This window comes from Danaus plexippus, chromosome Z, assembly GCF_018135715.1.
Source record: "Danaus plexippus chromosome Z, MEX_DaPlex, whole genome shotgun sequence".
Classification (NCBI taxonomy): Eukaryota; Metazoa; Arthropoda; class Insecta; order Lepidoptera; family Nymphalidae; genus Danaus; species Danaus plexippus.
The window spans coordinates 4804585-4926480 of record NC_083559.1 but is presented as its reverse complement, the minus strand read 5'-3'; the positions used below and the strand labels follow the sequence as shown (position 1 = coordinate 4926480).

Below are 121896 nucleotides of genomic sequence, written 5' to 3'. Positions count from 1 at the left end.
CTGTGGGTAAGGTAAATTATACCTAATTGTAATTAGCATCAGATATAACTAATTATTCGAATTATATTTAGTTATATCATAAACCTTTTGAAAACAAACTAGTTTAAATAATAGAAAGAAAAGAAAGGAGATCAAATGAAGATTTAATTATATTTTAAGTAATAAGATTTTTATTAAAATTCTAAAAACGCTGGTTATTTTTCAATTTCTTTTCATAATGTTTTGTGTTTCCTGTAAAACACACTTCAGTATGTTAATAATAATATCAATATGAGTATTTTTATATGCCACAAAAATTAGTTTTTTTATTTTGACTTTAAGTCACGTGACTGACTTACTCATTGCTGGTGGCCGCCATATTGCGTTTGAGCTGTGTCAGGGGATCATGTCGCTCAGTCCCTGATTTGTAATTTTTTAAAGACATTAAATAAAATAGAAGTATATGTTGTTACCTGTGAAATTTTATAATTTAATTTCTCGACATTATGCTAATATAAAGTTTATAGTGAAACATCGACAACGGTATTTCATAAAAGAAAATAGCCCTGGGTTTATACCATTGAAATAACCCAAGTTACTAGTGAACGTCGAACGACTACCAGAAGTGTCAGCCACGGAACGCCGTAAATTGTACCAGGTTGGTTTTCTTACTATTATGCTATATTAAACAAATCCTTTTATTGTTATTTTATAATTTATTATGATCATAATCTTGATACCGGCATCAATTGTTTACTTTTGCTAACATATAAAAATCTAAGATTTTAATACGATTGTTGCAAAAAAGTTTTTAATAACATATATGTGAGTTTTTAAAAATAATATTATGTTTGGGACATCTTTTTACCAAGTTATCAATTAATTAGGTTAACGTAAGTTCGTAGTTTTTGGAGCGAAAGTTTTGTAACCTTGGTTGTGTTTTTGTTATGTTAACATTACAAGTATTATGTTAATGTGGTTGTGTTCCATTTTCTGCGAACACCAATTATGATGATGAAGTGACCTTTGAAGTCGTATGCAAAGACGTGTACACGTAGCTCTACAAAGTTGTATCAGTGAAACCGCCATTTTGATTGCTAGCGCCTTGCCAGGGGTGAGGGGACGGCGGGAGGTTGCGGTCTTAACTATAAAAAAATGTGACGCTCAGTCATTTGGTATAAATTCATGACCATCATAATATTGAAAATATAACCTCAATGAATGTTTGTGTCTATTTTGACAGGTTTGACACAAGGAATGTAGTTTGGTCAACATGAATGGGGGAGTGAATGGTACTATGGAGGACCTCAAGGAGTTATCTCAAAAAGATTCCCCGGAACATATTGTGGATGACAACGAAGAAACCAGTCTGGAAACAAAACATTGCGAAAGTAGTCAATTAGAACCTTATGATCATGCTGCCAACAATACTGATGGCTTAGAGAATAATGATATAGTATTAGCAGAAGATACAAATAGTTACAGTATAGCGGACCATGAACCAGACAAATGCCTTATAGAAACGGATGTGCAGCAACATGAAGATGTCTGTAACAATACCCTAGAAAAACATTGTAGTGATCGCAATGAATCACATACTGATTCTTTAAATATTCAACTGAACTCTGAATGTCCACTAGAGGAGCCAATGGGCTCGTTACTAGAAATAGATAACAGTAAAGAACATAGAATTCATTCTAATAATGGGGTGAGTTTCAATATCCTTAACTTAAATTCATACTTTCTATAAAATATTAAGAAATGGTATAAGTAATGACTGTTTTAACTTACAATATAATATATATATATGCATACATACACTCTGTTTACAACATATGACATATTAGGAAAACATATTTGTTTAATTAGCTGACATAAATTGTTAATTTAACAAAATAATAAGATAAACAATTCTTTCCCAAAAAATATAAATTTTTGCTGAGTACAATTATAGTGTGTCAACTTACCCTATAAAACAATATATGTCTGCCTTTTATTGGAGTACTTTTCTCAAACATTACAAATTGTGCTTTTAAACATAATTATGAAAGTGGACTACCATTATCATCTACACCTACAAGATGTTTCAAACAACATTACCTTAATACCTATGGTTCTAGTGAAAATACCATTAGTTGAATCTAAAGATGGTGAGCAAATGATGAAGAAGTCTCAAATAGACTTATTTAATCATAAATTTGTTTTTATTCATTTTCTATGTACATTCCTGGATGAGCTAGATGTAATCAATTTATCTAGGTCAATGATTTTTCATTAAAAAATATTATTAATATATATATAGTATTAAAATCCATTTAACAATGAAAAAATTCTTTTTTATATATATTTTTCTTTAAAATATGACATTTCCATAATGCGGTATAATATGATTTTTTTACCCGAGAATTATTATTATTATTAATATTATAACATTATATTACAGAGGTAAAATTAGAGTACGATAAATAGTTCGGTTCATAGATCGGGAGGCGAGACGAGAGAAAGATAAAATTTTCTACGTCTCGCTCTGTCTGGTTACAATGATGTCATACAAATTTTCACTTTGCTGTTTTATATTAAATAAAAATTATTTTGAAAAACTTTTAATTAAATCCTTCGGCATCTTGTAGGATCACGATATAAACTTGTAATTTTATTAATTTTACTTTATTCTAATTGTTAACCTCCGAAAAACAGTCCTTAGTTAAGTTTTTTTGTATTACATCGAGGACCAAAATTCAAGAGTATATTAACAAGAGAATTTTACCAAAAAATTTAGTTTTCGATAAATAAACTTTTTAACCATAAATTCTCCATGCATATTGTAATAACGTATGCTACCATGATCCAAAGTTATGCGTCAGTCATCGACTATTATTAGTTTAAAACCTCAAAATGATTTAAATACGTGGTTTTGTTATATTCAAATTTGAATTTAGAACTGTACAGGTTTGATTTCGATAAAAGAACCTTCTCTTTAAAAACAATGACATAGAACTTACTACGCCCGTTTTTAATAAAATTTTATATGACGTTTTCTAACGGAATAATTTCAATGCGGTGTCCCAGCTACGTCTGAATAACGCTTGCTTTAAAAGTTTCGTGATGGGATTAGAATAAAAATTTTCTAAACAAGATTTTTGAAATTTAAATCATTTGGTGTCCATATCAGGGTACTTGCAAAAATTAGGTCGCTAGAAGGAAGTGTATAAAAATATTATTATTTATTGAAAAAATAAAATTCCCTAAAATTAAAGATAGTATAACGCAGACACTTCTTACTATTCAACGTTATTTTGTAGTCATCCTTTTTAAATCTGTAGCTTTTTTTACAGTTGTAAGTTATTGATTTCTATCGGGTCATTCTCCGAGGTGTTTATTATGTACATATATTTCGTTTTTCTTAAAACGTCACATAAAACCTTTTTATTCGTATGTTGTCTTAATCTGGTTTCGTTGTTCGTTTTACTAATTCTATTTACTTTTCATGTAAGTATTCTTTAAAAGATTTTTTTTTAATATGAAAATTCTAATAACATTATATTCAGTCAATTATTCTTCAGTTTTCTGTACGTTATGTTTATAGAAGATAATAATTGAACATTTGAAGTTCTGTTACTGATCGACGATTAAAATAGGCGTAACTCTACAGGTTTCTTTTGAAGTTTTAAATAAGTTTAGATTTTGTCGGTCTAGACTTCAATTTCAGATAAAGCTGTATATTTGTTTTATTAATATATTTTTAATTTTATATTTTAGATATCCGACGAGGTTGAATCGGAGAATGAATCATCAGAAGATGATTCTTCGGAAACTTCATTAGAACCAAGAGCAGAGGAAACCGTCAGCATCAATTCAGAATCAGAAACAGAAGTGCAAGATGATTCCTCCCAAGAGAGTGAGCTTAGATTACAAAATAGTGATGTAGTCTTATCACAAAATGATAGGTCTGAAACACTTAATGGAAGTTTAAACGACTGCTCAAGCTCTGAGGTTCATGAAATTCCTAGTGATAATGAAGATTGTGTAATAGCAGAGGCACAAAAACCAGTTGTGGACAACAAAGTGACTCAGTTAAGAAGAAGTAGCAGGACTATCAAAAGAAAAAGGTACGATGATGAAATAGGAAACGGTGATCGGGAATCCGATTTAGAGGACCTCGTTCTCGATGATTGTTATAAGCGGAAAACAAAACCTATATTTATCAATGACACTAAAGCTTTGGTCGAGATGGTTTCTAAACAAATGAAATCAGGTATACAAAAGAAAGAACCTACGGTAGTTATCATTGATACAAATTCCACTGGAAAAGGGCATTCAGTAAAAAGGAATAACATGTCGTCTATTAGTTCTTCTTTAGCCGCTCAAAGCTTATATCAAAGTATTGTAGCCCGCGGTACCACGGTCACTCCTGTTAGCAGCAAGAATAATAACTTGTCGAGTCAAAGTAACTCCAGCTCACAGCCGTTGATACTACCTTCTCTCACAGATGATATGTTCGTTGTTGAAGCACCTTCTTTCATAGTACCTTATGTATATGAGAAACCTTCTATAAAACCTTTTAGAGAATTTGTAAATAATTTAGGTAACGATTTAAAAGAGCAAAGAGCCAAAGAAGAAAAAGAGCTGAAGGATAAAGAAAAGGAAGAGACAGCAAAGGATAAAGTGAAACAAGAAAAGACGGAAAGTGATGAATTAGAGGAATCAGAAGAAGAACACGAAGATGTTGGCAAGAAGGAGAATGTAGTTGAAGAAAAAAGTAAAAAGAAAAATGAAGATAAAAGAGGTGTGTAGAATATTAAAAGTCTTTGTATTTTGTTTTTTGTTTTCTAAAATTCATGTATAAGGCAACAAATTTAATTTATGGAACTTTGCAGACAGGCGTCGGATCGGCAATGATGATGATGCTTCCTGGGATGGTGAATCTTCTACAGATACTGAGGAAGAAATTGGATCTGACGAAGAAGATAAAACCGTCGTCATTAAAGACAAGGCCGATGTTATTGATGATATAAAAGATGTCACAGGATTGACTGTTGAGAAAGTTGTCACTGGAAAATCAGATAATTATTTTGATCTTTCCCTTGGTAAATTTTTCATGAATATCGGCCTCAATCTTGTTCAGGAGTTTGTGCAAAATGATTTACTTAAGCAACAGAACAGAAAGCTTTACAGAGAAAAGAAAGCTGGACATAGTACAAAAATTACAGAGTCATCAATAGTGTCACTTACTAAGAATCTAGAATTCAGTAAAGAAAACAATGCACCATACAGGTTTAAACAACATAAGTGTGAATTTTGTAGTTTCAAATCCGAGTCACTGCTGGTCATGGCTCATCATTTGGAAACGCCACATATGAAGAATAGTGTTTATAAGTGCAACTTTTGCTCTTATGAAAGTAGAAGTCCTCATGATATACTGTACCATTTGGAAGCTGAGCATAATACCAGAGGGAAGTTGGAAAGAGCACCCTCAAATCATCAGTGTGCTAACTGTCCTTTTGAAGATAACGGAAAAGGAAAGCTCGCTCGCCACATAATATCATGTACTAAAAAGTTTAAACCAGAATTTAATTTGTCTCCACCCATTGAATGGGAACCTCCAGCAAAAATACCAAAGGTATAACTTTCTAACTGTATATTTAATGAAATTAAAAACATTCGATTATAAAAAAATATTTATTAATACTTTCAGATTGGACGAGCTCGTAATCCTATGATGGGTTCATATACAAGTTCTTTTCACCGAGGGCAAGTGGGTAATAATATAGGCAGGCCACCTATAGGTAACGTTATGACGTCATCTGGCTATCGTCCTCGAGGTCGAACTCCTATGTCCATTCCGCCTAGATCTACTCCTGTTCAGGGTATTCCGATACTTCGCAGCGGAATAATGGTCAGGCATGCAAGCGCATCTGGTGCCAATTTTCCAGTAAGTATACATTTGTCGCATTATTTTATTTGGAAAGGAGTCAATTTATTTATACAAGGTACTAGCTTCAAAATAACTTTCATTTGTTGCTTGCAATTTTAAATTCACGGTACCATATTTTCAATAATAGAATATTGAAAGTTAAAAGAATTTTAGTGTAATTTATTATTAATCCCTATTGACTAATGTATAAAATGTTACCAAATAGCCTATATTTTGATGTTGATATATAAATTTTATATATATGGAATTATACTTAATCCACTATGTGAAAGATATTTCAGATATTCTTTGGATTATTTCTCTTAGTATCTATTCTTATATTATAAATTTGTACTTTATTGTATTTGTATTTGAGAGTGAGAAGTAAGTAACCTACTAAAAGACTTAGGTCTGTCCAGAACTTGCATAAATTCATTCTTAGAATGTACTTCGAAGGCAGCCTTAGTAGGTTCGTTTCAAATTTGGTTAGATAGAGAGAGTTAGGGGCCCTTTAACCTGCAAAAGCGATGGACCCAGTACCATCTACATGGTGAATCCATGGAATGCTGAGAAGTTTCTCTTTCTATTAAAATTTATACTTATAATTTTTATTTGTTAGACCAAATTAACTAAAAATGAAAAAATGTTTTGTTTATTTTTATCATCTTCATACTGTTTAAAATATACATTTTAAATAATCTGTAGAATTTTGATATTTAAATTTCACTTTTGGCATTCCAGAGCTTAGAGAAATATATGGGTTTCTAAAGATTACAGGTTTAAGTTGTAAATTTACGTATTAATATTTAAAAAAAATAATTTAATTTTTAATTTTAGAATAATGGAAAGAACTTGTCTTTATCCAAATCTCTCCATCAACCATCCATATCTATCACTCCACTGCCACGGCAGCCTCAGCCACAACAACAGCCACAGCCATCACAACAGAATAAGAACACATGTGTGATCTGTGAAATATGTGATGGTTATATTAAAGATTTGGAGCAGTTGAGGAACCATATGCAATGGATACACAAAGTGAAAATCCATCCTAAAATGATATACAATCGGCCCCCTCTCAATTGTCAAAAGTGTCAATTTAGGTATGTATGAAGTGAGGTGTAGTATAATGAAGTGTTATATTTTTATCTATACATATATTTGCATTATTTCTATTTCCAACTTCTCATAAATCCTGTTTCTTTTTTCAGATTTTTCACAGACCAGGGCCTGGAGCGACATCTGTTAGGATCTCATGGCCTTGTTACAAGCTCCATGCAGGAAGCAGCAAATAAAGGCAAAGATGCTGGCCGGTGTCCCGTTTGTGGCAGGGTATGATATTTCGACTATATTTTTCATAAATTCAATAAATTTGTCAATGCAACAACAATCAGATACTATAAATATAATTTAGAAACGAAATTACTTTTTGTGGCTTAATCAAGCTCATCAAACTATGTTTCAGTACTCCATAATGAAATGTCTAGACGTTTTGCTCTTATTCTGTCATTCATTTTTGAGCTATTGTAAATGAATACAAAAGAAATTTCAGTAAAATTTCATAGGTTTAAAATTGGTTTGTTACTTTATGAACAAAGTGACGTTTTCTATAAATTAACTTAGGAACTATGAATATTTTTCCAGGTGTACCAATGGAAGCTTCTAAACCACGTGGCAAGAGATCACCACTTAACGTTGAAGCCGGCCCACCTATCATACAAATGCACCGTTTGTACAGCAACATTCGGAATGTATAAGCAGTTTGAGAACCACGTGTATTCCGCACATAGCGTTGTAGCTAAACGTGTTATGGACAAAGGGAAGCCAGCGCCGTCGACGAAGGCTGGACAGTCACTGTTAAAACCATTGAAGATTAACGACGAAATCACAATCATACCGCAACCAGTTAAACCTATAACACCACCGAGTAAAGAGAAATAGGTAAATATTATTCAAATTATTTGATTTTCGTACGGTAGGAACTGCTAAGCCTATGGTTTGACTAATAAGATATATATGTTTAAAGATAAAATTTCTGAATATGTGATGTCAAAGTAGTTCTTATATATATATAAAGTATGTATTTAGAAAAAAAATTAATTTAAGTTTAAAAACGCAATGCAATTGGTTTAGTTTATCTGTTGATAATAGTTTTTATAAGGCGAATGGCAATATCATAACACATTTATCATTTTAAGTATGAACTTCTTAGAAGCTTGCGATTTTCTTGATAAAATTCTATATAATAAATTGTAATTTATACATATAATAGAAAATACTCATGTTTTAAAAATAGTTCTGTATTAAAGTATATGTATATTTATTGTATTTTTTAATTCAGTGGTTTTCAAATTAAAAATGAATAATATTGCGAAAATTAAAGTATCTCAAAAACTACAAGTATAACTGTTTTATTACTTAATTAAATTTATTAAATATATTTTAACAATACAAGTGAAATCTAGAAACTTTTGAGGCGAAAACATGTATTCATTACATTAGACAGCTTTATTAATTAAATGTGAAAATGCTTAGCTTTGTATACATAGTGTAAAAATGCCTAATTAATTAAAATTATTTATATATTCCTGAAAATAGTCAATTGCTATTGCTTATTGCGAAATTTTTATATTTATTTGCCAAATATTGCTCAATTTAAACTTGTAATATTAATTGACTGCTCGATAGAATCCTTGCGCTCTATTATTTTCATTGGAACATTTACTCTTTTAAATTGTCAGTAATAAATAATTAAGATTAATTTTTCTTAAAATTATTTTATTTATAGAAATTAAAACTAATATTTTAGGATGTAGTTTTTACCTCGTCTCCCCGTGATAAAGGTTGCTGCAAAGTAACCGAAACGTCGGCATGTAGTTTATATAATAAAAAAAAAACGCGTGGTACATCCGAAAATATTAGTTTTATTTAAATGAATACCTGCGAAAGTCTTAGATATTTATTTATATTTAAAAGCTTCGCATTATTTAAGTTATTCAAAGTGTTTTTATTAACAATCCTTATGGTCCTAATACATACACATGTTAAAAAATTTGCCTTGTATCCGCAAAAGTTAGCGAAAAACAAAGCGCAATTAAAATATCACACAATCTATTGAAAATACTTGACGGTGTCACCTGGCTATTAATATCGAATAAACAACGCTTTTTCATTTTTAGTAAAAGAACTAAAACGATTGTTTCAGGGATCACAATATTGAAACGCCGAGAGCTTGCCGATGCCTTGTCACTTCATAACATTGGAGATAACATCACTAGTGTACTATCAGTACACATTCCAATATGATAGTGTACCCTCAAAATATAGATCTTTATTGAAGAGAAAATAAAATCACACTACTTTAAAGTAGATGGGTTAAAATGTTAGATATAATAAGTGTAGATTATTATTAATCTGCTGCTTCGCGTTATAAGATTGTTTTTTTTTACCAATGACCGCTTTTGACAGAACCACTGCAAACAAAGTGATATGTGAATATTGTATAGACTGATATTGGAGCATCAACCATTGAAATTTGCCGTATGAAAATCCAGTAGAATAAGGCTTCTATCACAAAACTATAATAAATATACTGACGAGTCAACAGCACCATGCCACTGCCTCGGCTTCAAGCCGGTGATATACTGAGCAAATAAAATTAATGTAAAAATGTACTATAAATTGAACAATATTTATGGCAGTGTTTCACTTTACATATGTTATCATCTAGTTGTAGTCTCTTTGATACATTGTTTGATGATAGGAAATTACGCGTATATTGAATTAAATTAAAGCGAAAATAAACAAATTGAGAGTTTTAAATCAGAATGATAAGTCCAAGTCGACATCGTAATGCTATATACAGGACACCAGTTTTGCATTAATAAATCATCACACATTATAGTATTAATGTCGGTTATTGAATGACAAACAGGTAAACATTCGGGTAAACTACACATAGTGTGAAGATTGAAACTTGGATTAAGTATACTGATTGGTAATATCGGACTAAAGTTATTTGATATCAATGATTGTATGATGTAAAACAAATAATTTTTTAACAAAACGAAATATATTTTTGTAATAGACAAAGTGTTAGCGGATTGCGAAGTTTATCTAGAATGATGTATAAAGAGATTACAATTAGCTTAAAAATTTTACTTTATTAATTATGTTAGTTGGAAAGTTTACAGACTTTCTTCACAATTTTTACCTCAATGATTAAGTGAAAGTAGGATGTATTCCTAGTAAAATTAATTGAATTGATTGAAATTAATTATAAAGAAAATGTAAGTTTTTCCTTTAAGTAATTATCGATGTTAAAATGCTTAATGCTGGCTACCATTAAATTGTTTGAACTTTTATCATAAAAATCGATCGAATCGAAAGTTTCTTAGTATATGTTCGACTTATTGCAATTGCATGAAAATTGCACGAAATGTTTAAAAGTAAAAAAATTGCATTACATTAAAAACACATGTATGTGAATTTTTTTAGATAATAATTGTAACGAAATGAGAAACGATCTGTTATCATAATTTTTATGGCAACACAACACTTAATTTTTTTTAAATATTATTTGAGTACTCTAACAAATTCTGAAGATTTAAATATATTTTAAATTTGATTTCATTGCATGATTTTGAGGATTTATCTGAACTAGATATTGTAGGAAAGGGGGATAAATGTTATAAAATATTTGTTGAGACTTTTTAATACTTAGAGTGTGTATATAATATAGAGAATATCCAGATAATATTGTTACATATATAATTTTTTACTTAATCTGTACTTGACATGACTATTAAACATGGTCTTAATTCAGGCCGAATTACAATATTTTAATATAAAAATTTTATCTAGCCTGTGGTAATTGTTAATTAGAAATGTATTTCTTAATCTGTATTTTCCACTTTTTTACAAGTAAAAAATAATCTGTTCCATATTGAGATTTTCATTCTGTTTTCCATGTGAAGCAAAATAACAAGCTCCTAAAAAAATACCTAGTATAAATATACCTGCATTATGATAATACTAATTTGACAATTGACTATATGTATACATACTCTAAGTGTGAAAGTATTTCATCATTATATAAATAATGATAAAATATTATTGTATCATCACAAAGAGAATTGCATGCTTTCTCATATCTGTCTAGTATGAAATCTGTTATTTCGTTAAAGCGGTTATAGTATAAGCGTGAAGACCAATCCTACCAAAAGATTATCTAAAAATATATGGAAGTATGTTATCGGTGTTCAAAATTAAACAGTGGTTTAATCTTAATTTTAGACAAATTTAATCTTAATCTGATGATGATAGATTTCAAGTAAATTTAGGTCTTTGTGCTCATAGTACGCCATTTCAACCATATTAACTTATTGTAATATTTTTTTATTAATAAACAACAACGAAGTCCAGGTACCAAAAAAATTTTAACACTTAAATACAAAAGCGGACAGTAAATTATGATTAATATTAAAGTAATGTATGAATACTTTGATCTTTGTCAACATTTATGAGCGAATTCTCAATAAGTCTTTAATATAATTTGGTTAACGTATTTGATACAATAGTTAAATGTGTGATGTTGGAAATTATGCTTGGAAGCCTTAAACAACATTTTTTGCACGGTAACTATAGGAATGACTTTATGCTGGTATATTTTATTTACCCCCAGCTTATTGGCAGGTTGACACAGAATTACTAGATTGTATGTGAATTATTTTTATGGTAAATCCTATATAACATTACCTACCAGCAACGTTTAGAAAATACATTTGGAATGATGTAGTATATTTGAGTTGCTTAATTCAATTAAAAACTGTGTTGTTACTGCCTCAGGTACAAATATATTTTAACACTATGCTTGTTTATACATAGGCTGTGTACTGACATAGAAGGGTATAATATATTTATTCTTATTAATTAATAAGAATAGCTGTAATTATATTTTTCGTCTATGAAAATATTATGTCAAATAATCAGATATAATATTTTTTCTAATTGTTTGGTTTCATTTTTATTTAGATATATCTATTCTGTAGGTATCTGAAATGTATTAATGTTTTTGATTATATTCTTAAGACTCTTGTATCCAGTACTGCGATTGATTGGTTGTATATATTTTTTTACATTTCCATGTTTCATTTCTATGGAAAATGCCTCGACAAATTAAGTTTTGTCTTAATTTAGTATGGAATAAGTAAAATGTTCTACCACTGTCATCTCTTAGTGTTTAAAGTAGGATTTGACGATATGATTTATATTTGGTAATGAAACTGAATTCGGATATGTTGTATAATATTTATGTTCATGTATTTTTTTATTCAGCTGACATTTCATAATTATATCTGCAGCCAATGTTATTTCTTGATCTAGATAATAGAATGTTTCATTCATTATATTTCAGACATTTGTTTGATACGAATGTGTGGAATCAGTATTGCCAATTGGCCCGTCTAGCCTGTGCCTAATTTAAGAGTCGATACTAGTAGGCTATAATACCACCCTAACTGAATTAGATTGAGGCATTCCTACAAAATTTTCTGTTGTCTAAGGAGGATGGTTTATATTTATTATTTAAATTTAGATTGTTTTCATTTAGTTTAAAGTCTAAAGATGTTTTTTTTTCTTTTATTAATGTAAGAATGATGGAATGGCGCTGTGGAAGTCGTTTGTTAAGAAATATGAAGTGCGCCGTAATAAAGTTTTGTAACATTTTGTTATATTGTAAATATTTGGTATCGTTTAAATATTTGTAATAAAGATACCTTACCACGACAAGTGTTTTAATAATATATTACGTTTAGATGCTACTTTGTATAGAAATTTATATTAAACAGTTACCTTATGATTTAGAAAAAAATTATTCAGCAGTTTTGATTATAAAAAAAAATTTGTGACACGACGTTTCTCGCTTCTTAATTTTTACAAGTTTTTGGTGGTACTGACGTTATACTAAAACAATAGTAAAATATTGAATATGTTATTAATATATTGCCCTTTAGGGCAAGACTCGAATATAAAATATTAGATGTTAATCCTATATATATGTATATATATGTCTTGTTTTGAACATCTCCATAAGGGATATATAAAAGGTTTATGTCTTGAGAGTTGTACAATAATTTTTAGTTGAGCTTAAAATATTAAATGTATGGTCTACCATGAATTTGTTTACTTTTAAATGAATATACATAGAAAAATCTATACCTATAATAAATCTGTAGGGAGGTCAATTCTGTACAGGAAATATATTTTCAAAATAACTATCAGGGGGTGATTAGTTATAGATAGTGATGCCAAAAATGGAATCTTTTTGTCAGTTTGTATGTTTTTTATAGAAACAGAAACTACTCGACGGATTTTAACGGAACTTGGTACAATTGTTCTTTATACTCCTGGGAAGGTTATAATATACTTTTCATCACGCTTCAATCAACAGAAGCTATGCATTGAAGGGAAATGTTGGGAAAACGGGAGAAATACTTAATTTTTTAAACTTGCGTAACGTGTGCAGAATTAATGGTTAAAGCTACGTAGAAATCATGTATGACCGAAATATTCTACATAAAATTATATAAAAATATCCTACAACAACATATGTCTATCTTTTATGGTTGACTCACAATATCACCTGTAACTCCCGATAGCTTAGCAGTTCGGAGCTTTTGATTATATTTGTTTAATCTTACGTTTATAATACTCTCACTCATCCCTAATAAAAAAAATAACATTACCTATTCAATAAAAAGAAACAAAAATCGGTATAGAGACACTAAACTTATACGTAAAATACGCTAATCTTTTGTTGTTGTTTTATAAAATAGTTCAATAAATAGAATGGTCGATGTAACAAGAAGCCACTACTTATCTTTCTTTCTTTCTTCTTTCTCTTTAAATTCTTTAAATGTGCCCGGACTCCCTTCTCATGAAATTTAAAAAAAAAAAATTGCATTCCGATTATTCTGTTCCGAAATTTAAGAACACAACAACTTTGCAATGGAACTTAGCTAAAAGTAACCCAGTTGCAACAAAATGTAATCGAGGCTCAAATTTTAACAGGTTGCGGTGCAGGAGAAACCGTCTTTATTATTATTATTTTTTGTTTAAGGTGGCAGACGAGTAGACGGCCTACTTAGTGGTCAGTAGCTACCGTTGTCCATGGACATCTCTGTTGCGAGTGCGTTGCCAACCTTGGTTTTTTAGGAATAGAGAAGGTTTGGAATAAGGGAATGTCAGGTAAACGTGCGAATAGAGAAAGGGCAACCGGCTCTCAGTCATCCGACGAAGCGCCACCATTAAAGGCTACTTCACGCCGATCTTCTGTGAGAGGGTGGAACTTCCCCGGTCGAGTCAGCCCATGTTCGATCTGTAGTTACATGACTACAGCTAGGCTCTACCACCTATAAAATTATTCCCATAACACCAAATAATTTTCCATTCCAATTTAAAAGAACACAATTCCCAGTATCGGTGTGTTATGCAATGACAATTAAAAACGCTCAAGGGCAGACTTCGTGTTGTTGGAGTAGATCTCGGTGTCAGTTATTTCTCGCATGGTCATTCGTCGATCTTTCCCGGGTTATCAGTTCTAGAAATCTTTATATTCACGTGACGGACGGGTCAACTTTCAACATAGTTTACCCGGAAGCTTTGCGCTGCAGTATTTTCGTTCCATAGGTATTTGAGTTTCATGTGAAAGTGATCTAAACAATATTAGCAATACATTAACTTAATAACAAACTAGGAGTTACACGCATAGCTATTAATAATAATATTCTACGGTTCCTTAATTTTTTTTTACAGAATTGTGGATTGATATATTATATTGCCCTACTAAAATCGAAAGTTAATCTGTCTGTTACATCAAAACCACTGAGCCTTGAGGAAGGACATATGCTACTTTTTTACAAAAAACGACAGAAATGCGGACGAAGTCGCGGGCAAAAGCTGGTATTTAAATAAATCAGTGGAACATGAACGTAGTAGTGATAACTTTCGTTGTCCAGAAGATGTCTTAGAAACGCGTTATTTTCTTAGGGACTGGATGCCCTACAGGGTATGGAAATAGAAACTTGCTAGCTTTCAGTTACAACTTAACAACTGCTCTTAATTATCTTCACCTATTAATATATCCGTACCAATTTGAATTTAAATTTTGAATGTACTTTTGTATTTGTAACACGAAATTGTTATTTATCTTTACGTATCACTAAAAATTTATTAGAACTCTTGTTGAAATTATTTCGATATTAATAGGAATCCGCTTTTACTAGACCCAAACATTTCTGGAAAAAACGACGTTTCGCACTATCAAAAGCTGCCGTTTTCTTTCCCTCGTATTTGTCAGTTATTCAATTATTAATATTAACTGTACTGTAATTCATTTTATTTTGACGCCAGAATTCAACAGCTTGTAAATTTTATTATAATAATTATTATACAAAGACTATTCGGACGATGCATGTTTGAAATTGCTTTCACTTTTAATAAAACAATATGAAAAAAACATTATAAGGTGGAATTGTAGAATGTATGTCGAACTGACATTCCTATTCCATATACACAGTTGAGGGAGGGTGGTGAACTGTTGGTGGTATTCGGTGGTAGGAAGAGGCAGCAGTGTCAGTCGTAGTAAACATGTGGCTTTGGTTGGTGGTGTGGCAAGCAACTTTAGTGGTAGGGGGTACCACGTTGGACGTTCGGCTTCTGAACTCGAGATATACACGTCCTCAGGTATACTTCAAATAGATTTTGATTAAAGAGCTCTTAGTTTGAAGTTTAAGTGTAAGTTTTCATCTAAGGTCACCACTAATGTATCTGTCCCCATATAATTGATCTCCTTAGAACACGTATTTTATAGCGTATGGAGTGTCTAAAAATACATCAAGTTATTTAAAAAAAAAAAAACTTTTAACCAATTTTACACAAATTGTTCTGTTTTGTTTTATTAATTATTATGATGGAGGCATATAATAATATAAGCCAGATATATAAGGAAATTTACTTTTAGAAAAATAACTATAATAATTAAACGTTAGTGTTGTTAATGTATTTGACTGTCGCTAATGAAAATTTTAAAACTATAAGCTATACTCAGTACTCAATATATATTTTAAACTGAAAATAAAACATTTCTCTGTTTTTTTAGCTGTTCTACTTAAAGGAACCGCAATTACATGATGTTTTGATATGAAAAAATATTACCGTTGAAATGGGGTTTTTGGATTTTTGTTCGTAAAATTAACCAAGAATCTTTCTCGAAATTGTGACCTGTCTTATTTTTTTTTGTCGTGTCTTGATTCGTGTCTAAATATTTTCATTGAATTTATAATGACTAATAGTTAGAAATTATTCAGCATTTTCTTATTGTTTTATAATTAGTTCAAACTAAGCGTGTACGACTGAAAGCCGTAAGGCCTTTTATCTGTTTTTTTCTCTACAAACAGAAAGTACCATCTATTTGTAACATGACAGTTGACACGAAAGAAATATATATAGAATTTTACTTAACTGATGTCTTGTTAATGAATAGAATTATCTTGTTGTTCATAAATAGTTTTTTTTTTTTATTTTGGTAATGAATCGATTTTTTCATTCAAATTATTTAAAATTAGTTAATGAAAAATAAAATCTAGATTTAAACAAAAAGATTACATAATTTCTATAAATTTAAGGTTAATTAATGGTTTTTAAAGAATCATTGTAAGCTACCATTAGATTTTGCAGATTTTTTTCATATTTAAATTTCATACTTAATATACGTAGGTAATGTTTCGTAATAAATTTCCAATAATTATTGTATTTTATTTCCAAATCAATGACTTCGTTTACGGATCAAGAAAATATATCATTTATTTTAATGAAATAAATACTTCTAAAATTATAATTTACATATATGAAACAAAACATTTATTAATTTTTTGGACACAATATTTTGTTTTATATCTATTTATTTTATTTTTTATAGAGTATTTTAAACGCATTAGGTATTAAAGAGCGATGCGAGTGAATCCTACTTACTTATGTCTAATTATTATAAAAATTACTTCCGTGACATTATCTTAGCATGTAAGTAATGTGCGTGATACTTAAACAAATTAATCAGTAATGTTTTGTTTTATGATTAAAGAAATATATTACCGTCAGCTTTACATCTTCCGATCATATTTACTTGCAATTACCTCATAACTCGTTACTTGTTAGTTAATAATAGGTGACATTTGCGTGCGATGCCATTGATTTATAATTTCTCCGTTTCAGTACGATTGCTTTGACTATCCTTCAGCACTTCAAATAAGATCTCTTGATACAGGTAAATATAATGGTAATGTTTTGTAATGTACAATGTCATACAATTATATAATAAAATGAAAACTTTATGTATATTAAAAAATAATTTTAGGTTGGCGTTTATCCAAGAAATGGTCAGGATTAATTCAAACAAGTTCACCTAAATATAGTTATACAGCTCTCCCTGAATTTTCTCGAAGGATTGATTTGGTTCCATTAAACCGTGAAGATATGGTCAAAGAACATGCTAAGCTAGTTCAGGACATAAACAGTCTACGACAAGTAATGTTCGTCGCCCCTATAGCTGATGAATCAAAAGACTACGAGGATTCGGTTTTTCATGAAATACTGGAAACGACTTCTACCACAACAAGTCGACCAAAAATTACTAAACCCAGTAGGCCTAAGACCCACATTCCACTTATTGTGCTGGGAGGGTCACGGACCAAGCCACCTATAAAATCCCATCCGAAAATTCAAAAGCAGCCCATAAATTTAGTTGGATCATCCACCTCTCATTTAGACAGACATCCTTATCCATTCGTTATGGCAGCCTCTGCCCGTCCACCACTCAGGATTTGCATGCCAATGACAACGTACACGACAACTCGACGGCCAAGCTTGTGGGAACGTCTCGTTAAAACAATTATACCTAGATAAGCAGTAGTAGTACATACATATTTCTCTTACAAAGTTCACGAACACAATCGCACATAGTATACGTAATAGATTAAAATTTGTTTCCTTCCGTCCGTAAAATGAAGTTTCCGTCAATTCTTTTACTGCACGATTGCGTGAGTGAATAGCTGTCAAAACCTATAGATTTATATTATTTATTTAGAAATTTATAATTATTAATATTTCCTTTGTAAGTGTATATGTGAATTTATATTAATATATCTCTATTAACTTTACATTTTACTACGCAGTTATCACATTCATTGCAGTCGAAGGTTTAGTATTTTGTTTTTCTGACATAAATATTTGAAATAGGTAATTTGTTTTTTTTTTAATAATGTAGTGAAACCTTAAAAATAATCGGTATATCGTGTTAAGCTTAAAATGTAAATAATTGACTATAATAAACTATTTAATTAAACAAATTTATTTTTTTACACATTTATTTAAGTCATTTAAGAAAGATGAATAATTTGTCTCCGTTTTAAAATGGCGTATATATATTTTGTAATGATAATGACTATGTTACATGTGTGCGTGATCTCATAGCATTTGCCTAACATGTGCCAATAGAGTGTAATAAACTTCATTCAGTTTTAAATTTGGTATTGTTAAATAATAACATGATATTAAGTATAGTGCAGGTAGAACACTTTATCATGTTAAGTCTGTCATTCAGTCTTGCTCAGCACAGTACATATATGAGGAATTTAACATAATTTTATTGGATGTTATGGTACGAAATTATTTATTTAACAATATTTATATTAGATGTAACATAAATTGTATACGAAAAAAAATTATAAGTCATATAGGATTACCAGAAAGTAATTAATGTCAATTATTTAAACTTTTGATAACATTCGTCAGCCAAGATCACGAGGACGTAAAAAAATCTTGAAATAGAATTTAAGGTTTTTGTAATTTCAATGAATTTCGAAAAACTCTGGATACCATAATTGCAGAAAAATTAAGAACTATAAAAGGTTTTAATATAACACTGGAATGAAATCATTAAAAAGCAGAAGACCTGTAATTTTTAACATAAAAATCTCAGAATTGAGTTTAAACAAATCCTACGACTGTGATGGTTAAAATCCTTCGCTGTAGTCCTCTCCTCGGACGTCGTAAAGCTCTGCGTGACCTCTACCTTCATAATGAAATATAATATAATTTTATCTCACATGCACTTGTAACTGTTAACTATAAAGACATTTGTCTAAATAATTTGAACCGTATATTTTTGTATACGTAAGATTAACTTCTCGTTTTTTTAAATAATGATCCAGACATACATATGTAATTGAATGTTGAACTTTATGTAAGTTAATGTAATTTATTTTGGTAAAGGTAAATATAATAAAAATGTGTTACTTCAAGTTATATAAATCTTATTTAATTTGGTGTTAAAATGATTTAAATTTATTTCATCACATCATATTATTTCTTACCATATAGTCCACAGAAACGCGTGAGAGATATCTAATTCGCAACAGAATTGACATCACGCTATTTGAGTGAAAGCATGTTTTTATTATGTTAGCGTAGATTAAATTATTGTTCTATTGAAATAGGTTTAAATAACCACTGAGCTTATTGCCATCAATTCAGTAATAGCGTACAAACATCCCGTTAAGGTCTGCTACGGAATTAATAATGATGGTACGTAATTTAAGATAGCACGGGACGTTGGCCGTCCTAGGAACAGAGTCGGTATCGTTATACGCAATTATAAGACTATTTCCATTAAATATTGACGGTGATAGCTAATTAAGCCGTAATTACAAGACGTTCGATGAAAAAATGTATGTACCTCTTCAATTGCAATCATATTGTATGTCGTGTTTTATAATTCGGAAAGGCTTTATAGTTGAGGATAGATAGTTGAGGAGGTTCATAAATTTTCAAAGATTTTAAAGGATTTAGTTTTTCCCGTATCGTCATTGTAGCTAAAAGGATTTCTCAATAATAATAATACTAATATAGTAATAATATATTTCCTTATAATAATCTGTATAGGCCCTTACGGATAAAATTGAAGCAGTTACAAAGCAACTGTTTAGTTAACATTTTTTAACACGAATAATTTGTTTCATAAACAATTGAATAGTTTCTACAGTTGTTGGATACGGTGAAAATTATATTTTAAGTAACGGCCACAACTTGCTAATTAATAATAATAAGTAAAATGTTTTTAATAAAACTACTTAAATAAAACCGTTAAAAACTCCGAATCATTTTTCTCTTAAAGTTCAGTAGTTTTACTTATAAATGGGCACAAATTGGTAAATTCACATCAAAAAGAATATTAAGTTCAATCAAAGAAGCCATTAACAAAAACCCGGCGTAAATGAACGCACACGTGATTCCTATTTTCCAGTCTAATTGAAATTTATTCAGAGCAAGACAACTGTATAGAGCTAATAACGTGGAAAGGAGAGAGATGGCGCTGTAGGATAACCCGCTGGAATTTATCTTTACCTGCAAAGAGTAGTTTTATATTATCAACATAGTTTCGATGCTAAAAGTTGCGTAGAAAAAATTAGATATTCCATATAATATGTGGCAACTTTGTTATGGTGAGAGATCTGACTGCAATCTTACCCAGTGGTTGTCGGGATAGGACGGATAGAACAGTGACTTAATAAGCCAAGGCAGCCCCAAACACAGAAGTATATCGAAGGTGTTGGAACCTATGGAGTTGCTTATACCCATATTTCCGTGTCCTAATAGCAAAAATGTTAACAATTACAAAGTTGATTGTACTTTCTATGAACTATCAACTTTAATGTATTTTGTCGATAAATTAAATAATTCATCTAGGTCAGCCTAGAAAATTAAAACTTTGAAGAGTATTCCTACAAAGGTAACAAGTTTGAGTAAGCTCTTTGATTTACCTTGATTTGTTACAAGAACACTGGACACTGCTTCCGGGAGACTTGTGCCTGCTGCTAAAATTGTTAGTCCTGTTATACTGTCGGGTACATTAAGAGTGTCACCTGCAATAGATAATTGGGTTAAGTCATGCATTGGTGAGGGTAAAAAAGTTGACGTAAGAAAAATGTTTCACTTCTATAAAGGCTCTTCTTTTTTTATTTTAATAGATTTTCCAACGGCTACATATGTACAAAACGGTCCGTAACTTTTTTACTCTTGATTTTTTGATAAAAAACAGTCCTATTCTTTATCTAAGAATCTTGTCCGTATTGTTTTATAGTGGCTGAATATTAAGTGCATAAATGGCTTCATATAACAAAAGTATACTGTTTAAAATGTTAGGGATCTTGGCATTTAGGTCTTTTGATATAACTGGTAGTCGTTTCTATTACAAGAATTTTCACTCAGGAGAGTACACTTTCGCTTAGTTTCTAGAAAATTATAGATCAAGACCTACCACAGAGTCTAAGTACGACCGTTAAGAGAAACTTTAATTAAACAAAATAGTACAGATGCATATTCAGTGACTACATATCACTTTTCATTATTTAAATGTTATTAATTCTAAGAATGATGCGGAAAATAAATTATATTATAAGAGTAATAAATGAGTTGATTTAAGTTAATATATCTAATATAAACTTCCATTCATAGAAATATTTCAAACATCTTATAGGTACGATATTTAGTGTCACTCTTGACATAGACGATGATGGGTTCAGATGCAGGAAAAATATAGGTCAAAGCAATAGTGCGCATTATCGTTCATACTATAATATGAACTGGCTTATGAGAATTGGGTTTGATTATATCAATAGGTGTCAATTCATATAAATTGTGATACAAGTTCAATGTCTGTTTATTATTTTGAAACGTAAGAACTGTTTGAATGTGGCATTTTCAGAATAATGTAAATAACATACCAACAATAGTAATAATCCAGGCTACCAAGTAAGATACTCCTCCTATCCAAGTAACACACATGATGAAGGTGAGAGGATAGAGCCGGGTGCGCTTACGACAGTCAGGTATGGTGATCCATAGTATCAAGCTGATCGGCCACGTCACCATCCACAAGATTTTTTGGGTGCCAGATGTTTTTTCATCTGGCCACGACCAGAGAGAGTTTAAACTTGATTCTAAAATATAAGAACTGTTATGAAATCTACTTCTTGTGGGATATAGTCTATAAGCATGTACTGATATTTTTTGTTTGTGAACTATAAACAGTTACCAGAATCAGTTGAATTATGTCGTTTTGTAACCTCAATTCCGTTCTCCAAGTCATTGATGTTTTGATTGACATGCGTCATGCGTTGCGAGGCCTCCAAAGGGTTACTTTTTTCTGTAAAGATAACTCAGATGAACACTTCTATAGTTGTTGGTTATATTTCTTAACTTGGTAATATATAATAACCTTTATGTAGAAGTGGAGTAATTTCAGTGTATTTCTTGGGTTTGTTGAAATAGCAACAGCCACTTCTAGCGAATGAACCAAGACTTCCATTGTAGACCATAGCTGTGTAAAAAAATTGAAATATTCTTACTATTTGGACCAAAAGTTAAAAAATAAGCGAGTTTCAATATTTTCTCAACTATATTAAATACATATAATTATAATTCCTGAAATATATTTTATAAAACTTTCGTAGAACTTACCGAGAATATAAAAAGTGTACATCAGTACGAGTAGAAGTGCTTCGTACCAGAAGACCTTGTCGTCAAGCAGCGTTAGTATCAAGGCCACTACAGCTACTGCGTACATCATGCAGTCTCGAGATACTGACCACCAGTCCAATTCAATACTCTGTTTTGTAATTTTGCAATAAAATAGTAGCTTAATTTCAATAACTAAAATTTTTACTTTGTCACCTTCAATGTATCTCTATATTACCGACTAGGGGGTCTGGTCATTATAAATAAATATATTTATTGATGAATGTCAGTCGTGATTCAATATTAACCACAAAATAAACAAAAAAGTTATGGTATTTTTTTAGTATTTTTAAAAAAGTTACTTTGCCAGCAACCAAGGCGCAGCATGCAGGCACAGCAAGGACATTGAACACTGCGGAGCCTACTATTGCCCCAACTCCTAAATCTCCTTCCGTCACAAATGTGCCTACGCAGTTGATGAACAGTTCTGGACTTGAACTGGCAGCCGCCATGAAGGTTGCTCCAGCTACGTCGGATGCCATGTCTAAGCCTAATAAAATGTTATTGTAGTTTTATAAAATAGAATGGAAAAGTTCCACGAAATAGTTTTGGTAGGGTTTTAATGTTTACACTGTCATTCTCTTTAACAGAACCATCCTATTGCGTTGTTGGGTATTTTTATACAAATTATATTTGATACCTGTTATATGTATATTTTATTATGAATGTTTACTTAAATCCTCGTTTTAATATCACATCCAAACTTTGTGATAAAAATATGTAAAATTTGGAACGTACAAGGACTCTCTTGCCATGTTACTTAAGCGAGTTCGTAATGGTAAATATGGGAATAATAATCACATCCGTCTACGACTCCTTTAGACGGCGAAGCAATTGGAACAGTGAAAGCATTTTCATCTGGTAAAAGTAACGTTGAACCGTAATTGAACTTGATTGGAAAAGTGCTATTGAAAAGATTCATAAGCTTGAAGATTCAATGGACACGGTCAATGTCCTGTTATACTACACAACTACTTCCATTACGAACTCTCGTTCTTCTGATATTATTGATTGATTGTTATTAATGCTGATTATACATCATAACTATTCATGGTAGACGATCCGCACAAGATCTTTATCTAGATATTATTATACTTTACAATTTACAATTTTGATACCGCTAAGTTATCATAGTTATAAATATAGCTCTGTGATAATCTACTGATATATAAAATTTGATATCTTTATTTCTGCATTAAATATACATTAATTTATTGTTCATCATTCATTACTAGGCCCATATTATAAAATTTATAGCAATAAAATAAAAATAACCCGGAATCATTACGAGTTACAACTATATATATCAGAACATAATAATATGTATGTCACAAGTTTATGATCTCTATAAATTATTAGACTAAAACTAATTTTTTATTCGTAGTGAGTTTAGCTCACAAAAACATAACAAAAATGATTTAAAATCCAAAAGAAAATTTAAAGTTATCAAATTACTCTTATACAGTCATGAAATTCACCTGCAACTTAAAAACGTAAAACTTATGAGCCATAGTTTAATTTTAAAAAAAGCAACTTAAATATGTTATGAATGAATCGTAAAAAATATATGGAATGATTAGCTTTTAGTACGTTTGAATTGCATTTATTTAGCTAGGAAATTGTATTTATAACTAGGTTTCATCTGTGGCATTTCTCAATTAGTGTCTAACAGTTGATAAATTGTCTAATAGTTAATAAAAGAAAATACCTATAATAAAAGTTCTTTTATATCTCTCCTAATAATACTTAGCTTCGTGCAGTTTAGGTCATGTTCGAACGAACGAATGAATGAATACACAAATTCCAAAGGAGTATAAATATTTAATTGACCTGATAATCACTCATCAAATATTTTTAGTAAGACTACAATGTATTAATTAAAACACAATAAGAAGCAAATTTTATTCACTATATGCAAAATATTTAGTTGTATTTTGTGTACTCAACTGTCAGAACATTTTTTCTGTTTTCTACAATTTTCGTGTTTTTTCAAAGGAGTGAAAATTTTTAATGCTAACATATTGCATTCAAAATAATCTTTTGAAGTGTGAACATTTGTTTAAAAATTAATGTACGATCTTATCTTTGAAGCAACTGTTATTAAAGAAAATAATTCTTTTCAGAATAATTTTACTCTAAGAAAATACAGAACAAAATCTAATTTTGATTCAACTTTACTGCTATGAAGTAAACCGACTTAATGTTTGAATATAAATTTTTATATTGATTAGTTTAATATGAAATGTAAAGACAATAACAAAGATAAATTAGCATACATAATATTAGTTAAGCCTCATTGCACTGATATAATTAGCACTAGTTCTGGTAAAAGAAATATGTTTATGTAATATGGAAACGTATTTTTTGAAAAGTTATTGTGAAAAATAACCTGATTTTGCTGTATGATTCTGCTGTTCTATCCAATACAAAAAAAATTATTTGCTGAGATTTTCACGAGAGGATACATATTTAATTTAATATTTGACACAGTATCTGAATCTTTGGATCCAGCAATTACAATACAAGACACTGTATAAATTCTATGATATTCAAGAAACTTCGGTCGCTTGAAATAAAAGATATTAGTGGGTACAGTGTAGAAAAAATTGCGTTCTTATATATGCGAGGCCACTTACGTTCGCATATTATCTCGATCGCAGGCACGAAGTATTGTTCGCAGACGGTGCCCAGCAGAAGGAAACAGTATATCGCCAGTACACAATGAATTAGAATATAACCCTAGCAAAATATGTGTCAATTGATTATAAAATTAGTGATAATTTTTTTATTTTATTTTAATAGTCAGTTGTGATTTAAAATTCTTCTATAATATCAAATTGTTAATTCGCAAGCTTATTTCGTCTTAAATATTAAAAGTTGAAGTTTCTATTTGTTTTTGCTTAAATATGTATCGGATAAAATATTATCATTATTATTATTGTATGTAATTTATCAGAACTTAAAAATATATGTTTAAGTAATAAAATTCGACTTTGTTTCAATTACTTACATGCTGTCTCTGAAATCTCGTTAGACCATCGGATGGAAATTCCAAAATTGCTGCCGGAGTACAATTAGCATTGCTTTCGACTAAAGTTAACAGGTGACGACTTGAATATGATTCACCTGTTTTAAGTATATAAAATAATATGGGTTTATTTAAAATTCCTATATACACACGATCTAGATAAAATGGCAATATTTTCTACAATGCTAAAAATGCATAAATACTAGTGCAAGAAATTTAAGGAAAAAGATAAAAAGATCCTTTAAGAGAACATACTTTACCTGGGCTAATATTATTTAATTGTTTATTTTCAGCATTGCTGGTTATTAGGCAGTACATAGACGCGATACCGAGAAAAAATATCACTCTTATAATAAAAGCCACTCTATATTTACACTCACTAGTCCTTATCAACATTTTGGTGGCCATTAATAATTTAAAAAAGTAACTTTTGCTTTTTCGGTTTTGGGCTTTTGTCAAATAAAGAATTCGAATAATTGGCCGTATATACAGTTTAATGTCATTGGCCAATATTTGTGGGATATTTAACACGAGGTATTCGGATCCCAATCGAAAATGCACTATGTTTTACCGACAAGTCAAGAAATTGTATATCAATAAGTGCTATCGGTTAGGAGGTCTTTATCAAACTTATCGGTTGTTAGTAAATATAACAAAATCTCAGGTAGCTGATATCTACTGGGTATATTCCGTTTAATATTAAATGTTTTCGTCATATTTAGGCTAAGTGATTACTGTAATAGTATAAACGTGGATCATGTTCTATATGCACAGATAAAAAGATATAATATGTTTGTGTAGTTAATAAGGATCGCGTGTAACCGTCCTGTTACGAAATTTATTATACCTAGAGAAAATAAAAAATATTAGAAGTCCTTAGAAAAGATTAATTAAATTAATTCTACTATAATTTTTAATAACGCAAATGGATTTGGTAATTGCGTAGTGTTTTAACAATGTATTATCCACTGATTAAGTTGTGATAGTTTCAAGGTATAACTTCGACACTGTTATCACGTAAAAACATTCCAATAAAATGTTGGCTAATCAATCGATTATGGATTGTAAGTGGGTAAAATTCCGCTACTTAAAATAATCTTACTTATACAATATACATATATATCTAATTTAGTTTAGACAACTATTTAGCTTAAAAAATAAGATTTAATAGAATCCAAGAAAAAAACTTTTTTCGTTGTCTTCCTGTCGTATATTGTCATGTCTTAAAGTCCAGAAGTGAGAAGTAATTCATCTTTTTGGGCTAACGTGCTTTCTGCATACCATTACCAGAATACTGCCAATTAAATTGTTGGTAAAAGAACAAATAAGCAATGGGAAAAATAAACATTGCGCTCGGAAGAAATCGAAACTGGCCATCGACAATCATGGAGCTGAAATACCCGAAGAAGCTATAAATACTCTAAAGACAGCTCGACTTTGTATCAAAATTTTTACAGAACATACGATGCAAACTAAGAAAACGCCATAGAAGAATGGACTTAAAAATGGAAAAGCGTTACCTAGAGTCTCCTACTCAGTTCATTGCTATTGGTCTGTGGGGCAGACAAAAAGCAGCAAAAGTGGTAAAAAATTTATACAAATAGGTACCGAATGATATAAGACCTTGTTATGGTAAAAATGTATATAAATATATTTACATAGATAAATATTTAAAGTATTTAAAAAGGTTAAAAAGAACGTTAAGGTTATCTGTAGTCAATTTGAATTGAATTTATTTGATAAATTTATGAAATATTACAACTTACGCATTTTATGGAAGTCAAGATATTATAAACGTTTAATCAATAAAGATTGCCCATGATTGTACTCAAAAAAAAATTAGAAAATATTCAATAAAAATTAGAGGAGCGAGCAAAAATGTAAACTTTTAATCTTCAGAATATCGCCTTCCAATTTTGCTTTGCTAATTAATTAATAAATTAATGAAACTGCTTAATCATATTAATTTTTAAAATAAAGCGATATTTATAGTTGTGGTTATAAAATTTTGTGAGTGAAACTAAACTATAATCATTGTAATTGATATTTTCTTTTATATTTTTTATAGCAACAAACTAATTCTATTTATTTAGGTTTTTATCATGAAGTAGTAGCAGTTACGACATTTTGTTTGATTATTGGAAACCAGTAACATAATATTTACAAAGATAAGAGATGTAAAGAAAAATACACACTTTGACATGGATCAAGTACTTTCATGACGGTTTTTAAAGAAATTAATTATTTTCTTTGAGACTAGTTCTACAACCAGCTCTTAGCATTTTAATGATATCAATTAAATATATATATATTATGAGAGTACATTTAAATCAAATTATATATTTTTTCAGATATGAAACGCATTTTCTATTTATTTTATATTGTTGTATTGTTCGGGTAAACCGCAAGTCAAAAGCGGAAAATTTGTTTTATTTAATCCACCAAAATTCCCTCAAAATGTAATTAACTTCAGTTGCGTGTCTATTTCTTATAGAAACAGATAAGTAGTTTTATCATAACTGGCAAATCCTGTATAAAAAATGTTTTCAATACGATTACTTTTAATCTTTTTACATTAAAATTTAACCAATCACACGAAAATTTTGTTACTTTTTAATATTTATTTGGTGATACTCTGGTATAAAATAGAAAAAAAATAAAAAAATGAGTACAACTTATACAAACGTATATATTTAAACCAGAATTTTCTTTTTATAATGATCGGGTAATCATCATTCAAACACGTACTAAGTGTACGAAGCCGATGTGGGTATGCGTATTTTTGCACGTAGACCTAAGACTTTTAACTTGTACAGGGAAGATCCTTCTTCAAGTCACAGCATTATTTAATGACACTTACAAAATCATACCCCGCTCCTTAGTTGGATTAATTAAGGCATTGGAGCGGTTAGTATTTCTGTAAATGTTTGTAATAAAATCTAAATAAAACTAATTTGGTTTATGCAATACTCGACATAATATCAAAAAAACACAGAGAATTTTTATTAAAAATACATTTATTTAATTGTCGTACGAGCAAATGTTATGTAGTATTTGTGAATATAAATAAAAAAAAAAGTATTGTAATAATCAATTAATTTTGCGATTGGTTAAGAAGCTATTTAAATATTTAGTACATTCCGAATTACGTGTTCAATTATAGTGTTGAGTCATAGAGCGACGGTATGTAAGTTAGGTACTCCAATAACGTGTAATTAAAATTAATTGTAATGTCGCGTGCCATCGAGGGTAATGGAGACTCTGAGGAAAAGGATCGGATGAACTTTTAGCCTGACAGATTAGTAAAATCACGGCCGGTGTTCATGTCAAAGATCAAGTTACTATAGTTCGTAGCATGTTACAATTGGTTCTAAGAATGCCGCTTTGAATTTATGGTCCTATATATGAGCAATATATTTTGGAACATACATATTAAGTTAATGAAAACTAAAATCTTATAAACAGATTCATATATTTCACTTGTACACAATAACAATGATTCTTGTTTAGCGTCAGATAGTCATTATTTATATCATAATGTTTTTTTTAAATAATTTATTTATGTAAAACGTCAGTATTTTTTTAGAGCAATTTAAAATACTATGCAACGTATATAATCCGCTAAACAGACCAGATTAATTCAATAAGTAAAATAATTTAGCAATCAATTACAATTCCTATACAAGGAGCACATCGGCAGGATTTGTGCGCGGAGTCACTTCAGCATTGCGTCCGAGCGCGCCCGACGTACGTGTATTGTATAAAAATAAATAATTGGCTCCTGTATTCTTCTTTTGACGAGCTCTCCGCCATTTCCCATTATGTGCCGCCGAGCGCTGGCCGCGGCATTTGGACGCCACTGACAACGCTCTCGGTCGTATCCGTGTGATCCCTCCGTCAACGAGATGAATGCCTCCGAACGAGGTACGTCTGCTTTTTGTCATGGGTACTTGTCCCCAGCCGGGGCTGTGAAGTGCACACCGCGTCACAAGGTTATACAGCGAAACAGGTCGGAAGTGTGTCTAATTCCCTGTGAATGGCTAGGTCACACTATTGCGATTCTAATGGGCAGGGGAGAAGATTATATCAGCAGCCTGTGTGCCTGTTATGCTAAGTGAATGTAGTGTGTAAAGTCCGTGAGGCCAACTCGCGATCCGTAAGTATGGAAGAGTGAAGAGTCGTCATGGCTAAACATGTAACAGGTATGTGCGGTGGCGAATCAAGGGATTTTTGGTATCCTTTAAGTTATGCCCTTGTTAACAGATAATTGATTTTGTTTGCCTTGACTCTGAGGAGATCCTTACAAATTCACAAATTACGGGTGTGGCTGTGGACAATAGGTATCTGTAGACCAATTAGTGCTGACTATATCAAAAGGTTTAAATGTTTTTATATAGCCTCTCCCATATTCACCAAAGTTTACTTAAAGGTTAGCAAAAAAACATAAAAATGTTTTTATACTTATACAACGTTCATCTTATAGTTACGATCAACTGTACTGGCTACCTGATAGGTATTTTTAGTTTCTTAAATTGCTGGTCGAATAAGAGTTGACCAATTGGTGACTTGACATTCACATGATGTAGCCTTGTTAATCTGCTAGCAAATATATTTTTATTATCATAATTTTAGCATATTTTATGATCATAATGTAAATTAATGCTACATATTTAAAAACAGAAAAAGAGAAACGGATAATTTTTATTGTATTGCCCCTTATTTATACGTTGAATATGGTAGTTGATAAATTACAGTTTTTATTTATAAAAATCAATTCAATAGATGAGAATTAAGAGTAAAAGGATTTTTAAATTCCTTTATAACTATTTCATTATGTAGTTATTATTATATTAAATTTAGAATACAGTTGTAAATTTTAGCCCTCAGGTTGAGTTTGTGCAATAACAATTGGCTGATGCGTTTTTGAAACAACAAGCGAAATCTGAATAATTTGGCTCTGTAATGGCAAAAGCAAATGTATGAAACCGTTGAATATTTTTTCAATGCGTACTTTTTGGTACGCGTCTAAGCCAAAAAAAATTGCCATTAAATATTCAATGAAATAATGCTACATTCTCTTCAGCATCTTATTGTGAATATTTTATCCAGTAATTTGTAACGGCAACTGTGCCTAATGTTAGAATAAGGGGAGGAGAAGATCGCCACCTCATCCGGCTATCAATTGACCAATTGTTAGGGCTGCCTGGTTCTGGTTTTCTTAGACTATTTTTAGTTAATGAATATCCTACGATTATAGCAATTGTTAATTGTATCTATGAGCTTTACCGATCCCATAAAATAAACCTGTCAGAAAAAATATTTGTAGGACATAATGTGAAAATATTATTTTAATTATTTAGGAAATTATTTAGTCTTCTGATTTAGTTTCTCATTAGAAGTTTTCGTTTTGAAATGAAGACTATAAGTAATTAAGTTTCAGAATATAGAAATACTGACTAAAATAGGGAGTAGGGACCATAGAAGAAATTAATATTTAAAATTATATCTATATAATACCGCTTAATAATATGTAACAATGAGTGCTTGTCCACTCAGAATTTCTAGAAAATAGCGGTCAATAGAAAGAGCCTAATGTAAGAGGAGTTAATGCGGACTTCCTGCCTTCTTTCATATGTCAATTTCCTTCGTAGTGCAGTCGATGATATCTCAACGATGTAAGGCACGCACTGTTTGATGTTATGTCGCAACTTATTTTAAGGTAAGGATATTAGTTATTGTCTCTAAAATACTGGACAAATATCATGCTTGTTACATTAAGGTGAATCATTAACGTTATATCGATAAATTATTACTTGAAATGTTATGCTTTAAATAGCTCAACAAGTGAAACCAGTCAGTGAGCTATTTAGAATGTCTTAACATCAAATAATAATTATTAAATTTAATATGCATATTACAAAAGATCACTAAAGTACTGGATGAATAAAGCTTTATAAACCTATGGAATACGTTGACGCTATTTTCTAAAATCAGTTAATCCGGTTAGGCAAGTTGTCGTTCATTTGAGACAATTTGCCTCTCCATTAAGCTATTCGTCGGATCGTTTTAGTGAGGAAGCTGCATTGTTTGTTTGTCATCAACCACGTTCTTGCTTAACAGTATGTAGATGTGAGTAATATTTTCATAAATTTGACAGAATTAATTTTATGCCCTTATTTTAATTAGTACTTTTTGTTTAACGTTATCATAAAAAAATTTTGTTGAACAAACCCAAAAAAACTATAGCTACATTTAATAACGAAAGTTTTTCTTTATTTGCCTAAGCCTATGTACATAATTTCAAGTATTTTTAATAACCATTTTTTTCTTATTTGTAATATATATATATATATATATATATATATATATATATATAAATACTCGTATATATATTTACGAGGATATATCAACTTTTTAAATTAAAAAGTTGTTTTCTTGTTATTTTATAATTAGAATACCAAATATCATCATTTTCATACATATATCACTAAAAACTCGTAGTTTACTAGACGTACTTGAAACGGAGGATGACCCTGACATATTTATTAGTGGCTTTTTCAATTATAAATTATAAATTCAAAACAATCTTACAATGTATACAAGATTAATCAGCGTCCGATACTAAAACTTTTTGGGTTTTTACTAACGTGTTCTTTGGTATTAAGTGATTATTTAACAAAAGTAATCAGTTAAAAGTAAACTTAAGATTTAAGAACATCTTCTGCAATTTTTTATTTTAAGTCTACTATAAAGACAGGTTATGACTGAGACAGAGCAAAGCTTTGAACTAAGTGGTGAAACAAATTTTTACATTTATTTTATGTGGTCCTATGACCGTATATTAATATGTACATATAAATTAAACTAGGGCCATATTAATATCCTATATCAATAAATTAGTGTCAAAGAAAGCCCGACAACGTAGATTTATGTCTAAAAAAGATATTAAAAGGTATTTAATATTTTTATAATATTATGGTCACATGGTTGACAGATTATCACGCTCCATGATTAAAGTGATATATTTTTTCATGAAGAAGAGGTTATGAATGCTTCCTATGAAGTTTTCATTTTATGAATAGAAAAGTTATAATAATGAAAATAATAAATGATTGAACATTGCATTACATTTTATTTTCTGATCTTAATTAATTCGTACTATGTAATGGATTGCTTCGTTGTAAAATTTATTGGGCAATTAATTTAAATTACTTCGCATGCTACCATTAAGTTTAGCTTTCATTTAATTAAGATAAGATCTCAAATACTCTCAATTGTCTTAAAAGTGAAAATTTCTTTTTGAAAATATATCAAGCTCTTACTACTTCATAACTTTATATCATATACTCTATATATATTTATGCATGTTTCCGAACTTAATTGATTGTTTGTAATAAATATTATATTAATAAGAATTTAAATGTGGTGAAAATTCGAATTACAAGAAGGAAACCCATACATACAACGCCTTTCAAGCAAAACAAGAAGAGGCTGCACAATCACCACGCGTCTAACACCCGTTAATGCTTGTATATTTTTAAAACACAAATATACGAATCGCTAACAAATAGCAAATGCGTTACTCCAAATATTTTTACCCAGGAACACCGTCCAGTTAAAGTAAGGTAATTCAGACGTATTTGCAACACAATACGGTAAACGATTGATTTTATTTTATAAGTCTTTAGATTTTTGTAAAATTATGCAAATAAATATTTTTTCTAAGTGTCAAAGACATTTCATGATCGCATTGCGTACCAATGTTTAAGTTCCCGGTTGTGATTCTCAGTTTTTATAAATATTCAATAGAAACGACGACTATTATTATCTAATCATATGCGCTCACGCACATTACCGTGAATCTATTGAGTTTCGATTTTTCTCTTGATTCCTTTTACTTGTTACAACAATGTATAAATGTTTCTTAATATTTATTTTTATTATATCAACATCATACAGAATAGACATGTTTATAAAAAACAAAATAAAAAAATCAAAATAGTGTTTTTAATTAAGATTTTAAAACATGATTAAAAAAAAACATATTACAAACGAAGAACCTTTTGTACACAAGTAATTTTTCGTATTCAATGCGGCATTTGCATAATTTGAACTCGTTACTATATTGTTAATTCGTAACTCATCACATCACGGTCGAATGAACAAGCCAATATAAACTCTATGAAGTCGTTATAAATAAGAGTTATTATTAAAAAATGTCTTTAATGTTTTTTTTTAAATCTTCCAACAAAATTGATGTTTCGTTAATGGTGTGTAAATTTTGTTCTGTGAATTAATGAGATTTAGATTAATACTTATGGTTTGTGATTGCTGATTTGCTTACCTCTTAGATGGGTACCTCCGCAATTGCACGCCTCCTGCCATCGACGACTTTCCGGCGGGACTTTTCACGGAGCTGGAAAGACAACATGGTGCCATTGTACTTCATGCGTTAATCTCCATCTACCTTTTTTTGGCATTGGCCGTTGTCTGCGATAAGTTCTTTGTTCCCGCGGTAGATAGGATATGTACGGGTAAGTGCTAGATTTTATTGATAGTGTAAAAATTACAGAAACAATATAATTGAACTTCTAAACCTTTAAATGATTCCTCATTTTAAAACAGTGGTTAAAAATCATAATATCAATTAATCGTACTTTTTGTTATCTTAAATATTTTGTTATAACTTCTATATTTTGGTCAGGTTAAAATATATTCTATAAATCTGTATGACTGATATCTTTTCTCAGCTCTTAATATGACGAATGACGTCGCTGGTGCTACATTCATGGCAGCAGCGACTTCAGCACCAGAGTTATTTGTCAATGTTATTGGAACTTTTATTACTGAGGGTGACATAGGAGTTGGTACCATCGTTGGGTCGGCGGTTTTCAATATTCTTGCAGTGGCTGCTTGTTGCGGTATAGGGGCTGGGATGGTAATTGTTACATAATTTTTAGAGGTATATTTTTTTAACCTCAAATACTAAAATTACAGATGTTTAATTTCTTGTTGGATAGTATAATAAATTAATTAAATCTCAAGTATTTTTTGGGTATAAGGATGTAGATGAAATATGTTTGAATCAATGTTATCCTTCAAAATAACATTTCAGGTAGTGCCTTTGGACTGGTGGCCATTAACCAGGGACTGTCTTGCATATGGTATCACTGTTTCTATTTTGATTTGTATAATGCATGATGAATATGTGCAGTGGTATGAAGCCTTCTTCTTGGTTCTGCTGTATGGAGTGTACATTTGCATTATGTACTACGACAAATCAATTCAAAATTTCGCTAAAGGTAAAACTATAGATGTAAAGAATTCTACTTTATATAATCTTCTTTGACATGTAGAAAGAAATAAAAAATATTGTTTGCCCAGGGAGTTGGACGTGTGTGTCCAATATGTTAAAAAAAGACAGTGAAAAGCAAGAAACTCCTTTGTCTTTGGAAAATGGTTAGTAAATTCTTAACGCTTTATTAATTTGCTAAAATGTTTGACAGATTTCCATAATTTACAAAATGTTTGCAGAAAATAAGGAAAAAAAGTCAACATCTTCCATTAAGAATGAATCATTAGTAGAGCATCACCAACATAATGGTAATGTCAAAAACATAACTCTTTATGCAGATACAAACGAAAAGAAAAATGTTATCGATACTGAACTACAAATTGACAAAACTAAAATTGAAGAAACAAACGAAGAGGAACACAGAATTAGTAATATGGAAATAGCTACACCAGAAGATGGAAATCGCGAAAATATTGAACAAGGGAACAAAGAATCGATAGATGAGTATGAACACTCTCTGTGGAAATGGCCATCAGGAAGAAGTAATCTCACAAAGGTGAAAAAATATAGGAAAAATGTGATACACCTCAGAATCATACTAGAAAAACTTACTTATTTATAAAATTTCAGATAACATGGATTATTACATGGCCGATACATCTCGTCTTTTTCTTTACGATTCCAGATTGTGAGAAACCGCGATTTAAGAATTGGTTTCCCTTAACTTTTATCATGTGTATAGTTTGGATAGGATCACTTTCATACATCGTAGCTTGGATGATAACTATAATTGGTATTTATACTGTTATATTGCTATATTATTGTAATTTTTTATATCATTTCAACGATCATTATTAATTTTATAGTCTCTTATACTATTATTTAACATTTTATAAATCATCAATTCCCTTTTTTTTTGTTGATTGTAGGTGATACCTTAATGATACCAGATTCAGTTATGGGAATAACATTTTTAGCAGCGGGTACATCTGTACCCGAAGCAGTATCAAGTGTTATAGTTGCAAAACAAGGTAACTTTTCTGAATTCTTTAAAAAAAAATTCGTATACAACAGGAAGTTACAAATTTTTCTTTCTCTTTTTCAGGACATGGCTCAATGGGCATCAGTAATTCGATTGGATCAAACACATTTGATATTCTTCTGTGTCTAGGTCTACCGTGGCTTATTAAAGCTTCGTTAACACCCGCTGAACCTGGTCATTATTGGGTTAGATAACATTCATACTTTTTTTTTTGCGAAATGTTTGCTATTACGCCGCGAATGTTGAAGTAATTTTGCCAAGCGATATGGGCCCTCTGTTCGTCTATGAATAATCACCATTAACTGATGCTAATTAGATAATTTGTTTGCTTGAATGATTCAAGTTATGACTTTATATGTATGGATAGAACGGGAGGTATTATCGAAGTTGCTACGAAACTGATGTGTGATTTTCATAAACGAACACTTGAATACTTGTTTTTATTTTTACGCGTTTTTCAATTTTGCTCACTTCACGAACTAAAATTTATTTATTTAACAGGTGAAGATAAACTCTATGGGTCTTGAGTATTCGGCGATATCGCTGCTATCAACTTTGTTGCTGCTTTATCTTACGTTTTGGTTCAACAAGTTTAAGCTCGATGCAGCTGTCGGGAGGGCTTGTTTAGCCATGTATGCCATGTTTTTAGTCCTTGCTACTCTTATTGAGTTAAATGTTTTCTTCCCTGTAAATGTTCGCACTTGCAGGAGAAACGAATTAAAATCTTAAAGTGTAAAAGTGCTAACGATTGGCTTTTCTTAAAGATCATTATTTGGAGATACTCGTACAACGCTAAAATTTCAAATTATTACTAATTAATATTATTTAATTACCCACTTGAATGTACAATACGTTTAGCATAGGATGTTCTGATTAAAGTATTTTCTTTTATATAAAATATTTTTATTAAGTATCATAGTTTCTTTTATCACATAAAATTCCCGAACTAGATATTTCCAAATTATCTTTAGTTTGTGATGAAAGAAGTGACTATTTATCATTGTTATATTAAGTAGGACTTTGATTAAGTACTACTTTTCATGTAAACAGCAATGAAAAATGTAGTTTAATTAGAATATATAAGAATAATTGAGAGCAATTTTTTTTGTTTTTAAGATATACCCTTATCAATTTCTAACGTAGTATTGTTTTACTGCTAATTTATGTGCACTTTTTAACCGATTTTAAATTTCAATGATTATTTCAATGTCAATTAAAATATTTTTCTTACTCTTACATACTTGCTCGTAAATAAGATATTGAATAAAAAAGAGTTGTGTAAATAAATACAAAATATATCAACTGTTCATAATTTTATTATATATAGATTTGGATTTTTTTTTCTTATTTTGTATATATTTTTATATCCTATACTAAATGATTTTGTTTCGTAAAGTGCTGCATATGAATTTTTTTTATGGATTTAAGATATTGTCTCTAGGGTAAAAGTAAGAAAAAAATATTAATTTATATCTACAGCTGTTTTTTTTATTCAAATTCAGCCAATTTTATATTATAATTTATTTCTGAATATATATATATATTGTTAAGAAATTTATAATTAATGTTAATTGTTCTCAATAGTCAATATATATTTATATTTATAAAATATGATTTTTTTACATTGATCTACATAAACAATAAAATACTTATATAAAAGAGTTAATGTTTGTAGAGTCTTTCCATGGAGTTAATTTTGGTAGTGTCATCAAGCATAAGGAGAATGGGTCTTTTAAATTAATAGAAGTTATTGGGTATGTAGACCGAAAAAAAATTGCTGGAAAAGAAGTAATTCATATGTATTTTTTTTTTGCTTTTTGCTTTTATATTCTTTGGACTACAATGATGATAGGATTTAGGACGAAACAACACTTACTTATTTACCACTTCATACTTATTTACCACTAATGTCGAATTAAGGTAAAGTTGAAAACTAGTTTGTGTTTTAACAATACACTAAAATGAAATTTAAAGTAATGTGTAATCTGTGTTTAGTGAATACATTATATAATTATACGTGAATGTGTATTTGTTTACTCTCGATGGAAGTGGATATCTTTTTAGTAGAGTATATTTTAACTTTACATACATATTGAAATTCCTTTGCACTGAAATGGTGTTGTGTGTGGAAAAAAAACGTGCATACATTTAAGGGATTTATTTTTTTGACAGTAAAAACCAACTCCTAATAGCACATCTCACTTAAATTCAAAATAATTTTATTTAAAGAAAGAAAATTAATTAAATTCAATTAAAAAAAAAATGCATGGCTTTGGCTTGTTTTTCTGACATAGAATCTGCACAATTAATGGAAAAATACGATTTTAAGCTGTTTAATATTTATTTCAAGAACACCCTTCAAATAACCCATTAGAAAAAAATAATACCAAGTTAGGTTTTTCTTGACAAAATTCTATTAAAAGATTATAATGTTTTGTACTTAGAAATTCTTATATACATGTAGGAAGGCGATGAAGGTAGTAAAATTATCAAACATTTAATAACACAAACAACAATATTATTAATACATATAGTTATTGTTGCTGTTCCTGCGAGGAAAAAGATTGGCTTCGATTCCCGTTTCATCTTTCTGTAATGGTTAAAAAATAAAATTTAGTGAAGACAAAATACAACAAAGTAACAAAATTTAACACAGAGATGTCTTTGGACCCATTTTAAAGTCTTCGTATCCATTTAATACAAATATTACGGTGTACCTAACGATTCTGAATACATTCATTTTTTTTTTATATTTTAAAAATTTTAATCACGGTACTGCGTATGTTAATGTAAAGTCAATAAATATGAATTAACCAGTTTGTCAGAAAAAAAATCTAAAACCGTCCAGATATACTACAAATTCATGGAGCACTTTTCTTATCTTTCTCTTACTCTACTACCCAATTTATTTCTTAAACGCTTTTCAGTTATCTTCCTGTTACCATTAAGGCAGCACTTGAGCGCAGACGTTCCATTTCTCTCGCGTGTAACTCAATATCGTGTTGCGTGAGACGTGGACGACGACAGTATACACTTTGGGGTGGCAAGAACCGATGTATCACCGGTGTTAAGAGGTCGCGGTGAACCTTTTTAATAAAAAGAAATATATATATTAAAGCAACATAATATAAAGTTAGCACTTCAATAAAAAAATATTACCATGGCAGGATCATTAAATCGCGTGAAGTAGGACACAAGAGATCCGACAGTGATACAAACTAACATTCCAACTAAAGTGTAATACAGGTAGCTTAATCTGTACAGAAAAAATGTCCCCGACCTGAAAATATATTATAAAAATATTTACAAAATATAATCTAAAAAAAGAAATGGACCTAGGAAATTATAATAATTATTTTATAATGATAATATGATGACAAATAAATAAATTGAAATTCGAGAAATACAATTTAAAACAGATAAGTGTACCTACACTTATAAATAACCTATTTTAACCTTATTGTAGGTGCAGTTGTTATTTTCCTCCCGACTGTCGACTAGTGAATTGATTAGTCAATTACAAGTAATTGCATAATTCCCTAGGACCGCCCGGTGATAAACATGTGCCCACATGTGTTTGAAAATGTGGAACTATTATTTATTTTAATGATCATTTACTTTTCTTTGAGCAGCAGTATACTGAGACCAAAAACGTCTAAATTCGCTAAATTATGTTATATAGCTAAATATCTTCTCAGAAGTATCTAATATCATAATAAGAACCTTTTTTTCGGTTTTTTACTTTTTCTTGTTTAAAAATAATAAAATGCCGGCATGAAGTAGTATTCGTGTTTAACCTAGTATTAAAGTATAATTAATATTGTAAATTATTTGGTGACCTAAAACGTTTTTAATTACATGTATTTATTATTAATTTAATATAAAAAACCCAATTGTCGATATAAATGAGTGAAATTATTGTATGAAATATCATATGTGGTAAATATTTTATTTTCCTAAGCCTAGAGTATGGAATACAAATCAATTTGCTTCTAAACGGTTGCGAAAATTTTAGTCTCATAGAAACTTTATTCCCCTTGTCATTTTGTTACTGAGATAAGATCCCCTTCTTTAGCTAACGGAAGTAATTAATAACAGTACCTATCAAATTCTACAGTTGTGTGTGGCGGTGATGTAGTCGGCAGTGTATAGTTAGTTGCACAACCGGACACTTCAACAGGCTTCGGGGTTATCACGATCTCTCCGCGCAGCATTGCCGCCTGCGTGCCCAGTGAGATCCATCCAACTAACAGAGTGGATGATATGCCACCAACAAGCGCCCCCTATATCATAAAACACTTTACATCTTCAATATAAGACATTGTTAACCATTAGAGAAGTTTTTTCTGTTTTTAAATATAAAAATTACCGTGTTATTGATCCATGGTAGGAATAGTCCCATACTGAATAGACCAAGCAAACTCCCAGCAGTTATACCAGCTAGGCTTTTGCCAGCTTGAATCAACGCTCCCATGTGTTCGACAAGAAAAACAAGCGCAACGCATATCCCACCTATTATTATAAAATCACATTTTTTTTACCTTCACTATTCTATATGTACCAAAAATTTCTTTTTTCTCAAAGAATAATGATGGAGATAATGTATTTTATAACTTTTTCTCATATCCAATGTCTTACCAATAACAACCACTATTATTTTCATGATGAAGCTGGCAGTCCTTTCGGATATCGGTTTGTTGTAAGCTGGTCTGATCAAATCTTCGAATATAACTCCACATAAAGAATTAAGTCCCGTGGACATGGAACTGCAATGAACACAAACATTTTATTAGAAACAAAAACTTAACGGGATACTCTCCGCTTATTTTCAATAGTAACATAATTTAAATTTAACCAATAATGAGGTTTATATTTTGATTTGTTGAATGACTTTGCTACATTTTTAATTACAGATCTAGTAATATAGTTCTCACCGAGACTGTACCTCAAAGCGGCGCTGAAGACACCGCTCATGAAGATCCCTGGGAGTGCTGGTATTGAACCGGTGATCGTCATGACGAAATATGGTAGCAATTGATCACTTTTACGTATAGCCCCAGTGGTTAGAGGGTCACATGTGGCGAATGTGGCATATATAACCAGCCCCGTGTAACAACACAGTGATACAATGATGAATATTCCTGCTGCCATTATAAATATTGTTCTAAAATTACGGATTTAAGCTGTATTATTTTACCCAAAAGAATTTAAGTCATAAAAATTAGAGATTGTACAGGAATCCCTGTACTTGATTCTATTAAAAATAAAGTTATATTTTTGTGTTGGTCTTTTATTCTAGAAAGACGGGATTCCTGAACTACAGTTTGGTAGAATACAGCAAAACAAAAAGTCTTTAAACTTACATTCTAGCCCTCTTTAAAGAAGATAGTGCAAGGCAGCGCTGAATCATTGCTTGGTTGACAGAACATGACGCTAGCCAGCTGAAGTAGTTTCCAAAGACGGTAGTCCAAAAAGTATGACGAATTGTGGGATCCATGTCCATTCTAAAGTATAGAGAATGTTTAAAATTATTTAGAAAATACAATGTTGTTTCTTCTGTAACCTTTTATTTCTTTAAGCCGTAAATATTGTTTTAAGCCTATTTACGTATTTCTTAAGTAGCTAGATTGGAAGTAGAGCGGTTCTTCATGAATGCCTTTTACACTATATTTTAAAATGTTCTGAATATGTTCATTAAATTAAATGCAAAACTTCTTTACATGAAAAAGTCGAGACGGTCTCCTTCTTTATTAATTCTGATCACCTCCGATACTCCTCCAAGCCGCCAAGTTCCATATACGAGTACGAAAACCACGCCAAAATACATTAAAATTGTTTGTAAAGCATCCGTCCATACGACGGCTCTAAGGCCTCCCTGTAATTTAAAGATAGAATCTATTAAAATTTAAAGGTACCTTAATAATATTTTGGGGGTCTTTTTGGTTCTTCTATTACTCTTATATTATAACTCTTATGTTATTATATATACTCTTATGTTATTACTATTTCTTAAAAATGAATTAAATTTCGAAATAGCCTGTGTACTACATCTGAATCCAAGTATTTTTAATCGAGTAAAATAATTAAAAAAAAAGAAGAATTTATATTGATAGTTTGGAGAAAAAATAGTTTGTGAAAATGGAATATTTCCATAGACCCATTCGAATAATTGAGTAATAAAATCTAGAAATTGTCCTAAACACTTTTATATTTGCACAATGCCCCCACACAATGTCAATGACAGGTCTGTTTAGAATACAATAGGTCTATTTCAATGATGGTAGTGATTTAGTCGACCCCATTCTGGTTGAAGAGGATTCCCCGATCGTAGATTCGAAGAGTCGATTATGGAGCGGATATATTAAAGCGATATACTTACAAGCGTAGTATAGAAGATACAAACGAGACATACGATAGGCGTTATCATATGTAAATTCACTCCAGTAACTAAAATGACAATTAAATTTCAGATAATTACAACATGATAGACATAGAAGTATGTCTGTATGTCTACAGCAGAAAAATATATTCATTCTACAATTAGAAAATATAAAAAATATCTCTGTGTAAGTTTGCAAACTTTAGAATTGGCTTTAAATTCATTAAATTTTAGATTATAATTACTAAAATTACATTTTTAAGTTTAGTACAAAATTAACAAAACAGAAGGTGATATTACTTGCGGTTTTATTTCCCTTTAATTAAAAAAATTCGTTTGTAAAAGAATGAAGTGAATAGCTTACCTTGACTAAACGCTAATGCTGGTACATAAATGACAATTGGTATGTACAATAACATTTTAATAATAAATATTATTGATCCTAAAAGACGCACGTTTTGATTGAACCTCAATCGTAGGTACTGAAACAAAAATACCTAATAAATTTCCATCTACTTTTTATGTGCCGTACACTGGACTTAACAGTTTTGAAATTAAAATAAAACGATACTGAAGTTAGAAGTTCCTATAAAATTACGAAATATATAGTAAATATTTAACAAATGTTTTGTTATATAGATCTTTTTTAAAACTTAACGTGTAGGCTTAACGTGTAAAATTTTATCACCTTTGAAACTATAATTTTTTCGATATTATTTTAATTGAGTTATTTTTTATTTTAGTTTTAAAAATTTAACAGTTTACTTAAAACTAGTAAGAAAGCTTAAGTTTTATCAAAAAATATCTATTACTTATTATTTCCGACGTTACGGCGTGTGCCAGACAAATATCACATCGGTTCGAATTAATTGCAATATGTCTTTTTAGAAAGCGAAAAAATTGTGTATTTGTTGAATTATTTTATGGTTTTAAATTAAAATTGATATGAACCAAATCTTCTTCACTGCAATTCGTTTCAAGAGGGCCGTCTTAAAATTCTTGGACTTTTATATGCAGACTTATAAAACTTAAAGCCTCGAAACCCTTTAGGTTTCCTTATCAGTTTAAATTGTTTTAATGTGATATTATTTGAACAAAATAATAAAAACGCGTATGATATATGTGTCATATCTGCGTGGGCTGTATGGTCATGAATTTAACAACGTCGTTCATTAACACAACTATTTAGCGTATCCTGTGATTCATAAAGGATCATGTTTCCAGGCTCTAAAATAAGCTTGGTCTAAAAATATCCCAGACTAGTGTAGGCTGTTTATTGTTCTTATATAAGAATTATTTTTCATATTATTATTACGAATATAAACACATTCTAAGCGGTTGACATATTGTTCTCACTTTTATGACCCATTCTTCTTCTTGAAGAATTGTAGTAGTCTTTTAAATTAAATTTTTTATATAATACACTTGTATTAAGCGTCACTTACACAATTATCACTACTATTACCTCATAAGTAGATGTAATTTGCAAGTTATAGAACACCGGAAGATAGATTATAGAGATCGTTACTGATACAACCCACTCCGACAGCACGATTGTCCAAAGTTGTGTGCCGTATGTGTACATTTCAGCAGGTAGTCCCAACAGCGAAATTCCAGATACATAGCTAAAAATTCTTTTCATTATTATTTCAGTTCATGCTATTTTGCGGTTTTATTCAACATTTTTAAGCAATGATGAAGAACATGCCTTTTTGATTGAGAAAGATTCTGTAACTACAATGAATAACTTTGTTACTCTACGTTAAACTTTTGAAGTGACCATTCAAAAGATTAAACAATAGGGATTCTAAAATGTTTACACGTCTTTGTAGAAATAAATTTGGGCTAGTAAAATATGTTTATATATAAAAAACATCGATAACTTTAAAAGTGTGAAATTGTTTAAAACTAATTAGATATCCAATCGTAACGAACGTTTTTAAACTATAACGAGACTTATTTTTTCTATTTAAAAGAGAATCATATGACATTTGACAAAAATATTTTGAATTTAATTTCATAAACCTGAAAGCTTACATGAACAGGAAAAATGTTTTACGGCACGGATAATTAAAAGTTTTATGCGTCCATAAGGACAAGTTTAAAGAGAAGTTTGTTCTGTCTCCTGTAAAAAATCTGTTGTTTTATATGTGCCATCTAGATTAATGTCACAAACTCCCTCCGAGTTTTATTTTTAGATTTATTTGCCACCTTGCACATGGTAGTTGGAGTACTATTACCACTTTATGAGTTGATTGCTCATCACTTGCTGTGACATTATATACGAGGAACAGGTTAATTTGGATTATTCACCGTCATGTCTTTCTGTGATATTGTTTATCATGAAAAAATCTATTTAAGATATTTTTTTTTGCGTTAATAAGGTTTAATTTATACTAAAACAGGGTATTCAAAGAAACAATAGCAATTTTCTTTCATGTTTAGTTTCGTCATTATGAGGTTATACGATTCAGTAAGTTGATTAAAGGAGTTTTTACAATTTATCACTCTTTTGCGGTATCAATAGACAAATGGTAGTCATATGTAGTGAAAATCAAATTAATTTAATACCCACAGCCTTTATTACTTGTTCATATTAAGGGAAAGTGTCAAATTGTTTTGGTTTCATGAAAAAAATGTAGCGGTTATATTCGATTTAAAAAATTATTAAATTACAATTGACATATGAGCAGAGGTTTATATTACGGGATTTTGCAAGAATAAAAAAAACATTCGCACAATTAGCTAGCATTTTAAACACATTCCAAAATAATATAAATACCTGGCTATCAAGGACATAGATATTGGAAACATGCCCATCGTTTTCCCACCCATTAAATATTCAGCTGTAGTATTTTGTTTCTTCGTTGCGAAGAAAGCAAAGTAGACACCAATCAAAGCGGATAGAAGCAACATGGCCCCAAATACCAAGTAATCCAACCAATCAAAATATACGAGAGCCATTTTCAAGGTGTTCGCGTCCGTTCAGTAGCACACCACAGTTTCATCTCTTTCAAGGGAAGCGGTGTCGCAAGAAGAATCACTACTAGCTATATTTATCCTGTGAAGGATCTCGGGCAGACCTATTACAGGGATGAGGACCACTAATTGACTATTTAGCGTTCCGGCGGGACGCCGCACGTACTTCAATCAGATTATGGGATAACATTACTTATGAAACCAGGGTATTTTATACATGACAGTCTTTAGTTAAAATAATAGTCCATAATAATTAGTCCAATTAAGTAAATGTTCTTGAACTGAAAAGCTGAAAATTACTCCAAGCTGCATCAGTTTTTATTTAACATCAATGTTCTACATAACTCGCATAATATTACATTTAGAGTGAAATTTTTAATATAGAGGAATGATATATGTGTAATAATCGTATCAGTGAATGATTAAAATAAATATTTAAGAAGTTACCATTTATACATGTACATGTATATAAAAAATAATACATGTATGTAAAAAATCATCATAGCCTCTAAGAAGCTTACATGCAGAAATATAGCGAGCAGTTAAAATCCTTAATAATCATAAGAAAAATATTTAATATACTCCGTCATCAGACTACTCCAAATTAAGAGTCCTTAAAAAACTAACATCTCATATTCATTAAAACCTTTAGACATCATAATTATTCCTATGATTGCTCTTACTTCGTTATGAAAGAAGGGTAGAAAGTCGCCTAATTTATTACGTGTTTTATTTTTATTTTTACGTACATGGCGGAATAACGCCCGTGGAAAAGTGCAACTTATCAAAAAGTGTGTAATTTCTAGGAATACCGAAGTCTACGAATACAATAACACAAGGACCTTAACATTGCACGGGCGTGGTGACTATTCCATGTAATTGTAAACTTAATTTGTATATAACACATAAATGCAAACACCAGAGAAGGCTTTGTTAATTTATTTATTGAAAGAATATTTATTACATAAGATAGTGTTTTATATTCTAGTTAACATCGTTTTATCTATTTCATTAGATTAAAACAATTTTCTAGTCTTTAACTGATATATTTATTAAATTGGTTTTTTAAAACAAAAATTTTAAAATATAGCTTTATATATATGTCAAGCTAAAAGCATTCTCCCATATCTAAGCCCACAAAATTCTTAAAAACAAAGTCTTATTTCTCCATCTTCGCTAAAACTCACAAACTGCACATTAATCTTCAATAACAGCGGGAAAATTCAATACTTATTTTTCTTCTCATACATTTTCAAAAATTATTTACAATCAAAGCCAATGACATTTTAACATGTTTATAACCTAACTATCAATTGAAAGCAAATACAGTTCATATCAGATAATATTCTTTGTATCAAAGGTCTTCCAGTTATAAGGTATATCATATTTTAATTTTAAATTAACCATCATGCTTACTAATGCAATACAGTGATATTTTTTTTTTATCAAAGTTATGAACATTTATAGCAATGAGCGTAAAACAGACAATCAAAAGTAAGGAGCAATAATTCAATAATCCACTGAATCATGTACGGTATATTTCTTTTTTATTTTCAAAAAATGAAGTTGAAATATCTATTTTGTAGTTCAATTTGACTAGATTATTAGAGTTTTGATAATTCCTATTGATTGTAGTTGATAGTTGTTCTCAAATAATAGTCCATACAAATTTCTTCTAATCCTTTTTATAAGCGTTAAGCCTTAAGGGAATGACGTTCATGTTGTTAGTCCAAGGTTTTTTTTTGCATGACTCACCTGTACGCAATTTAATGTAGCTGCTTATAAGAGACTCTACTCTTAGTACATTTCCTAAAAGACCACATCAGGCCCCTAGGCGGATCAAGTTTCTGTTATCTGTTCCCGCAACACAAAATTATATATATATATTTATACCCATCAGAACAATTTATTTCTAGTTTTTTTTTTGACATGAATAAAATATTTTAATTAAGTCATGTCTTTGGAAGAAACTCCGTAAACACACAATTTGGGAAATGCAATAAAAGTTATGCAAAAATATCTTAATTAGTCTCCTTCTTTTTTAAAATTTATCTACAGTTTAGACTTTCATTGGAATGAAAAAAACAATATTTTGTTAGCTTTGGTTGATTGTAAAATAAAATAAAGTTTTATATAAAACATCGTGCTTTATTAGTGATTTTAAATTTCTGGCTTATAATAAGTTGATATATTGTTTACATAAATGCTATGTCAAATTTTTGCTTTAATAATTTTTATTTACGTTTGTGATGTTAGCATTTATGTTATAATGTCATTCTATTGTTCTAATTGCTAGTGATATAAAAACCGCGAATGCGTGATTAAAAACTATCATTTTAATATATATAAATCGCTAGTTTCATATAAATACAAAAATATTATTTTGCCAATTTAATTAACAATATATAAATAACAACTGTAACAATTTTAAATCAAAATTGCTTTTAAATAAAGGTTATTAAATTTACAATAATATGTATTTGATATATACAATAAATTATTTAAATATAATTTATTACCGCTAAATCTTATGGCACTGTTTATGAAAAAACAACTCCACAACACTGTTGAACAATTAAGAATCAAAATTTTCCGTTCGACTAAGACGCCATTACATCCATATATAATTAGATACATAATTTCTTAACTATATAATGCCTATTAAATTAACCATAATCATCAAATGAATACCAATTTACGATCAATATAATATTTTTTTTATTATTCTTAATGCAAAAGTACTAGTGGTGGGAGGAGCTCTCTAAAACTCTACTTGAAGTTTAAAAAAAAATATTATTGGCAAGACTACTTAAAAACTCTATTTATCCTTTCAAATCTTCTTAGCTAATTAGTATAAGCTTGCTTAGAGATTTTATTTTTTTAAAACTTTCTTTACAGTTTTTTTTTTTATAAAAACGAATTCATGATAAATTTATGAATCAAGCTATAGATCGATATTTAAATTTAAGCCAGAAACTTTTAAATTAATTTATGCAAGCAGTTGGAAGCGGTACTCATTAAATTTTACATTTTCTTATATAACTAAGCTTCCTTAATTAGTATTCAAAGGAATCATTTTCTTACAATCATGCCGTCAATTTCGCATCATCCACGATGAAACTGGCTCAAAATATAGAAATTATTTATTAACCACATTTTAAAATTTTAAAATTAAAATAAAAAGAATACATACAATTGATATAAAATACAGACAATGTCTTGATCAACAGTATAATGGACCAAAATATACGTTTGCGTTAAATTTTAAACTATATTACTTATAAAACAATATATTTTAAAACGTAAGCAAAATTAGGCTCAACGTGTGTATTTAAAACAAAAATTGTATTCCTTGAAAACATTCTGGTGATATCGCAACAAAATTCTACGTCGATCATCATATTTTGAATTTAAAAAGAAATACGTGTGACGTGAGCTACGTTTGAACTGTGTTAACTACAGTTATGGAATAACAAAATTGACAAACACATATAAATAAGGGAACTCGGCTACAGCTCTATACATTCTTAGACACTCCATGGCTCCGTAACGATTGTATCTACAGATGTTAAACATTTACTAACAATTTTCTACTTGGTGTTCCATAATTACGATCTTATAAACAATTAATTTACTAACCTTTATTACATAACATGTGCTCATCAAATCTCTGTGCAGCTAACACCAATTTTTTTACATTAATTGTTTATATCATAAATCATGTGTTTCCTCTATACCATATGTATGTACATAGAATAATTTGACAATATCAATATTGAACTAAACATTCTATTGGAATATTCAATTTATCTATGAAAGTTGAAATCTTTACATAAATATGTCTACGAAATTTAAGAAACTAACTTGCAGTTAGCTTCAAAGTGCCTTGCACCGACATTTCTGACAACATTTACGACACCAATAATACGGTATAATTTGTCCTAATATTATATTTACGAACTCGTAGATACATTGTGTGCTATTTTCAAAGAGCACTATTATTAAAGGAGTTTCAACAATACCATAATCATAGATCATAGAGCATCAAATTGAAAAACTTAACAATTCAGAACTTTACACGTTCATTCCTACGTACCAATGCATTTACTATATACACATCCTAAGTTTAGAAGGACCAGTATCGTTACAATTATACAACTGTGTCTTCAGAATTACAAATCTGCTGGAGATGCTAAGTCGAATCGTGACCGACGCCTGTCTCTTGCTACTGAGAGTTGTCCCGAAGATGATCTTTGGAGTGAAGAGGACCTGGGTCTTGCTGTCTCCGATTTCGACTTCTTAACTTTACTGCCACCGGAGGCGGGCTGCTTTCCTTTTAACGAAGAGACTGATATGACTACATCAGTGGCTACACCATCTTGTTCTGAAATACAATATTAATTATAATGGAGAGAAAAATGATCAATACTTACTGTAGTATTGCACACATATGATACTAACCTACACGTCTGATCACTTCACCGGCATTATTCAAAAAGAATTTCGGCTTGTTGTCCTTAAGTGATTCCTGAATGATATTAATGATTAGATTTCACGGCATAATTAAATATATATACACTAATTAAATACGTCTTTTAAACTTACCTTTGACTTACTAGATTTGGAAGCAGACTCAGTGCTTCCGCGCCACCACGGTCACTGAATCTCACAAAATCCACGCCCTGACTCTTTGGTGGGAGAAGACGCCTCGGCTTCAGCAGCCTCTCCTTCGGGCTTTGGGGTTCCAGCTCCAGAAGTAGAAGCTCCACTGTAACATGAAATTATTGTTTGAAAGGTCACATACTAAGGTTACTAATTAAGGTTTATTTAGGATAACCTAACTGCAATAATTTTATGATAGTATGAAACTATTATTAATTATCATATTTCACATTTCCGCTTGTAAGTTGAGTAGAGGTCAGGCTATTTACCTAATACATAAATCCATTAATTATTTAGACCAAATAAAAGCCTTACAAGTGTAGAAAATGTGTGAGCCATTTCGAACAATTTTTTTTATACTATAAAAACATAATCATAAATGTTCTTATTCCATTTGATTGGTTTAACTTACGTCATATCGATTCTGACAGTATTACTGTTCTGTTGATTGCGCATTGCAAGCGTTGATACCATTGGAGGACGTTGTGGCTTATTGGACAAAAGTCGCTCGATTTCCACCATTACAGATGGAGTTAGCTGAGGAACGATCTGTTTACATAATATAATTGAACGTTTTTTTCTTTTGTTTTTATACAAACCCAAATGTTCTTTTATTATTTTTCTAAATTACCTGCAAAGCATGAATATTTTCTTTAAATTGCTCAACACTAAAAGCACCCAGTAACAAACAATTAACGGATTCATTCTTAAGACACCATGCAACTGCCAATTGGCTCATGGAACAATCTGAAAAAAAAATCACTTACTATTCACACTAAATAAAATTATAGGTTAAGAATTATTTAGAAAAAAACACACTCATTGTGTTTGCTAAATTAGCAAGGTCACGAAGTTTATCGCCATAAGTGCGTGGCTCTTCTCCTGCAACTTGTTCTTTGCTACCGGAAATCCGCATCTAAAAAAGACCATTTATTCAAGTTTTTAACTTTAAGCTCAATGGTATTATTCACGTGGTTCACCAACCTCGCTGACATCAGGTACTGCAAGGTCCTCTTCACACCAACTGAATGTACTATATTTTCTATTGAAACGGGATTTTGCAAATAAACCTGTTATTTCCTCACGACCAAGTCCCTTTCCAGTGGTAATCGCAGACCAAGCTATCATCCCTATCAATTAATAGAAAGGCTGAGTTTCAGTGAATTGTGTAGAAAATATTTTAAATATGTATACTTAGTTTATACGTCTTCATAGGCCTTATAGTTTAAAGTGACAAGAGGCACAAAAAGAAAAATAAGATGTACGTATATTTTTTCCTTACCCACGCCGATTTTGTGATATAGCTCAGGCATATAAAGTTCTGCTTTCTCTCTACAGAACATATGATATTCGGTCTGTTCGACAATAGGCGTTACACAGTTGAACTGTCTACAATTTGTGTACGCATCCATGATCTAAGAGAAACATTTAATATAAGATATTGATAGAATTAATAATCATGCTCAATGTGGATTTAATGTTCAATAAAAATTATTCGAAAAGGAAGTAGTATCTATTTCTTCATATTTTTCATGCAATAATCACCTCAGAAGGAGACCAACGAGCTGTTCCCCAGTACATAACCCATCCTTGGTTTATTACAAAATTCATAGCACGTACCAACTCTGTAAACGCATAGTAAATAATGGCCATAGGCAACAAACCTCAAACAAACACTAGTATTTTTGTACATATATTCCTTTAGTTATTATAGTGTGCAATACACAATATTTTTACGAGTCCAAATGATAGAAACTTTCTTATAATCTTATTAGAGTTAAATATAATGCGGGCCAATTTTGTAGACACTGACCTTCCATAGGGCAAACCGGATCAGTTTTGTGGAGCAGGACCACGTCAATGTAATCTATTTGAAGTCTTTGTAAAGATGCCTTAATGCTCTCAACGATATGTTTTCTAGATAAACCTCTTTCATCGGACCTGTTAGCATGAGGAAACCTAGTATATTGAGATATAAAATAAAAATTAATAAGCCAAAAGCGTTTTTAAAAGCGTTACATATGTAGAAGCAATCTTAGCCGAAAGCGATATCTTTGAATTTGTGAACGACAGCTAGCTTATAATATATACATATGGTTTATAATTATATTTTTAATGTCTTGACTTTGTATTACTCTGCTAGTAATTTTATATATAAAATCTTACTTTTGTTTATTATTTATCACACCATCCTTGTAATGTAATATAACACTATTGGAATATAAACGGCTTATTATATATTCAACAAATTACTTAATATATTAATATGGTATTATTTGTACTATAGAATTAAAACAATCAACTATTCACTAAATCCACTTAATAAAAAAAAACTAAATTCTTACTTTTCTATTGTTAATATCGCACCTTCTTATAATAATAATTATTATATTTTATATTATAATTAAGAGTGTACATGACAAGTTCCAAAAAATACACATAGATACATACATTCATTGAATTTCATTAAACTGTACTCACTTAGTGCTCCAATATATTTTGGTGGTTATTATGACGCTTGTTCGTCTTACATTCCTCTTCTTTAAAATACGTCCCAATTCTACTTCTCCTCTAGCTGTCCAATGACAAACTTGTTTCATGCCTTTATCCCTCATGCAGGCAAGAAATTCAAATATAAAAAACTTACCACAATGTGCTTCTGACAAGTCAAACAAATTAATGCCGTTCTCTAAAGCTGTCATGATTATATCTTCAGCGCAATCCTCATTCAACATTGTCCACAGACCAAGCCCTATATTTGGTACTCGAAGTCCAGACTTTCCCAAATTTTTGTACCGTAGCCCTGGAGTCACAGAAGATGGCATGCTAGCATGATTGCCCATATAAACTGACATATTTTTGGAAACATGCATTTCTCCAGCTAGAATTAAGATAATTTTGTTATTGAATGCATCAAGTATCATTCAGAATGATTATATGCTTAGAGTTTTAAGATGTGACGATGTGCTTTTTTCATTCTCAGAAGACTAAAATAAACTTACCTTGGTCCAGCATTTGCTGTGAATTTGCGCTGAATTCATCCATACAATCAAGAGAAGCGATAGGAGCGCGGCATCTGACGACAAGCAAAACTCATATCTCAATATCGTTGTCTATAGTAGAACAATATTTTGTATAAGGAAAAGTATTTACCTACTGTCGTCGCCGAACTCTCTCACTTCCAAATTTAACCGAGAAGCATCGCGTGCAATCGGAAAATTAAAGCATCTTATGGTAAACAAATTGCTGAGAAATCTCAGCATCTTTTCACTTGGCCACCGTTTATTATTATTTTTTTATTTACTGGTTCATTTATTTTTTGTTTTTGGTCTGTTTTTATGCCAGTTTTGTTTGTCTGTATTAACGGACTAGTTTCAGAGCAACGAAAGGTAATTTCAGTATAGTACTGGACGCTTACGTTTGTTTTTTTTTTGTTTAACAGACAAATACAAGTTTGATATTTAAATATAATGTATATTTTTCTTTTGTAATCTATCATATTATTTAATTTTACTTTAAGTATATTTTGTAAATTCTATGAAACCCGTGGTTTTGGTTTTTATTTTAATTAGGTCGTAAGTGCCATAATTTTAAAAACTAATTTTAGCATCTAGAACTAGCTACTATTAGGATATATATAAAATCTATTTAAGCTATAAGCTAATCTGAACTTCTAATAAATTCTTATTGCTATGTGAATGACAGCAAATCTAGTGAATATGAATACTTTGTTCTAAATTTCAAAATATGGGACAAATTCTTTCCATATAAGATTTTAAATAGAAATTACAGCAAAATCATTTTCTATTTTAAAGTTTCTAATTCAACCATTACAATTCATTAATGTAATAGACTAGTTAGCCTTCATTATTTGTTCAATAAAAAACTAAGTTATGCTCTCAATGATCTATACTAATTTAATTATACGTATGGTATGATTATTTAGCCTGTACAATATAACATTGGTAAATTTCTATATGTCAGTTTATGTAGCACTACACTAAAATTTCCTTTCTGCCCTATTTCCCCCCACCCATTCGTTATGAAGCAAGCACAATGACTAGAAGAACAACTAAAAGCAAGGAAAAGGTTACTCAGAAATGTGAGGCAGGGTGATAAGCGACAGTGGGTTACTGGTATACTATACCTTTCCGATTGTCCCTTCTGCAGGCAGCATTAGGCAAGCCAAGCGTCGTAATAATTATTGACGGTATCTTATGCTGTTATTGTGTAAAGCTTTGGTCGGATTTAAGTAAAGTATCTATTATTCCAGACTTATTTCATCTTAGGGTTGTTCCTTTTTGTTGCTTAAGACAATAATACTATAAAACTTTTCATACGAAATATTCGTATTACAAGACAAAACAAATATTGCAAAATGATAGTGTCATGTTAATTTGTCTTCATCATCAAACCAACGCTTTAGTTGTTAAAACGTACTTAACAATTTAGGCAAAAGATACGTCGCCACCGTGGTGCCTACTCGCATGCGACGATCGCTGTATGCGATGCAGTGCTCAGCTTTACTCACCACCGGGAGAAGACATATGGGGTGGCGCATCAGGGCTGCGAGTTAATGATTATTAGCTAATGTAAGGTTTACACCTTCAGGGGTATCGTGCATTGCGCAACGATATCGTCTGCACAATCGATAACATTAAATATTTTATTAGTAACCATAGGTTCAGAGTTTATCGATTGTGCAGTATGATAAGGTTACGTCTTCTCTCCGGGGGCGCAGCTTCTCATGGACACCAGTTACCGGTATATGGTGGGCATGGGATTGGAGTCAACGCTGACGGAGTCAGGCGGTCCCAGTGGTGTATGCGGCGTACACCTGCTGACAGTAGATTCGCTTCGAGACATGATGCTCTCCTTCCCGCCCTCCCTGCCTTGCATGTCGAGCCGCCTCATTTTCTCCTACACTTATCTACAGCATCTTAATTCCTTACAAATATTTTATCTGGAATGACAAGGACACTTCCACAGCTGAAGGAAAGGACATTGCAGGATTAGATTAAACACTCAAGGATATAAACATAGATAAGCATGCATGCCCTAAACTCTATTATCATCTAGTCCGCTAAGTCGGATAATTAAAACTGTTAGTAACATTCAAGCACTGATCTATCTATCTCGATGATTCTCCGACTTGGTGGCCGTGAGCAACGCACTCACCAAGACGTTTATAAGCTTTTAATTTATAAATATTTGCTACTAATTCACCGCGTGAATTTAACTGCAAAATCTGCCAAACTGCGTCGTAAAGCAGGTCAGAACAAAGGCATGCGCGCGACGCAGCCTTACGCATGCGTATTTAACGCCACCGATCTGACCTATTTCTGTACTTAACCCCAGATAAAAAGAAATAATCATGTTTAGTTTATCCATGCTTAAATTTTGATTGTTTTTTTTATTACGAAATTTTATAAATATATATTTATAAAAATATTTAAAATTATTTCTAATGGTATACTGATATTTTTTCTAAAAATGAATTGAGGCCAATTTGATTTAAAAAAAAGGCTAAACGTAGTTTTGTAGCAATATTGTAATATTTTTTCCCTTATTTAAATATAAAATTAAGAATGTTTTTTGGACATGTATTAAATACCTGGAGTTCAAATCAATGCTTCTTTCGCGCTTGTAGTGTTCAAATAGTTGAGCTCTTTATTAATAGGAATCGAAAACGGCGGCCACCCCGTTCGAGTGCAGTCTAGATGCAACTGCGCTTCGTGCAACATTGTGGACGGTTTATTCGAGAAATTCGGAACTCTGTTATTGTTTGAAATCCAAACCATTATAAAATTTTGTTTCACTATCTCAAGTTAATATTCTATTAACATTAAAATTAAAATTTCACACTTTGAATTGAACTTTCTAGAAAAAGTGTTATCGTAAGACTTTTCTCGGCCCGGGGAAGTAACTTGTTGAACGCTTTGTTACTAATAGATCAGGAAAACTTACGTCTAACTTCGATACTTTTGGTTTATTTTTAATGAAATTATTGCAAACGTATCACTAATAAATTTGGATCGAAGATTTTTAGGTATTGGTGCGTATAAAAATATTTTAATATAAAATTATTGATGTTGTTATTTTATTTTGTTGCTTCTTCTGTCCTTTATTTTGTAATAGATGTAGTAGGATCGTTGTTACAAAATTAAAGCAATTCTTATAGAGTACTCTTTTTACACTTACGAATCGTTTTAGGAGATTTTTTAAATTAAATTTATTATATATTTTATATGAAATAAAATATTCAACTTGGACAATTATTTTCTGATGTAAAGCAGATATATGTACATATTGTTTTCCCAAAATATATACTTCTATATTTGTTAAAATTTTATTTACCGCCAATGACGTTGTATGTTTTCTTTGTACAAGGATAAATTCTGTTACTCAGTCATTAGAATAGTTAATTTCAATTTCAATGTCTATTTTTAGTTGCATTATAATGAATGTAATTTTACTGGCTTTATCTTTGACTTCCTTTCAATCTGTATTTTATACTATATAAAGCTAAAGATTGCCAGAGATTTTTTTATTTGATGTCCTCATTAACAATTTCCTCTATTATGTTACAAATACCCACCAAACAATTGCAAAATAATTAGTCTTTGTTCAATATATTTGATACTGTATTTCATAATATATAAATTTAATATCGTAAAAGTATACATTTATTAATTTAAAGCGTCCAAAATACTGCTCATGCTAGAAGCGTCATTATTGTTTTGCTCCTGACGCCGTAATTGCGTTTTACAATGCTCCGTTAGTAAATCCATTGAAATTCCGGGTTACAGTTAGGTTCAATAATTCTATAGCGTATTATCATTCATATCCTGGAAATTCTATTCATGAAATTCCTGACATACTATTGTCAATTAGTTTTATATATATTTTATATTTAATATTGAGTGTCTGTTACTTTTAATTATACATTATTATAAGTATATTAATGTGCATAAGCTAGAAAATCATTTAAGTAACTGTGTTTAAAATGTTACCGTACTAAATTCATTGATGATATGCGGTTAACAAATAGGTAATATAGGATTTTTAAATAGGCCTAACCAAATTTACCTACACAATGTGTGCAACAGTGATTTCCTTTGTCGTCAAAGTTTACGATAACCAGGAAATTGTGAGGTAAAGTGTCTTTGTTAAGGAAAGTTGTATAGACATCTGACAATAATCTCATCTGTTTATAATTTCCGTGCCGAACTTAACAACAGTGTCGTGTCTTAAGATTGCTTTTCTATTTACCCTATACATGATGTCGTTTTGACAAGTTCTCTCTTCTCATTGGGAGTAACATCATTAGCAGAGGCTCTCCAAGTACGCGATTCTTCTACACTTACACAGTAAGGCGTTTCACAGCATCCGTAACTATCTATAGATTCCCCTGAAATATAAGATTACATCGTAGTCATTTTAATAAGTAAATTTTTGTATTTTCTTAACGCTGATCCAACAATATGTGTAAAATTATTCATTATTTTATTACAAAACCCCAACTCATAAAATAACGAAATATTTTTGATATTCATGATATTCTGTTATTGTATATATTTGTTTATACTAATTAATATTTTAAATGAAATAAAATATTCAACTTGGACAATTATTTTCTGATGTAAAGCAGATATATGTACATATTGTTTTCCCAAAATATATACTTCTATATTTGTTAAAATTTTATTTACCGTCAACGACGTTATATATTTTCTTTGTACAAGGATAAATTCTGTTACTCAGTCATTAGAATAGTTTATTTCAATTTCAATGTCTATTTATAGTAGCATTATAATGAATGTAATTTTACTGGCTTTATCTTTGACTTCCTTCCTTCCTTTGAATTTACGGCTGGATTTTTAACCTAATTAGTTTTCTACAATATATGATTTATTTAATGTTAAAAATAAAAAGGAAGCTAGCTAGGGTATTGTTGCGTAACAATTTTATATAAATATAACATCGATTACACTTTAGTCAAAATAAATTTAATTTAAATGTAAATTATTACCAGAACACACATTGTAATCGTACTTCGTAGTCGGCAAATAGTCTTTAATATACTAGCCCGAATATATGCACGTTGCTCTGGGTTTTCAATTTCCATATAACAAAGTAAATATAAGAAAATATTTAAAGCTCTTTTCTATAATATATTTTTTTTCTGCAAAATCGTTAAAAGGGATGGTGAGATTCTAATTTTAATGGAAAGTAAAACTTTCCTAGGCCTCGCTGGAGCTGAACCGTATGAAAGACAAACACGTATAGATACTCATGCATACACGTTTATAAACTAGAGGATTTTCATATGAACGCGTAAAAACCCCTGAAAGTCTCTTTGTTGATTCTGGAAATATCATTTTGAAAAATCATTTCAAATAGTAAAATTAATCTTTAATTTCAGAGCTATTTGTTGGCTACTCAACCGACCTAAGTTCAGCGAACGCGACCAAAAATTAGGATCAGTAGTTTATACTGATCAATTCAATTATTCAATTATAATATATACTAATAATTAGTATAAACACGTTTTCAATTAACTATGTGATTTATATTAAAAAATATATAAATAAATGATAAATTTTTAATCCTTTGGGAGGCTTGCTGCGAAATTAATATGGAATGCTATCATCGAGCCAACACAACATGTACCGTATATAGAATATACAAAGCTCAAAGAGAACCACCTACAGTCTGATACATATTAAAACGTTACTATTCTAAATGCCAAGTCGAATACAATGAGATCAGTGTATCAGAAAGGCTTACGGATGTCAAAGGAGGAGAGAATTGTACAAACAAATAAATTGCAAACTGTAAGCGAAAATTCAATTTTTCAACCTTCAACTTTTAAATTACTATTTTCAATTTCGAATGTTCCTTTGACTAGAGTAACGACAGAAATAAAATTTTTGCGAATATTCCGTTCTAAAAGCCTGAAGATACTATTCTGAGATGACCTTTTATAAAGCTTTAAATTTAATACACTTCAACGGGATTATAATAATACTTCTATAAAGCAACACAATTTTTTCTTTTATTTCTATAACAACCGTAAGCTTAGCTTTTTTACTGAGAAGAGTCCATAAATAAATTATGAAGGTTATAACTACTAATATCAACGTGATAAAATACAAAACTGTTTTTAATATTTTTTGAAATTTGAAAATATTTATTAAATTTCTTAAACAAAAAGTAATAAAACGGTAATATGTAATATTGTTTTCTATGAATATAAATGTAGATTTAATTTAATTTGATTGATTAGGAACAAGAAATAAGAGTTCTCGCAACCTTAACCTTCTTTAACAAGGTCTTTTGCATATTACTCAGGGAGAGCTTCGTTTTACAAAGAGTAATAACATATTCAAATATCCACATTATTTGATATATAACAATATTTGTAAGCTTGTAGCATGCAACCAACCATTAGAAAATAATAATGTTAATAAAATAAAAGTAGTCTTTATATAATATTCTTTAAAAAGTTTTAGGTAATAAATACTCCATACGAACTCCAAAATTTAATTCCATGTTAGTCATTAATAACAAAATTTTACCTCTACAAGAGCTTAGTCTTGACAGGTTGATAGAAATACCCTCATTGTCACTAATGCTGTGACTAGATTGCGGCTGTGTTAATTGGGCGCTGCAGGCTTTCTTCAATGCATTCTGAAAATTAAATTAGTCAAATGAAAAAAAAAGCAATGAAAAGAGTGTTCAATATATTATTTGTATATTTATATGAGTTTAGAATTTTAAATTAGGTCCTTTAAAGCTTTATTCTTTTGAGTTTAAATGTCCAATAGTCTATGAACGATAAAAATATAATAACGATAGTTAGGACAGTTTGAAATTAAAATCACTTCATTTAAAGTACAAAAGTATTACAATACAATTTAAGTGTTTTCTTAAAACAAAGGACAACTCATCTTTAAGAGTCTATGTTCTTTATTGTTTTTAGCCATTAATATTTTTAGCCTTAGAGAGCCTAAACTTAGCAAAACTTTTGATTAATTTATTTTCCAACCAAACCAAAGTGCATATGTGTACTTGTATACATTTCGTATTACTTACATTTAGCATACAAATACAGCACAAACTAGTTGTTTATAAAACCCGAGGGCACGTTCTTTTAGTTCATTTTATTATAAACAACACGTACTTTTAACAAAAGCGTGTCCTTAATGCGTAAGGTCAGTTAAATTAAAGTTGCCACTTTACTTTTTTCATACATGAACAAAATTCTTTATCTCATTTGAAACAGTTTATGAAATACTAAAGACGTTTTACCGGATATTATTCAAAAATACCTATAGTATATTTTTATTATCAAATGATATACATATGTATGTATTCGCAAATTCACATATTTTCCTTATATATTATTTTATTTCAAATTATCATTAAAAGGTAAAAGTCGAGAGCTAAAACTATGATTAGTGTTGTGTTAATTACAATACAAAAATAATATTTTTTCATGTTTTATAATATTATTAAATGTTATGCGTGGTGTACTAATTGAAATGGTTATGAAATTGAATAAGTAGTACTCTGTAGTGTTTGGTATCGGGTATCGACGGTCGACTGTGGTGCCACCTCGCGGCTTGTCTTTGTAGATCGCATAGTCTGTGATGTGACCAAGATGTGTTTAGTCCGCGTAGCTCTTCAACTGCTTCTGCTATCTATTTATTCATATTATGAATGTAAATTTAATAATAACTCAAAAAAATAAATTTCTTTGGTCTCATTTTCATACATGGTCGAAACAATATAAGAATATATATTATCAACAAATAAAAAAATAAACATTTCAGTAAATAAAACACTTTAAAATTTATTGCACAGAACTTTTTATTTCTATTTCTCTTCAGTCAATTAGCAGATTGATAATTTTTTTCATTATGTTCTGAACTGAGATGAAATGATTGCTTTAGAGTTCTTTTTTTTACGGTCTTTAAAAATACAAACTTTTCTGAAGAATTATTGATAGCTGAGCGATCATGATACTAAAGATATAATAATTTTCTAGTATTTTAGTACCTCTCTTTTGTGTTCCTCCTCTTTTTCTATGGCTCGTTGATGCAGCAGCTTTATATCCAATTTCCGAACCTCCTCCGCTTCTCTGGCTTGACATTCTTTTTCCTTAACGTTAATTAGCTATACGTATTACAGTTGTTCTTTAAGATCTTTCCAATAATATTGAGTTACAAAATACTCAGGAATTTACTCTTGTTGAATGATATTTTCCTTTAGGAATATTTAAATGAATTTAATCAGTATCCGGCAAATTTAGTTTAGAGGGTCGATATATTTAATCAATCTTTTTAAAAATACAGGGACAATAAAAATGCAGGATAGTTGTAGTGTCTATTATGCCAGCGCTATTGGCAAGTATTCCAACCTCATTACTTCTTAATTATTATTACGATGCTTCGATTCCTTGTGTTGGTAACGAAGTATTTAGTACGTAGTAAAATTATGATTGTAAAGGTATACTTATAGTTTGAAAAAAATACCTTCTGCATTTGACGCTCATGTTCAATTTTCTGTTGTTCCAGTTCTTCTTCAGGAATCGGTGGAGTTTCATCCCCGCCGGAGGTATGTTTTGCTCCTTTTGAGAATAATCACAAGACCAGTTACTACTAAAACCCTATTAACAACGTGAGCAGCCATGAATTCATTACGAGTAAGATATATTTTTAGATTTAATTGTATAAAATTCTTATATGTGATATGTTCCTTTTTTAAATTTAAATCAGCGAGTTCTTTCAAAAGAATTGTATGTGCCTGTTATGTCTATGTGATCATTAAGCATGTCTTGTGTGTCTCACGATCATTAAAACCATGTTATTCTGAGCACATACTATCTACAATGCCATAAAAACATATTTCTAATATTAAACAAACTTACTTCAGAATCTTTTGTTGCACGAAACATTAATCATATTTAAAAAGTCTATTGTGTTTTAAACTGTTTGAAACAATTGCTCCAGCATTAATATTTTTTCCTTTACCGTTTCATATTTTGCACCTTTTATTAAATCCACCCTTTTAATTAGTTTCCAAACATGTTTTGTGCTAGTTGTTTAGAAACAAGCTTTAATTGAAACGTGTTTCACAAACTAAAAAGTACTGAAACTCCTGTTTAAAATTACTTCATGAAATTCTGCAGAATTTTTACTGGCAGTTTTACATAATGTTAGGTTAAAATCTCTGAGAGATTTATTTACCTGACGGAGGATGATATGATATCCAAAATTGATGAGCCAGTTTGATAAATATCAAGAAGTTATATGAAAAGTGTTGCGGGGCGTACACACGAATACTGACTGAATGTGGAAATCGTGAAAATTTATTCATAGATGTTTATTTTCATAGTAACACATGCAATGAGTTGAATGTTACTGATTGGCATGCTTCCAAAAATTTCTTGTCTTTAAACCAAAGTTTTTTGTGTGCGAAAAACTATATAGGTTTTATATCAATTAATATGTTACATATAAATTTAATTTTTAAAAATATAGAGAACTTTAATACGCAATTTCAAATACAAAAATCGAAATAGTAAGAGAAATATAATTTCCTCTTCAGCGTTCTTGAAGATATCATGAATATTACATAGATTATAATTATACGTACGTATCTATATTGCAAGAAATGCTTTGCGAAGGATACTTGTTATGTAATATCGATCTCTGTTATTTCTAAATAGAAGATTTTATTTATATCTGAAATGATTTGTTCAGCTCAACGTTATAAAATTTATTCAAGAATTTGATGTTTAGGACTTGAAAAACATAATACGTTCTTGTAAGATAATTGCTACACTTGTAATTAGTAACCAGTAAAGTTGTTCTTGATTTTTTTTAGTTAATTATGCTTTAAATACAATTAGAGTAACGCAAACTTTTCATTCAATTATACGAAAAAAATTATCTCTTAACGTTTGTGATCTGCTCTTGCGTCATCCATCGGCAGAATTATTATCTATTAAAAATAAATAGTTACGTAAAGTAAATATAATTTAGCACAAATAATATAAATGAGTTTTAAATTCATTCAGTCAAACACATAAAAATAAATACTATTATAATAAAATATTCAAGATCCTCCTGATATATTGCTTGTAACTTTGAAATAGTAATTTATATTTTCAATAGTAATTAATTTAGTTTCATTCATGTTGTATCTACACTAGAACAACATTGATAAAACTACAAGGTTAGGGAAAGGTTTGGAAAGAGTGACTCAAACCTATTGCAAAGACAATTTGTAATTTGTTTTTGTGCTATATTTGGAATTTAGAACACCTAACTAGATATGAAATGTTGTCAAAATGTATGTATGTAGGACGTGTTTGTATCACATTTCAATTCCAACCTTCATATAGAGGTTGTTACATAGATTGCCTTTGTCTCGATGTGACATCACAATAGAACATGTATATAAATGTGACTAATAGATATAAGTCACCTAATAGGTATACCACATACGACTCTGAAGTGATATATTCATTAATGATCGTTGTGATTTCTCAATTAAATTTCAGGTCTGTATCATGTTTCAATGATATATTAAATAACAGTTTATAAAAACGCTAAATCAATAAAAAAAATTTAGTGAAATACTCTATTTGAACGGTATTTTGTTATATTTTAATTAAAATTTGAAATATGTTTACTTTAAATCTCATCGCTTTGACGTTCTCTGAAACGTGTTTGATATTTAAAAAAAAACATATCCCTTTTGGGATGAAGTAAATAAAACCAAAATAGGAAAAAATCCGTCAAACATGTCGTTTGTAGTGAAAATTTCAATCAAATTGTTTCGAGAAATGATATTTTTTATCCACGATAAAAGCATGTATCATTTCGAATCCATGTAAAAGTGTAAACAGTTATAGCTTAAATGGAATTTTGAATAACAGCCGAGCTTTTTGTGTATGCTATATTCTTTTATAATATTAAAATTTTACGTAGTCAAATAAAACTATATGTTAATAAAAGTGGCACAAGTTTAAAAAACCTAAAATAGTTACAAAATATAGGATATTATGCATCAACATTTCATAATTGTTTTCTCGTGAAATGTAAAATATGAATTTGTTAACTTCAATTTCAATATCGTTCTTCATTACCTGACCAATCTACCGCTATCAAAATTTAAAGGGAAATATACAGAGCATAAATTATTATTGCTGTGCAATATTTTTCTGCGTCAATAGTTGAGTTCAAAAGGATTTATTCAATTTAAGTCTAGACTTGTTTAGTTAGTTATATACCGAGTTAATTACAATTTGATATTGAAGCTTTTTATCAAATATGTATGGTAATAATGTCAAAATCCGCCTAATCGATTTTTCTTTATATAATTAATCTTATTGAATCGATTTCAATATCAGTGCACTTGAAACGATAGTTAACGACACTGGACGGTTTGCATAACTTAGAATGTTTCATTATTAATCACTGGATTTCCTTTTCATTGTTGCTTAATAACTTATATACCACGTATACAAAACTTAAAATTTTCAGGGAGTAATCATAAGGTAAAACATGTACTAAAAAAATTTTTGTGCTCCCTTCGACATCTGCATATAATGATACCCATATGGATTCCCCACACCTCACTAGTACAAGTATATATTTACCTAGCTTCATAAAAAAAAAATATTTAGAAGACTAGGTACTCCTTTTTCAACATACAATATAAAACAAAAATCAAAATACTGAAATAACTGAATGATGAAGTAATATCTAGTAGTGTCCTACTAATATAATAGGTATGTAAATGTGAAAGTTTGTGGTGAGATTGAGTGAGTATATACAGCTGATGTAATTTTTAACATTACAATAACGTACAGGTTATAATTTATTTAAAAAACCCCTATAACTCTTTAAGGGACACAGAGTGAAAAATGTATTTTAAAATATGAAGGATATCAGACGATAGATGACGCTGTCCGTAGGTTAACATATCCTTTTTATTTAAAATATGTACATACATTAATTTCTCTCTAAATCCAATATCAAAGTCCAGGCAGGCAAAAAAGAAATTTTAAATAAGTCTTATAAGACTGGACAGGCATTATAATTTACTTTTAATTAACAAGTATGTAATTGACGATGTAAAAAAATAAAAAAGTACTGTTATACCTCAACATATTTAGCGGGCCACTATGGGTCTTTGTTTGATTTATACAATCGTGAATTATTTGGATGAAGCTGTAAAATTTTGATTACAGAAATAGAAGATATAGAAAACTATCGAATTATAGTATAGTAATATTTGTGGAACCTTCGATTAATATTTCATATGTTATTAGCTTTTGCTGGATGTTAATGTTCTCCAGAAGTGGTTCATACAATTACTTTCTGTATCTATTTCATGAGAGACCTCGTGGAAGTAATTCAATACTGCAAAATTGCCTCACCCACAATATTTTTTCGTATACATATATTATAGTAATACCAATTTTATATATACATAAATTGGTATTGCAAAAAAGAAATAGCTTATTAAATCTAAGATCACGAGGTGAATCCCCGTGAAATAGTGCAAAATTTATTAAAGTATCTTGCATCTTACATTATCATTGAACATTAATTTCCTTTCATCTTTGTGTTTGATGTTTATCTAATAGTATACTATCATTGTGTACCTATTGTTTTATATGTAAAGTTGTTTATGTATTGAAAATAGTAATGGCCTATTCTTTGTGTAGTTGCCAAAGATCAGTCACATGTTTTTCAAATGAAGTTTCACATGATTTTATTAAATCCTTGATAGCCATCGAAGCACAGGAGTCCGAGTCCGCCAATAGGTATAGGCGTAATTTGGAGGCCACCATCGCCTCCATCGCCAGTCCGCCATCGATTAAACGCGGTTTACACAATACCGAATCAAAGGCCAAAAAGGCAGGGATCGACAAGTACAGAGGTGCGAATAATTTTGATTATTTTTTTATTTAGAAATGTGATATATTACGTTCCACAGAAGTCAGTTCTAATGAGATCTAAGACTTTCGCGAGTATTCATTTAAATAAGTCAGTTCTACATCAACTCTTTTATTCTGTGAAATTTTTACTATAATTTTAACTTTTAAAATAAAATAAGGGAATAGGTTCCAATAAAACTGAACGAACAAAAGTTCTAGATATATATAAATAGAAAAAAACCAATGACAGCCTGAAAGTCCTCTTTATGATTTTGCTTGGCCTCTTTTAAAGCGGATACGGGGAAAATGAACATTTTATTTTGGATTGGCTTGTGAAATTGTCTAAGTCTTGAAGTTTTAGATATTAAACGTCTTTACTAGCTCCAGTTCAACTTTTAAACATAATTCATCACTTACGTTTTCTCGTCCACAAAATATTTTGGAATTTAAAACATTTTTAAAATTATAATGGCTGTGTACGCAACATAAATGGCTTGCCTACGAGACTAAAATGTTTTATTTGATAATATAATTTTATTTTTATTGAGGCAATAAAACTTGAGTATTCAAAAATTTAATTTTTTATATGATTGTACTTAGTTAAATTTTATCTTGTACCACTTTAGTATTAAAAGTATTGTACATATAAAATATATAGCAAATGTTATAATAACTGCAATTTCCTATTAGGTATATCCAGCATTATAAAAATTACATAAATATGATAATTACTTCAAATTCATAATAAATAGCTAAAATGTACATATAATTGTAAAATTATACCTCTCTTTATTTACTTGATTTAATTAATAAGTGAGCAAAGCTTTATGGTTATGTTAAAATATATTTAGATTTATACTGTGATCGCTTTCTTACCGAATTAGAAAAAACAGATGTCTATGGTTGACGCCTTGACGCTTAGTTGATGAATAATGTGTATTGTTACAATTATTGTACGGGTGACATAAACTAAATGTTGATAAAGTAATGAATTTAAAAGATTATTAGATTTTTAAAGAAGTGTGTGAATCAGATTGCTGTGCGATATTTTTGATATAAAATTTCATTCCTATATAATCGTCTATTATCATTTTACATGTGTGAAAGAAATGACAGAACAAGAAAGTAGATAAGTGCGTTGAATTTTAGCTTTTTGACAATGTGATACTGAATTAATATAAGGATTATTTTTATTATTTTGTATGAACTAGTTTGACAAAGAGAACCAATAATTCGTTGTAATGAAACGTTTAAGTGGCGAGTTTGTTAGCTAGGTTTTGACAGCCGGCTGGCTTGTCGTAAGTGACTTACGGTTGGCTTCCTATAAAAATGAACAGTCGCAATAGTGTAAATGAAACGAATTTGGTGAATTTCTCGGCGGAACTGCCAAGACTACCCCAATTGGACGCGAAAGACGGGTTGCTGAGTTTTCCTTTTGACCATATTTATGCATGCCATTCTCAGAGTTCTGATAGAAGGCAGGATCTTCAGCTAGAGAAGGAAGTGGAAGTATCCACACATTGTGTAGTGGGTGACGAAAAAAATATTTCGGGTGCAGTTCCTGACATATCAAGGCTATCAGAACAACTTAATGTTACTGAGAGTCAAAATAAAAAGCTGAAGGAACTTTTAATATATCATTTAGATCTAATTCAACAACAAAACGAATTAATAACTAAAAGAGATAAACTTTATCAAGCTTTAAAGCAGGAAAATGATACAGTAAGTTGTTTCTAGCTCTAAAAAATAGGGCTTGTTTGTTATTTGCATGTCGTGCTTAATATGTATATAAATAGTTATTACAAATTTAAAATGAAATCCCATACAGTGCTTGGGGGTTAATGGTGTGATAAGAGAATTTATTTGTATTCTTAGTAATAATGCAAACGAATAAATATAAAGTGAAAAATTGTATTTATTAAAACTATTTACATTATTGGAAATAAAATAAGTAATTTTTAAATTTCTTTATTATAAGCTTAGTTAAAAATTGTATTGTATGCATATAGATTATAGATATATAAAAATTAATTTCTTAACTGTTACCGATTGCATTTATGTGCATCATAATATTTTTTTTCATTCTCTACAATGGGTAGTGTTAATTATATAGATCGAGTTATTGTCATACAAGAAATGTTTTTGCTTAAGACACAATTTATAATGCTATGTAGTTTTTACTCATTGAAAGCTTAAATTTTTTTTTATTTTAAGATATATCATTTTAAATTCTAAAGCCTAAAGCTAGCCAGAATTTATTAAAAATAATATATATTTGAGAAATTCTACCACATGTCAACATCATCTATTTGATTGGGTTTTTGTGAAAACATATAACAATTGCGATGTTTCAAATAAATTGTGTGAAAAAAATTATACTTTTCTAAAATTGCTTAGCAACTGCGAAAAAGTCTTTACCACCGCTGCATATGCCACATATAGTTATAAGATACTTAAAATGTATTATAATATCGCCAGCGAAGTAAAGTTTTTGTACAAAAGCAATCTTGTTCTATACAAAACCAGTCTTGTACTGTAAAGAATAACTATAAAACATTGTTCATTAATGTTATATCATTTTATAATTGTCCATCACCAAGTATGTTTTTCCTAATAAAATATTCTGCAATTGGTATGATTTGAAAGAAATTATTGTTTAGGTGTATAAAATTGTAATGTAACTATGTTATAAATCATATTGGTTTTGCTTTTTAAACAAGATCGAAATGTTTATTGTCAATAGAAATATATTGGATATTCTATATATATGTTAAGTGATTTTATAAACTCTTGTGACCAAATTAGCTTTGCGAAGAAACAGGCGGAATAACAAAATAACATTTTTTATGCATGGTATAGAATAAATTAGATTTGCTAAAACTAAAAATAAATAAAATTTATAATAATTATATAGAGGCAAAAATAAAAAAGCTTATATTTTGGTAGTGGGCAATCATACATTGCTATTAGGCAGAACAAACTTTTTTAATAACCACACATAGCTGACATTGTAATTTATGTAATTTTAACAATATCTCATATAATGTATTAGTAAAATATATAACATAGATACTTCTACATTGAATATCCGGCCGTACTCTCTTAGACTAGTACAGTAGACATAAAATATACTAGTATCATAACAAATTATGAAAATTGTTTTCTGAGTAGATTTGACATAAAAATTGTATTTTTAAGATGTTATTTGATAATGTTAGTATACAATTAAATTATAACGAGTATAACACACTGTAAATTTACTTTTACACATTACAGCTTAAATCGAAGCTGATTCGAATGGATAGAAAGGGTCTTTTACAACAGCAGCAATTTATGAACTCCATACTTAGTCCACCCAATGCGACTGTTACTTCAAGCATCTTAAAAAAGGAACACGGCCTCCCCCAGGTGAAAATTATCATAATTCTAACACACAATTCACATAAACAATTTAGACACTAGCTTTGCTTATTTATTAATGCTCAATTATTAGATAGATAAATAAATATATATGTGTATATATGTATATATATATTTCAATTAAATTTCAGTTGAAGATTATGATTTTATTATATAATTATTTTTTATTTTCTTTTTGTGTTGTGTATTCATTTTCAGATTATGTTAAATAGCTTTACAGAACTACTTTTGCCAGATAAAGGGAATTCTTTTCATTTTGATAACAATAAAACTTTTGGGCAGGATACACCATTGTCATTTGGGATCGCGAGGACGACTATAGATCCAGGTATGCATATTTATTGAAATCCGATATGAAACAAAACGTTGTAATAAATGCAAAAAGATTTTATATTTTATTGAAAAACAATACCCTTCATTGTTTAAATAGAACAATGCATCTGATATGTGAAAAAGGGATGTTTTTTTTTTCAACTAAAGTACATACTTTAAGGTGCCCTTTAACATTCATACAAATGTATTTTTTAGAGTGATTTGACCTTCTAAAAACTATTAAGTAAAAGTATTCGCTCAAAGCAAATAAGCTGTTCTCTTAGATTATCCAATTAATTACATTTATAGGTTAACTAATCTGAAGTATTTGTAATAGTTCCTGCATTGTTTCATTTTATATCCATCAAAGTAACAAATAATTTCATTAACATTATCGAACTAACTGTGGCTTTGAGAGTCGAGGTTTTGATAGTTCGCAAAGTGCTCAGATTTCTAGAACGGTATTTCATCATACATTTGATGCATCCGCGTAAACAAACTATGTAGTGGTTTACTTGCAACTTAGTTTCCCTTTATAGAGTTTTCATATGGGCTTAGTTTGTCAATATGAATTCATAATTTTGCCTCTAAGAGATACTTATATGATGTGATTTGTCATTATGGACGATACGATATCATTTCAAGATACAAGTAGCACGGTCAGCAATACGAAATAAATATTAACAAAAAAATTAAAATATTGTTTTCAAATAAGGTTTATTAAGTCAATAAATAATTAAAATATATCAATGCCTTTAGCGGAACTCCCAGAAGAACCGAAATTCATGTCCAGTGATCTGAAAACACCGGCTCTGAATCGCGACTACAAAATGATTGACAACAAGAGATCTCTCGTTAAAAAAGAAACAAAGAGCCGATCGGATGCCCTTTACACGGTCACATCAAACAGGTATATTATTAACCATATCATTACAACCATAATAACAATAAAGGTAATAATAACTGGTTTACTTTCATTATTCTTAGTGGCAACACTATAATCCAAAGAATCCAAAGGAAAAGGAGGCGGACATCCGGCATCGGTAGTCTCAGTCGTATGACAAAGACACCCAAGGCAAATATACCAGAGACTGTCACGTCAAATAAAAGTAAGTGCATAGAAAAAAAATATTAAAAGATTCAATTAATAATGTCGTTCATTAATAAAAAATGTTTTAGCAAAACCAACAGAACCTGAACAAAGTCTCGGCCGGACATACAGCGTCAATAAGAAATCAAAGCCATTAAATACTTATGGCAAATCACGGAGCACGACTATACCGAAAAAGACAGTGCAATACACAGGATCCCTGTCAGACAGGCTTCAGCTAATAGATACTACGCCAACGGGAGAGGATCCTTATCAACTAGGAGAAGCCGATATGAGGGAACAGTCGCCCATACCAAAACTAATGCTACAGAAAACCAATCACGGTAGAATGAAGGTGCTGGAATCGGTTGGGGAGAGCACTCGTCGTATTTATGACAGGCCGACCACGAAGAACAAGAACTTGAACCGATTCATGTCCACGTATGATCAAGATAAGAAAGAGGAGGACAACACAAGCCCCATGCTGCTAGATGAACCGGACATTGAGCTCATAAAAACAGAGCCAGACATTGATTGGCGTATGTACACCGAAAATCTAGGAAACGATTCTAGCCTGTGTGATTTTTCGTTCGGTGAATCAAGCAACCAGATGTTGCCGTCGTTGGACGCTACTGAGTTCCAAGAATTGTTCAGCTCTGACGCTGCTCTGAATTTGGATAATTTGAATCAATTGGACTATCCAACCGAGAAGGTTGTGCCAGAGAAGACAAAGAAGCGCGGCGCTCGCACCAGCAGCCTCGTCGTGCCTGGTGAAGTAAGTTAATTTATATGGCAACATTAATTCGTAACAAACAGCTCTTATAGTTTTCCCTTACACAAGGCGATAGGTGTAGATCGATGCTAATATTTTTATAATTTTAGGAAGAGGCAGTTGAATCAAAACGTGGAAGTGATAGTCGCCGTGGTCGCAAGAGAGCTCTGTCAGCTACTGGCCTTGGAAAACAACCACAAAAGACAGCTACAAAACCCAAGGCCTCTAAAGGAAAAGGTGGGATATATTTAAAGTAATTAAAATAAATTTCTACCAGAAATATTTTGAACTATGCATACACTGAATTCTAAACTGGCCGAAAAAAATATCCTATATTGTTTGAAACAGGAATAGCGCCTTAATGAAAATTTTAGAAAAGTAAAATTTGGAAAAAATTATGAAGAAACTTAAGAAAATAAGTTCCGTGTATTTACGTTATGTAAAGTTTTGTTTGGAAATCTCTTTTTTAAAAATACCTATTTATTTAGGCAAAAACAGTGAATGGACAAGGTGGATTGAATTTTTTAGTTATAAGTGCTATCATTTTTATAGTAACATGTCACATCCAAACTTACAAAAATCTAACAAAATTTTGTCCTCTTATCCCAGTTTCAATTTATATTTAGACATTATCCATACATAATTTCTAACAGAATAGATCATTATTAATTATATTTATATAGAAAAAAGCAAAATTATCCAAAACAACACAGATGAAAGGTATAATTTTTGTTATAAATGATATTGATTAATAGTAAACAGATATCCACAGTACAATAAATGTTATATGTGAAGTTAATGATGTTTAAAGACGAAATTAACTACACATTAATTGAAATACCAAAATGTTCAATAAAGTTTGACCTGAATTTATATTAACAATTTCAATTCGTTTGAGACTTACATTCAATGAGCATTTTCCATAAACCCAAACCGCAACACGTCGAAATATGCAGATATTAGTTCATATGCTTTTGTGGTATTTCAGTGTAATGTATTAATCAAATTCCTTTTTGGATATATACGATAAATATGCGTTAATATAATATATAAAAATGGTCAAATAAATGTGTAATTAAATTTTATAGCAGCTGCTCGCGGTAAAAAATCCCCTGTACCCAGCTTGATGACCGACAAGCCTTATCACACTCTGGTCTGCGATCCAGATTTATCTTGGTACCTGGGCCTGGATCAGGATCTGAAATTTGAAGATGTAGATCCACCAGCTGATACTCAAGCATCGACCGTAGAGGTACCAACTTTCTATACGATAGTGTGATGCTGTCTTCCTTCTTGCTAACCCTTGTAACAATCTTAACACTCAGAACAGTAGAATAGTATATAATAACAGTAAAGAAAACGAACGTAGAATATATTTATATATAAATAAATATCCTATAATAAGTGTTGTTATTACTAGAATTCCAGCCATGCGAGCTATTATGGATCATGTTATACTAAATGTATACGCTTTAGACTAACATTACGACTAACGAAATTCAATTTTAATAAATCACTAACACTCCTCGTACTACTTTATTTCCATGCTTTTATATGGAAAAAATAAAGTCACTGTACAGAAACTAGCGGGTTTACTTTAAAAGTAGTTCTGCTACAGGTACCCAGATGGCGAGAGAAGCCCTACACCAGCTCCTATGTTCTAGAAGGAACAGAGAACGTTGACGACAAGGTTTTCGAGAAGAGACATCAGAAATTAGAAGCTGAAGAGAGGCGGCAGTTGAGGTTTATATGCTTTGTAATTTAAATTAGCCAGTTACTTTCTTTGGTAATGTATATAATATGATTATTATATGATAAATGCAAAAAAATATCCATTTATATACGTATTTTTCTCGGTCTGTCATGCAAAAACAATGTCTTGGAACGAAAATACGGATTTTGATGAAAATTTACAGTTTAATTTGATTAAAATATGGGCCATAATTCATCATACAATTCCTAGTATTTATTATTTAATTGTTTTATATGAAGTGTCGTCTAGGATACCACAGATGTCGCTGCCGGTTGGTTAAATTTAATGCCTATAATTTTGTACCGCTATACACATTGCTCTCTGAACTTGATTTAAAAAAAGACAGCGGGCGTGGGTGAAGTCGAAAGTCTAAAAACTAACGTTATAAGATTTTATTTTATTACAGATGGCACATGCGTAGAATACGCGAACAGCGTCACGTGGAACGTCTCCGTCAACGTCAACGTGACAGTTGGAATTCGACAGTGAGCGCTCCGTCGGTGTACACAGTATGGCCTCGGCCACAGGACGCCAGATTCATCGAAATAACAGATGACTTACCCGTCACTGGATTCGGGGAACCAATGCCGCAACTGCCGCAATCGTTAGTTTTTAATATTATATCATAACCAATACCAATACAAGTTTGAATCCACAAGCTTAAAAAATTATATGTATATGAAATTATATTATAGACAAGCTAAATATATAAATTAATCGTATAAGGATAGGAATGCAAATATGGTTGCTATACATTTTTTTTTTACATCAGTTCATAAATCTTCATACATGATAGGGTCAATGTTGGTTTATAATATCACAAACTCATAAGGCTACTGAAAACTTCGTTAATAATAGATACACTGTGACCATCTAAAAGCTTAAGTTGTCTCATCAATATATATAATATAATAGACATAATGAAAAATATATTTTCAGTGACTTCATGCTGCCGTGGGTGCGAACATCGAAAGCTTTGAAGCGATCAAAGAGATCGAAGACTCACTCTTAAATATACGGATTTGAAACCTTCGTCGTCTATGGAACAGTAAAATTTGTGTAAATGGACTAAAATATTAACAATATCAACAAATTTATGTTAGCGAAAAAAAAAAAAACAAAAATAAAAATTCACCGTCACTGTTTATAAAAAAAGGAATCCTCGTAGTTTGCTTGTAAAGAGAATAAGTCTTAATTGATCGTTTTAAAACAGATATTCCAAAGTATTGATGTATAATAACTTTGTAGTATTTTTACTTTAGTGTCTTTAATTTAGCTTTGGACCGCCGGTGTGGCGTGGGCATCGCGAACATTTAGTATTCCGATAGGTACGTGTACTGGTAAATCCAATGAAGAATTGCCGTTTTAACGTTTCTTAAGTAGGGTTATTAATATATAAGGTTATAAAATTATTCATTGTACTGTACAAAATGTCACAATGGCTTGTAGAATTTTTGCTGAAATATACTTATAACAGTAACCTCCGAGGGTAGTTCTAGATTACCGCATTCTACTATTTAGACGAAATTCTATAGAAATAGCAACATTCCTAAACTATTACTTTATTTATATGCCCCCTCACATATATTTTTTTAATTAAATCTACTTCCATTAAAAAAAAAAATCTAGAATTTGGATACTTATAAAAAATTTTTTGGTTCATTATACTTATAAAGTACTTCAAAATCGATATTAAGATCATAGATAATTCTAGCATAGACGATTAAATCTGTAGTTACAGTTACAGTCCGTAGGTAAATTCAATCATGATAAATATGAATAAACAAATTAGAAAAATATTACTGAATCAAGTTTTCGATTTCAATTTAGATTAAGGTTAAGGTAACCAAAAAAATTAAATAGTCTTCGTTATTAAATACTATTAGTATGCGAGGTTTTATGATTCTGGAATTTGTAGCTTAGCTATGAATACAATACGGTCACATGACTTGAAAGATTACATCAAAACTAAAAGTTATATGGAGAAACTAGTGTTAGAATTTTTGAATGTAGCTCGCTTAGTAGCCATAAAAAGTGTAGATGTAGAGAAACTAATAAGTGAATCATAAAATATAGTGTCATTTTGCTGTTTCATTTTAGAATTTGAATCATATCTAATTACTATTAAGTATTGTTAGCTCTCTGATAACATTTTTGTAGTATATATTTAGGGTTAAATTCTATGTTTCAATTTTTATTTTGTACATATATGTGATGAGTTTGCAAGGGTGCCATTTATTAGGATATATATATTTTTTAATTTTTCTCATTCAACTTTTTGAAATTCGAATGTTTTCACATATATGATTTGTATTGTTTAAAAAAAGAATGTCATTCGCTAACAATTTTTATGAATTAATTTATATATATTTTACAATAACTGTAAATTATTATATTTCTTAAATCAGTCAGTATAATTTCCCCTTGCATAGTGTAAGCCAAATATTAAGAATTTAAATAAGTATTGTGAATAGTACATAATTTATTAGAAAAAAGATATATATAATGATATATGATCAAGATTTAAAATTCTTATTGTAATTTAATGATTGATGTAATAATATTTGGAATGTAAATATGGAGTTGTTTATGGTTTTGACTTGACGTTTATGTATGCACTATAATTAATTACTTATAATTACTTAAAAAATATATATGTAAGGATAGTAACTTAAACAAGTTATAGTCATCGTATACACTTACCCTTAAGCAAATAGAATCAACATCTACTTAATGCTATTGTGTTGTAAATATTCCATAGAGAAAAAGAAGTCATTAATAGGATGGGTTTTGTCTTTTAAATGTTTAAATAGTGTTAATATGTACTGCACTAAGTTGAATGAAGTATTCCCATTGAAATAATATCTCATAATTACTTTCAGTACTGGCGTTTATGGACTTAATGTGAATGAATTATTGAGTACACCCATGATGGTTGTTTGTTTTATTTTGACTATAATTATATATAATTGTGTATATAAATATTTTTTTTCAGCAGTTCATTAGTTATGTACTATGCTGTTTGGAATGATTTAAGGTCATTATGCCTTAGTGTATCTTTCTAGTTGCTTCTGTTATTGTAATATGCGTTTGCCAATGATTTTGCGTATTATGTATCTTCGACATGAAATATATGTGTATATATATTCGTTTTGTGCCGCAGTAAATTCGTAATGTAAATATTTTGTATCTATGTTTTATTGAGCGATATTCAGAACATATAAAAATTTTGATGTCAGATTTTAATGTATTGACGTGTTTATTAGTGTAGTGTACAATGTTCTATGGTTTTTCGTATAGAGAAAAATCTCCAGTCACAAGATTTATCAGTGTCATTGTTTTATAAATTACATTTTAAACGATTCATTCGGTGTTTAGACTAAATTCGTATATCTCTATACAGCTATGGTCTATGCATGTTTAATAGTTGACTAACACAAATGTGACGTAGCCATTTAACTTAAACTTGTGACTTGTATATTGAATAGTTTGTCAAATCAGTCATCAGTGTAAAAAATATTCTATTGAAAACCGTAGCTATGTTTAATAACTATATATGAGTGTATTTTTAGATGTCCTTGGTCTCTCGTACTGTCTTCATACTTCATATTTGGTAACAATAAAATAAGTATAGTTTATAGACTGTTAATTCTAATGTTGGTTAAAGCGTACGAGTAACGTTGTAATGTATAAAGGTTGGATCTCATCTGTGAAAGGGTTCTTTTTGAATCAGACGGTGTGTACCGTGATTGTGATATCGGAGTGTAAGTGTTATTCGGTAAGTCACTGTTCTAGAATGTTCTGACGTGTGTGTATAATGAAGTTACTCGTACTGCATCAGGTTGCTACTGTCTTTTAAGATCTCATTAATTATATTGTGGTATATATTTGATAGTTTTTATTGTTTCAATATAAATTTAAATAGTCGATTGTCGACATTTCTCCCTCGATTTCAAATCGGGTTTCGAAAGCCACGTTATAAAAATATATTTTGGAAGTGAATGTTGTAATATTAGGTAGTGTAGTTGTTAATATGTGGCATTTAAATAATCTCCAATGTGTTGTTTCAGTGTACAAGTTGTATTTTTAATTCTATTGAATTTACGTAGCTTAATATTTATCTTTCCCAGTTCTATCATTATGTTTCATGTGATACTTCAGATTAAGTTGTATAAGTACATGAAATTAAAGTCTCTTCGATTCTATTCAGTCGTTTTATTTACTATAGATGTTGCTTATAGATATCGCTTTGAGGAAAAACATTTTAATATATGTATACGAATGCACGTGTATAGTAATTTCTAAAGACTAACGAACCTTGTGAGCGGGGAGATTAGATATGGGGAATACATGATTTGCTATTCGCGTTATAAATCACGATTCTATAATTAATTATTCAGCACGTCTGACGTTACACCAAGCGAGATGTCAGAAGCCCACAAGTCAAGGATAAGTTTTTAAATTTATTTTCCCACAAGTATGAATAATTCAATAACTCGTATTGTAATACAGACGGTGCATATAAAAGTCGGTTTTTTATAGATTTTATAGTTAGGTAGTAAAATATTTATAAAAATATTTAAAAAGCTGACTAGAGTTTAAATGTATAGATGCAAGTTATAAATATAGAGGTTGTTATCAATGTCCTGCTGTGATTATTTTTTTCTTTTTCAATAATATAAGAGATGTATGAAAGGTTTTTTTTATTAAAATAAAAAAAAGACGAATCAGGCTGAATACTAACTTTATTGCACATAAAATCAATGATTAACACTAAACCGTTCGAAACATTGCAATGATCTGAATGCAAAAAATATTTAAATGAAATTAATGTATGGCAACAATTTTGACACATATTTTCAAGCAATTACCGCATGTTTTAAAAAAAATTCATACATTTACTTGTTCTAAGTTACGTACGTAATTCAATTTTATATTAAAATAACAAGAGCTGTGGGACAAACACATCGCTTTATCGAGTACAAAGCTTAAGGCACGATTATTCAATTAATAATCACAATAAAGGTAAATATCAAAAATTCTAAATTTAAAAAACGGTAACCATAAATTTAAAAAAAAAATTATATAATTATTCACTATGTCAATAAACAAAATTTTTCGTTAACATTTTATTAAAGAATTCTTTTATATTTAAATTGTTCTGGATTAGAATTAATTTCATATACATACATCATATTCATTTTGATAAACATCAACGATCTGTTAAAATTACTGAACGACAACTTCCACCAACAATTCGTGTTAATCATTTAAGGCAACTAGTAAAGCATAATAAATCTATAACATATATATTCTCAAAAGCATTCAAATATTATTGATATAAAAATATACACTTAAGATGTTTGTTTCCTTGTATACTTATAATTTAAGTATATATAAGTGTTACACTATACCGCGGAGAAACGCGAAACGCGTGTGCTTATAACATAATTTCTTCTTCCCGAAAGCAATGTATAATATATTAAGGATAAAGAAGAAAAAAAAAAACATTCACAAGGAATTAAAATCATTGAATAAGTTTAAGGTCACTACGAATTGTATAACTAAAAGTAACTAATTACTAAATATAAAATATATTTGGATTTATTCAATTCAGACGCATTTTTTTTAATAATATAAAGAGTTCAGACTTCAAAAATCAAATCATTTTCTATAAAACTATAAAATAAAGTCACCAGATCGAGAGCACGGAATCGTTAAAATTATACTATCATTCAATATGTCTTTTCGGAAACGATTCAAAAATATAGCTTACAAGCTGCTATTTTATCACAGTTTCTATTTCATTTAACTTAAGCGATCTGTCTAATAGGTCTACAAAATGTAAATGTTAATTAGTTTCTAGTGCCGCTTGTTGATCGTGTCTGACGGAATTGAACCTTATTTATTTATAACACAGCTCCTTTTGATGGCACATCCATTATTAAAGCAATTACTGGCTTCTCGAATTAACACTATTTATAGAATATTCTACGTGCGAATAGATCTAATACTGTAATATATTTGTTTTTTTTTTTTTTTTAGAATTATAAAAAATGACTCTTCGTTTTAAAATTTAAGATTTAATATAAATAAAATATTATCCTATTGTTATCTAATATTAAGTCATGCAAGAGCAAAACGAAAAACTAAATTAAGGCTTATGTATATATGAAAAATTGAAAGTCAAAGATAAAACTATGATACGGGAGGTAATATGTTAAAAAATATTATATAAAAAGAAATCTATTGTCATGTGTAAAAAGATTCATAACCAAGTACCTACTACCAGCAAAACCGTCATAGTACCGTTTCATAATTCGAACAATGTCTTAACGGGATAAAGGCGCGTTTACACTGTGTTTATAACAAAATATATAATTCATACAACATACATATATCTTAACAAGAATGCATTGAAATATTTCAAAAGATTTTAATTTGAATATATCCTTGACAGCTTTACTATGAACAAGTTGAGTGTAACGAACACTTTATGTAAAACTTAAGAGTACAAAAGTACATAACTTAAGAGGAAGGGGTGCATTTATATTTATTATAATATGTATGCTAGGTAAAATATAGAAAATAGCAATGGAGTTAAATTAGCTGTAAGTTGATAAATTATATAGAGTAAGGCACTTCATTAACCGTAAAGTTTGACTTCTGTCTCCACGCACTTCTTCATCAGGTCGTCGAGTTCGTTGATATTTTTCTCTTTAAGCTCGTATTTCTTCATGAAATCTGTTATTTCCGCGATGCATCCGTTCTCGATATCAGCCAGTACTTTCGACATTTTCTCGTTGTTATTCTTCAAAACGTGCGCCGAATGCAACTTATAAAGATGGTGTTCGCGATTCGGCTGTGGGATTGATATTAGTTAAAAACACGAAATACCGACAATAACAATATTGGAATTGCTCATACCGCTGACGGGCTTTCGGTGTACGGTGAGATTCTAGCGTTAGGAGTGAAAACGAACGGCTTGAAGTAAGATACGCTCGGGTCTGGAGTCGCTGTAAACCAATGTACGCTTATGCCAACTGACGATAGAGATGATACCTACAAATAACAAAGGAAATTAATTAAAACAATAGAGCCTACCATGTTACTATATAGTGTGTACTACCTGGCTTCCTTGGGTGGGGAAGGTGTCGTCACATGCGCGGCAGATACCACTCTCTTTGTGCCTCAGTATACGGAACATATCAGTAACATCGAAAGCAGAAGTCACTGTTGCTTGTTTCAGAAGCCGTTCACCCTGTTTCTGACGGAGCTCGTCTCCGCCCGAAGAAAATGCAGCGCTGAAGTCGAACAAACCCTGTCACAACGGCTTAATTAATTTCAATTATAGCAATGACTGCAATAACGAAGATGAAATTTTATTAAATAAAGACATCGTTCAACTTATATCTACTACAATTCGTACAAAATATTAATGGAATTTAAAAATTAAAAGATAGATGGTTAGTACTTAAATTAATTATTATCTTATGAAAGACCAACATTAGCTATAAAGGTTTTTTTATGATGATTTATGTTTAGCTAACCTTCCCATCCCAGAGTCCCATAGCCTCAGCTTTTTCAAACAGCCCCTCAGAATGCTTATCGATTTTCGTTCCAATGGTAAGTCCATTGGAAATATTTCTGTATCCCGAATCAATTCTCTCTGCGGCCCACATTTTCCCACTAGTCTCAAGTACCCAAGCCTCTTTGTAATCAGCAATGAGAAAGGAGTTATGATAGAAATGACTGTCATCATATTCAGAGCAGGGCCCGCCTTGTCCATATTTCTCTAATAGTGATGTGATCACATCAAGAGCTTTTTCAGCTGTATTTCCCCTCTCAAGGCCTAATCTGTTAGACATAATACAATACACAGTTTTTACCATTAGACTAATTAATATATTGCTGTTTTTAGTATGCTGTGAATCATGTTGTGAAGTGAAATTGGCAGATGTTATTATAGAAATTTTTCTAATATTAGTAAAATGGAATTGGAACAATACTGATATAATAAACTTCTCACCGCACCAAATCCATTCCCAGGAGACGCTTCTGTCTTGCATCTCCATCCCCTTCATTGTTGTTAGTCCACACAGCCTCATTACCTATCACTACATTTTTATCATTGGCACCCATTTCAGCTCCCCACATCCAAGCGGGCTTGCTTAATATCACATTGTTTATTGGATCTGTGCACTCATCTATTGTTATATAAGTGCACTGGAATCATAAGCAAAATCTATGTAGCATAATGAAATCTATTTCAATACGTGGTAATTATTCACAACTCAAACCACTTATGAATGAAAACAACTTGTTTGACATTTATGAATTGTTACAAGTTGTTATTGGTGATGGTTAATCTAATTTTTTATTGAATTATCACAAAATAATTTGAGTGTGAAAGAATTTGTTATAAGTGTAATAAGGGTAGAGAGCTTCTGTGATGCAATTTTGTTAAAGACATTGAGCTATTTTCTATAAATATTTTTATTTAAGCTTAATATTATTTATATTATGGAGTACATGTGAAATGAATTCGTTAAATATAACATTGTATTTAGAATGAACCGCTACTTCTTAGAAAATAATTCCAAGAAGGAAATATAAATAAAACATTTACAATTCAAAATTATCAATTGTAATTGAAATCATTGCTAAATAACTAAGTAATATATGTATGTATGTATACTTTAATGTATCATGACAATGGTATTGTTTATAAAATATATCTGACAATTAAAAAGACTTGGGAGATATTGTGATGCAATCTAGGAAATTTTTGGTTACGGTTATTATTTACTAGAATTAGTCATGAAAGCAAGTTTTGCATATTTTCCCAGATAGATGAAGGAAAATCTTAACAAACAGGAAAACAACACTATTGTAGCATATATGAGATATTTTTTAATCCATGTTAAAATTCTTAACTTACAAAGTAACTAAAAAAAACTATCAGTGAATATTTTAGATAATGTGAGAGAAACTATTTTTAGATAATGTTTTTTTATCATTTTTGTTCATTGTAAAATCAAGTCTTTTCAATACATTCAAAATTTTTCAATGGTCAAAATATTTTAGAATTTTGTATTTGATTTCAGTATTACAGTGTTTAGATACAAGAATGACAACAATTTTGATTGAGGGGTTTGGTTTGATTGTTTTTATAAGGTTTTTGAGAGTATTGTAAACAAAATTGGAAGTTTTAGTAAAATTAAATAAACGGTTTGAATTTTTTACCTTTAATTTAGAGTCGCGAGTTCGATCTTGGGACAATATCACTTCTTGGACTTCGTTCTGTGGACGGTCTGAATTTTTTCCAAATATTACAACATTGTTTATTGTCAGAGGTGGAAGAACAACAAAAGTATCACATGATCTTGGTTTTTCCATTATAGTTGTCATAGCGAATAGTAAATATTTTTTAATATTTTTCCTAACGAATTGTTTGCGTGAATTCAGAAGTCGGAACGTAATCACAATGCCTGATGCCAAATAATAATTGTCACATGTCAAATTGAAATGTGAATAATGTGTGACACAAACTTTATGAGTCATGTCATGTAATATGACAGGATAGAAGAGGTAAAAAATGTAGTAGAGAATCGACTACAATATTTTAAAGAGTATGATATCAGCACTCCAAAAATAAAATTGATTTACTAATTATGTAACTGGCAAACTAGAGTATAGAATCAGCAATATTTAATAAAATCAAGAGTTCATTTACTCTGCTATATGTGCAGTTTAGAAACTTATATTACACATATTGTCGTCAAGACTTGTTTAACGTAATATTACACGAGTCAATAATGACCATAGATGTGCTGAAAAGACATTTTGAAATAAAACGCTCAAAGTCTACTTGTCAATGCCAAACATCAAAACAGTTTTCGTTTATGCATTTTCATGCATCATATATTTAAAGTCAGAGACATCTATTGTAAATAACACAAATTTATGAATTGGCTTCGTTCAGTTGTATTTCCATTTCTGGAGGTAGCTTTCGATATTCCTTTGAAAGGTTTTCGACACTTAATTAATTTTGAATTTAAACAATTATTTCAACGTATGTCACTAAGCGAGTGTCATCCATTAAAATTGAATATAAAGTAAATATTTAGTATACTTATCGAAAAATACGTAGATATCATAGTTTTTTAAAGAAGGTAGAACACAAATATGTTAAGTATTTATCATTGTATTACGAGTTTTAAAAAAACGAATTTGTCACTAAATAAGACCTTTGTTTTGATTTCTTTTGTGAGGCAATCGCACTAATATTATTACATATTTTCTAAATACTATGACTTTTCTATGTTCTTTTCATAAAAGGGGAGAAAAGGAACAATGAAACTTCATTATATTTGTTGCAAAACTATTAGAGGAAAACAATATTTTTAAAATGTTGCGTAAATTCTAACTAAGGCGTCTTTTAAAACAAGAGAAACATGAAGCCTGAAAAATACCAGCGGCAACTTCGCAGCGATTTGGCAATACATTTAAATATAACTCAGATTTTTTTAACTCGTCTGCCAGTGATCACGGTTGATGCAAAAGAAACCGAAACCTCGGAAGTATGTTGTTTTAAAATAACAAAAAAGCGTAGTATATTCGAAAATTTTAGTTTTATTTAAATATACGTGAAAACCTTAGATATCATTAAGGCAATAAATTTAATTACATCTTTTTTAATATCCCTACATACTACTAGAGAACCGCGTGTCACTCTGAGGTACCAAAAGAGCTTAGCAAGCGACGACGTCGAAGTTTGTAGATTAAGGTATTTAATGATTTGGTGTAATATATCCAAATTATGTAAATTAGTATTTGTGAAGTTTCTACTTTAAGGATATTTATACTTATCACAGTCGTTTCTCCATCACATTTCCTAGTATAACCTGGCGCGTCTACTATTATTAAAATTAATAATTAAACCATTTAAATGGATAACAATTAAAATACTGTTCCAAGTTTTTCAACTGTTCCATCCTACTCACTTTTTAACTTCAAAACTTCACTAGAAGGTACTTAAATTTACTGATATCCTTGTCATTGTGGTCGTTGATTGTATTAATTTCAATTAACGTAAGCCGTAAGGAAAATTTATATTATTTCAGGTACTTATAAACTACTACTACACAAACGTTACTAAGACACAGATAATTATTATCAAATAAAAAATTAAGCGTGTGTTTGACTGCTCATTAACGACCTTGACTATGGTTGTAGGAGTAATTTTTCATACTGCAGAATTTATGTCCAATTGTCAAAGGAACGCTTTGGAATAAAAATAACGTTTTTTTCCTTTATAGAAAGAACTTTGAGACTTTTTTTCATAGCTGTGCTTGCAAAATTTGAAACGAGTTTCGGATTTACCTTTGGCTCGATTTAAAATTATTTTCGCCCTGAGGCAACCAAGGAGTGGTGGCACCGTAAATATGATACAGCTAAAACAATTTTTCGCTGTATTTAAACGTTATAAGAATACAAATGATTTTAATTCTCATTTACAGCCCTGAGCTATTTTAATAACATGGCTGAATCTGGATGTTTTTTAAGTAAACCTAATTTATAAAGAATTGGCCAATAAATGTACCGTCGGATGTATTAAGGATGATTCAATTAAACCTCTTCAAACTCTTCAAGATCACGGTAAAACGTAATTGTATTTGTTTAGCGAAGAGTTTTGTAATTTTTGCCTTTTTGCTAAAGAGTTTAGAGTTTATATTTCTAAGGAAACCTTTTTTTGGGTGATGTATTCGGTCTGCGTTCAGATGAGATCAACGATGTCGTATTTGGTTGTGGAGTTGTGTAAGATATTGAAAACGTAGTCTTTTAATGTTGACAATATGCGCAAAAAAGTCGTATTTGCAAAACGGCAACTTCCATTTTTAAAAAATACAATGGTTCATCAAAAGCTTATTTTGGTATGGCAGAATTAATAAAAGTTATTATAATATAAGAAAATTGCGAAGCAAATATTTATTTTATATATAGTATAATAATTTTATAATACCAAAAAAAGTAAGAATGATCTGAGCAAGCAAATCATTGCACATGACAAAAATTAATTTCAAATATCGGGGATTGTCAATGAATTTTACTGGTATGTAGTCTGAGAGTCTTTTTACTAATGTTTAAATATTCGAAGATTAATTTATGTACTCTGATATTAACTCATAAAAATAACATTTTTTTTTATCTATTTGTAACTAATATTTTAAATCAATTTCGTATTTTAATAGTCCAACAAATATTGCGAGTCTCCAATCCCTTTCCGGCTGTTCATATTTAGGTTGAGCAAATATGACCACATAACTAAAGTTCGTTTAAAACTTAACTATCTAGACACGTCTTTACGGCATTTATACTCGTTATATATTTTAATTCGAGTCAAAGAAGCCTTTAGCAAGAACAAAATTGGATTTTCATGTTCACAAACAAGACTTTAAAGATTTTATTTCACCATTTAAACAATCAAATATTTTCTTACTTAAGTTAATTTTCATTTGTCAATTTGAACAGAAAGATAAAAATGTTTAAACAAATTTTCTATATTTAACTATATTGTAATCTGAAACTTTGAAAGCAATAATTTTTTAAAAAACTTTGAGTTATAAATATCTTAATTTACTAATAATAAATAACTAAATCCTTAAATATAAAAATTATGGAATTAAGAAATTTATACACAAGATCAAGTGCATCCTGTGTCTGTTTCATCATATTGAAACTTAGTTTCGTATATGTATAAATTTTCGGGGATGCTTCGGACAAAAGCTCATTAATAATTTAATAGAAAAATTAATAATCTCAATTTAAAATAAAAATGAATCCAAAATTAGTTAAAAACTTTTTGTTATCTTGGTCTTCAACTTCAAACAAGTTGAAAGTTATAAATTAATCTCCTTGTCGATAATAGACATTAGGTAATTAATTGGAAGAGAACGACCAAATTTCAACAAAGCACTTATGCCTTTTGTTTTTCAATAGTTTTTTTTCTGATAAAAGGCCGGACATTACGACTTTTTTGTACAAACTTTAAGGATCCATTTTAACAAGAAATTGAATTAACGTTTCCTTATCTTTTATTTGGTTTTGTGAACTATGTAATCTTGTAAATAAACTCCTATTGCTATAAACATTTTTGATCTGTAAATATGTTTCTAATTTTTCTTGATATTTAAAGAAACAAGTATTCACTAACCAATCAGGTAATCACAACCTTATACTTTATATTTTTCTTTATTTATTCTTTATATTTAACATAATTTACATAGTTGAGGACAATAACATAGTTACATTGTACAATGTAATTTGTTTATGCCGATGACCAACAAAAGATCTCCAGTTCCCGGAAGGTTAGCTAGTCTTGACTATGATAGGAGTTAGGGCAATGACAGAAATTCGGCTACTGAAACCGACTGTCCAAGTAAACCGGCTACTATAATGACTGATGTCCTTGTCTGTCAGTGACTCTCTGAGAATTCGGAAGGCTCAAAACCGGTATTCGATGTAGTACTAGCATATTCAAATAATTCATATTTTTATTATTTATTTCATTATTTTCAAAACACCTATATATAATTATGTTCATGTACCACAGACAAAATACAAGAACTAACATCTCTCATTACTATGATCTGGTATCCTGTTACTCGCACCCGTTCCGCAATACCATCGGCCTGTATGAAACTGTGTGCCAATAATGCCTTATATAAAAATGCTTTGTAATTCTCTAGAGCAATTTCAAATGAGAACTTATATTACATATTTTTAAAAAGTCTTTGATATCGTATGTTTAATATATTAGTCCTCTTTGATTATTAGGTTTTAAAGATTTGTAATCTTCAGCCAATGAAGTGCTATCCTTAATATTTAATAATTCGTGTAAAATATTCTACTAGTAATTATTGGCAACTTTGTCCACGTATTCTTTAAAATTAAACTCAGAAAGAAATGTTTAAAGTGTGTAATTAAAATTGAAGTGTTAACCATCTTATTTCACGTCATGAGACACAATAGGCGCAGTTGTCATGGCTCGATCTATGCTACTGCATAGTTACTAGTTTATAAAATTTTGAAATAATTGTTAGCCAAGATCTTATCAGGCTACACTATAATTTACAGTTAAGTTTTATCAAAATTCGTTCAGTTGTATTTGAATAAAGAGAAACGAAAATCCATACGTCCTCACAGACTCGCATATATAATCTTAGTAAGATATAATTTGTTTCTCCTTACTTCTCCCACTATGATTTTATTTCGATTAAAATGGATTTTATAAATATAGTTATTATTAAAGCGATCCGTATAGTTGGCGTTTAACACACTACCGGCAAATGGTCTATACTTGCTTTTACAGAACGTCTAAGAAATAGAAGCATCGGTATGTTGCGCACAATAAGAGCAGAGCAGAGTAGTCTAGGTAAATAAAGATAGGATATTATTAAATAACCTGTATAAGCAAAATTCCTCCGTTAATTTCATAATCAACCTCGTGTTTGGAACGATTTTTAATTTATTCTCTTTATTTCTTATACTTGAAATAGATTATAAAGATTGCTTGTCTAATACTATCTATAAATATGTAAAGTTATATATATGTTTAATTAACTACAGTTCCCACAGTAAGCATTCTATTTGTATAGTTAGAAGAATGATGAACAAAATTTGATTGAATTTAAAATTTTGTGACTGAATTTTTCATATGGCTTTTATGACAGCGACATATCCAATCCTTAGCTAAAAGCCGGTACAGCGAGCTTAATATGCACATTGTAACCCAGAACGTAACTCGCTTTTGAAAGTAATCGAATTACAGTCCAATTTCACACATAACGCTTGTAAATTTTCTGATGCTAGAGCTTCATTTTTGTTTATATATGTATGCTAATGTATATGCAATATGCATGCTTTATTATAAACCAATAACTTCGGTTTGAAAGAAAGGATTATTATTAGTTTTAAATTTAAATATGCTTGTTAAAAATATTTTTAGTGTAAAAGTTTTATTACTTTTAGCGACGAAACCATTATAAGAGCAAACAATTTGAAATAATTGAACAGTAAATTAATAGGGTCTGTAGTAGTTGTAAGCAAATGCCCGATTCAGTACGTAATTACACTTAAGAACATTTTATACAACTTACCAATCCATAACGGTAATGCAGTATAAATATTAGAGTAGTGGCTTTTAAATAGTGCTTGATATAATTTTTAAACGTAATAATATGATTTGAATTATAAATGTTAGAACTATGAGTAGTTCGTTAGGTTCTTTCCTTGTTACAGAACCATCTTTTTTATGCACAAAAATTTATAGACAAGGATAGGAATAAAATATAACAAACAAGACAAGGATAGAAGTAAAATCAAATAGAATTTCTATATAGGCTTCTTTCAGCGTTTGTATTAATTTTGTAATTCTATATATTATATCCATATTGTACTTCATTTATTCAAAAAAATTCTGAACATAATTAAACAAAATTTATATTTTTTGTGTGAGTTAGAGAGGTTTATTGTTAGGGATGAATATTTGGCAAGCTGCGAAGCCCAAGCGCCTGATATTAGGCCACCGGATTTTCGGCCTGTTTGGAAATTTTCTTAAAGAGATTGATTTTTTTCTTAAAGACATCTTGCATCAATCGCAATGACGACCTATACGTATGGTGGTTAGTTAGTTTAAATCAAAACCTTCAGTTGTCAAGGTTTGCTAGAATTTAATTTTCAGCACCTGGCAGTAGCGTTTACGGCGAAAGGCTATTTTTAGAATGAGTCTGGTATACGTAGCCAAGCGTAGTCGCTTGCTACAAGCAAATGCGAAAAACATAATATTCATTCATCACAATTTGGAACTTATCAATTTTGAGTTTCGAATACAAATAAGTTGTCCATGACCTATTTGCCTTATGTAAATCAATGAGTTGTTTTTTAGTGGATAGTGGAAAAAAGGCCGGATAGGCCGGATACCGGATAGTTACCGGATATCCATTTCAATGAAAAAAAAAAACAAGTGTTTGTTTATTATTTTAAATTTACATTTTTTCATTAAGCGTATATTAAAGTATATAACACATCTGCATAAACAATGCATTTTTTTGATTCTGGCCAACTGTCTATCTGCTTGTTTGTTTATTCCACCTAGTCTCTAAAATAGATTGTCCTGAGGTAGTTGAAAAGTTGTGAAGAGACGAACTCATAAAGAAGTTCTAAAGAAATCAAATGAAACCTTATAAGAATCATATCGTATAGAAAAGACGATTAAATATGCGGGCAAAGACACAGGTCGTAGCTATTTATTAGTTATATATATAAAGCATTTAGTATATAAACAATCGCCCTGTTTTTAATTTTGCTACTTCAAATTTCCAAATGACGGTTATAGCGTTACTAATAAGAAACGTTAAAACGATTTGTTTAAATTTATCGTGCTTATTATACGTGAGGAAAAAACATATTGAAAGAATCATTTCCTTTGAGAACCATGTACTTGAAAAAACATGCTTGAAAGAATAAGAAACTTGAACATGCTTTTTATGTCTTTTTGTTCCTTATTATTTTCAATCAAGTATCCAATCATGATTCAGAGTTTGGTCTGGCAAATCGGATAAATAAGCTACATCGAGTAATTTAAACTATCCACTCAAACAAGTTGAAGTTATGCAACTTAGTTAAATTTCTTGGCTAAATGATTAGAATTCTGTACCAAATAAGATAAGCGTTGCTGTTATTTTACTCGAGGGTAACAAGTACATCACATTTTGACACCATAATGGGGTGAATTAATTTTATTAGTCACGTTATTTTATATAAGATAAACATTTAAAAATTAATCTTGTTATCAACTGCTTTTAACTCTTTATCAGCTTTAAAAAATCGTTAGTGGACCAAATACTTTATTGTAAAAAACAAAAGTATTAATTATTTCTTATATTCTGTCAAGTTTTATAAACTCCTTCGATATAAAATTTATTGTTTTATTTCAAATAAACTGAAGTCTGGTTGGGAATATCAAATAGCCTAAATTATCTAATATACGCTTCTGTAATTAGGTTTCAAATTCAATAATTAGTTCGTAATTCTAGATACAATTTATACCTTGATTCATTGAGAAAATGGAATACTCAACATTTTCTTTTTTACGAATGTCAGTTTTATTGTGTACCAGGTCTTGCAATGAAGATTGTAAATTATACTAATATTGGTAATGTTAATCGCTGTGGTTGAAATCAGGACAATTGATTAAATGCAGTGTCAAGCATAATGTATCTCATATATATCGTTCAAGAATCGTTGACGACTTTTTTAAAACATCCTAAATGAAATAATTTATATTAAGATAAAAGACTAAAAAAAATATAATTAAAGATTCTATATCTCATAGTTTTGGATTTGGTCCACGTGGACAGCATATACCTTTTCCTTTAAAATAAATTTTTTTGTTTAGATTGATGAAATTAATTAATTAATTGATTTATTTTCGTTTTAATTTAAAGTGTTATTCAATGAAGAAAAAAAATAGAGTTAGGGTTTGGGAGTTAAATGATAATACACCAGATATTGTTCTTATTTTATTCATAAATTATAAAAAAAAACTCTATAATGTTGTGAAAACAAGTGAAATTTATTTCTTAGAAATTGTGTTATTAAAAATTTTGTGCATAAATTATTAGTCGGTCTTAGATACTACAAATAATTTGGACATTGTTTGACGATGAAAAGAAATATGAAAATTTTACAAATGAATAAAAACGTCCACTGGTTCATTCTTTGGTATTATTTTTCTTTACTTTTAATTATTGCGGAAATGGTTGAAGTTTTTTTGTTGGCTTGGTTAATTGGATGTAATGGTCCATCTCCAAAATAAGTCTACAAAATCTGCAACAATTTTTAGATGAAACCTTATTCACCGACATGGGTCACACGGATGTTTGAAAAAGAACTGATTACATGAAGGCTGTCCAATATTTTTTGGTTGATTAAATAAAATTAAATGGAAAACTCGAATAAATTAATAAAATATCTGTAGCATTCATAATTGGATAGCTCCTTACCATTATTATTATTATTATTAATGAATGTACAGTCTATTCTTACTTCTAATTTTACAAAATTAAAGAGGCTCTTTTTTGTCTCAGCTACACGGAATTAATGAAAATCACTTTGCATATTGGGATTTTTAAGGCTAACTTCTTAATTGAGGTTATTGTTTGCTACTTGTCGTTCCTTTCAACCACATAATATACTCTTTGATTATATTGAAATTCTAAAAAGTGCACAAAACAAATTGCTTATTAAATATGACGTTTATGTTATTAAAGAAATAAATTTAATACGGTAAATGTTCAAACGTATGTAAGTGACTTTAATTTAAGGTGCATTAAAAATTTATTATATTATCAAATTATCAAATAACGGTTGATAGAAAAGTCTAGTCTAGTTCCATGATCTTTCAATTTACAATTTCTGTTAATATTGTAGTCGAATACATTTTGTAATATAAACAAAGAGATCAAAAGTGTACATTCGAAATAAGCAATAAATATTGTTTATTTTACACTGTGTATTAATGATTATAGGAAACTTGGTTTGCGATTTTCGGACAAACGCCATTACGCTCGTTAACAGTTTGTGAATTTGATATTTCAGCTCGTTATTGAAAATATACAGGAGGTTTAACTTAGGCTTTCAGTAAGCTACAAGGGTTATGAGAAAATTAACACCTGGTCTGATGTTTATATTAATTGGCACGTTTACTTCGATTACTAAAATAAATTGATATGTATATACATATATGACACAAGAATTTAAACTAGACTTTGTCTACCTTTTGCAGATTTAACTTAAAACTTTTTATTTTACATACACTTACCACACACGTAAACTCACAAGTGCACAGATACACACACACTCTTTTCCTTTCTCTCCCTCACACGCACACTATTTAGAGGCATAACATTTTTAATAAATATTAAAAGATAGATTAAGACGAATTGATTTCTATCAGAAAATTGTCTTTACCTATTTTCTAATGACAGAATATGTCTACTTATAGTCATATTCAAAGGACATAATCGCATTTACTTGATATGTTTGATATAAGCCAAAAGTACTTTCAGAAATTACTTTTGATAATAAAGAAGATTTCAAACGTTGTAGCCCTATCTAAGCTTATTTTTTGTACATTTATGATAAATGGACCAGTCCAGGGTCTGTGACAATTAATTATACGACTTGACGACGTAGAATTGTTTACAGAGTAAATTTTTAAAAAGGTGGTTTTTGGGTAAAAACTAACGTAATAGTTTAAGATATCATTACTATTACTATATTAGTACTCATACAAATGAACAAACAATATTATTGCTGTCCTAAATGGTGTGTTAACTGACATCATCGATTCACTCGTCACACGATTAAGGGGCAACAATATATCTTTTGTAACAAAAAAAGATACGTTTTTTGAAATATCTTAATAGAAAACCTTATTATATTTGGCTTAAGTATGAAATATTGTCTTATGAATACTTGATCATCAATATCAATACATATTATAAAACAAAGTCCCTCGCTGAATCTGTCTGGCTGTCTGTTATCGACAAACAGAATAACTACTGCATCGATTATACAACAGTTATCACCACTCGTTAGCGTGTTTTCGAGGAAGGTTTTAATAAATAATTTGTTTAGTTTTTATAGGTACTTGTGTACATTAACGATATTAGTTGGAGATGTCGGGAAAACATGAGCTTTTAACGAGTACTCTGCCTAAAGTCTTTGAGATGTAACAAAATAATATATAGTGGAATTGTGTATCTTATATAGGTGTTCAGAAAAGTCCCAGGTGGCATATGTCTATACCTTAAGGATAAAATACTATATCCATTTTACAACTTTAAAAAATTGGCATTCCTAAAGCGTTTATTGTGAAGTTGTTTACATAAATACGGTATTAAGTTTTATCAAAATAAACTAATTCGTTTTCAAGCCGCCTACATCAGTATCTGTAAATAACTTTTAAATCATTTAAATCGGGCGTACCATTTAAAAGTTATCATAATATGAGTTTAATAATTCTTAAAATTTAATAGCTTTTGTAATGAGCCCGTGCGAAGCCGGGGCTGGTACTTAGTGTTTAGCTATTTTTGATATAAGTCTAATCGTTCATTCATCGGGTATATTTATAATTTAGTTCCTATATAAAGCTTATAGTTTATTAAATAGCAAATTTTAAATTTAACACTCTCTCACAAAGTCGTACGTATTTTAAAATGCTCTTTTGGATGGGCATGTTTGAAGCTCTGATCTCAAATCGATAGATCACGTTGGGAGCGTGCTGATGTTACAAAGTAAGTTCTTCTTTCATTAATTCTATTCAGACTTGGTACTTACCAATGAAATCTTATTATTACATTATATGTAACATGTATTTCCAGATGTATCGCCTGATTGTGCAAATGTAATAGAATAATTAAGTATTAAGGATAAGTAACCTTTGTCAATTATAATAGGTAAATAAAGACATGAGTAATAAAATTTAATATAATTGAAGGTGAATTTCTCTTCATATTACATAGTTATTCCTTATAAGCGTTTAAAACATAAATTAGTACGTATGAAAACATTATATTGTGATCGGGAAATATACGGTTTCAATGTATCGTCAGATTAACAACACATTTTATCAAAGTTTATCTGCGATATAATAAATTACAAATATATGTTTTGCTTACCAATATGGACTGTTAATTTGATTTTGCAATGTATTTTTTATTAGGCGAATTCTATAACAAAGATGATAAATTACAAAATATTGCAAATGGATTTTGTACATTATACTCTAAAAAAGAAATAAAAATTAAAAGAAAATAGTATTATTTTAATGTATTACATAAGTTATTGTTTATGTACTACATAATTTTCTAGATATTGAAATATTTTATAGGTAAATCCAAATACTATCCTGATTAAATACTTCCATTTAGCAAATTGCATCGCCGATAGCAAGTATTAATAAGAATCAGTATTTTACGCTCAATTAGTGTAAAAGCCGCTTACCGGCAGAAGTGAGTAAAAAACCTTTAATTAATTATGATATTTCCAATATCATGATTGGTATTGTTAAAATCTACTATTAATTGTAAGGATTGTTGGTAAATGTTACATAAAACAAAGTTTTTACGTTATATGTAAATGTTGAGAGTTGTTTCACTGTAAAAGTCCCTTCAAAGGATTGGATAATGGCATGTTTTATTACAGCCAAATGAATCGTTGTACAGAAAGTCACTTAAGCTTAGCATTTAACTTTTGTTGCTATAATTTACAATGTGTTTTGAAACGAGATTTAAACGTTTTTTAATTATTCTTTTTGCCAGGCAAATACAATTTTTTTTTTTGATAGAATTTAAAAAAGAATTTTACTTACATTTGTAATTCAAAAAACTCTAAGATTTCATAAATTTATTGAATATACATATAGAAGGTTACACTTATTGGCAAAAGCCAGTGTACGCATAAGTATTGTTTCGATAAATATGATTAGTACGAAATATCGTAACGATTGGAAGAAAAGATTTATGAAGTTTTTAGTTTGACTAACAAATACTTGGCTATAATGTTGTGTTTCAACACTTATACCCTTATCCATATAGTAGATAAAAAATAAAGATGTATTTTGGATTCAATATTTATTTTTAAAACCAAAATTATAAAAGAACTGCTACAGAAAATTGTCAATTTTTATTCCTTTACAAATTTAACGCTTTTGTCGTTATATGGATTCACTAGACCATACGTTCCATTCATTTGCTAAAATAATTGCAAACTATTTTATTTATAACTGTGAATATATTCAGGAACAAAAGCCAGTGTCGGTGAAAATGTAATGATATTGATATAATAAAACAAAATTGCTCTACAGATAGGTTACGTACGCTATCCGCTATTCAACTTATACGGCCCTATCTTTGTTAATAACTTATGAATGTAGCTTTTGTATATATTTACTTTAGTATATTAAATATTTAATAGTATATTAATTTGCTCGACAATGAGAAACTATGCTATTTATGGCCAGATTAAATACGTGCAACGTTAAGTGCAAGCTTTCTTTAAAAATAAAATCTCTCAAAAAATGTTTTAACTTACGAATAAAAATATTATGCTTAGTAATAAAATCCTTCCAAAAATATATGTCATATATGTAGTAAATATTCATAACAAAAAAGTGTTAGTTATAAGTTGTTAAGGTATAAGAAGTACTGTTTCATTCATATGAAAAAAAATGATATTTGATTAATTGTGTATGGACTGAAATCTATTTAATCTACTCTATCTTTAAATCAGTCACTAAATAATGGTTTTATTTCCAATTACAACTACAGTTATGTCCCATTTTATAACAATAATTATTTCTATTTTTTAAATATTTAATGTAATTTTTGCTACAGTTGTTTATACTCGAATTCATGATATGAATCGTAATTTATGAGTTAAGTCAAAATAATAAAACAAAATACGTTCCATTTATTAAATTTTGTTTATTATAAATAATAATAATCGATTACTACCACATTATTAAATACTAAAATAATGAATGAACTTCACAAAAAAAAAACACATAACAATAATAATATCTCTTTATAAATTAAAAAATAAAGCTTTGTATCAGTTTTGTATTAAAACGAGTAAGAGTTAAAATTTTAGCGTCATGCTTACAGGTTTTTTTTTTTGATTTTCCAAATGATTTTTTTCCACCAAGAATGCTCCTTGTAGTAACCGGATGATAATAAAATTAATATTTTTTTTAGTGGGGTTTATTCAAACAAAATCAAACGTGACATCCTTATTTTTAAATATTAAGTCTTATATTCTAAGCTTAATCTTATATAACTTCTCAATCTTGACTTTCACAATTGTATAGAGATCCTTGCTTCCTCCGAGTATTGAAAAGAATAAATAAGAGGAATTGTGTAGTATATATCCACATTATTATTGTCTATATCATATGTGAAACAAAACCACTTCTCTCGGTTTAAAAACGTTAAAAAGTTCAAAGCATATTCTGTTAATAGCCTTTTGTGAAATTTGGTGATGTGCTATAGGCTATATGATGGTAAAATGCATTGAAAGGGACGTGTCGGGCTCCAACCCTTAATAGAATTAATAGTTCGGGTGTATTCATGTTCGTACAATGTAACTGAGGGAGAGTAACCGTACATTACACAGTCTTGTACAACATTCCTTTCGATCGTGATCGTTCATCAAAACAGATCGTTCATATATCAAGACATTTCTTATCAATGTACAATATGTCACAGTAAAATGGCAGACAGTCACAAACAATTCCATCAGAACACACTTGTTTTGAAAGTTAATCCATGGCCTCATTATGCTTTATACCAACTCGAGCAGATATCCAATGCAAATATGTTTTTTCATTATACAATTATTTTTATGAAATAAATTTAAAATTGTTTTTGGTATTAAAATGCCACTTTTTCGATGAGTAGACGTTATTAAATGCTGAATGGCTCTTTTAGTAAAGCTGAAAATGGCATATAACGGCACATAACATATTAAAAATCATTTTAAATTTTGCAGAAAAAAAATTTTATGTGAGTCAATAAAATTGTTCCGATATAGGTATTCTCTACCTTTAGAACCATCAATTTAAATTTGATAAAAAGTTGTATAATATCGAAGAGACATTCAACGTTTATTTAAACGCTTTAAAACAACATAGTATAAATTATTTGTGCATCCTTCATAGTAGATTTAATTACAAGCATCCAAATTGTTTATCCAGGTATCGAGTTAAAAAAATATAGTTTTTAATTTTATTATAAATGTTTTCTGTTTTATAGCCTCTTATATAAATACATAATTCACTCTTGGAAACAAATATTTCTAAAATAATTTCATATAGTAATAATTTTCTTTCTGTTGCTAACTTTCGACTGACTGATAACTTTTTCAATTTTGAAGTACAACACAAAATCATCTGCGTATTGCCAAAACAAAAAACAGTTTTTTCAAGAATTTAACAATTTTCCAACTTTTTAATATTAAGTAACGTGGGAGACAGAGGTCTTTCTAGGACAAAACGCGGCTTGTTTCCTTGTATAGTTTTTTTGTTTTGTGTAATTAAATCCTTGAACCGTTAATTATTTTCTTGAAAGCAGTTCCAAATATAGTTTCCAAATTTTCACCTAACTAAACTAAAAATCGTACGATCGTTTCGTTCGATCGTTTCTATAAGTACTATGACGACGATTGTAGATTGTTTTTCTGTAAATCGTATTGAATTCTGTGTACAAATGCAGATTGATTTAATATTTTCCTTTAATTACTTTTTAAATCAGCAGATAAGTTCGCTAAAATTTTAAATACGAATAATTTTATGGATATTGCTTTTAAAAAAGAACAAACTGAGAGTCTCATCTACGTGTTGGTAGTGCTATAAGTGTAAACTTTCGCCATTGTTTTAGTATTAAATTAGATTTAAAATTAAATTGTACCATCCTAATAAAAGTATTTTTACGTTAACAGATAAAATTTTATGATAGAGTACGCAGTCTCATCAAAATCGATTGATGCATCATTGCGTTTCATTCATATACCCAATTCCTCCACTATTACAGTAGGTCTCTAAAATAGTGTTTTTGTTGTTAAAAAATTAGAGCTTGTAAATATTTATAGCTAAATATTAAAGATTATAGTATTTCAGTCATTAAATCTTAAACAATAAACTTTCTATCATAACATTATATATAACTTCAGCGTTATATCCCAACTAGGTACCAGCCCCGGCTTCGCACAGGTTCTTTACAAAAGCTATGAAAGGCTAGGCTATTGCCTATTTAATTTTGAGAATTACTAAACTTATATTATGATAACTTTCAATTGGTACATCCTGTTTAAATGATTTAAAAAGTAATTTACAGGTACTAATGTAGGCTTGAAAAAGAAGTAATTTATTTTGATAAGACTTAATACCGTATTTATGCAAACAACTTTCCAATAAACGCTTTAGGAATGCCAATTTTTAAAAGTTGTAAAATGGATATATACTTAAGGTATAGACGTATGCCACCGCGGACTTTTCTGTACCCCTGTATAAGATACACAATTCCACCATATATTTTTTTGTTATATCTCAAAGAATTTAGGTAGTGTTTTAATTAAAAGCTTTCAGACGGCTCATGTTTTCGCGTCATCTTCAACAAATATCTTTAATTTACACACAAGTAAATACAAAAACTTAACTTCCTTAAAACCTTCCTCGAAAATCACGCTATCGAGTGGTGATAACTGTTTGATAAATAATCGATGCACTAGTTTTTTCCGTTTACCGCGAATAGACCGACAGACGCGGCGAGGGACTTTGTTTTATAATACGTATTGCTTGATGTGTATATGTAATATAGGTGTATTGATTGATTGATAGTGTCTCGGAGGTAAACATTGTATTTGGATTAGCAATATCTTTAACAAGTCGAATATACGAATTCCACGCATTTTCACAAAATCGATTGAAGTCCAATAGATCAACAAACGTCATAATTATGGTCTAAGTAAGATATTGTTGTGTAGTTTGACAAATGGTTTTCTAACCTGTAAGTTTAAATTGCAATAAATTACTTCTCTAATATTACAAGAGGTCGTTTTGATAATGTTGAAGATTTTGATAAAGTAATTGTCTCTATCAGGTGTCCCGTTTTAAAAATTCTACCCAAAGTTGGATGCAATAATCTGATGAAACGAAAGATATATCCCGAGATTTTTACTGTAAAGTCCAGCTAACTGGCATTATTATTGTAGGTTCCAAGTTCACTATTATTTGATTTGATGTACCATTTTGCCTGATGACCTTTAATGTCCTCTAAACTAAACTCTTTTCTATCGGATTTATGGAGTATATTATCACACATACAGAAATAACATTTTAAATTGTATCACAAATAAAAAGTTTAATTTAGGCTAATTTAATCCCAAATAACACTGGCTAAATAGCAAACAATTCATTTTTAATGGACGTTTGAGTAATAGAAGTGGTTTTGTAAATCGCAGGTTTTAATGACTATTTCCACATTTTGGGTAAATTTATTTTTTATAAGATTATTTTTATTACATAATACAAATGGAAAAATATATTTGTTTCTTGGAACCAATATTTTAACTCTCGTTTGGTATTCTATTGTTATCCTGTATTAAAACCTCTGCGATTTATACATCTTCTCGCACTAAGCTTTGCGTTCTTTGCATGAACAATTTTCAAATATCGGGTCATCTGTTAATTGTACATAACATTGTTATACCCTCTTTTATTCAATTTTTTCGCAAACGCCGTTCATTCAACTCAACTTTCATATACGTTTATACGTGCCGGCCGCTTTATGTTGACGATATGACTCTGCCTCTATAACTAAAACTTTTTCATCTAACAATTCATACTCGTGTGACTATCAACTTCATAGCCTTTATTCATATCCTTGTTTTTATCCTCGTCCACGTTGTATTACTAATAAAGAAATAATGCTCAATATAATTAAAAATTTTAAAACCCTCAAGGTTCAATAAAACAAGTTTGATCGCTGAAAACAAATTCAACAAGTGCGGCTAAAAAGGAATAATATTAAATATAGATAATTGCAAAAAAATTGTAAATAGAATATGTTTGACTGAAGTTTTTATTATTACGCTTTGAATTATTTTAAATTCAGCGCGTTTAAGCAGTTAATGCAGCATAGTTGAAATATAACGCATATTTAATAGCTTTTATTTTTTGCAGTCCAACCCGAATAATTCTATGCTCTTTTGTTCTAGTGTAATAAGTGATAAATGATTATTGTGTTAGTAATAACCACTATATAGATAATGCGTTCTTATTTACAGTTCTGTGGCAATTTAGAAGTAGTTTATTTTAATAAAATATAAATTACCCGATAAGAATATTTTAAAGACAAGCTTTATAATGCTAAATATTTATAAATGATAAATTGTAAAAAGCAACAAAATAAATTATAAATAAATCAACAAATGAATAGCAATTGTATGTAGAGGGAGTTAAAATGAAAGGGTTAATTAATTGTCTAACAACATTTTTCTTTTCTTGTATATTCTTAATAATTTTTAACTCGTAAAAACGAACACGAATAATTCAATAATTTTAACACTTAGGAGTACAAAAAAAGTTTACAAGGAATGTGTAACTTTATTTTTGGTGAAACGAGAATATAAGTAAGAGTTCGTAAACTTCAAATTATATCGGATTTTCATAATAATAAAATATCTTGATCAAATCGCCTTATGGCTTTGTTCATTTCACCTGTAAACTTAGAAATGATATTTTGAAAATAGATTAATTCCAATCAATTTTATACAGACCATGGTTCTATTATAGAATTGATTTTGTTTTTTAAAATTATTAAAGAAATCTACTTCTATCTGGTAAAAATCTGTGAGTGTGTATAATGGTAATAATTAACGTTATTCCTGATATAAGATATTTTTTTAATATAAAGCACACAGTTGTTTACAATCCTTGTAACACATTACAAGGACTCTTAACCACTATTTATTAAATATTTTAGACATGTACAAGATACAAGTCTCCTGTATGTGCTTTCATCTCTCTCATCACTTTGCGATTTTGAAAGACTGAATGAGATTACTGCTTTAGGGATCATGTATACGTTAAGATATTAAACTTGTCAAAATATAATTTTCGTAAATCAGATTCATCATTATTTAAATGCTTTTAAGTTGAATCTTAAATTGTTCAAAAGGTTTTTTGACGGGTTTCTCTAGATTTAGGTTCATCGCATCCATCCTTTGTTATTAAACAATTTGAGAAACTAAATTCATTAAACATTAAGCTCCTTACATAAATTATAATCCTTTAAAAAGTAATAAAGGAATTTTCTAATGAGTATACTATGACGATATTAATTCATCTGTTTTAAAATATTAGTAACTAAATTATAATATTTAGTTACTTTACATTAAATGTTAAATACTTTTCTATAACTGTAATTATTATTATGCTATTTGCAATTATTAATATTTCTCATTACATAACGTTTAAGAAGATTAAGCACAAAGTAAATAGATCTGTCATCAAAATTACAAAGGAAATGGAATAAAGTTATTTGTAAATATAAAATTTAACATTTTTGTTTTCATTTCCATTTCCATACAAAACTGTTGTACTATAATAAATAATTCAAAATATTAATTTCATTGGCGATAGTGATAGCTCTGAGCGTTATCCGGATTAATACGATTGTGATTTCAGATGGACATATTAATATGAAATACAAACTGAAATGAAATAGTTATAAATGTATTGTATTCGCATTTAAAACTAAACTAGATAGCACATGACTGTTAGTCCATGCATTGGTAGGCCGTAAGAGCCTATTATTCAAGACTTGGGCATAGCAAAATTGAAAGGAAACAAAGACGCAGGCAAACTCCAAACCTTTTACAGAGCGTATTTTTGATGTTTAAAAAGGGGATATCGGAATTACTGCGCCACACTTAGAAGTGTATTCTATATATAATATCAAGAGGATGGCTATTTTCCACAGGTGTTGAAGTTTGACTGGATAGATTTTATTCTAGATTAGGGTCACCAAAAACCTTTTTGCAAGACCCTCAAGCTAGTCCAAATCAGTGAAATTTAATTTAGCATCGAATGCCCAGATGTGACAGCTGTATTTCACAGACGATCAGATCGGGTTTGTGCATAAACGAATATGGGCCTCCTTTTGCAAGTTTCCTTGCAGATTAACTACCCAAAGTTAAGTTTCGGGAATACCACATTACATAACAAGTGAAGACGTTTGGAGTATTTCAAGGATAGATTCTAAATAATTGGAATCAAGGTGATAGAACTGCTTTACCATTTAACCATTGACTCGCTTTCCAACTTTAATTGATTCCGACTGGCCCCAGGACTAGATTTCCACCACTCCACAACTGTCATGGCATCTGCCTAACCCAAGACATCTGTATTTCGTGCCATTATAATTTAGGGTAGTTTATAGTGGCGCAATATACATTTTTTCTATTTTCCTGTTTCATAAATATTGTAGGATCCACTTAACATCTAGGTACCAGTGTTCAAACCACCTATATGCTTATATATACTACTATCCACCTTTCTACACCCAAATCTGAATTACGATTATTGTTTGAACCAAAGTTCTTTGTGACTTAACATGGAATATTGTCATCACCTTAAACATATTTTTATTACATAGTTAAAATTGTTAACTATAAAAGGTAACTCTTTTCAAAATTTAACTTGAGACCCGATTAATTATTTATTTCTATTGAATTCGTCATGCAATAATAATTTATTTATTGCGTATGTATGAATTATATATAAATTATGACTCGATATATTGTTAAAGTATTTTAATTATAAATGCTTTATATTTAACACATCTGTATATTTATTAATTTTGAAATATGTTTACAATGAAATCCTATTGTAATATATCTATGGGCTGTTACAAGTCCATATTATGTGGTTTTGAAAATTATATATATATTTAACTTATTCGAGAAGCAATAACATACATCAAATTAGCATTAAAAGTGGTAAATATTAAGAAAATTTCATCGTTAATTATGAATGTGATGACATTAAAGTAAATAAGGGTGAAAAAATGGTTTCTCAAAGGTTTTTTGGTAACGTTATCTATTTTAATACCAAAAATGAACGTAGAAATTGATAATGAAGGAGAAATAAACAGACTCATAAGATTTAAAACTCTGAACATGACTACTACGTTTAAGTGATGTTACTTAACAAATTTTATGTTTAAGTGTTTTTTTTTATAAATAATTTTTGTTATGTATTTAATTTTCATGTAGTTATCACAAATGATATATCATACAATTTATCGAAAATGAAAATATAAAATTTTTATTTGATTATCTCATAGTGCCGTATTTTCAGTATTCAGAATTCTCTTTGCAGTAGCCACTATAATAATATTACAAGAGCACTAATTAAAGTGAACGAATAACTTGTTACACAGTAAATATTTTAATTACGGTGATCGCAAATCATGTGTTAATTAACGTGGTGCATGAAATGGCGTCGTAATTTACTATAACTGTTAATAATTTTAGTTCCACATAAGTTTCAGAAAACCACAGAATTAATTTTACTTAAATTGTAAAAATACATTTTCATTACTGTTTACCTACTTTCATAAAAGGATGAAGTTCACTCTTCGACTGTATTTTAGATTATTTCTTATTTTATTCGGGTATACTACGAAGTGCGATTCAATTTTTATTCTAAACAATTTAGCTGGTTCTGAGGAAATAAAAAAGTATAGATCAATAAGAAAGTTTTAAAAAGGAAATAATAAAAGTTTTGGTGCGTGGTTCTGCAATGTTGATGTGTACTTTAAAAAATACTAAATTTTCTTAAAAAATCATAAACCCCATTGAAAAATCTAACACGGACGGAGCAGATGATTTCTGTAGTAGTATCTTAAGAAGTAGTAGTAGTAGTAGTTTTATTAGTAGTAGTAGTAGATAGTAGTAGTAGTAGATAGTAGTAGATAGTAGTGTCTTCCGATCGTAGTTCTTTGTAAAAGAACAAACTTCGGAAATAGGATTTCCAAGTATTAAATAGATGTAAGTAACTTATAATTTAAGTTGACTGTCTAGAAAAGCTCTCATTTTAAGATAATAATAAATAATATTTTTTAGGTAAAAGTTATACATACAGTACACAGTTCAATAGTGCAGATTTTCTGTAATGCATAAAACTGTATAAAATTCATTATAATTTTATTAGCCATTTTTCTAACAATCTACATAAGATGTGGTGATACAACAGATGAAAAAGCTGTTTTGAAAGTTTGAAAGTCTGTATAGTAATGTGAAATAAATGAATTATTTTTCTTCCTCCATTAGCATTTCAATATACTAACAAAATTTGGAAACATAACTTAAGTGGATCACAAAATGATACATGTTTAATAATATGTTAAAAAATTACTTACGTTAACAAATATCAAATAAAATAAAGACTGTTTTAAATTTACTCCTATAATGTAATTAATAAGATAGTAACATAAGATCATAATAATATGAATAGCACTAGTTTTTGGATTTCAATCATTTTGCTTCAAGAAATAGATATGTCGCGCCGACAGCCTTCTCGTATCGAAAATATTCCTTTTCGTGTATTCGTTCATTATAATTGTTTTCAAATTACCCACTTCACCGATGTTAATAAATTTATTAATACATCAGGTGATTAGTTTTTTCAAAGTACCCACAATTGTAATATAGAATTTACCATATAAAAGTCAAAGCATAATCGTACTGAATTCATTCTACAATGGTCGCTCTTAGGAGCCACAGTGGTAGAATCTCCGCTATACAATTCTTGACATTCATTGTAAGAATTTGTTAGCAATAAACAAGTATCATTTTGAGTAAAGACTATCTTTGCTTCAAAATGGAAGCCTGTCCATCGTCATCGGTACTTAACGCCCAGACTCGAAAGCCTTTTAAAGGACTAGAGTCTTGGCCAAGGTTCCACGAGGATCCCCGTGCTCTCACATCAGAAGCAGGGACGTCTTACGCCACACTTTTAACCGCCGGATCGTCTACATGAAATCGCCTGGTTCAACATACAACTCTGCACGTTTTTGAAGACTCAAGAACCGTTGCACCACAATTTTTGAGATGAAGACAAGACATGGGGCATCTTGTTTCCTATTGAGGAACCAGAATCTTTGAACGAGTAGGAAGTTCGAATGAAAGTAACTTCCTTTCTTCAAGAAGTTCGAAAACATATGGCGAAGAGTTACCAACGACAAATTAAGTCAAGAAAAAATGCCGTTTTTGGAAGCTGCTATTGAAAATACAGGTGACAAAAATTAAGCATAGAATTATGAACGTAAGTACTCATTCCTTACCTAAACTGATTTTTCTAGCTGACACTGCAAGATTAAAAAGTCGAGTTAACGATGGTTATCGCAAGGAATCTCCCATTTCACTTCAAACTATTATTAAATCTTATCATTTTATCATCGGATCGGGCTTATTTTGCCATAGATGCAAACAACGTCACCCTTAGGATGCTACTGCAACAGTAATGTCAATCACTAAAGATATTTCCTAGCAATAAGTGAACATAGCAGTCCTACATTCACCACTATGGTAAAATAAGTTCAAAATTTATCTCTTATTGCCCTTTTTGATAGTGGTACTGGTTGTGCCGTTATTAGAGCATCTCTAAAAAAAAAAAAAAATAAAAAATAAAAAAAAAAATCCTTGGTCGTCATTTACTAACGAACTAGATGGAGTCGGTTCGGTTCTGGTCATATTCCTTTCGGATAATACTATATTCAGTTTATTTGTCTTGTCAGTTCATGAGCTTTCCGTTGAGATGTTCTTGGGAACAAATTTTTAGAGAAAAATGGCCTCACCGTTATTGTTACATATGGGGCTGGTATTGGTTTCGTTCTTAAATATGATCCATTTAAAAACTTCAACGTAGTCATTTATAAATGTTGATTCAGACTTATAGACGTAATAAATAATACTTAATACCTTAGACGAAAATAAATCATCTGCTTGCTCTTTTTGGACATATGTTCGTCGGTGGCTTCGGTAGTTTTTCGAATAATATTGAGTGCTCTTTCTTCAAAAAAGTATGTTGAATATCTCTGTAACTTAATTTCAAAGGGAAAAGTGCGTCCCGGCTGACAAAAATTAAAAAATCTATAAAATCTCCCTATTTCCAGAACCATTAACCAAGAAATACAATTCAACGGTCTTGCAGGGAGTTTTAGAAAGTTTATTCCCAATTTCTGTATACATCATAACGCCTTAACCAAGAAAAGTAAAATTGGAATTCGATTCACGAACAAGAGATGACTCGTAATATGATAATATAATTCCTAACAGCTGAGCCTGTTCTCCCCATATTTCAAGAAAACGCTTCTATAGAAACATATGTCGAGGCAAGGTCTCTTGGTTATAGGGCAGTACTCATTCAAGTCCTAAAACAAAAGACAGCATGCTGTCGATTATAGGAGAATACGAACTACTGATGCTGAAAACGGATACCATTTGTAGGAGCTTTAAACTCGCGTAGTGGTCTTCGTCATTAAATATATTCACTCTTTCTTTTATAGTTGATAATTCAAATCATTAACAAGACTTTGACTCCTTGAAAGCATCTAAGTACAAACGAGTTCTTCTTTCACGTATTCACCGTTGGTGAGATTTCCTTCATAATTTTGATTTTGGTGTTCAATATAAGAAATGTGATAGACTACAGAATGCTGACTTCGGTCCGAATCTTGTCCATTTTAAAGAATCACTGGTGAATATTATTACCCTCGGGTCATAATATGGATGAAAATGTTTAAGTTTGTCAGTATCAAGACAACTCAGATTGCTCCCCGTACCAAATCACTCTTCGGCATTTGACGTCATCCGCGTGTACGTTGCTAGTAAACTTGGTATACCAAAAGAAATATAATCGTTGACAGGGGTAGTGAGTTGTTAGGAGAGGTTAAAACTTTCTGTGATCGTTTTGGAATTAGTATTTACTCCGTATAGCCAGGTATTAGCCGAGCAAATGGATCAGTAAAGTGCTTCAATCCATCTTGAAAAATTGTTTCGTGTTGATCAAGAAATTGGTAACTTCTGAATGGCATATTGCATTGGACTTTAGCTAACGTTAAAATTTTACAAGTCATAAAACATTAGCATTTCTCCATTAACTTTACTGACACGACGTCATCATTGCTCCATTATCATCACTGCTCCATTAGAATATCTAAATTTTATAAACATAGATGGGAATATAACATTAGACCTAGGTCTTGGCGAACCCTAAGAGATTTAATAATAACCGTTATTTTTCTAAGCATGTTACAGGAAGAGGAAAACCACGAAAAATTGCTAAAAGCAACTAACCCACACGAACGGATGGCAGTGTCGCAGATTGATGAGTTTGATGACAACAAGCTTACGAATACCAACTGAAACAACATCTACTAAATTCTCCAAAACTTTACAGGTTCTCTGACACGTACAGGATATGCGCATCTGAATCTACAAACTTCTACAAAACGATGTCATGACACGTGTAGTGTATGCACATCACATCTACAAAATTCTACAAACCGATAGCATGACACGTATAGTGTATGCAACATCACATCTACAAAATTCTACAAACCGATGGCATGACACGTGTAGTGTATGCACATCACATCTACAAAATTCTACAAACCGATGTCATGACACATAGTGCATGCACATCACATCTACAAAATTCTACAAACCGATGGCATGACACGTGTAGTGTATGCACATCACACCTACAAGATTCTACAAAACGATGTCATGACACGTAGTGCATGCACATCACATCTACAAAATTCTACAAACCGATGGCATGACACGTGTAGTGTATGCACATCACATCTACAAAATTCTACAAACCGATGGCATGACACGCGTAGTGTATGCACATAACATCTACAAAATTCTACAAACCGATGTCATGACACGTAGTGCATGCACATCACATCTACAAAATTCTACAAACCGATGGCATGACACGTGTAGTGTATGCACATCACATCTACAAAATTCTACAAACCGATGGTAAGATACGTGGAGTGTATGCACATATAGACGTCTCCAAAATTCTAGTCGCATCCTTACATCTGAATATTTCTAGAAATTACTTTAGAATTTCGATTTGATTTCGAAGTCACAATATATTATGAGAACTAGACGTTGGCGCTGAGCACGCACCAACCGTCAGTATGGCCGTGTCGCGCCGACAGCCTTCTCGTATCGAAAATATTCCTTTTCGTGTATTCGTTCATTATAATTGTTTTCAAATTACCCACTTCACCGATGTTAATAAATTTATTAATACATCAGGTGATTAGTTTTTTCAAAGTACCCACAATTGTAATATAGAATTTACCATATAAAAGTCAAAGCATAATCGTACTGAATTCATTCTACATTGGTCGCTCTTAGGAGCCACAGTGGTAGAATCTCCGCTATACAATTCTTGACATTCATTGTAAGAATTTGTTAGCAATAAACAAGTATCATTTTGAGTAAAGACTATCTTTGCTTCAAAATGGAAGCCTGTCCATCGTCATCGGTACTTAACGCCCAGACTCGAAAGCCTTTTAAAGGACTAGAGTCTTGGCCAAGGTTCCACGAGGATCCCCGTGCTCTCACAGATATTATTGAACCATGAATATAAGAGATAAGAAATAAAAAGCATGGAATCGCTAACTGAACCGTCCATTAATTAATTATCAGAAGAGTCGACATCCTACTTAATGTAATGTTTTTCGCAGTCGAGGGTTTAAAAAAAATATATCGTCCTTGATATAATACTATGTTAAGATTCGTTGTGCTTTTTTTGCAATAAATTATAACTTATGGCAAACATACATATTAGGTAAGTCTGTAAGTGTATCTGACTAGCCATTTATATTTATATCATATCAATTACGAACAATTTAAATTCGTAATTATTTTCTTGTATAAAGTTTTAATTTTATAAAATAAAGATTGTATCACAACGTTTATAGACGGTTTATAAAGTTTATAGTGAACTCGATAAGTCATGTTATAGGGTAGCGTTGGGATAATTTTCTTAGATCTTGGGTTATTTCCCTCGGGTTCTAAATTGAAAACAGCCTCGCTGGTATTGACGTGCGATGGTTTTGTTGTATGATATAAAATAAAACTATGGTCAATACAAAATTTTTGATATCATACGGAGTCAATAATAATTTTTAAAAGAAATAAAGTATACTGTTACAATTTTTATTTAATGAAATATATATAAACCTAATACAAATATTTTTAACGAAGCCCTGATTTCCTCTTGAATTCAAAGATTAGAAGCACTTTTATTGGAATCACAATTTTGTATTAATCTTAATTTCTTTGTAAACTTAAATTTACGTATTTATACAGCGTTATGAAGAAGTTGTCTAACGAGTTATATTTAAGAAAAAATTAATTACATGTTTAGAATTAGATTGTAAAGTAATATCCTTTCGTAAGTATATCTTCTATGCATATTATATTTAAAAAAACTCTCAAAATTGTGTTCTAGAAGAGATAAAGAGTTTAAATAAGAATATACGTAATATCCCAATTTATATTTGATTATATGTTTTGTCGTTTTAAATGTGAATTTGTAATATTTATAAATAATAATGATTACAAGAAAAGTGATATAATTCAAACAATAAAAGAATAATATTGCAAAAATATTTACAGAAAATAATTTAGGTTGCAGCCTTCAACGCACTTACTATGAAAAATGATGATATATTCGTTAAATCAATTTAAACAGAACATCGCCGGCCTAAGTGGAGTAGGACTTATGGAGAAACACATTATTTTACATCCACATTTTCTTTCGTACCAAAAGAAACGACCCCGCATTATTATTTCGTAGGCTTTATTTATCTAAAAGTATTTCGCAAATTGTGTAGAAATTTTCGTAGAAGAACATTGGTACTAAATGTTAACCTATCGGGTTAGATTAATTCATGGTGCAGCGCCGAAGTATGCTTGTTTAGAGGACAATCGGCACAAACAATTTACAGAATTAATAGCTCCTTTGTAATTGCAGTTCAAGTAAACAATCTAACGTTACACTTAAAATAATCATTTTGTGATAAAGCAGAAGTTAAACAACAAGAATCCAAAGTAGATACAGGCCTATGACTGTTTGTATATGGAAAATGCAAGGTAAACTTTGTACAGTAGTATATCTTGACATGTCTAAGTATAGTTTTACAGATAATGGAAAGTAGGAAGTTGACTACCAAATAGAACACACAGTAAATAAATACATATTAAACTAACTATTAAATACAAATACTCCTCAATTTCATTGTCCCCTCTCCAATTATAATTTGTGCAGAACCAAGAATCAGTTAGATGAAAGTAAAATCTACCCATCACCAAACAAACGGACAACTCCAGTAAGACAAAATTCATAAATTCCAATATAGAGCCTGAGAAAATTATGATGCATCGGAAATAAAACTATTGAGAAATCAAAACAAAATTAACAGCAAAATTTGATACATAGCAATTGAACGATGGATGTTCTTTGTTGATAAATCTTCAGGATTAGATGACATATTTGTTATATTATAATAACAAAATGCTAAAAACAAAACAAAAAAAAACGTTTTCTTAAAATATATATATATATATATATATTAACACATAATATTTTTAACAGTGAGAGCTTGTAATGCATGAAATGTAATTAAACACTCGAACAAGAGAGCAAATTATTCAAAGGCTGTAATCGACAATCCTTTATGGATACGAGCCAAACATCGCCTTTACAAAACTCAATTAATAGAGCTACTATTTGCCAACAAGCTTTGGAGATAAACATAATTGGAGTAAAGAACGCAACATTAACAATGGAAACTAGAACAGGACCAATTAAGCAAGCAAACAAACCAAATTATTTACATAGTAAGAGAAAAAGAATATAATATATTTTTCACTTTACTGTTGCTGATACCTTTATCGGCTTCAACAGTCACAGTGACACGACGAGGCAGCACCGTCCGAATGGGACCTTCCCTTGAGATACTCATACTTTAGTAACGGTCGATTGTATGACGTATTTTTTTAAAAAGCAGAATTATATTTCATAATTTTTTTAACACAATTGGTTTATTGTATTTTGAATTAATAGCCCTCGTTTCTTTAAATACAGACAGGATCTGTTTTTGTTAACATTGTACATATATAAATTTTTTTGTTGTTGAATAAATAAAATCATAAGAGAAAAAGTTTTTAAATTAAATTACATTACTAAATAGACTGTGAAAAATCCTCACTATTAATTTAACATTAACGTTGTTCATTAAAGTATTTTTTCTTGATTTCACCAAGAAATGTTAGGGAAAATCTTTTTCAACAGATATTTCCCTAATGTTATTCAGGATTCGCTAAATGAGAAAATTTAACGAAATAACAAGAGCCTTTACGCAAGATAAAGTCTTCTAAAAACTTAGATTGAAATTTAATCTCCGTTTACTTTATTAAAAGGAAATATGTCAAATAAATACATAAGATATTTAAATTAGGTTAAAAAATTGCGTTAACATTAAAGAAAGGAGCACAAAAACTTTAATGTTTTTATTTATATATATTCTTTTAGTTATTTATCAATAGGTTTGAGAATCCTGAGGCCGTAGTAAAATATTTTATACGCGAGATTGTCAAATCTACTCAAGTGGCATTTGTCTTCATAAGAGCATTGTTTGTAAAAGGAAGTTTTCAGAATTGCAAATGAGTTACGGAAGTTGAAGTGGAAGTTAGAGAAGTCAGTGAGTTTTGGTAAAACTGTAAACAAAAGAATCACATCAAATTTATTGAATAATACTATACGCGTAATTATAAAAGTGTTACAATTAAATTGGCGTGAAAGAATCTACTATGGATCACTAAATTTATGGAACAATCAATCGTTAAAGAACTTATTTTATATTATTTATAAACTATATAAAAAAAAAAGATTTTTTTATGATATAATTATGACAATGATGGTTGTGACAATGCACTTTTTTATTGCCTGCAACCGATCTATTATCTCAATATCAATGTTTAATTTAACTTGTTAATATAATTATAGAAAAAAAATTAAGGACAATATAACTTCAGCCTGATTATTCATAGTTTAAAAACCTATAAAAAATAAACTACAACAAAAATACAAGAACTACAAACTACTACTATAAAACACCGGTGTAGATATTTAATAGTTTTAATCATCTTGGACAAATACCGTTACTATAAAGGATGTTAATATTTTTTTTCGGTCGCAGTTTTAATTGTGTTTATGAAAATTTAATTATTTTCTATTTTCTTTACGTAATAATTTGATTTTATGATATCATACTTAATCAAATAATTAGTTAAACTATCTGTCTGCAAGATGATCAATAACGTTTGATTTAAACGCAACAATTAGTAACGTTCAGTAACATGTGGTTATAATGCGATGGGATGGTCACAAAACGATTGCTGTATCGAGTAACAAATTGTGATACTGTTTTTTTAAATAAAATTATTACATTAGGTGGACACTTGGTAGCCATTCATTTAATTGATACTACATATTTTAAGCCATGATTTTTTTTAAATCTACATTGGAAACATGTTAAGACTTTAATGCTATGATGATGTTCAATATATTTATCAATGAAGTAAATGTAATTAATTGTAAATAAAGTAGTAAGTGGGAAATACCCAAAACATAGAATCCATTACGTCTCAGTAAGTCAATAGATATAGCGTAAAATTTTTCATCAAAATCAATGTTACAGGAATTTCAATAAATATTACGATAAATAAAAAAAAGTACTAATACATTTAACTAATATAAGGTCATATGAATTTGTATTTGTAACTTTATAAATATGCCTGTCACTAATTATTTCATTGGATGATTTCTTAATATTTTTTAGTAGTAAATTAAAGAGAGAACGTCTCGAGTATAAAATACTAAATCGGAAGTAGATTTATAAATATGCCTGTCACTAATTATTTCATTTGATGATTTCTTAATATTTTTTAGTAGTAAATTAAAGAGAGAACGTCTCGAGTATAAAATACTGCATGATTTGTTGAGCACCATTACACCTGCTATCGTATATCCATAAAAGTCCCCAATTTTTATGAGCATGAATTGTACTTTTTGACATTTTTAAACCTCTTGATAAATCAATAAAGTTTCCTCTTCGTAACCTTTGGATAACATTAGCATTTTTTCTTATTTATAATTTTACGAGAGAAGAAAGCTTGTTATCAAAGATTTAGTGTGGATATTCTTCATAATTGGTTTAATTTCTGTCTGGCTTTTAGATTAAACTTATTTTTATGAAATGTATTTTAATTTTTTTGTTTTGAATATTCTAGACATTGAATATTTTAAAAACTAACTACATGTTAGTTTTTTGTTAATAGTTTTAATGTATTTATTACAAAAAAAGTACTTCTTTAATAATTCTTATTGGTATAATCGTATCTAGACAGTAAACATTACTCTTGCAATGTATTATGCTGTTGCAATAATGTAATAGGGTCTCGTATTATTTTTTTTAAGAATAAAAATATTTTTTACAAATAGGTAAGCTTCTATTATTAAAATTTTATATTTGATACAAAGCAGCAATAAACCGTTGATTAAAATCAAACTTCTGTCGTTGGATGTTTTCATAAATTATTATTAGTGATAAATTTCAAAAGCAAATTCTGAAATAAGTACATATTTGTTTTTATATTTAAAAATTAAGAATCAATTAAAAATAAATCTCTTTTGATTTATAATTCATTGTGACTTACTTATACAGTAACTTATAAATTTTGTTTAAATAAATGAATAATTACATGTCAAATAAGAATTAAATATAAAAACATCGTTAAAATGTACTGTCGAAACTTTAAGGTCTAAAGTTAATTTATTTGAGTCACACGGATATACTGCTACAAAATTTATTTCGTATACACAAAGAGTAAAGTAAGACAACTTATTATTATTTAACTTCAAATATATAGATAAAATATCTATATACATATATATAAATAAACTTTAAAACCAATTACTTAAAGACGTTCTTTTATCTGCATTTCGATAAAGGGAATTTTCGATAAAGTACTTATATTTTTTATACTATTTTTGTGACTAAACAAAAGAATGATTATATAATATATTAGTACCCTGTTTGATACCAAGTCTGTATCTCAGCTGTTTTTGACACCGGACAAGGAGATTTCCCTTAAGTTCAGTAGAAACGTAGGCGATTAACGCTCGAATTGACGTAATTGTTCCAAAGATTCTAAAATAAATATAAATATTTTAAGTTCCATGTTTTGTTTATACATACAATTATTCAGAAAATTTTATATGTTTACAATTTCAAGTACATTGTTATTATTGTTCCATATAACTAATTTGTAACAATTTTTGTATATAACAGACTTAAAGAATTTAGGCCAAAACAACAAAAATTTAAGAAGTGATAACAGATTAAAATTTAAAATCAAGAGGAAAAGCTGTGCCAAGTACTATTCTGATTAATGGAAGAAGATAAATTTCGATAACTTATTTCTTTTAAAATTCCTAGCTTAAGGGATTATCGAGATTATATTAATTAAATCATAAAATTAAAATGGCCGTTTTTATGACGACGTGTCTCGCTCATGGCTGTGAATGTTAAGTTATGAGAGTTTGTAGCGATATAAAAATATTCTATTGGAAAATACAAGTTATATTTCATTTTATATGGGATACATGGGTACTTTTTTTTATCAACTAATAGATAATAAAACGTTGAAATGTTTGTCAGTGACAGCTAAGAAGAATTATCCTAAATCAGGAGAGGTGGAGCAAAAACAAATGAACTTACCCTAAATGTTATTGAGCAATCCTTGAAACTAAACCCTTCTTTACCTTAAAACCTTAAGTCTTCCAATTAACCTCTCAATTAAATCGGAACCCCCTGAGATCATCGTTCAAAAAGGACTACCTTTGTTTTCTTGCATTATTCTAGCTTTTATAGTTGTTCTTTGTAACTAGATTTTTAAAGTAAATTACATTTTCTTAATACTTTTATACTATAGTACTTTACTAAGGTTTGTTTTTAATTTAAAATATATACACGTGTATTTTTCCTATATATATTATGCTTAAAGATACAAAAACAATGAGTCTCTAACCCTGGTGTCGTTATATAATTTTATATAGAATAAGTGAAAATATTTAACTCTTAAAGTTTAACATTTTACTTTTTTAAGGGCTAAAGTTCTCATTGAAATTACTCGTTTAAAGGAATGAGTGATTTCTTTAAAAATTTATGTTTTTCTCTTGACCTTGTAATCATCTACTGTAAACAGATTATTCTATTTCTGACCGTCAATGTACAAATATGTTATCGTTGAACGAATCCTACCCGTAGATATATATAATTCGATATTTTATAAATTTCTAGTGAAAAGAAATTATAAAGTATAATTTACGCGTTGATATCAAGACTTTATTGATTTCCTTTGTATGTAATGCCTAAAATTAATTTATTTTACAATGTAATGATACATATATTTTTGAAATTAATAACATGAATTTTCTATTTTACATTTATTTATACATATTGTAAGAACAGTATAATATAAATATTCTATAAAAATACAATTAGTATGAGTTAATTCGTATGACCTGAACATAATAGCCTTCTATATAAGTCCTTAGGTGTTCAAGTCATGTGGCAGTACGCCAAGTTAATGGCCTTATAAATTGGAGCTCTAATAGATAATGGAGATGTTTCCCTTGTAGTCATGTTTATTCGTGTTGTTTTTACTTTTAAGTTTATCTTATTAGCAAGGCAGTATCTTAACTAGATTTATAACGATCCGATTACTTTTTCCACCGAATAAAATTCACGTTTTAAGAATGACGTTAAATTGTCTGCATAGACATAAAGATCCCATTTTTCTTAGCAACACCTACTGATTAGAGTTTGAGAAACTGAAATTTTTAAAAAAGCTTTCTGTAAATACAAGAAAACGTCCTAAGATGGATACAAAATGTAGGGTTCCTGTGAATCCTCGGCAGTTGTGGACTTTTTTAAAATATAATGTTTCTTTTTCTGATATAGCAAATATTCAAGTTATCTTACCTACCTTACCAAATATTCCAGTACTCAACAAATTTGTTAAAGGTCAAAGGTTAAAAAGACACCTAGGATACCATACTCTTAGAGAAGGCTAAGGGAGTCTCCTGGAAATAAAGTAACGCAAAAAAAAAATTTCGCAGTCAGTGCACAGATTTGTATCTTGTTTTGATTAAATCGGAAGGAGTTATTGTGACTACCTTGTAAGTTTTTTTGGCATTGTGTACACATGGTCTATCTTACATGAAGATTGTTTTTGATCTGCTGTGCTTTGTGTAATAAAATACTGTGAAAAGTTGTCTTGAAACAACGCACAATTCGAGAGCATACATTTTAAGTACCATTGCTGGTATGTCGTCAGTACCACTCGACTTATGCACATTTAGACGGAACAGCTGCCACCGAAAATCCATGTACGAGATATTTACTTTAATCATGGAATATCCTCACCACGTAATTATTTCAAATACAACTATGAAGATGACAATCTCCATAGTCGTATTTATTAGTCCTTAATAAAATAAATACAAGTTTGAGATGAAAATCAAAATAATACCGCTTATTATTATATTAGATTTACAGTTCAAAGGTTAAACTACTTTAACTACTTAACAAGCATTTAGAACTTCTTAAGAACCAAAATGTTAAAATTCTTTTGAATCTTATATCTTTCGAGACATATTTTAAGCCATTTGTTAATTTGGCAGTCTTCCAGGAAACCTCTTGTCTAAATAGAACACTATTTCGTTGTTCACGCAAAAAAATCATTAAATACTCATTAAATTGCAGCCCCTTCGATGTCTATATAATATAACTCCTTTTTTGTAAGTAAAGTATAACGAAATAATTCATTGTTTTTTAACATTTAACTAAGATATAAGATATATTTCGATTTTTTAGGTATTGTTAGACATATTTTAAAGTTATTCATACTTACTTCTTATTTGATACCCATATTATAGAAGTGCATTAGAAACTATTATTATTCATAGATATGTCTCGATGTAGAATAAAAAATAAAGCCACAAAGTTAGCTCTGAATGGTCATCCAAATTGAACGCACTTTTATCATATTAGATCAATCGGTGCTATGGCTCCTTCGGAATTGAGTTTCAAATAACAGAGGCGCTCTATTTTGTATTTAGACTGCCGTCCCTTTATTTTTCAAGACATTCCCAGCAAGCTCTTTGATCTGATACCCATATACTGTGGCACATGTGCTGTCAACTAAACCAAATATGTTAACAACATTAATGCCAATCGCTTGCAAATATGCTTGTAAATAAAAACTTGTAAAAAGTTATATTTAAATTTATATAATATTTTTTTAATGCGGGTACTATATTATTAATAGACACGGATTTCACTTTATCGGATGTCGATAGAAAATGCGTATAATTAATTTGTAATTTTTTTTCTTTCATGTTTTACTTTAATGTTTACACACAACATAAATAAAAAAAGAATATGTACATAGCAAATGAGTTTCAGGCAGGGAGGTGCACAGAGATTTGGGATAGAACATGGTCGTAACTAATTCATTTAAGCACACATCACCAGCACATAACTCACAGATATAATTTTCCATACATTGTTAAAAAATATATTAAATAATAACAATTTGTTCCCTTGTTATATAGATTTTTAAATGCCAAACTGGTAAAAATAAATTTATAACTAACGGTACAGTTTTAATGGTTTCTTAAACGTTTCGGGTTCTTAGAAGCAGTGGACTTGAAAACCTAGCACATTAGGTTTTTACACACAAGTATAAATATTTGACGTTCGTCGTGATATTTGCTGTAAGGCGATGCTAGTACAGGCCGGTCGAAAGTTTATTTTTTATTTTCGATAAATGACACTTGATCATTTTACAAAATCATGAATGAAATTAAATTATGAATCTTAGTGGACATTTGCTTTTAGTCATATGAACAAATGTTTATAAGTGCTTTTGCATATATAGTGTGCACTGAACTGGTTTCAGGGGAAAGGGGTGACTTTATTAAATTAAGATCATATTTAATTAAGTAGTCGCTGTCAGTGATGTTAGAGAACAGGGGACTTCACAGAATGTTATTATTATTCGAAGTCACTACTCGAATGTTCCCTCTACATTTTTAAAAATTCCGAGTAGATAAATATGTATGAATAACTATAATGAACTTTGTATGGCTCTTTGTAACATTTAGAAATTCTTTTTTAATTCAAATGTGAAATTCCAGCTTTAGATAGGGATTTTTAAAATACTTTCAATAAGTTCCACACTCATCGTAAAAGTTCAGTTTGACATTTTTATTTGTCGTCAACATGGATTCCATGAAATTACAAAACGCACCAACTCGAAAAGGAACGGAACTATGTCGGAACTCACTTCAATGCTCGACGTATTTGACTAGAAGTTGAACACTGAAACGCTTATTCAATTCTAATCGTAACATAAAGGTATTGTCGAATATTATACTTTATTTTGCAGGTAATTTGTGACATTTTTCTGTAAACTCCGTTTACGTTTAATAAAGCCTGTTGTAATTTTTTTGTTTTTATAATAAAATGTACTAACTATCACTGTTTATACTTAGGTTAAGTTACGACAAGAGTTTTAAAACACTTGAAACAAGTAACAGAACCAAGATACTCCTAAAAATAAATATCATTCAGTTAAATAAAGTTGTATGTACCAATAAATATGCATACAGTGATGTCTTATGTAACTCGAAATGACGAGAAATTTTTGCATTATTTCGTTAATTATGATGAATAATTGTCGTTATGAATGTAAAAAAATCTCATTAATTGTTTGAACAAGCTACAACAACTCAGGAGAACCAAACAAAATTTTACCTAATTAAAAGTTGACTTAGATAAAGTTGCTTAGGTGTATGTGTTGTTGACCAGTGGGGGTGTACAGACACGATATCATGGCAGATCTGTATTTTTTTTACATTTGCAAAATATTTTTTGTAAAGGCTCACTTTTTTATTGTACTTAAAAAAATATTAATTCTTGCTTCCAAAGTCGAGTCGGACAAGATCGATGTCAGTCAATACTTAGTTTTTTTTCTTTACTAATAGTTTTAACTTTAGTTCCTACTAGAAGAATTCCATTCGTCTATTTGTGGAATTCCCTGTATCTGTGGGAATTTTATATAGCAATCAGTGAAATAACCAACCCCTGAATCATATTTTCAAACAGTATTTAATTAACTCCTGTCTGGTATGTCGTTTAGATGCGTAGTGGTAAATTGCCTGTTTAGGACCCTTCCAGGCTCGTGATACACATTCCGCACGAAAAGCTAATGGATGTTTTAGGTACATTTATGTTTTGTACACACATGTATAATATTCATACCAAATACACTGAAACTTTATAATAGTTTATATAATATATATCAGTATAGTTTAGGTTACATATCAGTGATACTATCAAGATCTACGTGTAACCATTTTAAGAGATCTAATTATCATCAAAATTTAGGTATGCGATATAAAAGGAATTTGGAAAAAGTATAAGAGTATATTTGGAAGGTAAATCAATCAATCAGACAAGTCAGCCTTTTGATGTTAACTGCTGAACGTGGGCTCCAAAGTTCATCATTTGTCGCATTCCTGGGCAGCCCGAATACAGCAAAAGCTCATGTCATCTACAAATTTATATCACTTATGTATTGAAATATTGAATTCAAATATTGTGTAATAATTTGTGTTTATAAGTTATAAAAATACAGAGGAAGGAAATTTTAATAGCAAAATATTTTCCATAATTTTCTTTTTTTATTAATAGTTCAAATAAACAGCCTTGGAATAAATACGAAGATACAAAAATATGTATTGTTACTAATCAAGGCTTTAGTTTTATCTGAATTTTATTAAATAAAAAATGCCTTTGTGGCAACAAAATATATATATTTTTTAAATCATCTCATAAAAGACTTTTTACTTAATATTTTTCAGTTTTTATATGAACTTTTCATATTATATTTATGCTAAAATATTTTTTTATGATGTTCAACATGGTTCAGTGAATTGTAGAGACTTGTTGAGATTTTTATAATTAAAAATCTAGTATATTTCTTATTAGTTACGAAAAATACTGTGACCACTATGAGTCTGTGGTTTGACTTCTGTGGTGTGGTTTTACATGGATTATTTTGTAACAAGTATGAATATCTGGTATCAAAACATAACAGAACGATGTTATTGGCAACTCTATGTTAAGTGAATATCACCTTCACGATATTTCGTGGGGTATAATGCTCCAATAGATGGACCATTTCAAACTTTCTATAGTTCACAATTTAAAGAACAGACAATAATTACCATGTGACATGGTTTAAATTTTGAAGAAATATTTAGTTTAGCTTGCTTGGACGTGTCCTTAGTTAACATCACGTCAGGTCCCATCAGATCTCAGTGACATCAGTTTATCTACCTATCTAATCCTAAAGGATTCCTAAAGAATTCCACATAGAAAATAAAACTCTATCCTTCATTTATATTAACTAATAAAGGACAATGTTCGAAATAATTATTTAATAAATTATTTCAAGTAACAAATTTTTTAAGCATTAATTTTTTCACTTTATTTAATTTAATATTTGATTTCGTGGAAAATGTACAGTTCAATTATGTAATGTTTTACAAACAGTCAGGTAGTTGTTTCTGTGTTATTTCGCGGCTTTTATTGTTTTGTAACAACAAAAGTTACCGTTTTCAATTTACATAAATAGCCAATCTTAAAAGCATAAATAATATTTATCAAAAATTTAAATCCTATAAATACAATATATGTGCTTTGTAACAGTTAATTGCTCAACTTTTTGTTCAAAAACATGTTTCATAGTCGAGACAAATAAGTTAATCTTATTTGTTTATAGGCTATATATCTGTGTAATCAGATTTATAATTTTTTACAAAGACTGTGTAATAATATTATGAATACGTTAAAATAAGTAATAGTTTCACAATATATTATAATAATAAAGCCAACAAATTTATACTCATAGACAGTTCTATAAACATAAATGGAGTCTAAAATCTCACTCACTCAATCACTAAGAGTAAGGTAAATATTGTCATATAATTACATTGACTTAATTGATTGTATTGAAACGATGAATGCACTCAACTTATTATTATTAACAGAAAATAAAGATAAATATTGGTTGATTTAAATGTAAAACAATAGAACAAAGATTTTTAACTGCAAATCTCAAAATTATTATTAGAAAGTAAATATGAGTTTTTGGTTTGAAAAAAAATTTGTTAATTATGTATTTTTGTAAATTTTGTAATATCAGTGTCAAAATAAGGAAAATATTTTCCAATTATTCATCATTTGACAGATATGACGAAATGGACTTAGTGAAATACTTTCAAATCCTTATTGAATGAAAATTGTTTAGTAATTTTTTGATCACATCTCGTCCATAAAAAATATCTATGTAGTATCTAATTAATTTTATGTTTATTACATGAAGTCGTCACAAAAACTTGTTTAATGAAATTATTGTTACAAATAGTAAATATATTTCTGCGAATTATATTTAACAGTTACAATATCAAAAAGCTTTTACAAAGCTTGTTGAAACACGACTTCCATTTGACAAGAAGGCAGGTCGTTTTGTCAAATGTTGATTGAATCGGATCTCTCCTATGAAGTAATATGATTTGCGTGAGAGCTTACTTAATAGCTCAGCCAGCTAGGACCCATAGCAGAATCCGATATAATCCACTTTAATTGGATTAAACTGAGACCCATCTTTTAAATATGGATCCATTCTTGTAAACTTCATAAAACAATAGTGGCAAAAGCGTACTTGAATCTGATCAAACACTTAACTTGAATAAACTTGAAGAGTTTAATGTTTAACTGTGCCTCGACATTTAGTTTGTTCTTTTGTGCTTCTCTC

At 29.7% G+C, this 121896-nt stretch overlaps 8 protein-coding genes across 21 annotated transcripts; 4 read left to right on the top strand and 4 right to left on the bottom strand.

Moving 5' to 3' along the window:
• Nucleotides 1–353: 353 nt before the first annotated feature.
• LOC116777198 (uncharacterized) lies at nucleotides 354–12682 on the top strand. The gene is made up of 9 exons (XM_032670601.2): nucleotides 354–637; nucleotides 1223–1687; nucleotides 3739–4765; nucleotides 4857–5599; nucleotides 5675–5911; nucleotides 6731–6996; nucleotides 7105–7225; nucleotides 7538–7834; nucleotides 9099–12682. The coding sequence occupies exons 2-8, from the start codon at nucleotides 1253–1255 to the stop codon at nucleotides 7832–7834; spliced, it is 3126 nt and encodes a 1041-aa protein (XP_032526492.2). The 5' UTR covers nucleotides 354–637; nucleotides 1223–1252; the 3' UTR covers nucleotides 9099–12682.
• A 1980-nt stretch (nucleotides 12683–14662) lies between these two features.
• Nucleotides 14663–18230, top strand: LOC116777702 (uncharacterized). Its single transcript, XM_032671384.2, has 3 exons — nucleotides 14663–15637; nucleotides 17165–17216; nucleotides 17307–18230. The coding sequence occupies exons 1-3, from the start codon at nucleotides 15542–15544 to the stop codon at nucleotides 17852–17854; spliced, it is 696 nt and encodes a 231-aa protein (XP_032527275.2). The 5' UTR covers nucleotides 14663–15541; the 3' UTR covers nucleotides 17855–18230.
• A 1620-nt stretch (nucleotides 18231–19850) lies between these two features.
• LOC116777211 (sodium/potassium/calcium exchanger 4-like) lies at nucleotides 19851–26161 on the bottom strand. Its single transcript, XM_061526508.1, has 11 exons — nucleotides 25814–26161; nucleotides 25536–25651; nucleotides 25162–25264; nucleotides 22828–23015; nucleotides 22469–22616; nucleotides 22227–22328; nucleotides 22044–22154; nucleotides 21733–21948; nucleotides 20770–20871; nucleotides 20477–20598; nucleotides 19851–20353 (listed from the first exon to the last, which is right to left on the bottom strand). Exons 1-11 carry the CDS (start codon nucleotides 25959–25961, stop codon nucleotides 20138–20140), a joined length of 1572 nt encoding a protein of 523 aa, XP_061382492.1. The 5' UTR covers nucleotides 25962–26161; the 3' UTR covers nucleotides 19851–20137.
• A 3128-nt stretch (nucleotides 26162–29289) lies between these two features.
• LOC116777210 (sodium/potassium/calcium exchanger 4) lies at nucleotides 29290–37906 on the top strand. The gene is made up of 10 exons (XM_032670619.2): nucleotides 29290–29477; nucleotides 33905–34087; nucleotides 34304–34491; nucleotides 34669–34855; nucleotides 34938–35012; nucleotides 35088–35404; nucleotides 35479–35641; nucleotides 35778–35879; nucleotides 35954–36075; nucleotides 36392–37906. The coding sequence occupies exons 1-10, from the start codon at nucleotides 29459–29461 to the stop codon at nucleotides 36617–36619; spliced, it is 1584 nt and encodes a 527-aa protein (XP_032526510.1). The 5' UTR covers nucleotides 29290–29458; the 3' UTR covers nucleotides 36620–37906.
• A 380-nt stretch (nucleotides 37907–38286) lies between these two features.
• Nucleotides 38287–45313, bottom strand: LOC116777449 (sodium-coupled monocarboxylate transporter 1-like). The gene is made up of 13 exons (XM_032670996.2): nucleotides 45052–45313; nucleotides 43735–43894; nucleotides 42634–42751; nucleotides 42270–42337; nucleotides 41611–41765; nucleotides 41254–41394; nucleotides 40836–41054; nucleotides 40529–40656; nucleotides 40260–40402; nucleotides 39992–40173; nucleotides 39050–39170; nucleotides 38833–38976; nucleotides 38287–38480 (listed from the first exon to the last, which is right to left on the bottom strand). Exons 1-13 carry the CDS (start codon nucleotides 45231–45233, stop codon nucleotides 38412–38414), a joined length of 1830 nt encoding a protein of 609 aa, XP_032526887.2. The 5' UTR covers nucleotides 45234–45313; the 3' UTR covers nucleotides 38287–38411.
• Nucleotides 45314–47375: 2062 nt separating this feature from the next.
• Nucleotides 47376–62282, bottom strand: LOC116777871 (voltage-gated potassium channel subunit beta-2). 12 transcript variants are annotated; one of them, XM_032671632.2, is made up of 19 exons: nucleotides 62165–62282; nucleotides 61451–61545; nucleotides 60975–61091; nucleotides 60485–60616; nucleotides 59492–59603; nucleotides 57183–57321; nucleotides 52913–52986; nucleotides 52558–52791; nucleotides 52392–52485; nucleotides 51724–51869; nucleotides 51456–51535; nucleotides 51193–51325; nucleotides 50895–51040; nucleotides 50730–50826; nucleotides 50542–50657; nucleotides 50323–50459; nucleotides 49854–50016; nucleotides 49710–49776; nucleotides 47376–49632 (listed from the first exon to the last, which is right to left on the bottom strand). In XM_032671632.2, the coding sequence occupies exons 2-17, from the start codon at nucleotides 61457–61459 to the stop codon at nucleotides 49905–49907; spliced, it is 1878 nt and encodes a 625-aa protein (XP_032527523.1). In that variant the 5' UTR covers nucleotides 61460–61545; nucleotides 62165–62282; the 3' UTR covers nucleotides 47376–49632; nucleotides 49710–49776; nucleotides 49854–49904. The 12 variants fall into 12 exon arrangements, with proteins under 12 accessions (XP_032527523.1, XP_032527524.1, XP_032527521.1 ...); XM_032671633.2 differs by having other exon boundaries at nucleotides 51724–51851; XM_032671630.2 differs by having other exon boundaries at nucleotides 52392–52791.
• Nucleotides 62283–66793: 4511 nt separating this feature from the next.
• LOC116777870 (protein male-specific lethal-1) lies at nucleotides 66794–77423 on the top strand. Of its 3 annotated transcripts, none has more exons than XM_032671625.2 (11): nucleotides 66795–67593; nucleotides 69148–69279; nucleotides 69574–69619; nucleotides 70363–70513; nucleotides 70591–70712; nucleotides 70783–71468; nucleotides 71576–71702; nucleotides 72554–72717; nucleotides 73084–73208; nucleotides 73625–73822; nucleotides 74158–77423. In XM_032671625.2, exons 1-11 carry the CDS (start codon nucleotides 67201–67203, stop codon nucleotides 74228–74230), a joined length of 2217 nt encoding a protein of 738 aa, XP_032527516.2. In that variant the 5' UTR covers nucleotides 66795–67200; the 3' UTR covers nucleotides 74231–77423. The 3 variants fall into 3 exon arrangements, 2 of the variants coding, with proteins under 2 accessions (XP_032527516.2, XP_032527515.2); XM_032671624.2 differs by having other exon boundaries at nucleotides 69490–69619; XR_009753392.1 differs by lacking the exon at nucleotides 74158–77423 and having other exon boundaries at nucleotides 66794–67593; nucleotides 69490–69619; nucleotides 73073–73208; nucleotides 73625–73765.
• Nucleotides 77424–77945: 522 nt separating this feature from the next.
• LOC116777650 (secernin-3) lies at nucleotides 77946–82737 on the bottom strand. The gene is made up of 6 exons (XM_032671316.2): nucleotides 82465–82737; nucleotides 81248–81444; nucleotides 80769–81075; nucleotides 80348–80539; nucleotides 80146–80280; nucleotides 77946–80080 (listed from the first exon to the last, which is right to left on the bottom strand). The coding sequence occupies exons 1-6, from the start codon at nucleotides 82627–82629 to the stop codon at nucleotides 79865–79867; spliced, it is 1212 nt and encodes a 403-aa protein (XP_032527207.2). The 5' UTR covers nucleotides 82630–82737; the 3' UTR covers nucleotides 77946–79864.
• Between the last annotated feature and the right edge of the window lie 39159 nt (nucleotides 82738–121896).

Excerpts from the sequence above, each read along its gene's own strand:
- LOC116777211 (XM_061526508.1), bottom strand. The coding sequence starts at position 25,961 with ATGGCCACCAAAATGTTGATAAGGACTAGTGAGTGTAAATATAGAGTG. Across the intron at positions 25,652-25,813 it reads ATTAAATAATATTAGCCCAG|GTGAATCATATTCAAGTCGT; the intron begins GTAAAGTATGTT and ends TACTTAAAACAG. Across the intron at positions 22,329-22,468 it reads GTACACTTTTTATATTCTCG|CTATGGTCTACAATGGAAGT; the intron begins GTAAGTTCTACG and ends TTTTTTACACAG.
- LOC116777650 (XM_032671316.2), bottom strand. The coding sequence starts at position 82,629 with ATGACAACTATAATGGAAAAACCAAGATCATGTGATACTTTTGTTGTT. Across the intron at positions 81,076-81,247 it reads CTGGGAATGGATTTGGTGCG|ATTAGGCCTTGAGAGGGGAA; the intron begins GTGAGAAGTTTA and ends TATGTCTAACAG. Across the intron at positions 80,540-80,768 it reads TGGGACTCTGGGATGGGAAG|GGTTTGTTCGACTTCAGCGC; the intron begins GTTAGCTAAACA and ends CCGTTGTGACAG.
- LOC116777210 (XM_032670619.2), top strand. Across the intron at positions 35,880-35,953 it reads TGTTATAGTTGCAAAACAAG|GACATGGCTCAATGGGCATC; the intron begins GTAACTTTTCTG and ends TCTCTTTTTCAG. Across the intron at positions 36,076-36,391 it reads CTGAACCTGGTCATTATTGG|GTGAAGATAAACTCTATGGG; the intron begins GTTAGATAACAT and ends TTTATTTAACAG.
- LOC116777871 (XM_032671630.2), bottom strand. Across the intron at positions 51,870-52,391 it reads AAAATATATTGGAGCACTAA|GTTTCCTCATGCTAACAGGT; the intron begins GTGAGTACAGTT and ends TCAATATACTAG. Across the intron at positions 50,827-50,894 it reads CAGTACCTGATGTCAGCGAG|ATGCGGATTTCCGGTAGCAA; the intron begins GTTGGTGAACCA and ends GGTCTTTTTTAG.
- LOC116777870 (XM_032671624.2), top strand. The coding sequence starts at position 67,201 with ATGAACAGTCGCAATAGTGTAAATGAAACGAATTTGGTGAATTTCTCG. Across the intron at positions 67,594-69,147 it reads TAAAGCAGGAAAATGATACA|CTTAAATCGAAGCTGATTCG; the intron begins GTAAGTTGTTTC and ends TACACATTACAG. Across the intron at positions 72,718-73,083 it reads CTCAAGCATCGACCGTAGAG|GTACCCAGATGGCGAGAGAA; the intron begins GTACCAACTTTC and ends GTTCTGCTACAG.
- LOC116777702 (XM_032671384.2), top strand. The coding sequence starts at position 15,542 with ATGTGGCTTTGGTTGGTGGTGTGGCAAGCAACTTTAGTGGTAGGGGGT. Across the intron at positions 15,638-17,164 it reads CGAGATATACACGTCCTCAG|TACGATTGCTTTGACTATCC; the intron begins GTATACTTCAAA and ends TCTCCGTTTCAG. Across the intron at positions 17,217-17,306 it reads AATAAGATCTCTTGATACAG|GTTGGCGTTTATCCAAGAAA; the intron begins GTAAATATAATG and ends AAATAATTTTAG.
- LOC116777198 (XM_032670601.2), top strand. The coding sequence starts at position 1,253 with ATGAATGGGGGAGTGAATGGTACTATGGAGGACCTCAAGGAGTTATCT. Across the intron at positions 1,688-3,738 it reads GAATTCATTCTAATAATGGG|ATATCCGACGAGGTTGAATC; the intron begins GTGAGTTTCAAT and ends TTTATATTTTAG. Across the intron at positions 7,226-7,537 it reads GGTGTCCCGTTTGTGGCAGG|GTGTACCAATGGAAGCTTCT; the intron begins GTATGATATTTC and ends ATATTTTTCCAG.
- LOC116777449 (XM_032670996.2), bottom strand. The coding sequence starts at position 45,233 with ATGGCTCTCGTATATTTTGATTGGTTGGATTACTTGGTATTTGGGGCC. Across the intron at positions 41,055-41,253 it reads TCTTTAAAGAGGGCTAGAAT|AACAATATTTATAATGGCAG; the intron begins GTAAGTTTAAAG and ends CCGTAATTTTAG. Across the intron at positions 40,403-40,528 it reads AATAATAGTGGTTGTTATTG|GTGGGATATGCGTTGCGCTT; the intron begins GTAAGACATTGG and ends TTATAATAATAG.